Source organism: Felis catus, chromosome A1 (assembly GCF_018350175.1).
Source record: "Felis catus isolate Fca126 chromosome A1, F.catus_Fca126_mat1.0, whole genome shotgun sequence".
Taxonomy (NCBI): domain Eukaryota; kingdom Metazoa; phylum Chordata; class Mammalia; order Carnivora; family Felidae; genus Felis; species Felis catus.
The window spans coordinates 134784263-134928441 of record NC_058368.1 but is presented as its reverse complement, the minus strand read 5'-3'; the positions used below and the strand labels follow the sequence as shown (position 1 = coordinate 134928441).

Sequence of the window (144179 nt, the reverse complement as noted above, 5' to 3'; positions counted from 1 at the left end):
TCAGAGCACTCACTTGTTATTCCCATCAGAGCAACGGTGAGTCCTGACTCCATTACCAACCGTTGAAGCCTCATTCTTCTGGCCCTGTTTGTGGTCTACCCGTGCACAGGGGCAATTCCCAAAGGTGGGAGGGGGAAATCCATTTGATTTGAAGGAGTTAAGTCTTTCCTGTGAGTCTTCATTCTTCTCAGCAGACAAAGTAATTGGGGAGACTAAAAGTTTTAGCTGTCTCTGTCTCTATGTGCGTATACATGGGTGTTCATGAGCATGTGTACAAGTGCATCAGCTGACCATAAACCAATCTTGTTTTCATAATTGTCTCCTTCTATATGACCATGATATAGAACACACCATGAGGGTCAACTTATGTGAGGATTATGAACAAAGTCACTTTTCTAAAGGCAGGCTGTTATCAGTGACTGTCAACTTGGGCTCATTTACTACTAGATCTGTGGGTTTGGCCCTCGCTTCTTGGCTTGTCATATCTGAGTTCTTACAATTCTTCATGACCTCACCTTGGTGGGACAATATCCAGTGGTTGGTGTTTTGGTTTGATTTTAGTAGGTTCTAATTTAATGGCAATATTTCAGGTGTCAATGGCAGTCAAATAATGGCCAAACTCTAGACTGCTTTAACCCCAGGAAGGACCCAGTGGGCCAAGAAGAACCTTGTTCTCTGGTACCTTCCTTGGTTTTGGTCTGCTTCCCAATCACAGGAATCATAGCATCTGCCCTCCTTGTCCAGCATGTGGTCCCTTTCATCTCCCAAGGGCAGCCTGGGAGGTTTCCACCAATCTGCCCTGGTCCTGAGGGTCCAGTCATATCAAGACCCCTCTATTCTATGCACTTTCTGGATGGAAGCCAGTAAAAGCCCAGGCCATAATGTGGTAGTTACCCATAACTACTGAGATGAACTGAATGGCTAAAAACCACACAAATTGATTATCTGTGTTATAGTTTTGGAGATTAGATGTTCCACAGAGGTCTCACTGGACTAAAATCAATGTTGGGAAGAGTAACCTGCCTTCTGGAGGTGCTGGAGAAGAATCTGTCTCCTTGCTTTTTCAAGCTTCTAGAGGTTACCCACATTCTTTGTGTGATGCATGGTCCCTGTCCATCTTCAAAGAGAAGCAGGTCTTCTCACACTGCCATCTCTCTGGTTCTCTCTCTTTGGCCTCCCTTTTCCACTTACAAGGCCTCCTGTGATTGCGCTGGGCCCAGCTGCACAGTCCAGGAGAATCTCCTCATCTCAAAGTCAGATGATCAGCAAACACAGTTCCATCTGCAACCTTCATTCCTCTTCGCCACACAACCAACATAGTCACAGTTCCTGGGGATTAGGTTGTGGACAACTTTGGGGGCTATTATTCTGCCTAGCAAACACTTGTTTTTTTTTTTCCCACAAGGTAGAGGATGCACAGGACCGTTGCCAAAAGCAGGCCTGATCAGGTACAGCCTCGCCCACTGAACCGCCTCTTCCTGTCCACTGGTAAGTGTTTGCGAGCAGCCTCCCTTGGCAGCTTTCCCCAGCATGCGGTCTGAATCTACTATCAGGAATCCCAACACCGTTTCCCTTTCAGCTGACACAAGCTCTGTGTCCTCAGTCGTTACCCTGTGACTAGTTCACTAAACTCCACCTTGGATGGAAATTTTACTTTGGAGAAACGTGACTGAAGCTAAGCTTTCTAATGGCTTGGATCTGCTCCGGGCAGAGTGTCAACACTTGACCTTGGCCTGGGTCTGCTGGATCTCTGAAAACGTCCATGTTGAGCTTCCTCCACCAGCCCCTGGGATGGCATGTGGCCCAGGTCTAGCACTGGGAGTATGTCATGCTCTGGCCACAGTCCTGGGTCAAGCCAGGCATGGTAGGAATGGTGAGAGTCATCAAACATTCTAAATTCTCCCTCATATTCCCAGTTACCATGTGGTTAGGCAGGGCCATGAGGGTAGTTTTAACCAAAAAGGAGAGGAAGTGTTATTGGTCACTTCTAGGCTGAAGCAGCAAAACACTTATGCCTAATTCTCTAGTTTTCTCTTTCCTCTGCTGCAGCAGTGAAGGAAATGTTAAGTTCCAGATGGTGCAGCTGCAAAATGGGGGAATGTCCAACATTCTGGGTACCTGAGGATCAATGACACACATTGGACATGAGCAGGAACTTGGGTGTTGAGTCTCAAATTTGAGATCAACCGTTACCACAGCAAAACCAGCCTATGCTGCTGGCTAACATACCAGCCCAGTAAGAGTACTCCCTGAGACTTCCCAGAGCTCTCAGAAAAGGCTCCACATCTCTCTTTCTCCGGCACTGTAAGCACATTTTGAGACATCTTCAGCCTGGAACTTCCAACAGCCATCTTGTCATCGTGAAGTGAGAGTTTATCTGAAAAGAAAGCCACTCAGGAGCGAGAGATGAAGAAAAAGAATCTTGTCGACTTTGTTTGAATTCTTGGATACATTCGGGCACAAAGTCTACCTGACCCTTTGAATCTCTCCACAATGTGAGAGAGACATTTCCATTTTTGCTTAAACTAATCTGAACTGTGTTTCTGCCCTTTGCAGTGGCAAGAATGCTCCCAATCCCTCTCATCTGATGGACTCATGTGGCAACATAGAATTATCCTTGCCACAGAAAGCCAGACCCCTGAATATCAGAGTGGGTCCCTCAACACAATTTGCTGCCACTAGAGACTATAATTCTGTATTCTATATGCATGTCCCCCATTGAAGTATAATTACATCCCTCTTTCCCATTTCCAGAGAAGGAAGGGTGTGTGACCGTTAGGAGCAGGGAGACAACATAATCATCCAATCACTAAAGGGAAGAATTCACAGTGATCAAAAATAAAACAAAGGGAAAGTGAATTATTGATGATTTCAACTTATGAAACCAATGGAAAGAAAATGGTGCTGCCCTTTTTTTTTTTTTTTTTTTTTTTTTTTTTTTACTATCAAACTCTCTCTAGGCATTGATTTGCCTTCACATGTTTCCTGATAATTTGGGCCTTTGGGAAAGTGACTGGAGGTTTTGAGGTTTTCCCCAGTAGAAATGATGAATGTGCACAGACCCACCCACAGTCTCTCTTTTGTTCCCTGTACCAGCCAGGAAGGAGGCATGTGGGAGGCGACAGCTTGAAATGAGGTTACACTCTGTGGCCATGGGATCGAACCAAGCTATCAGGTCCCCTGAAGGGTCAAACCAACAGAACTGACCTCTGCTCCACACTTTAACCACCAGTGCCAAATCCTGACCAGCTGCCTAGGCTGGGCTGGACCACACTTTGATGTGACCTGAGCTGACCCTGGATCCACACAATCCAAACACATGATTCCTCAGAAAGCATCCTGAATTGACCAAATGAAACCTTCTAGCTTAGAAATGGCCAGGGGCCTGGAGGCAGCAGAGTCAGAATTACTTCAACCCTGACCACAGCTGTGAGTCAGTGGATGAAACTGAGTCTTCACCAAGTGTCCTTCTGGGACTAAACTTGGGAATTCAGCAAAATCTATAGGAAGGATAGCACTTTATTGAGAGCAGAAGGTCAGTTTCAAGTTTTCAAAAAACCCCACTGCTACCTGATAGCTTTCACTTAGCAAGGGAACATAGTATGCACATTCCTATGTACACATGTGTATTACTGACCTACAGATTATCACTAGAAGATTGGAAAACTTGTTTTCTTAGTCATGATGGCCTCTGATGGAGAGTCTTCAAGCAGTTTTCCCCACAGCTGACTAAAGCCAGAATACATTAACACATATTTCAAAAGGATCTATTTGTCCATTGGAACTATTACTATCTTGGGGTCATCTCTAAATAGTATCTGACTTGGGTGAACAGAAGTTGGATGCTATTGACAATATTTCATTGAATTATCACTTCTCTTTACTTCTTGATAATTGTGTTAACATATTTGTTTGTTGCCAAAGTGTGGACTTTGACTTAGAGAATTTAGCATTTCATATGCAAAGGGATTATCTAGCCTACATGCTCAGATGTTCTCCACGACATTTCCTACTAACATCCCCCCCTTCACCCTGGGATGTTTCTAGAAACAATCTGTAGTACATATTGCTGGAGCCCTATCATGTCACCCTGGCCCACCTGTGAATTCAACCCTAGCCCAGACACCAGACTCACTTTGAGCTGATGTTGTCTCACCTCTACTGGGTGCCCCACATGTTTCCACTTCCGTTCATGACCTCTTAGGCCGCTTACTGTGCTAGCACAGCCAAGAAGTAGAGTGGCACTAAAGCTTTGGGGGTAACCTTCAGTCAAGGGGGGGGGGAGGGGCGGTGGGGGGGAGGGGCGGTGGGCTCTGGGTCATGGTTGCTGCCTGCCCTTCTTCAGGTGGATGATTCTGGGAGGCTTGCCACACGATTATCAGAGGTCTCTGGATAATGCTCTCTTACATTGGCTCCCCTGCCTTTCCTACCTCACTCCTCCAAGCCCTTCTCTCTTTTCCGTTACCTGGGATCTTCTCCCCAAGAAATGGCTTGCATTCAAGCCCTTGTGTCAGGCTCTAATGATGAGGGAAAACAAACTAAATTGTAGTCTATTCCATTGTGATGGGTAAGAATACGGGCTTTGGAAATATACTGCCTGACACCAACTATGTGACCCTGGACTAGTCTGTTGACCTCTATGCCTTAGTGTATCTGTAAAATGGGGACAATAATATTACCTGTATCCTACAATGATTTTGAGAATTAAATATTTTAAAAGCACTTACAAGAGTGTCCAGCTCATCCTAAGTGCTGTCTAAGCTTTGTTTCTATGTGTAGGTTTGTGTACACGTGAATATCAGTCATTGTTTAAGGACCTTCCCCTAGTCTGATGTGGAATCTGTCATCCTATAAATTTTATCCTTCAGACAAAAATGGCCAAGAGCTTCAGGTCACAGCAGCTCAGTTGGTTAGCAATGAGGGGAATGGGGAAGTGAGTTAAGTTTACGGGGGATTCCTAGATCACTTGTAAGTCATTTTTCCGGGACTGGCTTTGTCCCAGGCTCCCAGGGAACTAAAAAGAAAAAATCCTACAGTGATGAGACAACCAGATTATTTTAATAAGTATAAATGAATGGCAGTTAGCAGTTACAAAACTACTAATGAAAATGCTATTTAATGCAATAATTTTCAATGATTTTAATTTCTTTTTAAAAAATTTTTAACGTTTATTTATTTTTGAGAGACAGAGAGATCACATGAGCAGGGGAGGGGCAGAGAGAGAAGGAGGCACAGAATCCCAAGCAGGCTCCAGGCTCTGAGCCGTCAGCCCAGAGCCTGATGCAGGGCTCGAACTCATGAGCCGTGATATCATGACCTGAACCGAAGTCGGACACTTAACCATCTGAGGCACTCAAGTGTCCCACTGACTTCTTTTCTTTCTAAAAAAAAAAAAAATTTTTTTTTCAACGTTTATTTATTTTTGGGACAGAGAGAGACAGAGCATGAACGGGGGAGGGGCAGAGAGAGAGGGAGACACAGAATCGGAAACAGGCTCCAGGCTCTGAGCCATCAGCCCAGAGCCTGACGAGGGGCTCGAACTCACGGACCGCGAGATCGTGACCTGGCTGAAGTCGGACGCTTAACCGACTGCGCCACCCAGGCGCCCCTGACTTCTTTTCTTTCTAAAAGCAGGGTCACAAATATCAGAATACAATATCTGGCCGTGTGACAATCTGAGTTTATTATTGCAAATGTTCTTCTACCAAAAACACCTGCCTCCCTTTGATACAGAGCCTAACACTATGTGGAGATTTAATGTGCAAGTATAGAAAGAACATTTCAAGGAAGTGATAAAAATCAGAGATTGAGAGACGATAATGGGGATTTGCTGGGGTCACCAATTGGCAGACTGTGTGTGACAAGGAACACAGGGAAAAAGACTAATTGTAATAGCGGGCTCCTACTAGCCCTCTCCTCTTGCACTCCTTTGCAAACATATCCACTCAGTTTCTAAAGCGTTTTTACTCCAACTATGGGCATAGACCGGCAGCATCAATTACATGCATCCAGAGAGCTTCTCCCCTTTGGAGTGGAAATATCACAAAGATACTGTTGTTAATCAGAATACTTTTAGAATTTCATTAAAACCCAAAGCACATTCTTTTGACTATCATCACAGAAGGGAAGTCCTTATCTTTTGGGGAAAGGCTTACTTCTGTAGGTAACCAAAGATCATCATGAGTCAAGTGTTGCAAGAAAAGAAATGATCAGCTGAGTAAGAACATTTTTGGTCAAACAATGACTAAAATTGATTTCCTGATGTGGCTCTAGAGCAAAGTGACCATCCATCCGAGTTGCCCAAGACTGGGTTTTTGCTGGTCATCCCAACTAAATTATTAATAGTACCCACTGTCACTCTCAAGGTGCCCCAGAGTGTGTGATGAATTATGATATCCTGTCCTGAAAGCAATTCCAAGCAATAAGTCACAAATGTGTAAGCAGTGTCAAGATTTCAGGACCGAGAGCCCAACTTCCTAATATGACTTTTTAAAAAAATTTTTTTTTCAACATTTATTTATTTTTGGGACAGAGAGAGACAGAGCATGAACGGGCGAGGGGCAGAGAGAGAGGGAGGCACAGAATCTGAAACAGGCTCCAGGCTCTGAGCCATCAGCCCAGAGCCTGACGTGGGGCTCGAACTCACGGACCGCGAGATCGTGACCTGGCTGAAGTCGGACGCTTAACCGACTGCGCCACCCAGGCGCCCCCCTAATATGACTTTTAAAAAAAAAATTTAGAGTTAGACAGCAAATGGGGAGAGGGGCAGGGGCAGAGGGAGAGAGAATCTTAAACAGGATCCATGCTCAGTACGGAGGCCAATGTGGGACTCGATCCCACAACCCTCGGATCATGACCCGAGCTGAAATCAAGAGTTGGTTGCTCAACAAACTGAGCCACCAGGTGCCCCCTAATATCACTACCTTCGAGAACACATTGATAGAAATGTACAAATTCTGATGCCTTTGCTTTGAAAACAAACACAGAAACAAATAAATCACCCCGTACATTTTTCTTGGCTTTTTTGGCAAAAAACGTGAGCATGCAAATAGCAGGCAAATAGAGCTGACGTGCGACAGTGATTGGCAGCAAGCCTCCCTCCTCCCCCCTCACGTGCCATCAAGATGAGCTTGCACGACTTTTCCTCCTGCAGATTGTCCTTGATATTATTTACTGGAAGTAGAATTTCTCTCAGTAATAGCATTAAGAGAAAACGAAAGGGCTCACGTAGCGTAATGTCCTGGGTCCTGCAGTCCCACAGGAATGGCCTTGAAGGCATGAGTTTCTTTTCGGAGCCAGGATAAAACCAGGAGTGTGCTGATCCGTAACACTGTAATGCAGAAAGTGTGAGAGCCGTCGCTCTAGTGCGGGGGGCTTATTCCCATGCATCGCCAACAACTTAATTCCATACCCGCTCTCTCTTCCTTCCATTTGGGGGAGGGATACACTGGCATCCCTGGCATCCCTTCATAACTATGACCTTACTCATTACCGTAATACACTTTCCCGTAAGCTGGAGAGGGCAAAAAATAACGCGTGGAGACTTGTGATTATTGCTGTAACATCATAAAATTCCGTTAGAACCATGAAGACATAATACTGACACTTCAGACTATTTTGGGCTAAGGAATGTAAATAGACAATGTTTCAAATAGAAACATCCCCAACCTTCTGATATCAAAAATAACAACTTTGCAACAGGCTATCTATCTACGGGTTCTGGCAACGAAGAATTTCAGGGTGGAATCACAAACCATAGTGATGAAATGCAAGAATCAAAATAACACCATTTCATCTATTTTGGGAACACTTTTCTCCCAAGGAGGTCAACATCATCAAGATGTTTGATCGTTTTCCCAAGCCGGCTTTCTTTCGGAAGGTGGTGTAGGCGGGACTGGGTCAGAGGAGGGGTGGGAAAATCAACAATTAATTGATGAGCAAATATTTATTGAGTGACTGTTGTGTGCAGAGCACGGCACAGTGGTTAAGCACATAGGCATTACATCTGCCCCCACAACTTACCAACCTCCAGGGACCTGCCTTAGCTCTGTCTATCCCCACTCTCCAACCTAATGGGGGGCTAACGACAGGACCTGCCTCACTAGTGTCTTGTGAAAGTTAACAATTTTAGGCATTTTTAAATTGTAATTAGTCATTTATAAAGTAAGGGGCACAGAGCAAGCACTCAAACGTTATGTTTAGGGGCAATAAAACATCCGTAGGTAAAAAATACAAGGGCCAAACAAGGCAGCAATGCGATGGTAATTAACTACAGCCAATCAAGAGAGGGCAGATGTCCGTGTGTTCGGGTGCACGGATTCCTCGGGGAGGAAGTGGGGTTTTCCATAGCCCTGATGTTCTTTAGGAGAGGAGGTCGGTCATAGGGAGCACCACGTGCAGCATGGAGCAGGTGAGAAGGAGATGCGATCAACAGGGCATTCTGGCTGGAGTAGAGGGTTCATGCAGGAGACATGAGAGGAAAAGTGGTAGATGTGGTTTGGGGGTAGTTTGGGAGACTCTTGGATTTGAGCCCCAAAGGCTTTTCGGACAAGCTCTTGCTTGTGCAACTGATGCGCAGTTGCTTGGCACAACTGATGCCATTGGAAACATCATCAGGTGGGGCTGGCTTGCCGGCCGGGATGAAAGACAACCTATAGGATGCAGTACAGCGGGTCACATGAGAGGGCCTGGCATGGGGGAAGGCGGCCAACAGTATCAGTCTCCTGCGCATTCGGCCAGAGGCAGAGGCTTCTGCCTAACTGGAGCTAAACCGACCCCAGGGTTCTCGTGGTGCTCGGGGCAGGCCGCAGGTCACGCAGGTCAGCCTAGGTTGCTAGAAAGAGTGACTGGTGCTTGTACTTTCTTTTTGGTCTTGGACAAGAATATCCTCGGAGTAACAGTTCTCTTTCATCACACAACAATGTCGGGTAACATTCAGAAGAAACACAAAATGATTTCTCTAAGAACCCTAAGGATCTCACAACCAGGGTAGGGAAGGGGAGAGGACGTGTGTGGGGAGAGGCATTTGTTCAGAAGAAGGCCAGACACATGGCTTCTGTGTGTTCCAGAATCGAGTCAGTAATGTGAGTAGAGTGTGCTCCTGAAGGGCAGAGGGGATTTCTTCAGCCACAGTGGTTATAGAAGGCTGATTTGATGGTTTATTTTATTATAAATCAAGATAGTTCTCATTTTCGAGAGGAAAAGACAATCTTATATTTGGTTAAAGTGGAGAGCAAATTAGGGAAATAAAGTAAAATTCAACAGTATCGCTTATCTCTTTGCTCTTATGAAGCATTCCATCTGGCTCCTAGACTTGAATGAGAAAAAAAGAGATTTAATAGTAATAGCTAACATTTATTGAATGGCTACTTGGTTCCGGGTGCTATGTGATGCCATTTACGTATCAGCTCATTTAATCCTCACAAACTTTACTAAATAGGTCCCCATTTTTTTTTTAAGATTTTATTTTATTTTTTAAATGTTTTTATTTATTTTTTTTAGAAAGAGAGAGAGAGACAGAGCAAGTGGGAGAGGGGCAGAGAGTGAGAGGGAGACACAGAATCCGCAGCAGGCTCCAGGCTCTGAGCCGTCAGCACAGAGCCCCACGCGGGGCTCGAACTCACAAGCCGTGAGATCATGACCTGAGCTGAAGTCGGACGCTCAACCGACTGAGCCACCCAGGCGCCGTAAGATTTTATTTTTTAAGTAATCTCTACACCCAGGGAGGGGCTCGAACTCACAACCCAGAGCTCGAGAGTCGCATGTTCCACCGACTGAGCCAGCCAGGCACCCCACGTATGCTTTTATTATATGCCTTTTTCAAATGGGGAAAGGGCTGCGTGGACAGAGTCTACTTTGTTCTCCAGAAGATTTGCTTCACTGTCACATGACCCCCATGATTAGACTCTGACCTGTCCTGTCCTTTGTTTCAGCCACCGTTTCCACCGCTTTTATGAGACTAATAATGTTATGTTTGGGAAGCTTCAACTGTGGGGACCCTTAAGCTCTAGCTGAGGCAGATTTGTGGATTCCCTCTCAGTGTTGTCACCCCATAACTGTCGTGGATCCAGGTGTGTTGTTTGGGCACTTGTAACGGTCTCTGCTGCCAGCGCCACCCTGCGGCGCTCCCAGGCCTGGTCACCTGTATGCTGCCAGAGACCCCCGCGTGCAGGTCAAGAAGCCAAGGGGTGGAAGTCGCTGAGGTCTGCGTGGGTCCTGTGCTTCTTCAGCTCTTGTGATCATTGTTGAAAATGTCGGCAGCGCGTCATATTTCAGTCACTTCCCGTTCTTCCACTTATTGGCTGTGTGATCTGGGCAAGGTATTCAACTAACCATCACTTTCCCTACCTTTCACATGAGGATGAAAATGGTACGTCCCTCGTAGCGTTGTGTGGTTAAGTACGTAACCGTAAAGCCCTTAGAATAATGCTTGGCACGTAGCAAGTGCTCAGTCGGTGTTTGTTGATTACTACTTCCCGAGCTTCCTCAGTGTTTGTGGGGGATACTGGGTGGGTTCAGGCACTAGAATCAATTCATGACTTAGGAACTGTAGATAATTATATGCAAGAACAAGTTGTCGCGTGGTGACAGAGCAAGACTGCCAGGTAACTATTTTACGAGTAAAGTACCTTGGGCTGCAACTTAAGTTTCTTTATCAATCAGGAAGGAGAACAAAAGCGAGGACAGACAGCACTGTAAGGAGAGCCTGGTACCTCTGATTTGCGTGTGATGAAGGTTGTCATAGTGCTGATCAGAGTGAAGTCTCTTGCCTGGGTACTTCTAAAAAGGTCAACTCTTGGATCCTGCTGATTCAGAAGCCCTGGGAGTTTCTTTCTTCTCTGCGTCTCTCTCTTTATGCCTCTGTCTGTCTGTCTATATCTTTCTCTCTCTTTTAAACAAGTACCCTGGCTGATTGTTAGGCGCTTGAAAGTTTGGTCGTCATTCGTCCAAGGACTAAGAAATGGCATCTCACCAGGTTCAAAGCAGTCATGCAGCTGGGCAAAAGCAGGCCTGAGCCTTGAAGTTTGACAAAACGATCCCAATTCCTGGGCCTTCAGGACATCAATTGACCAGAAAGATAATAACAAACTGGCCCTGTGGGACATTTATTGAGTAAAGAGCATTGATCATCTTATGATCCCACCTTGCCTGATACCAGCTCTGTAGGACACCCAATGATCAAGGGACGTGGGGCTTAACAATAGCTGAGTAACAATGGCTTAATCTCCTCTCAAAACTCATCCCGTTAACAACAAGAATTACAGGCAACAGCAACACTGTCACCCACATTACTAGAGCCCAAATAAAACCCTGAGACGTGAGATACGGGGACAAAAAGAAGATGGAAACTTGGTAAATGACTTAGTAAAACAGTATAGGGTCGAAACTAAAGGTCTACAGAGGAAGAACTAAATCAAGTCAATTCACCTCTAGGACTCTGGAAAGCCATCAAAATTGGAGATACCAGGTATTATAAAAAACGGGAAAAGATTGGGTGGGAAAGGCTGAAAAAAGATGTGGGGGCTAATAACAAAATATTAGCAGAACAAACCTGTTTTTAAATAGATACATTAACCAGGAAGCTTCTCTCTCTCTCTCTCTCTCTCTCTCTCTCTCTCTCTCCCTCTCTCTCTCTCACACACACACACACACACGCGCACGCATACACACACGTACACACATAGTTCCTTTTTCTCGCCCTTTCGGCTCACAGGAACCACAAGCCATGTGGCCTCCTTTTTGGGATCCCCTGGATTCCAAATAACTACCCTACCCACTTTTCCTGGAAACTGTTAGAGGATGTACTGACCAAAAGAGGGTATAAACTAAGACGGAGGAAGACAGGCTTTTAGGAAACAGGAGATCCACACAGGAAGGAGACGAAGGGAATCCCCTGGATGATAGCATGGGGAAGTCCCTGCACAACAGCTGTACAACAAGAACAGAGAACAGCCAGCCCAAAGCGGAGCAGGAGAACAGAGGACTCTGGAAGGAATGTCTCCAGGGAGGGGTATTGAAACTTATAGTTATCTGAGGGGTTTGGGGATATGAGAAATGGTATTGAAAGCCATGGTGCACAGCTACAGAGACACATGGAAAGATTTTGCCATTGATTAAAAAAAAAAAACTAAGCAAATAAAAAATTAGGTAATAATTAACTTCAGGAAACACAAAAAGTTATACAGTCTAGGGAATGTAAATAGTGTACATTATTTGGCTTAGAAGTGAATAGTCATCAAAAAATGAAAACACTGAGTATGAATTTAATCAAAAATTATGATTATAATTATATTGAAAGAATATGAAGAGTGAAAATGCTCATTGTGAGAATTACGTAGATTTTCCAAAATTAAAAACCAAGAGATAGAATTATATGAATATCATTTAGAACTATAGTAGTCAATATCCAAAGACACACCCTCAGAGAGTTAAAAGTAGATGCTTGTGAGGAGTAGGACAATGAGGAGAAAGAGAGTGTGAGAGGGAGAGAGAGTTAGGAATCTGCTACTTTTTTTTTTCCAAGACTCTGAACTCTAAACTTTTATTATAAACTTTCTTGAAGCAGAATACCGTAATATTAAATGTACTAATGCCAGAGAAAAACTGTTGAAGTTCAAATTCTAATGCCACTGCTACGTAGCATGGTGACCTTGAGAAAGTTACTTATGATCTGTGTGCCTCCGTTTTCACATCAGTACAATGGGACTGACACGACGCAGGGGGGGTTGAGAATTAAGTAAGATAATGCTTGTAAAGTACCTAGTACAATTCTGGCATTCAACAACACACCCTGTCCATTATCATTTCACTCTTTAAGTGACATTCATGTCTTACTTTGATAAGAAAAAAAAATTTTTTTTACAAGCAGATAAGACACACAGAGATTCTTGACAAGGGAGTTTGGGAAAGTCTTTCTAGCCACCCCGACACTTCACCCCTACTGCATCCTGATTCACCATGCCAAAAAAGGAGACTCCGTGGGTTGTGCTTCCTGTGAGCCGACAGGGAAAAAGGAACTCCATGTTTGTGCACGTGCGTGCGTTTGTGGGTGAGAAAAAATGAAGCTTCCTGGTTAATGTGCCTGCTTCAAATCAGGTTTGTTTCACTAACGTGTTGTCATTAGCTTTCCTCTCCTAAGTCTTCACATGTGTAGAAACATGCCCCCTCCTAGAGAGTAGGAAGGAGAACAGTCTGGCAACTCCCGATGAATTCGCTCAGGCCCCGGCGTAGTCCTGCCGTTCGCCTGTGGTGGGCATGTGCAATTCACAGGCCTGGGACAGTGGGGTTTCGTGTGGTGCTGTCTCTCCACTGGTCTAGCTGGGGAAAATGACAAGTGAAGATTGGAGATAGGCCGAGCTCGGGGTTGTTTTCCTGACCGCTGCTAAATCAAAACAGCTAATTGGTACCTTTTGCAGCTCACTCTAGGTGCAATTGGCTGAAAATCAACCATAATAGCTGATACAGCTGGAACTTCATTTTGTTTCTCCTGGAGAGGTCTGTCTGCAGGGCTCTTATTAGGAGCAAATAGCGTCTGCTGACTCACTTCTGCTCTGAAGTTTTTCAGGCCCGCACCCCCCACCCCCTTAAGGCTGTCCTCCTGGGGACCCATCACACTGCAGGTGTCTGGAGAACAGCTTCTCTTACTCACTATGCCCTGCAAAGAGGTTCGTTGATGTCCATGAAATGCCACCCTTTCACAAAACTCTTGTCAGCCCTGACCACTGGAACGGAGATAACTTCTCACTTCTTCCTGCCCAGGCTTGGAACTGTAGGCCCTCCTCCCTCCCCACCCCCAGCTCCTCAGCCTGGCTCCTCACCTTTCCTGCACTTATCCTTGATTTAAATGGGCCCATTCTTTTTTATCTCTTCAGCATTTCATGTTTAGGTTTAATATGTCCTAGCTTGGCCATGTCTTAGATTGTGAATGCCCAAGGGTCAAGGACTTGAATCTCTGCAATTCCCTCCTTTGGGCAGTTGACACGGCAGGAAGGTGCTTCTGTAGCTGCTTTGGTAAACGGGGAGAAGTGGAAACCTTTGAAGCTCAAAGAGTGTTTAGAAGAGTAAGAGAAAGTACCTGACTTTTGGGTAAGAGAACACGAAGACCGAGGTCAGGGACCAAGTGGCATTGTGCATTTGGGCTCTTTGCAGTGCCTCCATGCATGTTGAGAAATTCTCGTCAAATAAGGCATCAGGCCGGAGCTGCTGAACCCCTTGGGGAGACAGGTCAGGCTTGGCTACTTGCCGGCCTTCAGCAAGTCCCTCGTGTCTCTGTCCTTAGGTATCCTTCCAAAAACGTTCCAAGCCCAATGGCCAGCTGTAGAGGGTGAGATCAGCTTGAGGAGTGCTTCTGAGGGCCCCTGAGCACGGAGGGTTTAAACCTCAGCAGTGTCATGATTTGGCAAGTAGGAGAGAGAGGGGAAAGAAGTGGAGATTAACTCAAAGGTCGATAGAAGTGGGGTTGCATTTGTGGCTTCAGCCAGGGAAGCTGGGACACCAAGCCAGAGGAAGGCTGGAGGGGGCATGGGAAGTGAGGACTCCTCCTTTCTGCCATAGAAATCCAGAGCAGAAGTTCCTGATGCGCCATCATATGTCCAGACGAGCAGTAGACACTCCCTTATAGCTCATCAACTGGAGGGGCACAAGGAGCAGCCTTCTGATCCCTGCTGTCTTCGTCTTTCCATAGCTTCTGTAACAAATGACAATAAAGGTAGTTATCTCACAGTTCCGGGGGTCAGATCACAAACAGCTCTACCGTCAAGGGAGAGCTGCCTTCAGGAAAACCTGGTGGAGAACCCATTCCCTTGCCTTTTCCTGTAAAGCCATCCTGCCTCTTTGGCTTGGGACCCCGCCTGCCCATTTCTCTGACCTCTGCTTTGTCCTATCTTCTCGTTGACTGTGGTTCTTCTGACTCCCTCCCTCGTATGAGGACCCTTGTGACCACATTGCGCCTCTCCCCCAAGTCATTCATGCTAACCTTCCTATCTCAGGAGCCTTAATTTAATCACACCTGGGAAGTCCCTTTTACCAAGGAAGGTAAGTATATTCAGAGGTCCTGGATGATGGAGTAGAAATCTCTATTATGTCACCACACTCCCCAGGGAAGCTCATTCCCTTCGTTAACTATTTTTTTTTTACAGTGGTGAAACCATGACCCTCTACCAATATAAAACAGACATGTCATAGATGTTATTTAACTCACTAATTAATTAAGGAGCTGGTCACATGACACAACTGTTGCAAAGATTAATTAAAAACCCATACAATAGGGACTCCTGAGTGGCTCACTTGGTTAAGCATCTGATGCTTGATTTCAGCTCAGGTCATGATCTCATGGTTCGTGAGGTCAAGACCCACACTGGGCTCTGTGCTGACAGTGCAGAGCCTGCTTGGGATTCTCTCTCTTCCTCTCTCTCTTAGTCCCTCCCCTGCTCTCTCTCTCTTTTTCTCAAAATAAATAAATAAACTTAAAAAAACCCACAGAATATACATAGGCCCTCAGGAATCCTGAAATGAATTTAATCAATTGATATAAAATTGTCAATATAGAACAATAATTGAGTACATCTCCTCATAATCTGCCTGTACATTCTTTCTACGAAGAAAGTGGTTTGTATCACTATTTGTATTCTACAATTGACAAGAGTTGTGGTTTCGTTGAAAGGCAGAGATAACCCAGTGTACTATCCCAGATATCAATCACCTTTTTTTGCCCATTTCCATCTTTCCCACTGTTTCCTGACGCCTCCTACAACTGAAAAATTCCCTGTAATCCTCAAAGAAACATGGGGCAACCCCAGATAAGACTTGAAACACCCATGGTGTGGCATCAGCACCTCCCTCCTCCCAGCTGCATAGAACTTCTACTGTCTTCCCACCCTTCTGAAATGCCTCGGTTCTCCCCACCCTTGTGTCACTAAGCCACCTCATGGATAGGCATTTACAATGGCCCAGTACACTCTTGAGCGAATGTAAAACAAACAGGACTTCAAGTATTGTAAATCGAATGCAATAAAGTTGAAAGTGTAGGCAACAGGTTTCACCCTAGTCAGAACTACCTAGAAGATTTTTTTTTTTCTGAGTGCAGTGCTGGGATGCAACCTTAAACCTACTGAATCAGCATTTCTGTGGGTGGGCTTGAGCCCTGATAGTCTATAAATCTCCCTGGATGATTTTCCTGTGAATTCTTATGCGAATCACTGATGTGGAGCTCTGCTAGTTAAAGTGCTGTCCAGACGCCAGGGCATAAGGAGCTAGAAGTTCATTAGATGTCTCGGGCCTCACCTAGACTTTCTGAATCAAACCCTACAGATTAACACACTGTTAGGTATTTTGTACTAGGTTAAAGTTCCAAGAACACTGGTGTTGACCAATGGTTCTCAAACTTTAGCCAAGCATGAGAATCACCCAGATGGCTTATTATAACATTGATTGCTGGGTCCCATCCCCAGAATTTCCAATTTGGTAAGTCTCAGTGGGGTCCACAAATGTGACTTTCTTACAAGTTCCTGGGGAAACACATTTCGAGAACCACTTATATAGAGCACGAGAAAGTTCTGAGGAGGCATTGCTTCTTCCAGGCAAACCACACCATGTTCTTGGCTTATCTATTCTGTTGAGCTAGTTGGTTCTCCGAGCAAATAGATGAATTCACATACCCCAAACTCTTCAGGGTGACCCTAGAAATTGTTGCAAAGCCAGGCAGGGAGATGGTCCTAAGAGCAGGAATGTACATAATGAGTCTTGGGCAGAATTTACTCACCTTCCCCTCTAAAGTCCTTCGATGTCCGTCATTCTTTAGGTTTTCTGGGAAGTAGAAAGCCAGTGTCTTCTTTCCCCTCAGGCTAGAGTGTAGGAATGACTCCACTTACTTTGCAGTTACCTTAGCATTTTAAAAACATTTCTTCGTTCCTTCCTTCCTTCTTTCCTTTCTTCCTTTCCTCCCTTCCTTCCTTCCTTCCTTCCTTCCGTCCGTCCTTCCTTCCTCCTTCCCCCCTCTCTTCCCTCTGCTCCACTTCTCTCTTTTTCCTCTCTTTTACTTTTTTGCCCACCAGAGAGTCCTAGTTACATCAGAATGGCTTGCAATTAACTGCCATCTTGTCCTGTGGCAATCTCTTTTAAAATTTTCCTGATCCAAACCTCTTCTCTGGGATAACAGCAGCCATAAGTCTCATTTTATAGATGTGGCGTCTACAGCTAAGTTACCTGCCCAAAGTTACTTAGCAAGTTGGTGCTAAGGCCTGGTCACTACCCACAAACGCCCCTAAGGGCTTTTCAACAAATAAGCCATCCATTCAGGCTCGCTTGCTCCGGCTGTCCTCCTGGGAGAAAATGTCACTGAGGTAAGTGGAGGAGCCTGGAGTGTAGCTTGCAGAAGTGGGCAAGGAGGAATGGGATTCTGCATGCCTCCAGGCCGGAGCCCACGGCTGCCCCTGGCGTCTGTCTAGCAGCCCCCAGGGAAGCGGAATGTTAAGGCTGAGAGAGAGTGAGTGGGGAACGCCAACGATACGAGGGCCTGTTGGTGGGTCCCAGCCCAGTGACTGCTTTCCAGAGAGCCTGGTAATAGGTGGGTAGCCCAAGGATTTCACTGCCATCAGTCGTGCATGTTTCCTTTATCCCTTCCTTCTTCCTCACAGGGCTTACCTAAGGCCACCTTCTCAGCGTGGCTAGGAGGATAAAGGCTTTCTTCCAGCTGCCCCGGAGAGTTAAAATGTAAACGTGTCGGCCTGGTTCTCCGTTTCTTTTCCCCCTCTCGTTCATTTGGTCTGCTTGCCTTCTCCCCCCTGCTGGCTGCTTCCTCGGATCCTCCCCTTACAGAGGCCTCTCTCTTCCCCTTGGCCTGATCTAGCCCTCTTGTAATATTGTGTTGGCTCGAACAACTTTTGATAAATGTTCTGAATAATGGCTCTTTGTATGACTCTTCCTCCTTGGTACATCTTCACTACTCCACAGAGATGTCTTCTCCGTGTGATTGTTTCTTATCGATGCCACAGTCCCTGGCCACTCTCTGCATGCCAGGCACTGAGCTAAGTTTGTTTGTTTGTTTTGTTTTTTTAAATTTTTTAAAAAATTTTTTACCTTTATTTATTTATTTTTGAGAGACAGAGAGAGACAGAGCACAAGCGGGGGAGGGGCAGAGAGAGGAGACACAGAATCCCAAGCAGGCTCCAGGCTCTGAGCTGTCAGTACAGAGCCCGACACAGGGCTCGAACTCACAAACCGCCAGATCATGACCTGAACCGAAATCCGACGCTCAACTGACTGAGCCACCCAGCCACCCCCGTTGGTTTTGTTTTTTAAATTTTGTTAATATCTATTTATTTTCGAAGGAGAGAGAGAGAGAGAGCATGAGCGAGGAGGGGCAGAGAGAGAAGACACAGAATCCAAAGCAGGTTCCAGGCTCCAAGCTGTTAGCACAGAGCCCAGTGTGAGGCTCGAACCCACAAGCTGTGAGAGCATGACCCAAGCCGAAGTCACATACTCAACCAACTGAGCCACTCAAGTGCCCCACTGAGCTGTTTTTTACATAGTTTTGTTTGTTTGTTTCCATTTAATTCTCCTAACACTGCATGAAACAGGTATTATTATTGAACCCATTTCACAGATGAAGAAGAAATCAGAGGGGTCACAGAGAGTTTAAGTGACAGTTTTTTAGTAAATGTGTTATGTTCCAGAATGTTATAGCAGATTCCCATTGAGGAGGTCCTAAGGGTAGGTTACTCCCAAACTTTCATGTGGTCAGTCCCCATACTGTGAGCCTCAGGTAGAGGGATGACAGAAAAGGAGCTATTCTGAGTTATCTGTCGGCAAGGTGAGTAGGTTATAGGGAAGGCCATACCATGTGTGGGGAACAAGCACAAGACACAGTGCCACAGGCCTCTCGTCAACCCCAGATGTGTCTTGTTTAGTAAAATGCAATGGTTGAGGTATATTACTTCCAAGAATGTGTCCAACTATGAAAGCCTATAAATATACAAAAGCTTTAGAAAAGTAGAAGTCCCGTTTGATCTTAGCTGCTCCCCTTTTGTGTTTGTAAACAGGGAGTCCAGCCTTCCTGTGGACTAGTAGAGCAGTGAGGCGTATGACCTTGAGTGACGCAGAGGGTGTGGCTGATCATTCTCTGCCATGAGGGGAGTATCCAATGGCAGAAAGGAAAATTTAGCTGAAATGGTTTGCTAACACTCTACTCAACTAAATTCCTGTTTTATAGTCCTGCAGACAGGGATGCTTAAAGCTCTTACCTCTACGTGCCTTCTCTCTTTGCTATGGTCCAAACTGGGAAAACATGTTTCACATCCAAAGCCTTGAGAGCTGCCCTCTAATCAGGGATTTGCAAAGTGTGAGCCCGATCCTGTGGCCAAGTGCCATTTCCTATCTCCTGGAAACTGGGTTCTTCTGGAAATGGAGGTAGCATTGGAAAGAAGCTATGATGGGGAGAATGTGGAAAAAAGAAATCATAGAAAGCATGGGGCCTTCTTCTCTACCCAAAGCTTGGCTCCAAATAGCTGGGAAGCTCTTGAACCGGGTGAGAATGGCATATTCTAATGGGAACTGTGAGCTAAGAGGAAGCAACCTGAGTCATCATCTTTCCGTCTGACTTCAAAACCTTCTTTGGAGAGAGACAAAGATGTCCAGAGGAAGGCTGAGGCTAAAGAAGGAAAAGGAAAAGAAATTTAATTTGGAGATAGCATGTACATTTCCATCACCTAGCTCAGGTAGCATGGCTCCTGTGCTCAGGATGCCCAGGGCAATAGGTGGATTATCTGTGATCCCAGTGAGAGGCTAGAGATCTAAGCTGGTGTCAGCTTGAACCCTACTCAGTCTAGTAGTTACGCCAATGATCCATTACTCAGAGGCAAGGAATGAAATGAAAGCTCTGTTGCTACTTTCCTTACACCCCACTGGTTTAACAGAGGGCCATGGTAGAAAATATCCCAAACTAGAAGTCAGATGACCAGGGTCCTTGGCCAGGCACTATCATGCATTAGCAATGTGATCCTGGCCGTCCTGCCTCATCTCTCTGAGCCTGTGCACGCTCGTTTGTGAAGTGTAGATTGTTGTGCCCATTCTTCCTACCTCATATCAGTTGGTTATGAGGTTGAACTTGAAAGGCTGAATATTAAACACTGAGAGAATGAGTATGGTAGTGTCTTAGGATTAGTGGCTTCCAAAAAACAATAAACGTTTATTGTAGTAAGTCAGAAATTTGGGGGAAGTTAAGCTGAGTGGCTCAGGTTTGAGAATTCTCAGGAATTTGCAGTCAATATAGCTTCCAGGGCTGTGTCATCTGAGGTTTGACTAGGGCTTGAGGATTTGGTTCTCAGACAGTGTCCTCACATGGCTGGCAAGTTGATGCTGGCTTTTTTTTTTTTTTTTTTTTTTTTTGAAAGGAGGCCTTAGTTCTTCACCATATGGACCTCTCAGGGCTACTTGAATGTTCTCATGACATCCAGCATGTTTCCCCCAGTGCAGACTTCCCCTGGTTACATGGGTCAGCCAGATTCAGTGTGGAAGGGACTACCTAGGACCATAAATACCAGGGGTCAAGAATCCCTGGAACCATCATGGAGGCCATTCCGTAAGCTGGCTACTGCCATTGTCATCAGCTTTATCACTGAGAATATTGCTGTAAGGTGGAACTTTTCCAGCTTACGTGTTGACTTTGGCTAAAATTCAGGCTTTCTTTCAGCACAGCATTTCTTTCTGTTCACTGAACTTATGACTCCAAAATGTATTTTTTATTTATTTATTTTTCAAAATGTATTTTTTAAAGGCCATTTCGAGAGCAGGGGCAAGTAGGGAGGCAATGCAAATGATGGGAAAGAAAAGGCAAGGAAGTATCATGGATACTTAAAAAGAGCAATGACTAAGGATTGGGTAAAGGGGCTCAGAAATGTTTCAGGAATGCTAAGTCAATATTGTCTTTGTGAGCCTTCACTGTGCCTACCCTTGAGACAAAGCAGTAACAGAACCAACCTTAACCAATAGTTTCAAATTTCCACCCCAGCAAACCTGTGATTAGTTCTGCCAACAAAAGGCAAATGCAGGCTTGACTTCCTGTGGTGTGTCCAGCGCAGGCTCCGTAAGCGGTCAGCCATCATGGAAATGGTTGGCAAAAGTGGCCAAATCAGAAAAGAAAGTGTTAGGTTCAGCGACCTCCCTTCTGCTCTGAGAATTGCATGGTTTTTTTTCACAATAGTGAAATACAGTCAAATCTTGACGGGGGCGCCTGGGTGGCTCAGTCAGTTAAGCATTTGACTGCGGCTCAGGTCATGATTTCACAGCTTGTGAGTTCGAGCCCCACGTCGGGCTCTGTGCTGACAGCTCGGAGCCTGGAGCCCGCTTCGGATTCTGTGTCTCCCTCTTTCTCTCTGTCCCTCCCCTGCTCACACTCTGTCTCTCTCTCTCTCTCTCTCTCAAAAAATAAGCATTAAAAAAAAATTTTTTTTTAAATCTTGATGGGATTTCTCAAAGGTTTCCTTTCACTTTTTGTCTCAATCAAAATTAAAAAAAATAAAATGTCAAAAAAGAATACTCCTTATATGTATAGGTATTTTTTTTAAACTTAATAAGTGAATTTCACAGGTATTTATATAATACCACTAATGTGCCCGAGGCCTTTGTGAGAGTGGGGAGGGGGCACAGTGAAGAGAGAATTAAAAACACTGCCTTCAGGAAATGTATGGTGTGTGTGGGAATGACAGAGGATTAAACGAAAAGAGCTGAAAGGGACTATGAAGCCACAGGGGCAAACACCATTGACTGGCTGACCCAGGAGTCAGTCTAGTACCTTCTCCTTGCCCACCTTCCACTGTAGATTAAGAAGTGAGGTACTCTCTTTCCTGGCCTCACTGGAAGCTGGGAATGTCCACATAACCCAGTCTTGGCCAAGGAGATATAAAGTCTGCTGAAGGCATTTGGGAAAGTTTCCTCTCCCTTTATAAAAGGGACCCAGTGTAAGAAGAGGGCTCATTCCTTCCTCTCCTTCCTGCCTTGAATGTGAATCTAATGGCTAATATGGAGGAGTTATCTTGTGACCACGAAGCATCAAAGGTGAGGCCAAAAAAACTATATGTAAAGCATGAAAGGAACCTCAGTCATGGATGGCATTGTTGTATCACCAAACTGACCCCAACTGCCTGCCTCCAGATTTCTAGTAATATTTATTTCATCATTTTTTTAACATTTATTCATTTTTGAGAAAGAGAAAGAGAGGGTTAGTGGGAGAGGGGCAGAGACAGGAGGAGACACAGAATCTGAAGCAAGCTCCAGGCTCTGAGCAGTCTGCCCACAGCCCAAGACGAGGCTCGAATTCATGGACTATGAGATTATGACCAGAGCTGAAGTTGGACGCCCAACCAACTGAGCCACCCAGGCGCCCCTCTGATAATATTTACTGAAGCCACTTTTTAGGTGGCTTTTCTCATATTTGAAAATTATTCCTGACTGAAATGGAAGATAGAACTTAAGGCCAAATGAGAGTGTTAGAAAGTAAATGTAATGAAAAATCAGTGAGAAGGAGTGGAGAGTAAAGGGAGGGCTGGTTAGAGGAATCAGGGTCCATGGGGAGCACTTGGATAGGTGGAAATGTAGCCCAGGGATGAAGAATGGCATTCTAGAATGGATGCACCGAAATCTGTTTACTGTTGTCACCAAATCTGTATCTTTGGAGACGAGGTTGTTGTGAGTCCCTGTTCCCTAAGATGTGACACACGGCTAAAGACATTTCATATAATTGAAGATAATACAGGCTTCTCGTGTCTGAACACAGGCTCTGGCATGAGGTAGACATGGTTTTGGGTCCCAGCTGTATCACAAACTGGCTGCATGAGTTTTTAATATTCTATACAGCCTTGTTAAAGCTTCAGCTTCCTCATCTGTAAACTCTAGGCAAAAAAAATTAAGTAAGGTAACACAAATATGGCACATAGAGCTTAGTACAAAGCAGTCAAGACAATGAGTGGCAGTTATTATCATTACTGTGACCAGATATTATATTGTCCTTCTTTATATGCCATCATAGGGATGCTTTCTTTTTTTTTCAATATATGAAGTTTATTGTCAAATTGGTTTCCATACAATACCCAGTGCTCATCCCAAAAGGTGCCCTCCTCGATACCCATCACCTCCCCTCCCCTCCCTCCCACCCCCCCATCAACCCTCAGTTTGTTCTCAGTTTTTAAGAGTCTCTTATGCTTTGGCTCTCTTCCACTCTAACCTCTTTTTTTTTTCCTTCCCCTCCCCCATGGGTTTCTGTTAAGTTTCTCAGGATCCACATAAGAGTGAAACCATATGGTATCTGTCTTTCTCTGTATGGCTTATTTCACTTAGCATGACAGTCTCCAGTTCCATCCATGTTGCTATAAAGGGCCATATTTCATTCTTTCTCATTGGCACGTAGTACTCCATTGTGTATATAAACCACAATTTTTTTATCCATTCATCAGTTGATGGACATTTAGGCTCTTTCCATCATTTGGCTATTGTTGAGAGTGCTGCTATAAACATTGGGATACAAGTGCCCCTATGCATCAGTCCTCCTGTATCCCTTGGGCAAATTCCTAGCAGTGCTATTGCTGGGTCATAGGGTAGGTCTATTTTTAATTTTCTGAGGAACCTCCACACTGTTTTCCAGAGCGGCTGCACCAATTTGCATTCCCACCAACAGTGCAAGAGGGTTCCCGTTTCTCCACATCCTCTCCAGTATCTGTAGTCTCCTGATTTGTTCATTTTGGCCACTCTGACTGGTGTGAGGTGATATCTGAGTGTGGTTTTGATTTGTATTTCCCTGATGAGAAGCGACGTTGAGCATCTTTTCATGTGCCTGTTGGCCATCCGGATGTCTTCTTTAGAGAAGTGTCTGTTCATGTTTTCTGCCCATTTCTTCACTGGATTATTTGTTTTTCGGGTGTGGAGTTTGGTGAGCTCTTTATAGATTTTGGATACTAGCCCTTTGTCCGATATGTCATTTGCAAATATCTTTTCCCATTCTGTTGGTTGCCTTTTAGTTTTGTTGGTTGTTTCCTTTGCTGTGCAGAAGCTTTTTATCCTCATAAGGTCCAAGTTGTTCATTTTTGCTTTTAATTCCCTTGCCTTTGGGGATGTGTCAAGTAAGAAATTGCTACGGCTGAGGTCAGAGAGGTCTTTTCCTGCTTTCTCCTCTAGGGTTTTGATGCTTTCCCGTCTCACATTCAGGTCCTTTATCCATTTTGAGTTTGTTTTTGTGAATAGTGTGAGAAAGTGGTCTAGTTTCAATCTTCTGCATGTTGCTGTCCAGTTCTCCCAGCACCATTTGTTAAAGAGACTGTCTTTTTTCCATTGGATGTTCTTTCCTGCTTTGTCAAAGATTAGTTGGCCAAACATTTGTGGGTCTAGTTCTGGGGGTTCTACTCTATTCCACTGGTCTATGTGTCTGTTTTTGTGCCAATACCATGCTGTCTTGATGATTACAGCTTTGTAGTAGAGGCTAAAGTCTGGGATTGTGATGCCTCCTGCTTTGGTCTTCTTCTTCAAAATTACTTTGACTATTTGGGACCTTTTGTGGTTATAGGGATGCTTTCTTAACCCTCTGGAACCTGAATGTTCCATCTATCAAATAAGAATGTCATCTCTCACCCTTTCAAAGTAACACCAGCATTCTTCCCAGAGCTAGAACAAATAATCCTAAAATTTGTATGGAACCAGAAAAGACCCCAAACAGCCAAAGCAATCTTGAAAAAGAAAACCAAAGCAGGAGGCATCATAATCCTGGACTTCAAGCTATACTACAAAGCTGTAATCATCAAGACAGTATGGTACTGGCATAAGAACAGACACTCAGATCAATGGAACAGAATAGAGAACCCAGAAATGGACCCACAAATGTATGGCCAACTAATCTTTGACAAAGCAGGAAAGACTATCCAATGCAATAAAGACAGTCTCTTCAGCAAGTGGTGCTGGGAAAACTGGAGAGCGACATGCAGAAGAATGAACACAAAAATAAACTCAAAGTGGATGAAAGACCTCAATGTAAGACAGGAAGCCATCAAAATCCTCGAGGAGAAAGCAAGCGAAAACCTCTTTGATCTTGCCCGCAGCAATTTCTTACTCAACATGTTTCCGGAGGCAAGGGAAACAAAAGCAAAAATGAACTACTGGGACCTCATCAAAATAAAAAGTTTCTGCACAGCAAAGGAAACAATCAGCAAAACTAAAAGGCAACTGACAGAATGGGAGAAGATATTTGCAAATGACATATCAGATAAGGGTTAGTATCCAAAATCTTATCAAAGATAAATCAAAGATTTATCAAAGATAAGAACTTATCAAACTTAACACCCAAAAAACAAACCATCCAGTGAAGAAATGGGCAAAAGACATGAATAGACACTTCTCCAAAGAAGGCATCCAGATGGCCAACCAACACATGAAAAAGTGTTCAACATCACTCATCATCAGGGAAATACAAATCAAAACCACAATGAGATACCACCTTACATCTGTCAGAATGGTTAACATTAACAACTCAGGCCACAACAAATGTTGGCGAGGATGTGAAGAGAGAGGATCTCTTTTGCATTGTTGGTGGGAATGCAAGCTGGTGCAGCCACTCTGGAAAACAGTATGGAGGTTTCTCAAAAAACTAAAAATAGAACTACCCTACGACCCAGCAATTGCACTACTAGGCATTTATCCAAGGGATACAGGTGTGCTGTTTTGAAGGGACACATGCACCCCCATGTTTATAGCAGCACTATCAACAATAGCCAAAGTATGGAAAGAGCCCAAATGTCCATTGATGGATGAATGGATAAAGAAGATGTGGTATATATATGCAATGGAGTATTACTCAGCAATCAAAAAGAATGAAATCTTGCTATTTGCAACCATGTAGATGGAACTGGAGGTTATTATGCTAAGTGAAATCAGAGAAAGACAAAAGTCATATGACTTCACTCATATGAGGACTTTAAGAGACAAAACAGATGAACATAAGGGAAGGGAAACAAAAATAATATAAAAACAGGGAGGGGGACTAAACAAAAGAGACTCATAAATATGGAGAACAAACTGAGGGTTGCTGGAGGGGTTGTGGGAGGGGGGATGGACTAAATGGGTAAGGGGTATTAAGGAATCTACTCCTGAAATCATTGCTTCACTATATACTAACTAATTTGGATGTATATTTTACAAAATAAAAAAATAAAGTTAAATTTAAAAAAAAGGAAGTCATCTCTCAAAGGTGCATTAAATATTCATGAAGGTCCTTGTGAAATTGTGTGAAGCAATTTTGCCTATATATAACACGAAATTTTATTTTATTTTATTTTATTTAGTCCTTTACATACACTTTTGAGCTAAAAATCACTATGTGATTTTTTTTTCTCCAGCAGAGGATATAAGAATTAGACAAGGAGACAAAGATCAAGTCTTTAAACAATGACCTTTACATTCAGTGAATGTTTCAGGGTTGCTATAGTCCAAAGTAAACTGTCTTAGATATTAACAGTTTCTAAAGGAGTTTGGACCTCAAGGCATGCTCTGGAAAATTCTGGGTCATGAAGTTGTCTCTTTTAGTTAGACTTTCTTGTATTGTATCCGGTGTTCACTGTTAACAAAAGATGAAGGATATATGGGGAGATTGAGAGTAGGAAAAAGATGCCAAGTCAAGAAGAAACCTGGAAGCTGCCATCTGAATGTGCTTTTGAATTCTTGAAAACTCTCCAAGGGTTTCCAGATGATGGTTACTCAGGTAAGTGATTGAACTCTCTGAGCATTAACATGAACAAACACATACATTTTCTCACCTCCACGCATTTCTTCCTGCTTCAAACTGGGTGCCTTTCAAAATTTTCCCCTCCTTTATCCATGGTATTTCTTAAAAGCCTGTATGACACCCCCAATCAAAATGTACTACTTTTGTTCTCCCTTAGATACTTGCTTTTCACATTTCAAAATCCCACAGGTATTCCATGCTCCCTGAAGGAAAATAAATAGATTAAAGAAGACAAGAGATAAAACACCAAAGGCAGTATCCCTCAAAGAATTGATAAATTCGGCTTCATTAAAATAAAAAACTTCTGCTCTGCAGAAGACATTATCAAGAAAATACAAAGGGAAGCCACAGACTGGGAGAAAATATTTGCAGAAGACATGTTTGATAAAGGATTATTATCTGAAATATACAAAGAACCCTTAAAACTCACCAATAAGAAAGCAACCCAACTAAGAATGAAGCCAAAAACCTTACAGACGTCTCACCAGAGGAGATATACAGATGGCAAGTGAGCATGTGAAAAGATGTCCCACGTCATATGTCATCTGGAAAATGCAAATGAAGGCAACAATGAGATGCCACTACATATCTGGTAGAAAGGCTCTTTCCGACTGCCAGCGGTTATGCTGGAGCTGACTCAAAACTCAACTTGTATTTTCACTTATTTCGCAAGCTGGTTGTTCTACACGGCTGTTATTAAAAATTGAAGGATACAAACTTAAAATCAGATAAATTATATCTTGGGTAACAATTAAATCATATAAACTTATAACCAAATAAATATCCAACACTCATCACTTCCCCAATGTTTTACTATATGTTATTGTACGTAACCTTGAGGGCATTTTTCACGTGGAGTATCCGTATGGTGACAATGCTCTGTATTAGTGTGCTGCTTTGTGTATCTTCCCTATTCCACATTCAGTGACATTTGGGAGAGCTGATGGTTGAATATTTTCCATCATATCCTGCTGACCTACCCTTCTAGCCTCAGTTTCTCTGAACTGGGGAGGTTGTGGAATTCTGTTGAGGTTCGATAGCCACTTCATTCCCTGAGACACCTTTCCTTCTAAGGCCTTTAATCATAGGCTGGTCAGAACCTCTTTCTACCCTATCGTGTCCTCAAAAATTTTTACCGAAATTCTTCAAAAGTTCTATGTATTGATGAAGGCTCTCTCCCCAAACCCCGCCCCCCACCACCTCTCCAAGGAAAAGACCAGAATACTTGGACTTCCAAAGATTCAGGGGTGGGGTGTTATTGAGCTAAAATGTATCATTGGCATCTATCTTTGAGAGATGAAGTAAAAAAAAAAAAATAAAGGTGACGTTAAAGATGAACTGAAACTAGAAAATCCCATAGGAGAATGATGAACAGAAAGTAGCTGCCTGTGGAGGCGGGCTCCAAACCAGACCAAGCTGACGACTAGATAAGAGGAGGCAGTGTCTGGTTCCCCATAGCTTTGAGACCTGCCTCCGCCACAGATGTCACAAGGACCTCTTGAAAAGTTGCATTAACTTTCATTTTGCACTAACGTTTATTCCCCATGTGCCAAAAGTAATGTTAATTGGCAAAAGAGATTTACCACTGAGATTCTGGCCTGGAACAGTCTAGGGAATGAGCTGTGGTCTGCAATTTTGTTGGCCTTTCCTCTTGAAGAGCTTTGCAGATCAGCTCTTTCAGGCATGTTAAAGTGAGTGCTGCCCAAGGGTGCTAGGAAATGGACAGGTACCATGAACAGGGTTTTAGAGCCAAGCCAGAGGACCTCCTTTCTAGATGAGCACCAGGCTTCTGCCACAGTTTGAATAAGAAAGCACTGTATGGAATAGTTCTCAGACGTTTTTAAATCAAGAACATTGTGTAAGAGCTACTGTGGTTTTTACAAAGGTCCCGTAGGCAGATTCCTCTCAAGTATTATCTGGACAAGGCAGATGCTTAACTCACAATGAACTACAAGTTCCTCTTATTGGAGCATTAAGTCTATGAAACCATAGCGTGGTTCTTTTTTTGCTTGGCTGATAGGAAGCTCTGTTTTCCTTTAATTATTGGAACTTTCCTTAGACATGATTTGTTTTCATTCTTAATAACTTCTCCCTTCTCCTCCTCCTTCACTACTTGTCTTGTGTCTATTTTATGTTGGCCTTTTTTTTTTATCTTGTCATACTTGTTATATGTTAAATGTTATAGAATATTTTTAAAGGATAATTACATAATAGAACGGCCAATGGATCAGTGAAGTTAGTGTGTTGGATTATGAGTAATCCAATGTGGGTACCTAAGATCTAATGAAAGTAAAACAATAAAATATTTTTTGGAAGTCATTAACGTTGTAAATAAATACTTTAGAAGCTAAGTAAACTCATTTTCAATGGTCTACCGTATGTCCAGCCCAATGCTAAGAATGATAGTAAATTGTAAGTTGTAGATACAGTTTACTGAGAATCTAATTTTATTGGATGGGGAAGTCTTACCAACAATTATAATTATTAGCTTCCATTATTAGATGCCAGCCATGTTCCAGGTGCATTCTAGACATTATCTTATTTACTCTACACCCTCGAGATTCTATTTCAGTAGGTCAGTTTTCCTATTAAATTGCTACCTACAGGCGGAACTGAGAGTTTCTAATCCAGAATAAAAGGAAAAGGTGTAACTGCATGCACTTCACGTCCGACGCCAGGCAGAAGCCAGTGAGGCCGTGACATATGCCCATGAATGGAGGACAGCAGCCTGTCTGGAGAGAGGAAAGTATGAGGTCAGCTGATGGAACCACAGATGGGGACATTCAATTCTGGAGGAGAACTGGGAACGAAGATAATGCCTGTGACAGCACTTAAGGAAAAAGCAAAACCACTTCACCTTAAAAGTGATTGTACTAAGAGGCACTGTGGCCTTGCCACAAAAATAGTAGCTCTCCTGAAGGCTGGAGAGGAGTGTTAAGGGCTGAAAACCCTAGCCCCCATTGTGATATTTGGAGATGTGTTGCAGACTGAGTCTCGAGTTCTCTCCTGTCCAGCAAGAGAGCGGACACAGAATTGAATAGGGGAGTGCGGTAGGGTCCCCACCCTAAGGAGAGGGGAAAAAAACCCCAAACCCTCAAGGCAACCTGGCTATATGCGTAGGTGACAGCATCCCTCACAACCTTGTAACATGAGACCACTTCATCAGACTGCATGTTTGTGTGTTACCATATAGGGGAGACAAAGAAATAGAAAATGTATAAAAAAAACCCATGCCACATGGCCTTCAGGGCTCACTTCTTTGGGTACAAACCCAGCTGAGCCGAGCTGGCAGGAATAAAGTTGCTTCCTGGAAAGAAAAGCCTCGGTGTCACGACTCTCTGTGTAAGAATCCTGCTACAAGAGAGCCTAATGTCCAGGAGGAGACAAGAGCCCCAAACCGGGCTTTCATCTCCATATTTATTGAGCTCACAAGATGTTACCCACATGGTGAACTTGAGGAAAACAAGATCTTACACACGTGAACGTGGAGAAAAACAATCAGACAGTAATCATTAACTTGTGTGTGTAAGAAGCAAAGGGTGGGGGTGGGGGGGGTTGGAGTTTGTGATCAAGGTAGATTGGCGCCAGGTGGAGGGTAATTTCCTGCAGGTGATGTAACAAGTTACTCCTCATCCCATTATAGTATCTCACTCGCTAACCTCAGGCGCTTTCGCCCCATGGTGGCGGCTTTCTGCCCCAAGCTTTTTTCTAACCCGTTTATGTAAGTATAAGGAATTCTTGAACCTATGTCCCCACAGAGATGGACTTTTGGGAGGTAATTAGGGTCAGAAGAAGTAGGGAGATACTCAGGTAGGTGTCCTTTATGTAGAGAGACACCTCAGCTTTTGCTCCCTATACCCACGCACACACGCACGCACACACGCATGCGTGCAGGTGCCACAGAGGGCGTTAGAGCATGTAACAGACAGAGGCTGCCTGCAAGCCAGGAGAGGAGGCTTCGTCGGAAGCCTACCTTGCCAGCCTCTTGATCTTGGATTTCCCAGACTCTGCAATGGTAAGAAATACATTTTTATTCTCTTATTTATAAGCTACCCCAGTTATGGTGTTTTGTGATGACAGCCAGAATGAAGACAGGGAGTTTTTCTAAACTAGGTAAGGTTTCAGGTATCTCCTTTCTGAACCTTTGCCCAACTCCTCTCTCTGGCCTCCTGTAACTTACTGTTCATTCCTCTCCACTACATTTCTTACCACGATGATAGAGTGTGCTTTCACTAGCAGCAGACTGAGATCTTTGATGGCAGCCACCTGTCTTCTTGGTCATTGGGCTTCCAGAAAGCCCAGTGTCCTGAATAAAATAGGCACTCAATAAAGTTTGTCAAATAAATCAGGAAGCCCTCGTTAGAGCTCTCATCCTCGGCAGTGCAGGGAAACAGATCATCACCATGCCAGCAAAACCTATTTAAAGCCCTAAACCACGTGTTACTGGGCCTCTCATAAGATGACAGAAAATCAGAAGTAAAGTGACCAACACATTTTCTCCAGTGTGATGAAGTTATCTATACTTTTTGGTCTGGAAAGGCTTGGACTATAAATCACTGAAACCTGAAATAAACTCGTAAATAAATTGATTCCAGTAGGTTAGTCATAGAACGTATGGTATATTTTCCAGTCAAAACCATAATTCTCGTGAGCAGTCTTGGTGATGAATGGAGCTGTCCTGTAACTTTGCTCTTAAGGTGATGACGGTTGGTAGTTGGAGGTTGATTGTCCTGTTCTCGTATTATAGGCCAGACCTCTACATGTGTCAAGCTAGGTGTAGCTTTAGAATTTTTTTATTTAACAACAAGCTAAGTCTGAGGTCATGCTTCGGACAGTTGTGATTGAGTGCTACACAAAGCAGAGAGAATTTCTAAATTTCCTTCTGGAGAGCAAATGCACGTAAGCATGTTGGTGATTACTTATTTATCCCCCTTCCCTGCAAAGCCTTAGTAGTTTTCTGGGGAGCTGATTTATGACAGCAGTTTCAAGCTGGAGAGAACAAAGTTCTCTTGTTCTTCTATCTGAAGTTTAGATGGTTATCAATTGTATCTATTTACACGTAAAAGAACACACCAGGATTCTTTTACTGTTTTAGTTTTATTGAGATATAATTGACACATGGCACTGTATAAATTTAAGGTCTACAGCATGTTTTGACTTACATATATTATGAAACAATTGCCACAGTCAATTTAGTTAACATGCATCATCTGATAAAAATACAAGAAAGGGGCGTCTGGGTGGCTCCGTCCTTTGAGCGTCTGACTCCTGATTTCAGCCCAGGTCATGATCCCAGGGTGGTGGGTTGGGGCCTTGCTTGAGGCTCCCCACTGAGCATGGAGCCTGGGTAGGTTTCTCTCCCACTTCCCCTTCCTCTCCCCCTCCCCCGTGCTCTCTCTCAAATATATTATATATAGATAATATATTTTTCCTTGTGATTTAATCTTAGGATTTGTTCTTAGGATTTATTCTTCTAACAACTTTGAAATATACCATACCTTTTATTCTTCTAACAACTTTGAAATATACCATACCTTGTTAACTCCAGCCATCACATTGTACATTACATCCCTAGTACTTGTTTATTTTATAACTGAAAGTTTGAAACTTTTGACTACCTCATCCAGTCATCCCCCACCCCTTCTCTAATAACCTTTCAACAAGTGTGAGGTGATTTTGTGGTTTTGATTTGTATTTCCCTAATGACTAGAAATGTTGAACATCTTTTCATGTACCTATTGGCCATTCATAGATCTCATTTTGGAAAAAATGTCTATTAGGTCTTTTGTACATTTTCAGTTAGATTAATGTTGTTTTGCTATTGAGTTGTGTGTTTTTTTTATATATATATTTGGATACTAACTGCTTATCAGGTATATAGTTTATAAATCTTATTTCCCATTTCATACTCTATTTTTTCTTTTGTTGACTTTCTTTTGGTCTGCAGAAGCTTTTTAGTTTGATATAGTCCCCTTGTTTACCTTTGGTTTTGTTGCTTATGCTTCAGGGGTCATATCCAAAAACCATTGCCAAGACCATGTCTTGGAGCTTTTTTCCTGTTTTCTTCTCGGTTTCTGATGGTTTTCAGTCTTAAAATTTAAATATTGAATCCATTTTGAGTTAATTTTTGAGTGATGTAAGATAGGGGTCTGGTTTCATTCTTTTACGCGTGAATATCGAATTTTCCCACCACCATTTATTGAAGATACTGTCTCTTCTCCATTGAGAGTCCTTGGCTCCCTTAGGGTTCTTTGTGGGCTTTCATCTGTTCTATTGATCTATTTGCCTTTGTGCCAATACCATCATATTTTGATTACTGTATCTTTATAGCATAACTTGAAAGAGGAAGTGTAACATCTCCCGCTTTGTTCTTTTTCAGGAGTACTTTGGCTATTCAGGGTCTTTTGTGGTTCCATATAAATTTTAGGATTGTTTTTTTCCATTCCTATAAAAATACCTTTGGAATGTTGATAGGAATTGCACTGAATCTATACATAGCTTTTGATAGTATTAATTCTTTCAATCCATGAACACTGATACCTTTGCGTTTATTTTTATCTTCTTTGCTTTCTTTCATCAATGACTTGTAGTTTTCAGACAGAGTTCATTCACCTCCTTGGTTAAGTTTATTCCTAAGTATTTTATTGTTTTTGGTACTTTTGTAAATAGAATTGGTTTCCTTATTTCTTGTAAGGACAATCTGTTGTTAGTATATAGAAAAGCTGCTGAATTGTGTATGTTAATTTTATATCCTGCAATTTTACTGAAATCATTGAGGAGATAGAGCAATTTTTTGGTGGAGTCTTTAGGATTTTCTTCATGTAAAATCAAGTCATCTGCAAATGTAGGCAATCTGACTTCTTTTCCAATTCTGATGCTTTTTATTTCTTGCCTAAGTTCTCTGGCAAGGACTTCCAGTATTATGTTGAATGAAAGTGGTGAGACTGGGCATCCTTGTTTTGTTCTTGATCTTAGAGGAAGAACTTTGTACATTTCATCATTGAGTATGATGCTAGCTGTGGGTTTATCATTTATGACCTTTATTTATGTTGAGAGATACTTTGTTAAGAGTTGCTGATCGTGAATGGATGTTGAATTTGGTCGAATGCTTTTTCTGTGTCTGTTGAGATGATAAGTTTTTTTGTTCTATTAATGTGTATTTCACATCGATTGATACATATGTTGAACATTCCTTGCATCCTAGGTATAAATCCCACATTATCATGGTGAATGATCCTTTGAATTACTGCTGAATTTGGTATACTAGTATTATATTGAGAATTTTTGTGTCTGTATTCATCTGAAATGTTGATTTGTAGTTGTCTTTCTTGGTAGTGGGCTTTCTAGCTTTGGTAGAAGGCTAATGCTAGCTTTATTTTTTTTTTAATTTTTTTAATGTTTATTTTTGAGAGGGAAAGAGAGAGAGAGACAGAGTGTGAGTGGGGGAGGGGCAGAGAGAGAGGGAGACACAGAATCTGAAGCAGGCTCCAGGCTCTGAGGTGACAGCACAGAGCCCTACATGGGGCTCAAACTGATGAACCATGAAATCATGACTTGAGCCAAAGTCAGGTGCTTAAGCAACCAACTGAGCCACCCAGGTGCCCTGGCTCTTGCTGGCTTTATAAAATGAGTTTGGGAGTGTTCCTTCCTCTTCATTTTTTTGGGAGAGTTGGAGGATTAATGTTAATTCTTTAAATATTTGTAATATTCACTAGGGAATTTATCTGGACCTGGGCTTTTCTATATTGGGAGATACTGATTCAGTCTCTTTACCAGTAATTTTGTTTTTTCTTTTTTTGTTTGTTTGTTTATTTTTGAGAGAGAAAGAGCATGCGTACACACAGGGGAGGGGCAGAGAGAGAGGGAATCCGAACAAGGCTGCAAGCTCTGAGCTGTCCTCACAGAGCCGACATGGGTGGAGCTTGAACTCACCAACCGCAAGATCATAACCTGAGCCAAAGTCGACACTTACCTGACTGAACCAACCAGGCACCCCTATTAATAATTTGGTTTATTCAAACATTGTATTTTTTCCTGATTCAGTCTAGGTAGTTTGTATGTTTCTAAGAAATTTGACCTTTCTTTTTCTTCTAAGTTGTCAGTGTCTGCACAGAAGGTGCCCTGGATGCAAGCTGGGGGATGCTAGGGCTCCCACTGCAGAGGGTGCCCTGGCAGGTGAAGCTTACAGGGGCATAGATAGGGCATTCTGAGGCACTCTACTTGGAGGCAGCCTGGCAGAGGAGCTGTAGCCAAAGCAGGCACAGGCCAGAGGTTTCTAGGTGCTTCATGAGGGGGTTGCCCTAGTGGGGCAAGCAGGCATGGGCTGTGGGGTCCTTGGGTGCTGTGTACTGGGAGTGCCCTGGCACATTGTCTGGAGTTAAAGTTGTAGAGGTCTAGAGTGTTCGAGTATGCCTTGAGTCTGTGTCTTTGGCAAGATGGCTGGAGCTGTGGTGAGCACTGACCGTGGGTGTCCTGATGTACACCACCCTGGGGCCACTTTGGTGGAACAGCTGGGTCTGGTGAGCGCTAGGAGCTGGGGGCTCCTTGAGACAGTAGGCTGGGTAGGGCTCCTGAACCCTCCCCCTGTCTGTGATATTAAAGTGGAAGGGGAGTGTAAACTGTGGCATTTCCCAGTTCCACTGACCCAAAGAGAGTTTCAGCAGCTCCTCCACCGTTTGGCAGGGTTTTAGGGCTGGATCTTTTATATTCTCCTTCTTTTAAACCACGGCTTTTGGAGGAGATGAGTTCAGGATCTTCCTACCTTACCATCTTGGACTGGAATTCTCCCTTTACCATTTCTTGTAAGGCTCTTTCAGGGTGATGAACTCCTTTAACTTTTGTGTGTCCAGAAATCTCTATCTCCCCTTCAATTTTGTATGATGTTCATGGTTGCAGTTTTTTTCCTTTTAGCACTTTGAAAATATTATGACACTCCCTCTGAGTTGCAAAGTTTCTGCTGAAAAATCAGCTAATAGCTTTATATGAATTTGCTTGTATGTAACTAATTGGTTTTCTCTTACTGCTTTTAAGATTGTTTAATTTTTGACTTGGTTTCATTTTGTTTGGTGCTCTCTGTGGTTCCTCAGTCTAGTTGTCTATTTCCTTCCCAACATTGGGGATGTTTTCAGCTATTTCTTCAAATAAGAACATAAACTGAGAGGAGAGTGAAGGGATGGATATGTATGTATGTATATATATATATTTATATATATATAAATATATATATGTTTATATTTATATATATATAAATATATATGTATATATATATAAATATATATATATTTATATATATATAAATATATATATATTCCAAGCTTTTTGTTGGTTAGCATTTGCTTGAAATATATATTTTTGTCTCTTCACTCACAGTTTATGTTAAAATTAAAGGTTATGTTAAAGTTAAAATGTGTGTCTTGTAGGCAACATCTTATTGGATCTATTTTTTAAAAATTGATTCACCTGTTTCATGTCTTTTTATTGGCAAATTTAATCCTTTTATGTTTAAAGTAATTATTGATAAGTAAGGACTTACTACTGGGGTTTTTGTTATAGTGATTGAATATTTCTATACAGTGCTTATCATGATGTGTGTACTCTTCATCCCCTTTATTATATCACCCCTCCCCCCAACCTACCTCCCCTTTGGTAAACATCAGTTTCATCTCTATAGTTAAGAGTCTGTTTTTGGTTCGTCTCTTTTTTCTTCATTTGTTTTGTTTCTTAAATTCCACAGATGAGTGAAACCATACAGTTTTTATCTTGCTCAGACTCATTTCACTTAGCTTTCTACTATCTAGATCTCTCCATGTTGTTGCAAATGGCAAGATTTCTTTCTTTTTTATGATTAATGTTTCACTGTATATCTGTGTGTGTGTGTGTGTGTGTGTGTGTGTGTGTGTGTGCATCTATCTGTGGGCACTTGGGCTACTTGCATAATTTGGCTATTGTGAATAATACTGTAATGAACAGGGGTGCATATATGGTTTTGAATTAGTGTTTTTGTATTCTTTGGGTACATATCAATTAGTGGAATTGTTGAATCATGTGGTAATTTTATTTTTAATTTTTTTGAGGAACCTCCAGACCATATTCCACAGTGGCTGCACCAGTTTGCATTCCCATGAAAGTGTAAGAGGTTCCTTTTTCTCCACATCCTCACCGATACTTGTTGTTTTTTTGTTTTTAGTTCAGTCATTCTGACATGTGTGAGCTGATAGCTTATTGTGGTTTTGATTTGCATTTCCCTGTTGATTAGTGATATTGAACATCTTTTCATGCATCTGTTGGCCATCTGTATGTCTTCTTTGGAGGCATGGTCTTCTGTTCATTTTTAATTGGATTATTTGGTTTATTGGTGTTGAGTTGTACCAGTTCTTAAATATTTTGGATGCTAATGCTTGGATGTGTCATTTGCAAATAGCTTTTCCCAGTCAGCAAGTTGTCTTTGAGTTTTGTTGATTGTTTCCTTTGCAGGGGGTTTTATTTTATTTTTTTATTTAAAAAAAATTTATTTTACCATTTATTTATTTTTGAGACAGAGAGAGACAGAGCATGATCGGGGGAGGGTCAGAGAGAGGGAGACACAGAATCTGAGACAGGCTCCAGGCTCTGAGCCGTCAGCACAGAGCCCGATGCGGGGCTCGAACTCACGGACCGCGAGATCATGACCTGAGCCACCCAGGTGCCCCTGCAGGGGGTTTTAATTTGATGTGGTCCCAATAGTTTATTTTCACTTTTGTTTCCTTTGCCTCAGGAGACATACCTAGATAAACGTTGCTGTGGCTGTGTCAGAGAAATTACTGCCTGTGCTCTCTTAGAGAATTTTTATGATTTCAGGTCTCAATTTGAGGTCCCTAATTCATTTTGAGTTTATATTTTTGTGTGGTATAAGAAAGTGGTCCAATTTCATTCTTTTGCATATAGCTGTCCAGTTTTCCCAACCCCACTGTTGAAGAGACTGCCTTGTTCTTGCTCCCATTGTATATTCTTGTCTCCTTTGTCAAAGATTAATTGATCTTATAATTTTGGGTTTATTTCTGTGCCTCTATTCTGTTCCATTGATCACTGTGTCTACTTTTGTGCCAGTACCATACTGTTTGTATTATTATATCTTTGTAGTACCTCTAGAAATCTGAGATTGTGATACCTCCTGTTTTGTTCTTTTTCAAGATTGTTTTGGTTATTTGGGGTATTTTATGGTTCTAGACGAATTTTAGGTTTGTTTGTTCTAGTTCTGTGAAAAATGTTGTTGGTGTTTTGATAGGGTTTGCATTCAATCTATAGATTGCTTTGGGTTGTTTGGACATTTTAACAATATTTTTTCTTCCAGTTTGCGAGCATGTAACATCTTTCTATTTGTGGCATCTTCAGTTCTTTTTATCAGTGTTTTTCAGTTTTCATAGTATATGTCTTTTACCTCCTTGGTTAAGTTTCTGTATGAGTGTTGTTTCTTGTCCAATTGTATATGGGATTGTTTTCTTAATTTATTTTTCTGCTACTTTATTATTAGTGTATAGAAAGTTAATGGATTTCTGTTACTGATTTTCTATCCTGCAATCTTACTGAGTTTATCACTTCTAATAGTTTTTGTTGAAGTCTTTAGAGTTTTCTATATACAGTAGCATGTTATCTGCAAAGAGTGAACGTTTTATTTCTTCCTTAACAATTTGGAAGCCTTTTATTTCTTGTCAGCTTGCTGTGGGTAGGATTTTCAACACTATATTGAATACGAGTAGTGAGAGTGGACATCCTTGTCTTCTTCCTGACCTTAAGGGAAAAGCTTTCAGTTTTTCACCATTGAGGATAATGATGGCTGTGAGTTTTTCATAGATGGCCTTTATTATATTGAGGTATGTAACCTCTAAACCTGTTTCGTTGAGGGTTTGTATCATGAGTGAATGTGGCACTTTGTCAAATGCTTTTTCTGCGTCTATTGAAACAATCATAGGGTTTTTGTTTTTTCCTTATTGATGTGATTTGTCACATTGATTGATTTGAGCATATTTAGCCTCCCTTGCATTCTGGGAATGAATCCTACTTGATCGTGGTGAATAGTTTCTTTAATGTATTGTTGGATTTGGTTTGCTAATATTTTATTGAAGATTTTTGCGTCTATGTTCATGAGAATTATTGGCTTCTAGTTCTCTCTTTTTTTGTGGTGTCTTTATCTCATTTTGGCTTCAATGAAATAGTGGTCTCATAGAATGAATTCGGAAGCTCTCCTTCCACTTCAATTTTTAGAATAGCTCGAGAAGAATAGGTATTTACCTGTCTTCATTTATTATTACTAACTTTTTTAGAAGGGTGAGGGGACTGAGGGAGAGGAAGAGGATCCCAATTAGATTTCACACTCAGTGCAGAGCCTGATGTGGGCTTGATCCCACAACCCTGGGCTCATGACCTGAGCCGACATCAAGAGTTGGACACTCAAAACTGACTGAGCCACCCAGGTGCCCCAATACTTAATCGTCTTTAGATATTTGGTAGAATACACCTGTGAAGACTTCTGGTCCTGGACTTTGTGTGTTGGGAGTTTTTTTGATTATTGATCCAATTTTATTGCTGGTAATCATTCTGTTCAAATTTTCTCTTTACTCCTGCTTCAGTTTTGGTAGGTTGCATGTTTCTAGGAATTTATCCATTTCTTCTAGGTTGTCAGTTGGCCTATAATTTTTCATAATATTTTCTTATAACCTTTACATTTCTGTGGTGTCGGTTGTTCTCTTCTTTGATTTCTGATTTTGAATACTCTTTATTTTTTTAATGACAATGGGTAAAGATTTATCAATTTTGTTGATCTTTTCAGAGAACCTACTATTTACCATTTCTATTTTTTTTTAGTTCCTGTTTTTTTTTTTTTTTTTCTGCTCTAATTTTATTTCCTTTCTTCTGGTGTTGGATTTTGTTTTGTTTTTCTTTTCTAGATCCTCTAGGTATAAGGATAAGTTGTTTGAGATTATTCTTCTTGAGTAGGCCTGTATTTCTTCTCTAAACTGTTCTCTTAGACCAGCTTTTTCACTGCATCCCAGAAATAGTGGACCATTGGGTTTGCAGTTTCGTTTGTCTCCATGTGTTTTTTGATGTCTTCCATGATTTTGTGATTGACCCATTTATGGTTTGGTAGCATGTTACTTAACATCTACATATTGGTGTTCTTTCCAGGTTTTTTTCTTGTGGTTGATTTCTAGCTTCATAGCATTGTGGTCAGAAAAGATGCATGGTCTGACTTCATTCTTTTTTGCTTTTGTCGAGACTTGTCTTGTGGCCTAATTTGTAATCTCTTCTGGGGAATGTTCCTTGTGTACTTGAAAAGAATATGCATTGTACCATTTCAGGATGGAATGTTCTGAATATCGGTTAGATCCATCTGGTCATTCAAAGGCACTGTTTCCTTGTTAATTTCCTGTTTAGATGATCTAAATGGATTTACTGTTTGATGGATGTAGACTGTTAACATTTCCTACTATTACTGTATCACTATCAATTACTTTCTTTATGTTTATTATTAGCTGCTTTATGTATTTGGGTACTTCCATGTTGGGTGGATAAATGTTTACAATTGTTATATCTTCTTGTTGGATTGTTCCCTTTATGATTATATAGTGTCCTTCTTTGTCTCTTGTTACAGTCTATTTTAAACCAGTTGTGTTTGTTATAAGTACTGTTACTTTTTTTTCTCTTCCATTTGCATGATAAATGCTTTTCCATCCCTTTACTTTCAATCTGTACGCGTTTTTAGGTCTGAAATGAATCTCTTGAAAGGAGCGTATAGATGAGTCATCTTTTTTTTTTTTTTTTTTAATCCATCCTGTTACTCCATGTCTTTTGGAGCATTTAATCCATTTATATTCAAATTAATTATTTATAAGTATGTAATTACTGGTTTTTTGTTTCTAGTATTGTTATTTTTGTAGTTCTTCTCTGTTCCTTTCTCATGTTTTGCTCTCTTTCTTTAGTGATATAGTTGGATTCGTTTCTGTTTTTGCATATCACTCTTTTTGATTGGTGACAGTTAGATTTATGTATAACATCTGCTTAAAGCAGTCTATATTAAATTGATGGTTGCTTAAGCTTAAACCCATTCTAAAACCACCAAATTTTTACTCCTCTGTCTGCTCCATATATTAAGTATATGGTGTCATAGTTTATATGTTTTTATTTTGTGAAACCCTTGATCTTGTTTTTGTAGATACAGGTAATTTTACTGTTTTTGTGCTTCCTACTTGTCTTAATCCTACTAATGATCTTTTCTTTCCACTCAAAACTTCCCCAGTAACATTTCTTGTTGGGCTTGTTTAGGGGTCATGAATTCCTTTAACTTTTGTTTGTCTGGGAAACTTTTTCTTTCCTTCTATTCTTAATGATAGCCTTGCTGTAAAGTGTATTCATGGTTGCAGGGTTTTGTTTGTTTTTTTTGTTTGTTTCATCAGTTTGAATATATTATGTCACTTCCTTCTGGCTTACAAAGTTTCTGCTAAAAAATCAGCTTACCACCTTCTGGGGTTTCCCTTCTATGTAACTATTTTCTTTTCCCTTATTGCTTTAAAAATTCTCTTTATCACTACTTTTTGCCATTTTAATTACTGTGTGTTTTGGTGTAGACCTCCCTGGGTTGATTTTATTAGGGGCTCTCTGTGCATCCTCAATCCATATTTCTGCTTCCTTCTCCAAATTTGGGAAGTTTTTAGCTATTATTTCTTCAAATAAATTAAAAAAATTTTTTTTTTACATTTATTTTTGAGAGACAGAATGAGACAGAGCGCAAGCAGGGTAGGTTAGAGAGAGAGGGAGACGTAGAATCTAAGCAAGCTCCAGGCTCTGAACTGTCAGCACAGAGCCCGATGCGAGGCTTGAACCCACAAACCATGAGATCATGACCTGAGCCGAAGCCAGATGCTTAAGTGACTGAGCCACCCACGTGCCCCATCTTCAGATAAATTTTCTGCTCCTCTTTCTTTCCTCCTCCTGGGATACCTATAATAAGAATGTTATTATGCTTGGTGGTATCACTGAGTTCCTCTAGTCTATTTTCATTTTTCACTATTTTTTTCTCTATCCTGTGGAAGTTGATTGCCTTCCATTACTGTGTCCTCCTAGTCACTGATCCATTCTTTGGCTTTCTCTAGTTTACTCTATATTTCATCTAGTGTATTTTTAATTTCAGTTATTGCATTTTTCATCTCTTACTGGTTCTTTGTGTTTTCTATCTCTTTGCTGAGGATCTCACTGAGGTCCTCCACTCTGTTCTTAGGTCCAGTGAATATCTTTATGACAATCAGTATAAATTGTCTATCAGGCATATTACTAATCTCTGTCTCATTTAGCTCTCTTGCTGTGATTTTTTTCCTATTTCATTTGGGGCATATTCCTCTGTCTCCTCATTTTGTCTAACTCTCTTTATCTGTTTCTATGTGTTAGAAAAGTCAGCTACATCTCCTACTTTTGAAAGTAGTGGCCTTATAAAGAAGAGTTTCTGTAAAGCCCTGAAATGCAATGTCCCTAATCGCCAGAATCTGGTGCTTTAGGGGTGTCTCCTGTTTGTGTTGCATGCACTCTAATGTGGCTGAGCCGCTTTTTCCTTTATTCCAGTCATTTGCAACAGCCCACTTTGTTATGGGCAGGGTTTGTTTCCTTTGTTGTTGGTGGGCTAGTCTGGGGCTATGTTGGCCTTGAGTTGTGTCAAATCGGCCATTTGCCAGAGATGGAGTAGCACGTTTTCTCTTGAGATGTTTTTTTTGGTAGGCAGGCCCTGCAGTCACATCAGATGCATGCCACCATTCCACTGCTGGGGCTGCATTTGGACTGGTGTGTGTGGTTTTATTCCCTTCTCCCCAGAGTAGGAGTCACTTTGTCACTACAAAGTAGGAGTCACTTTGTCACGGGTTTTGACCCGTGTTGGGGCTGTTTGCACCGCCAGGCTTGTGACACTGCTTTGGATGGGCTCCAGCCACGGGTGCACTGGAAGGGGGAAGGTTTGCAGGAGAACTTGGGAGCACGGTGGCAGTGTTAGCAAGGTTTGCCCAGGTCTGCTATGGGAGGGGACCTGGACCAAAACCCTGGCTGCAGGGGTCATGGCTGCAGGAGAATGGCAGTGCAGGGCACTGTTAACAAGCTAGGTTGAGAGTGTTGATGTTGCACTGGTTCCTGTAGATGTCCATGTATCTAGGCTGGGAGGTGGGGTAGAAGAAGCTCTTTTGTTTTTGGAGAAGGCTCCCAACGATCCCTGCCCCCTCCAGCACACGTTCTCAGATTAGTTAACACACCTTCCTTTCCTACATCCCAGTTGTCAAACTATTGTTTCTATGTTGTACTTCATCAAGACTGTTGTGCTATGTCTTGAAGGGCAGGGACTCCGTTTCCTCTCACCCCTCAGCTGTCCTAGAGCCGAGACTGCAGAATTTTAAAGTTCCTTGTGTTAAGTCTGCGGATGGTAAGAAATCCCGCATGTTGGCCCCTCTAGTTTTCAAAGCCAAATGTTACAGGGATTTGTTTTCCCTGTGCAGGCTCCTCGTGCCTAGGCCCCCTGGTGCAAGTGTTTTTTTTTGTTTCTCTTCCCTGCATCCACAATGCCCTTTCCTTCTGTGGACAGTCTCATGGCTCTTTTTAGCTCCCGATGGTGTCTCTGCCCTTCCTACCCACTTCAATTTGGCCTCATCTCTACATGGGAGCTGTGGAGAGTCTGTTCTGCCAGTGTCCACTTTTTTTTTCTAGGTTATTTACACTGATGTGGGCATTATGTATTTGTATCCATCGGATGATATGAGCATAGGATCTTCCTACTCTGCCATCTTCCCAGGGAGTTTCTTGTGAAATTACTACAGGTTTTTCCCAAGTTACCTTGAGGTTTACATAAAATATCTTAAAATTAACACTGCTTTATTTTAAACTAATAACAACTTCAATAGAATTCCTAAGCTTTATACTGTTAGTTCTTCTTCCCCTCACATTTTAAGTTATTGATGTTACAGTTTACATATTTTTTTTAATTTTGTGCAATAACAGACTTTTGTACTTAGGGTTACTTTTTTGTATTTGTTTTTTAACTTTTAAATTAGAATTATAAGTGAATTACACACAACCATTACCATATTATGGAATCTAACTTTAACTATGTTTTTACCATTACCAGTAGGTTTTACACTGCTTTCTTAGATTTTTATGTGTTAAATAACATCCCTTTATTTCCACTCAAAAAACTCCATTAGCATTTTTTTAATGTTTATTATTTTTTTAATGTTTATTTTTGAGAGAGAGAGAGAGAGAGAGAGAGAGCACGCGCGCCCAGCAGGGGTAGAGAGAGAGAGGGAGACCCAGAATCTGTAGTAGGCTCTGAATTTGTGCTTATAGCTCAGAGCCTGATGCAGGGCTTGAACTCACAAACTGCAAGATCATGACCTGAACCAAACTTGGATGCTTAACTGATTTAGCCCCCCGGTGCCCCTAGCATTTCTTGTAAGGCAAGTCTATTGGTGTTGAATTCCTTCAGCTTTTGTTTAGGAAAGTCTTTATCCCTCCTCCATTTCTAAGGGACAGCTTTGTTAGGTACAGTCTTCTTGGTTGGCAGGTTTTTCCTTTCAATAGTTTGAATATGTCATCACATTATCTCCTGTCTAGAAAAATTTCTGTTTAGAGAACTGCTGATAGACTTAATGGGGGCTCCCTTGTCATTCTTTTCCTGCTCTTAAAATTCTTTGTCTTTGACTTTTGACAATCTAATTATAATGTATCTTAATGTAACCCTATTTGGCTTCAAACTTTTTGTGGTATTTTTGCCTCTTGGATCTGAATGTTTATTTCTCTCCTTATTTTGGGAGATTTTTCAGCCATTATTCCTTTAAATATCCCTTTTGTCATTTGCCTTGTCCCTCTGGAATTCCCATGAGAGTAATGTTTCTTTGTTTTTAAAGGTTCTGTAGGCTTTCTTCACTCTTCTTGGTTCCTTTTTCTCTTGGTTCCTCTGACCGGTTAATTTCAAATGTCTTACATTTCAGATTGCTGACTATTTCTTCATAGTTGGGTCTGCTTTTGAAGCTCTTTGTTGAATTCTTCAGTTGAGTAATTATATTTTTCCACTGTAGGATTTCTGTTGGATTTTTTTTTGATGGTTTCTATTTATTTGTTGAACTTCTCACTTTGTTCATGCATTATTTTCCTAATTTCATTTAGTAGTCTACGCGTTCTTGTAATTCATTAAATTTCTTTAAGAGGATTATTGTGAATTCTTTGACAGTTCGTACATCTCCAATTCTTTAGGGTGAGTTATTTGAGTTTTATTAGTCTTCTTTGGTGGGGTCATATTTACCTAACTTTTGATGATCTTTGATTTCTTACATTTGTATCTGCACATTTGAGTGAGTGTTTTCCTCTTCCGGACTTTGCGGTTCCCTTTGGCAAAGACAGATTTTGACAAGCCAGTTGAGTTTGGGTTCTGGGACATGGCTGCCAGTAACGTTCTTGGGCAGATGGGGTCTGGTATTAGGGTCTATTTTGGGGTGAGGCAACTGTTCAAGCTCTGAGGTCATCAGGAGGAGTGGGAGGGATGGTATGACACTGAGAACAGTTGTACAGGACTGCTGTTTTGGTTCCGTGCCCAAGTTAGGCTACAGGATGGGCCCCAGAGTTGCCTGGATTTTTTGGTCAGGCTTATTCTACAGTTGGATTGGGTACTCTACTCAGAAGTTGGTGGGGCTGTGAATTGGTTTCCCTGGCCTGGCAGAGCAATAGGATCGGTCCCAGGGTCTGTTTGGCTCATTGTTTGGGGATCCAAATTAGGCAAGCATGCACACTGAATATCCTGGTCAGGCAGGGCCCTGGTGTTGTTCTATAGACATAGAAAGCCATGAGTTACGCTCTCTGTGCAAGTCCAACTGTAAGCAAGGCTCTTGGATGGGTTATGCAGCCCCTGATGTGTTTTGGTAAGGTTCTCTGGTCAGGCAGGCTGAAGACTGTATACACCAGAAAGACGGTATATGAATTAGTTTTTCTTCCTAGTGCAGTGGGAGGAGGAAGTCCAAGGCCACTAAAACTCTTTGTGTCTTGATTTAAGTTGACCTATGCCCCTCGATCCCAATCACAACCCTGACTTTGCTCTGAGGGTGATCAGCTTAATTTGCCTATCTCCTGGCTTGAATGATGCTGGATTATACAGCCTCCAGGTGTTCTCATCAGCTCTTCCTTTCAGATGGGGCTGAGGGCCATGCTCTGCAGTGGATGGGGCTATGACTTAGCCTTTCTGCCTCGGCATAGGCAGACCAGACTTCAGAGCTGGTGAGACCTCTTGTTTGAGAACTCTAATCAGGCAGACTTGCACCCTGTCAAGTACCTTGGTCAGACTACACTCCCGGCTTGGTTTTGCAGATGAGCAAAACTGCTGGTTGGGAATGACTACTTGAGCTCTACTGGTAGGAATCTGGTCTGCCAACATCCAAGTGCTGGTTGATGGAATCCCGTCCCCTTTTCTCTGTTATGATTAGATTCCCAGTGTTTACATCCTGTAGAATCCCCTGTGATCCCTATGGGACAGAACCAGAATAGCGGCTCTCAAGAACTGCCCCCAGTGCTGCAGGGCTGGATGTCACCCCTGGGCTCTCTTTTTCCACTGGAAGACCTGTAGGCTCAGGGGAGATCTCTTGACATGCTGTGGCACTGGCCTAGGGGAAGGGCACTGTGGTCAGAAGGTAGCTGTTCCTCTTACCCTGGTAATGCAGTCTATCTTGTTCTCTGTGGTACTTGGGGTGCTTTAGCATTCTAGGATTCTTTCAGTGCTGTTTTGTTCATGAATAGTTGTTAGTTGTGACGGGGAGCAAAATCAGGAATGACCTATGTCCTGATCTTGGTTATGTCACTTGCTGATAATAGCATTTCACACCTGTTAGAATAGTAATCTCATTGTGATTTTGACTTACTTCCCTAATGATTGGTGATATTGACCACCTTTTCATGTGCCTTCAGTCATTCATTTGTCTTCTTAGGAAAAATTTCTATTCAGGTCCTCTGCCTATCTTTAAATTGGATTATTTGGGTTCTTTTTGCTATTATGTTTTATGAGTTCTTTACATATTTTGGACATTAATCCATTCCTTCTCATATACATAGATTGAAAACATTTTCTCCTATTCTGGAAATTGTCTTTTCACTTGGTTGATAGTTTCCTTTGCTATGAAGAAGCTTTTTAGTTTGACGTAGTCCCATGTTTATTTTTTACTTCGTTGCTTGCGCTTTAGATGTCCTATCCAAAAATGTATTGCCAAGACCCATGTCAGGCAGCTTTTTCCTGTTTTCTTCTAGATGTTTCATGGCCTCCAGTCTTATATGTAAGTCTTTAGAAAATTCTTATTTTTAGGCAGACTTTAAGGGAGAAGTTCAGAAGAAAAGTTTTTAATGTGTTGAGACGGTGTCAGTTACAACATGACTATAGTCTTGGCATGTCCTAGAGGATTTGGTAGGCCACGTTCTCTGACTCAGTGCTTCATGCTTTGGAGAGTCGGTGTCATTTCCCAGTATGCTCACCTTCACATTATTGAGAACTTAACTTCCTACTTGGAGTCACCTGAAGTGTAACCTTAAGACTTCAGGTAAATGGACCCAAATTTTGCTAATGCATTCTTGGCCATGGTCACTGGCAACACAAGGGGCCAGTTCTCAATAAACTTCAGTGATCTGCAGTCACCATTTATGTTGTGGGTTAACGGAAAACCAGGGGATTGAATAGTCTCAGTCTACTAAATCACACCACAGTCTCTGGGACTCCTTCTAGAGCATATTTAGACTCACAACTTTATTTTACAGATAAGGAGTTAGAGGCCTACACAGGTGAACTGAGTTGACCAAGTTCCCACAGCTAATTAAAGACCGAAGACAAGACTAGATCTCCTAAACTGAAAATCAGTCTATTTTCTGTATAGACCCTATGCTATGAATGTAAACAATATCATAAAGTAAAAATATGTTTCTGTCACTCAATAATAGTAGTGGCTTCTAATGAAAATACTGGTAGTACTATTTCAACAATCAGGTGATGTTAACTAGTGATTCTCACACTTGAGTTTGCATTAAAGTCAGAGAACTGGGGCACCTGGGTGGCTCTATCGGTTAAGCACCCGCCTTTGGCTCAGGTCATCATCTCATGGTTTCTGAGTTCAAGCTGTATGTTGGGCCCAGTGCTGACAGCTCAAAGCCTGGAGCCTGCTTAGGATTCTGTGTCTCCTTCGCTCTCTGCCCCTCCCCCACGCGCACTCTTTCTCTGTTTCTCAAAAATAAACATTGAAAAAAACCTTTTTTAAATTGGAGAACTTGTGGAAAAAGGTTGCTGGGCCTACTCTCCGTTAGTAGTTTGAGGGTGAGAACCTCGAATTTGCACTTGGGACAGGTTTCCAAGTAGTGCTGATGATAATGCTGTTGGTCAGGAACCTCTGGTCGAAAGCAAACCTTTGCCATTTCCTGCCATTCGTTACTGGTCCCTTGTGCACTGTCCACCAGTGGAAACCACATCGTCAGCGCCTCATCAGGAAGAGTGACCCGTAAACTTTTCTTTGAACTTCCTAGCATTTCCCATTGGAAGGCTGTGACAGCGTGAAGAGCTTTGGCTTGAGTCACACGGCTTAGTGTTCCACTCTGCTCTAATTGTTACATGATTGGAGTAAATCATGTAACATGTCTCCTTCAGTTTCTGATTGTAGAATGGAAAGCTTGTCTTCAAACTCACAATTGTGGAAGGATTATATGAGATGATGCATATACAGTATTGAATGGAACTTACATGGTTTATCAATCAAAGGTCAGCCAGGAAAAAAAAAATTAGAGCTGTGATAGGAAGAATTGAATGACGAGAATAGGTTACTCACATGGTGGAAGGTCTCAGAAACCAGACAGGTGGGGGTGAGAGAATCCTGAGGACTAGCAGTAGCCGATAGCTGCCACCACCCCTGGGGCCAGACTAAAAATGGCAGAAGGCACTGAGGCTCTATGTAACTCAGAAGCCAGAGGCTTCTTCTGAGAGGCAGAGCATCCTGGGGCCCCTCTAAACCTTAGTCGGGAGGGTTGATCTGGCAAGAGTTAGTGCCGCGGGAGGACTCAGGACCTAGAAGCCAGATGGCAAAAGACCCTGGGAATGTAGTTCTCTGGGATACGGAACCGAGCAGGGGAAAAGCAGGAAGGGAATCAGAGTTCCTGCCATACTCTGTTAGTCATTGTTGCCATGACTGTATTTACGTGCCCTTCTCATTTCCATTACTAGACCACGCCTCCATGTCCAGGACCCTTGCTGTGCCTACATGGTGAATGAGTGCCATATACATGCAAAGTAGCATCGCTGTAAATTCACTCAGCAATAAAAACAAATAGGAAAGGTATTGCAGATTAAGAATGGTCTGTATGTATTAACTAGATGCTACAATGAGAAACCTCACTCTGGAGTGTAGCTTTGCTCCCTAAGCCTCACGCCACATCCCGTGTCACACTTAGGCATGTTGAACAGTGCCTCAGGCTGTCCTTGTCCTGTGGGTGTTCAATATGTGCAGACTGCAGAATAGAGACAAAACCAGCAGGCGTAACAAAGTGGGATGGATGGATGGGGAAAGAATTGAGGGACAGTGGCCATTATAGCAAGAACATGCTTTGCAATGATATCACATCACCTAGAGGTATCTTCTTTTCATCATTGAGAATATGGTGAAACTACGCCAGTAACACTAACCTATCATTCCTGTCAAGTGGTGTCTTGCGATAATGTGGTAATAGGATGAAAACGGAGGTGGGAAGCCCTGGGAACAGCAGTGACGCTTGTTAACCAGAAGAGCAAGAGAGCAATTTTAGAAACGCTTCTTAGGTGATCACTGAAACTTCAAACCATAACTTCAGTTTCAAAACAACCTTTATTCTGTTTGAAGACCTAATACAATGCATCAAAGCAACTTAAAACAACAAGACATAGCTCCATTGAATCTATAGCTTGAACAAAATGTCAAGGAGGCACACTCCCCCCACCCCCCCCAACCCCCGTTGCCTTGTAAAGGCAAAATTACAACTGACCATGACATCCTCCCTCTCGTCAAAAGACCAACTTTATTTTAACAATGTCATATAAACAGATTTGTAAAAACATTGAACAGATCGTAGCTTTAAAAAATACACACATATAAATGAGTTTTTTTTGTTTTGCTTTTTTTTTTTTTTAAATTTTTTTTCTTTTTTTTTTTTTTTTTTCTTTTTTTTTAATAGCAGCATCCCGGGCAGCTAATGCTATCTCATGGTGACAAGTTTAACCTTAAGTTGAATAGTGTTTCCAATGAACCCAATTCTGTTCCCTTGCTACTCATAATACTAATATTTTATACAACTAGATTTTTAAAAAGTGGGAATTTGGTATTTTCAAACTTTGTCCCATGTGAGGCATTGTGCTTTAAACTGCCCCTTTCTTAAAAGGCCCTGAACTCAGATTTCAGGGTCTGTTCTCCAACTACTTGGATACCATGCATAGCAAAAGCACAGGTGTTAAAACCAGCAGAGTTTTTCTCCCATTAAGGAACATCAGTAGGACTCCCAAACACGTCACTAGTTCATAACCAGCTATATGACAAAGCAATTGATTCCCCACAGTGACAGCTCACATAAACACATTGTGACTCGACACACCGAAAATGAGGATTTCCAAGTTAAGTGAGTCATCCAGACCAGCTCCCCCAAAGGAGTAACTTTTAAAAGCAGAAAAAAAGCCAAAGAATTATGAACTTCTCACTTCACTTGCAAAGTTTTCACCTTTTTAAGACAAAGCAACTTCAAAGGAAAAAAAAACAACAAACCACCCATACACATACACAAGAATTGTACTAGACATTTGCTTGTTATGTACTTGAACTCGACGACTGTGGATCTGTTGTGGCTGAAAGGTGTACTGGAAACAGTCCATGCACATATACATATATACATATATCAAGGGCCGTGAACTTGTCAGATGTTGCAAACACATGCTTTTTGCCTTTTCACACGGCTCTGATTTTTCTTCCGTGTGTACGATCAGGTCCCGGTGCTCCCACTTGTACAGCCCTATCCCAGCCTCTCTGCAGCTAGCTTAGCGTCTGGCTTTTATCTTTAGGATGCTACACTGGGTGGGGAGAATCAATGCATGCATAAAAGCATGTTATCAGGAATGCCTCTGCTGTATCCATTTATACTCACGAGCCACTCAGTGTTATTAGGAGAAGCCTGTCTGTACGCAAAGAGCCCTTCTGGTCAAACATCTATAAGGACGAATGTGGTGGGTATGCCACACGCAATTAAAAAGGCGTTTGGCAGAGATGTAACATCACAGATCTAGTGAGTTACGACATAACAGGGAATGATGAATCCTGCCTCTGCTGTTCAAAGAGAAACTTTCCTCTTGCATTTATGTTTGCGAAATGCAAAAATAAGGCAGGTGCCTGAATACCATGCCACCTCACCAGAGTGTTGAACCAGAAACATTAACAAAACTTGGCATGAAACATTCCATCTTCAATCTTGTATTTCAGATAGTAAATGAAAATTCTACCTAACAGCATACGTGGATGTGCTATCAAAAAAACCCCACCAAAATGCTAGTTGATAAACCACTCTTAATTAGTCGTCAGACTTGTGTGTGAAGGGGAAGGGTGTTTTTAAAGTTGACACTTACAGACCACACCCAGGGGGATCCTCAGTTGTGTGATGAGAGGGAGGCGGTCAGATCAGTACAGTCAAGTGTGAAGGCTGACAGTCTGGCCGTAAGACTGACTATTGCTCTTGGTATGGATAGCATCATAGCATCATGTAAAGAAGAAAAAAAATACATTCTATAGTTGATGAAGTCAGCGGCTAGACTGATTATTTTCAGAATTTTTAAAAGGAACAACACTGAAAACCAAAACAAAAACCCCTCCCCAGTGTCAGAAAGCAAGCCGTGGCTGAACCACTCCTGGGAAAGGAAAACTGTGATTTTTTTAAGATCCTGTTTGACCCTACCCGGAAAGGGACCGTCACACTGATCCTGTGCTGCTCCCCCCCACAAATGGACCGTTTCCGTGGAACAGAATGGACTTTGCATATGTCAGTCAGGGAGAGAGACCTCTCCCTCTTGCCCAGAATTGGAAAGAACACTCTAAAACCTCTTCCTTTCCCCACAGTGACGTGTAACACACACAGTGACTCTGATGAATGAGAAGCACTGTCAGGATTCCTGAAGCGGCCAGGACCTTAACGAGCTCGACACAGCCCAACGCGGTAACGGTGAGGATCCTGTTTATTTGCTTTATGATCTCAATTGAATGGAAAGCTAGGAAAATAACACATGGGCGGATTGAAAATAGTTTTTCAGATCATGCTTCTTCCAAAATGAAGGTTTATGGTTGCAATGGGTAGTCTAACGTTGGAGAGACACATGGTCTAAATGCAGCGATGATACCTTGAAAACAGTGGTCCAGACAAAGGCGGACACTGCCCCAGGAGGCTCCCTTTCTTCCTAAGAACTAGATGCTCTGACCTGCTCCATGGCGTTAGCGTTCCAGTAGGTCTTGTACTTGTAATTAATGTGTAATAACTCGCAGATCCAAGTGGGAAAAGAGTGACGTAGTTACTCATTTCTCTGTAATCAGGAGAAAGTGCAAACCATCCTAGCCCTCCCTCCCCCCACCTGTACATCCCCTTTGCTACCTCTCCCCCCCACCCCCCACCCCAGATTCAAGAAGTTCACAATTCTTAATGAAGCACACATTACCTGGTACCGTATTTTAAGAGTTTTGAAACAACATTGTTGAACTCAGCAATACTTTGTCATATTCATATATCTTTCTCTTTTTTTTATTGAATAAAGCAGCTTTGAAGCTTATCAGGCACTGCCCAACAAAACATTTAGTCCACAAAAATCTGTTATGAACTTTTTAACCTTGGGCTAACAGCCAAGTACTCTGTACAAGAAAAAGTGTAAAATAATTCATAGTTTTAATTCTGAAGCCATTTTTGTTTTTTTTGTTTTTTTTTTGTTTTTTGTTTTTACTGGCATCCTGTACACATTTCTTCTTTAAAAAAAAAAAAATCACAAAATGAATATTAACAAAAAAAAATTAGGGACAATAATATTTTCAGGCAACAAAAATTGGGATGGGGTAAGCTTATTCTGAAGGTACATTTAAAACTGAGAACAATGAAAATTAAGAATTGCATAGCACTGTGAATTTAGTCTTCAGGAAAACAAAACAGAAGCTATTTGGTATTGATACAAATCCATCTATTTGATAGTTAGTCATCCATTGTTATGTACATATTTTATATAATGAATGTCCTTTAAAGTCCGGTTTTCCAAGCTCCATTTTTCTGTTGGCGTGGTGGTTTTTAAAGTTTAAAGGAAACACTTTCTGGCATTCAGCTGCACCAGAATTTCCTCTGAACGTAGGTGAGCGGACGTTCTCCCAAAACGTCTCTGGTGAGCCGAAGTGCCTTTCTGCTACATACCGTTCATTTGTTAGAAAATGAAATAATCCACAGTGCGATGTGTCTGGGTCCACCGTGCACAGCCCATACCCAGGCTGAAGCAGCCCGCCTCGAGCGTCCCCAGGCCAGGGCTCTTGAGCCCGTCCACCCTCTGGTCTACAAGGTCCCAACTTTGAGCTGGTAAAGCTTCAAAAAGCATTAACAAGCACCATGGTTAAAGGCCTCTTTGTCCCTGCACGCAGAGATTTTTGCATTTCTTTTTCTCTTTGTGTCGTGTGTCCTTGTGGCTTTAAATTAAACCAAAAAATAAAAAATAAAAAAAAAAAAAATTTAAAAAAAAGGACAAGGACTCCAGAAACGTGTGGTCCTGGCACAGTGCTAGGCTGCGTATCTTCCCCTCTACTTTTTTGTCGAAAGCTCGAGTCCCATCTGAAGTCAGACGGCTGCGTTTCCTCAGCTCAATTACAGGTCAGGCTGGAGAGGAGCCCTGTGCTTTCCAGAGGCCTCGGGGTGGTTGAGCTCCAGGAGAAGGATCAGAGGACAAGTGCTTCATCGCCTCTGCTGTGCATATACCGGGTAGGCTAGTGTGACGTTGAGGGAGTCGTTGTGCTGCACGAGGGAGGTGTGTTGGTAATGTAGCACCAGCTCTTTCAGGGAGCTGTACAGGTTATAGGGCTCGGCAAAGCCGTAGCCAGTTGCCGTTTTGTTGATGACACAGTGCTTCACTTCGCCATCCACCCTGCAGAGGACAGAGAGAGAGAACAGGGTTTTCAGAAAAGGGTCCTCGTGAAAAAGTACCTTCTGCGGGCCTTGCTCCAGGAAGGGAACACTCCCGGGGGAGCTACGGGCTTGGGCTGCTACCTCAGCTTCCCTGAGCCACTGTATTCTCATCTTGAAGGTGGCAGACGTGTCACAGGGTGACTTTGAGAAACGAGATCGGGTAGAGGACTTGCGCACTACCATCACCGACGGCCCTGCCACGCGAGCAGGGCTCTACAGTTAGCACAGGCGTGAGCTGCATTCTTGCAGACCAGCCTCTCACGTTGCATTTATCCTCAACTCTCTCCCTCCTGTTCAGTAGGAATATTTCTCCGGTTAAATGGAGGGAGATGGCTGGGTGCAATTTTCAGAACCTTTCCTTCCCAGAGGACACTCGCTTTTCTTAACTCATAGTGATCCGAAACTTAGTGTTCATAGTATTCCCCAAACACATGGGACATAAAAGGAAAACGCGCCACATGCCAGAAAGGTCTTCTCTTGGGTACACTGATCTCAAGGCCAATGACCTCTCTCTCTAGCTGTTGGGCCCTGTTCCTGGTGCAGACTTGACCTGCGGGTGGAGCTCTCTTGTGAATTCCCTCATATTCTAATGCTATTAACCTAGGGAAGTAAAACAAAAAAACCCCCGTGTTGCTACTTCCATTTTAAAGATGAGAAGATCGAGACTGCTCATGATGAGATGAAGTAGTTGGTGAACTGAGACCCAAACCCCAGTCTTTGAACTCAACAGCAGGTTTCTATGCTTCTGCCTAGACCTGAAAAACATTGTATCTTTTTTACTTCCTACTCTAGGTTATGGCACTGTGAGGTTCTTCCAAGCTTGGTTGGCTGAATGAATGAAACACGTCTGCAGCTGTCTGACAGGAGAGAAAGATACGTACACTACCGAGCAGGCATAGCAGCCCTGTTTACTGCTTTCCCGGACCAGGAAGGTGCCATCTCGCTTCCCCCGGAGCAGGTTTTCAGCCTTGTTTCTGTTGCTGCTGCCGACATTCCATGTCTTCTCGTCGTGGTGCGGCAAATCCTCATCATCCTCCACCAGCGAGTATTGGCTAAGGAGGCAGGAGACAAAGGTTGGACATGAAGCCCTGGGAGAGGTCACCTCTCCCACCGAGCCTGTCAGGCCAGCCACTGCGGCTCCGACTCAGGCGGCACTTGGCTGTGGAGCTCAGCCTTCCATGTGACCTCCCTGGACAAAGAGCCCCAGTAGTAAGAGTCTTCCTCTTTGTAAGTCAGGAGCTGCATGTAGGCAGCTGGGCAGAGGGGAAGGTATCAAACGATCCTGTTTGTCCAGTTCAGATCAGGAAACCGACGGACTAGGAGGACTGCCAGTTTCTCATGTAATTCAAACAAAACCCAGCCTTAAGCTTTAGAGGTACACTGAACAGAATTGTGTCCTTTTTTTCCTCCCGACTGTTCCAGAAACCCACTGGGGATTTTTACAGGTTTGGGGCCTTCCTTCTAGACAGAGTCACTCAATTGCACTGTGGGTAAAAACTAACTCTGCATCCTTCACTAAACTTTCCTTTTTTGTAACATTCTGGATAATGCGATGTGGTTTACAGAAGATGTTCCAAACTCCGTGAAATTCCTCCCTTGGTCTGCAAACAAAGTCACGAGTTCTCTTACCATGAAGACCCCCCCGCCCCCGCCAGCCCCCGGGCAGCCTCCCACCTACGGTGAGCACTCACTCTTCAGTGTTCTCATTGCCCAGCCACTCGTTCAGCTTCTTCTGCCGAACACCTTTCTGAGTCAACCACCTGGAAGACAGTTAGAAAAGGAAAATGCATTAATCATGGATCCTTGGTTTTGGCAACGGCCGGTCATTTGCTCCCAGGGTTCTGCCTCGAGGACTTACATCAAGTATTGGTCTCTTGTCTTTCTCAGCTGAATGAGGTCTGGTTTAATGCTGTTCATGCGCTTGTCAATCTCCCGATACTCAGCTGCCTGTTTCTTCAAGTCCTCCTCCAGTCGTCTTCTACTGTCCACAATTTCGCTGATGCGAGACTTCAACTTTTCATAATTATGCATAATCCTATAGGCAAGAGTAAGGCATCGGTCATGACCTGCTTCACCACAATGGTTTCCCACAGCTTATACAAAGTCAGAAAGAATGCTTTCTCGTGCTGCCATTTTTAAAAATTATTCAAAGGGCAGAAAGCAAGATCATCTTTCAACAGTTCTGGAGGATTTGCATTATTATCTTGAGCACAGGGACGACCCTCATGGTTCACCAACCTTTGTATTTCTTTCTCATTGCCTTCCCGTTTAAATTTTTCTATGTATTCTTTGCTGTACCGTTCTTGGCTTTGGCACTGCTCTTCAAATATTTTTATGGTTTCATTAAATGCTTCAATAGCTGTTCTTTTCATCTGGATTTCCTACAACACAATGTTTAATAAGACAATGTCATACCTTTCACAGAACGGATAATTTGTTACTGTGAGACACTGCCGGGACATTTGATGGTATTCCTGTCTAGCATGGAAGGGACTGTGTTAGCAAGGAAGGCCTCTAATTCACAAAACCCATTAAAATAGTATCACAGAAGCACACATTTCCTTTGGGAATTTTCCCAGTCTATGAAAGCAGACTGCCTAACAATTTCCTATAGTTTTCATTTTAAAAGCCATTCCCCTTTATCAGCAATTTAAGGAATCCATGTTGCCTTCTACTCCCTCTGGTGGTTCTAGATACATCATAGCCTAGAGAAGATTACCTCTCCAGGAAAACATTGTCATAAATGGAGCTTCTATACTTTTTTTATTTTTTTTTTTTATTACAGGGCATCAAAAAGTTAAATCTTCATTTTGGAGGTCAGACAAGTTTGTGGAACTTTTTGAGTTGTTACGTCGAATCCACTTGAAACTCCCAGCGACCTCTGCAATTATCATCACGAGAACTCATTCTGACACTTACGAGCTTCATTTAAAAGGTTTATTAGAGATGCTATGAATATTAAACAATGATCTGCAAATACATGATCTTTCTCCCCACTTGATGAGCAAAACCTCAACTTTACTTTCTTTTTCCTAAACCGAACTGACACATGTTCGATCCTAGTAACTAAGAGTTCTGAGATTTTAATTTGATTTTAGCAAAAAACTCACCTGGGAAGTACGGGTATAATCTTCATATAACCTATCATATTCCCGACTTTTTTCTTGAAATTGAGTGTTATATTCATGTAATTTTTTCCCTACAGCTTCAATATTATCTTCTTTGACAACTTGATCCTGGAAGAATGAGAGATGGGAAGAAGACTTCAGTTCATTGGCTATGCAGTCCAGTAACTGGCCACTCTCAAACTGTAATTTTGTGACCACAGGTATAAAGTTTTTGAAATTTTATTACATGCAATTCACCTGCTTCACAATGTTTTCTAAGGATTTGAAAGTGTCTTGTCTAAACATTGTAACGTGAGCATTTCAGTTTTGAATACCTGTTGGTATTTGGATACTGGATAAAGTAATTTCACGTCCAGTTTGGGATTATACTGAGCTAGGGACTCATTCCGGTAGTGGTTTATTAGTTCAACCACAGAGTTGAAGGTTAGTGGGTCAGAGAAGCCATATTTCCCATCTCGGTGAAATATTTTGATTAACTTGTTATTTCCTCCTTTCCTGTAAACACAATAAAATAAAGGGCATTATTACAATCTTCTTTAGAAATGTGTTCCAGTGTCTACTTACACACCTCAAGCGTTGCTATGTTCCCGGACTCACCTTAGTGTAAGAGTATAATCACCGTGCATTTTAGTAGATGCGTCTCGTACCAAAAAGGTCCCATCAGCTGTATCTCGAAGTTTTTCATTCACTTCTTCCCTGAAACGAAAAGGACACAGGACAAAGCTCACCTTGAGGATTTTAAAACAGGCTTCATTTTTAGAGTTTTAGCTTCACAGCAAAATGAAGCACCAACTATGTAGAGAGCCTCTATCTCCCCACCCCTTTGTTAATTGCATTTTCTGATTATATGTATTGTTTATATAGAAATGTAATAAATTTCATCTCATTACAAACTGGGAGCTGAAAGAAAAAACAAAAAAAACAAAAAAACAAAAAAACCTTTCATTACTGGTCTATCAGTGGTCCAAACACACTAATCACTCTGGCCAATGAGCTCACAAAGTCATGATCCTGAAAAGGACTCCTTCCTCCCCTTCAGGAAAAAAAAAAAAAAAACAAACTACGAATAAATAGGCCTTTTTCATATGTACAAGATACTAACATTAATTCTTACACTTCTGCCTAACAGAAAGCGACCCTGGACCCTCCCTTAAGGCGGTGGGCCACCTCACCCTGGTGCTTTCCTGACCTCTCTGTCAATAATGAAACTTCTCGAGTATTTAATTTCCTGTGGCATCCAGCACCCAACAGTTCCCCAGTGCTCAGGGACTTCTCTGGTCTTCTTTGGAAGACACCCAACTATGCTTCATGCTTATGTTGGAGGATATCCTAAAAATGGAACTCAGCAAGCTGGTGTGTTTCTTTCTCTAAAACCAGAGCTCTGTCTCTAGCGAAAACTCCAGAGTTTGTGGAGCCTTACCTTGAGATATCTCCCCAGTACCATTCAGCATCTTGTAAGGACATATTGTTATTCATACCGTTGTTGGCTACAGTAGTGGGTTTGGGTGGTTTAGGAGGCAATGCTGTAGATTAAAGAGAAACAAAAAGTTGTTTGCGATCCCAACTACGGTGGAAGGTTGTAATGAGAACTAAGTTTCTTTACGATACTGTGAAATACAGCAGTAATTCACAACTCCATGAAACATGATCGTTTGCTTTAAAAAAAAAAAAAAAGGCATCTCTCAGAGCATGGATCAAAAAGAAAAGGAAGTGAAAAAGAGAGAACGGCTTAGAGATGAACAAATAAACCCGGCTGGCCATGTGAGTGTATTTCAGAGTAAATCCTGAGTCCCGGCATTCTGCTTCTAGGCTCTAGTTATATTAAAGTTTCAGGCCTGATCAAATCCATCTAAAATAGGAAACCATGAACATATGAGCAGGAGGAATCACATGGGTTGGCTTTAATTTCCTCCTCTTATTTAATTATAAAAGACAAATTTGGTTTCTGTCCTCCACAAATGCTGTTGCTGTAAGAAAAAAGCTCATCTACAGCAATATGTTTTAAGAGGAGGAATTGGGTTTCTCTAATCTTAGTATTTCAGGCCCTCTTTTGCCAAAAGCCACTTTAAGAAACTCATCTGTGACCTAAATCTCTTTAGCATTCATGTTAATATTCTAGTGGATAGATTGTGCTGTATATGCCAAGACTGATTAAAAACCATATCCCTCTTCCTCAATGTCAAGTGTTTCTGAATTTCTTAATTGGGAGCAGGGCTAATACGGGAAGAAAATTTGGGAAGCAAAATAAGGCTAGGATTTGTAAGTGAATTCTAAGTCGTTAAGTTTTAAAGGACAGTATTTCATGCAAAAATTATTTCAGGAGTCTATCAAGAACATTGTATGAGGACTAGGATGAAATAAGGGCAAGCCAACTCCTTTTCTCAATATAGTGTCTCAATATAAGAGTAGGCAAAGTCTCAGCGTCTGATTTAGAATAGTTTCAGGTCACCTACAACTGAGTTGTAATCACTGCTACATTCTACACGCCTTCTAAAGTACCAAGTGTTATCACTGCAAAGTACCACTGTTCCCATCCACTGTCAAAAGAGAAAAGCACCACAAAGGACGCATCATTTTAATTAAAGGCACAGTATGAAAGATACACAACAATACAACACAAATACCAAAGGACCTCGACTAACAAAAGACACCAGTGAAAAACTGGAATTCAATTCATATCTATTCAAGTAAGAAAAAAAACCATTTACCAACAGACAGCCTGATCTGCTTGCTTCCACAGGCAAACGATTTAATGTCCAAGCTATGATCAAACTAATTTTTATTAAGTTACAACAAATTAGTAAAAAATAGAAAACTTAAGAGGATCGGTTTACAGTAGTTGTCAATCTCCCCCCTCCCCAAAAATCCGCAAAATTAACTAGCTTTCTAAAAGAATACTGCAGTGTTACCTGGTGGATCCATTTCTATATAAAACATCAAGTCTGTGCCACAATTTATATCTGTCTTAGCATATTCTAAATCCAGGTCTTCCATATTCCAAACAGTGTTGTACATTTGTGCGAGAGTTTCCTTGGCTGAGCTCAGTTATAAGAAAAGAGTCCGGCTTTCTTTGTAATGGTGTCTTGGAATTCATTTTAAAACCTATAAGGGGCTGCACTGTAACCTATTACATCACACACCCCAGCCAATCAAGTCAGAAAAATGTCACCAGACCACTCCTGCTCCATCATTTCTCTTCTAGATCCAGTCTTAACACAATCCCAGCCTCAGGAAGAACCCACATTTCATAGAACTGCAATGTATACATGCTCATCGTTTCAAAAAGGTGTTTAATTTGACTCTTCTCCTCCAGCACTGAGTTCTCTAATTCCTTTTTTATTACTCCTTGCAGCATGGTACGCTCCGCTGTTGGCAGGTTGACAAAAGCTGATATGCTGCAGCCCGGAGCTTTTTTTTTTTTTTTTTTTTTTTTTTTTCCCCTAGTGCATCTGGGTTTATGGAGAGCCTGGTCATGCCTTGGTTTAAAAATCTTACAAATGCATCAGAATGGTATATTTAAGGTATATTTTACAGTCCTTAAATGCCTCCTGTATATATTAAAAGCAGAAGGGATCAAGAACTCAGGATGTTTAATTTCATTCCTGCATAACTCACTGACAACTCAGAACTTAAACACTGTTACAAACGTACCACATTAGAAAGCACAATTTAAAGAAAAATCTCCTTCTACCAAACATACTAAAGTTAACACTAGCCACTAGGGAATAATAATGCAACATCTCAACAGGAATGAAGATCTGCCTATTACCAGCACACATTTAATGTTACTGTCTAACAAGACTAGTCCAGGTGAGTTACGCCTTCCAAAAAGAAAGGGGCCATATATATCAAGAATGCAGAGCAGAAGTAGGGTTATGTTTGCAAACTATCTGTCACTGATAAACCCATCCTCCGACTTCTTGTGCTAATACTGCTTGAGGGGAGAGTGATGTAATCACTTTTGGTTGTTCGCCCCCCCCCCCCCCCCATCTCAAATGCCTTACCCTGGGGACTATTATTCCTGGGTAGCAATATTTAATGTAAAGAAATCAATTCCTCTATAAATCTATTAATTTCAGTTCTCTACAGCCATTCTGCATATAGTCTTCCCATCCTCACTAGAGCTTAATGTACATTTCCATTATAAACCACCTCTTTACATTATTATGAAGAGGTGAGGAGGAAAAGCCCCATCCCCAGTTAGTAGCTGATTGAAAAAAACTATAGTGGGCTTGTGATCAATGCACTTATGTATGTCACATATTTGTGTGACCATTTAAAGAATACAGAACCCCTTAAAATTTATTGTTAGACCCTCTATCAAATTTAGAATCATATAAAATAGTAGAGCAAAGGCATGTCATTTCACCGAGCACTCTGCTTGAATCCTGTCTAGGTGGATTTATTGTCCCATTGATGAGGAAGGCAGTCTCAACCTATACCCTCCCGCGGACGGCCCGGGCCACTTTTCTATTCCTAAATTCAAAATCACACGCACAAAAATGGTCCAAGTGGTTGGGATATGTCCTCGACTGAGGGTCAGAAAAAATTTTTGACTTTAATAAAAACGTGTTTTCTCTCCCCCAGGAGGAGTCCCGCCAGCAGCTGTGGACAGGCTAACAGCCCAGAGGGCTACCCCATGTCTTTGGGAGCACTTGGTGCAAACCAGTCCTGCTGCTGGATCCCATGTGGCAAACCGACCAGGGGAGGAGGGGAGGGAGACAGGTGATTTTCCACGTCTCTCCAAAGCCTGGCCGGGCACCAACTTCCAGCCAAGCACTTTGTAATTACCTCCTTCCCCGTTTCCAGCCTAAAGCCCATCTTTTCCGCACACTGTGCCCCTCCAGGAAAGGGGGGAGTGTCTCCGCTAATCTCTTATCTGCCCTCCCCAGACAGCACTTCGTCTCACTGACACACCCGCAAAGACAAACTACAGAGGGGAACCTGGCACACAAGCACAAAAGCAGGGCAGCGGCGAGGGGGGTACAAGTTAAAGGCAACTTACTTTGCAGGTTATGCATGTCTGCAGTTTCCCGCGACCAGGCCGGTCTCCGACAACGCGAACGCCGCCCCCGGCTCTCCCCGCCGCCCCCACGGTGGCGCCCACTCCGCGGCAGCGCTCCCGCCCGCCGAGCGCAGGGGCGGCGGCGGCGGCGGCGGCGGCGGCGCGGGACCCTCGGGCTCGCGCGGCGCGACACGGACGTCGGGACGGGACCGCCGCAGCAGCGCCGCTCACCGCCCGCTCCCCATGGACACAGCCACTGGCTGCCGGTGGTGCCGTATGCGGGAGGGAGAAAGCCCCGGCGCTCGCACGTCTCGCAGATAAAGATCACGGCTTCATGATTAACTTGGGCAGGTTCAAATATTTGCTGAGCTAGGGATTTCGGGTGGGGGAGGGGAGCCCAAGTCAAAGTCAAAGTTGTCATCGGCTAACAAGTGGCCACTGCCAGCCCAACTCGCTCATTTTCGCCAAGGAAATGAGAAGGCCATTGTGAGGGGACCTAAAATAGTCTCTCTAACTGGCTGCGGCAGCGCGCGGGGCTCAAGTGGCCACAGTGAAGCGAGGCACTATGCACGGCCAAACACAGGAAGTGGCTGAGCTAGTTCAGCAAAAATAGAATCAAAGCCTTGCTTGTAAAGGCCTGAACCTCTCCGAACAGCCCAGAACACCGTGCCTTGCTCGTGTCCACCTCCTCCCACACACCAGCACAGACAGCCCCGCAGGTGTAGGAGGAAAGCCCTACGGAGGAACTGAGCAGGGGTACAGGGTTGGAAAAAACGTTTGATCCTGGGAGGAGAGTTTGGTGGGGAAGACGTAGATCCCATTCGCTCCACGACCTCGTGAAGAGGAGCAGAAAAACCCCACTCTGCGAGCTACTTTTATGAAGCCAATTTCCACTCACGTTTAACTGGCCCTAGAAGTGTCTGGTAGTTAAAAGTTGTGTCTGACTGCTAAATGGAGCAAAGGAGAGGGTGAGGAGCCCATGAGCCTTTCCAGAGGATCTGTGTCCTTTGAGAAAGTGCTAATGGACCACACTAAAATTTGACCTAAGAAAATTTTCGCTCTGCATCAGCATAGATGGATGGCTTTACTAATATCCCAAGAACCTTAACAATGGAAAATCACAGAATCACTAACTTTAAAACCAGAAAGTAATCCAAAGACCACTTCGAGCAAATACCTCACTGCTACACACACACACACACACACACACACACACACACACACACACACAAGATCCTGATCCAGGGGGATCGAAGGGGTTTGCACAAGATCAAAGCTCCGGGGCCACAACCTAGCCTTCTGACATTCAGTCCTAAACTCCTTTTTCTCCACCCACTGGCCCTGTATTTACTTCCCTCTGCCAGATAAAGTTAAAATTAACAAGTGAAACTTAAGTTAATGTCTTAAAGGCCACATGTGAAAAAATTCACACCTATAACAAAACTGACTTTTTCTGTTCTCTATTTTTAGCTTATTTAAAGGTTTAAAAAAAAACAACACCTTCTAGTTCTCTTCGAGGCAACAAGGATCTGTCTGTAAGACCCTCAGACTCTGTACAGGAAGGGGACCCCAGGGTCATATGCAGAGAGTGCTAAAGGAAGATCTAGGTGGGGACCATAAAGTCCACGTAGGCAAGGGGTCTTTACAAACTTGCCTTTGGTGTGACTGATAAAGCATGAAAAACCTACTTGCCAGTGGGAAGAAAGGAGTCTATAAGTGAATCTTGCAGCTCCCGCCTGCTGATCACAGGGACGTAAGGCGAGTTCAGAGAAAACCTTTGCATCCTGAGCTGCAGAATCTTGTCCTACTTTTAAAAATAGTCTCTCTAAAGCCAGAAACCTTGGAAACACCGGTCTCTTTAGCATCTGTCTAAATTTACATGATGTTCCGTGTCAAAACTTCCCCAAGATTAAAATATTGACTACTCCAACAGTATTCTGTCACAGAACACTGGCCACTGGAAAGCCTAACAGCTTCGACTTGGAGAGATTTGAAAACTCTGCTTCTAATGTCTCACGATATGTCCAATCCTCTACCACAGAGGTTCTATTACATTACTGAAAGTGTGAGCTGAGTTTTTTCCCCCGTTCAATTTCAGTCTTTGAAAAGTCATGGGCAAGACACATACTGCTTCTTTATTAGCTTAAAAAGGGAGCCCTCTGCTGGTAGAACAGAATCAGTAACTTCTCCTTGGGAGAACATGATCAACTTTCTGTGTACTGTATTTCATTCATCTCCCACTACGTCCAAAGTATCACACAAACATAGGATTCACTTACAAATAACTAATAAATGGAACACACAGATGTTATAACAGCTTAGGAAATGTTTTTCACTTTCTTTAAGCCCTTTTTAAATTTTTTTCAATGTTTATTTTTTAGAGAGAGAGAGAGAGAGAGAGAGAGAGGGAGGGAGAGGAAGGGAGGGGCAGAGAAAGAGGGAGACACAGATTCCAAAGCAGGCTCCAGGCTCTGACTTGTCACCACAAAGCCCGACGTGGGGCTGGAACCCACAAACTGTGAGATCATGACCTGAGCCGAAGTCGGACGCTCAACTGACTGAGCCACCAAGGTGCCCCTTCTTTAAGCCCTTTTTAAAAAAAAACTTGTATTTTAATGGCAACATTTATTGGAGACCCAAAGACTCAGCCACACTGGAAAACTTACACATGTAACTGAAAACTAACTTTACTTGTGGAGTCTTCAAAACACTATGTCTTACTACTTTTCCTTTCCTCAAAGTTTTGTAAAACTCATTTCAGAGGCAAAAAGAGGCCACATTTCATTTCTCAGCAGGTGTGATCTTGTCAGGAAAAATATCCTTAATCATTAAAATACGTTTGAAAGAATACACTGAACACTATCTCCCATGTGCACATCGCCATCAGACAGTGACTATCCCACAACCAGCTTGCACCCTGCACAACTTCTTTAAAAAAAAAATGCAGTGAGAAGGAAAAAATAAACGAACCCAAATCTTCGTTTAAGGGTTAAATGAATACCTCCCTTCATAATTTTAACTTAACACGAATTAGGACAGAAGAGCCTTTCAGTATGATGCAAATTCTTCACTCCATATCCAGTGCTCTTAATGACCCTGCACTAAGGAAAACGTCCATTTGAACTTCTAAATAAATCCAGATTTACATAGGCTACATTCTACGAAATGTATAAAAGGTGGGACCGTTGCTCAGCAGAATAAAGCACTCCTTCCCTCTCAGATGCTGTCCTTGGAGAGAAAGAGAAGACAGCACTGTGAAAACAAAAGTTGACCTTTACCCCACCAATATATACACCCTGACATGGGTTTCTTTTTCAGAGCACAAACAAAACTTCCTATTTCATGATAAAACCTAGTATGGCTTGCCTCTCTGTTTATTCCAACCCATCTAAATATATGAAGTTTTTTCAAGGTTTCATTTCTCACCTTTGAAACAACCCTCTAATGTCAGACCACATTTTAAACCCAATAAAAAATAAATCAGAGAAAAGTAAAACTCTTTGAAAGTCATTTCCCTCTACCTTAGTGCTTGCTTTAGTCTTGGTTGAAAACCAAGCCCAGTGCATTTAAAACAAGATTTATGAATCAGGCTCTTCAGGATGAATGTTTTGCAATGCGCCAGTGGTTAAACATTAACTCTGACAGGTGTAGAAGGGGCAGGAGGGAAAAAGAGTCATTTATTTTCCACTCTGGGCTTGAGGGTGCAATATTAGACTTCAATTATGCTGCATTAATATTTCTGAATATACCCATGAAATCTGAAATATGTAAATACACTTATAATGGGTTTCATTCAAAGGCACCCTGTGTGAAATGGTCCCAATTTTACCCTAGCTGCCCTATAGAAAGCTGCTTTAGCTACCTAAATATTAGTAGGGTAAACATAGCACGTAATGATTCAAGAAAACCTGCTGTTCAGCTTCAGGTATTTGTAAGACTTTTAGTAACAAAGGGAACAGCAGACTATCAAAGTTGTGAGAACTTACTCTCTGTTCCACCTTTCAAACCTTAGTTTCCCTCCAAACATAGGGAAGATCCTTGCTTCAGTTTTGCTGGATGCATTCAATGAGTGGGTGTGCCAAAGCGTGTTGAAAGTTGGTTAGTTTATCAAAACGTTTTTACAAACTTTATTATGCTGTGCTTCATTCTGTGCTAGGAGGAGCTCAACAGGAGAAGCAGCCTTTGCCCTTGAGGAATGTAGCTGAGCAGATGAAAAGAACAGGAAGCACCACAGAAAAGTGAAGTTTAAGAAGACAAGGGGTTAAGGGCATAGACCTATTTGAATGGGTTTACACTGCACACCCAGCAGGGAGAGACCTACTTGTGAAATGAAGTGGATGGGACTGCTGGGGGCGGGGCGGGGGGGAGGGGCGCTGTGTTCAGTTGTGCGTTCTGTGCACTGCATAAGGGCATGTGGCAGGGGCAGCTGGTACTGCAATCCAGGCCCCTCTACTCACCAAGCCGCACACAGTGGAAAGGGCATCATACTAAATAAGGTACCTTCCTCCCGCCAAGCAGTGCAGCCATGGAGCAGCAAATGCCAAGGGAGAGGGTGTCTTTTGCAGATTAGCAGTGAAGCCCAGGCAGGTACCTGGTGGCCTGGCTCTGCTGGCTGGGAATGGGGGCTCAGTGGACAGAAGGGTATGACAGGACTCGGGAGCTGGGGCTGCAGAATGGGGGTGGGGGGGAGGTGCTCTGAGAGGTCCTTAAAAACCAGAGCTGGGCCACAGGAGAGATAGGCTATAGGGTGGTGAGCAGCAGTACGTATCACCTCATTTACATCTCACAACCACCCCAAGAGAGAGGCATTATTCCCATTTCACAGACTAAAAAACAGTTTGGAATGGCTAACTTACTTGATAGGAACTTGGCAAATGAGTAGCAAGAGCTGAGTCAAAGCAGATCTATTTGACTCACTGTTCTTACCAGTGCAAGGCGGACGGAGCGATTCTGAGTTTTAGCCCCGAAAGCTGTAACAACCGCCGTGGGGCTCCCCACTATATGGGGACCCATAGAAGCCAGTATCATCTATCTTTAGTTTCTTTCTTACTGGAAACCTCAGAGGACTTGGGACTAGACACTAAAAGCGGTCCCATTGCTCATGAAGCTTCCCAAAACCCAGGAAGCAGGTGCAGCACCAAGCAGCAGGCTGGGGTCCAGGACTAGGTCCCCCCTGCAGACCTAGCTTGGGCACACGCTGCTTGGGTAGCACCAGGGAGAGCTCTCAACCTCTGGGGGCGCTTCACTTTCCTACTGAGCAAATGAAGCGTTGGACTATGCCTTTGACTCTAAAATGATGCTTTCCACGACACTGTCATTGAAAACATTTACTACCTCGGGGCGCCTGGGTGGCTCGGTCGGTTAAGCGGCCGACTTCTGCTCGAGTCATGATCTCGCGGTCCGTGAGTTCAAGCCCCGCGTCGGGCTCTGTGCTGACAGCTCAGAGCCTGGAGCCTGTTTCCGATTCTGTGTCTCCCTCTCTCTGCCCCTCCCCCGTTCATGCTCTGTCTCTCTCTGTCTCAAAAAAATAAATAAACGTTAAAAAAAAATTTAAAAAAACCCAAACATTTACTACCTCTTCAAATCTGGTGTATCCAGCCATTATTTTTGTACTTTGCAACTTATTTTGATTAAACCTCTGAACCTCGTCGAATTGGAATACTATTTCCTCTTCCCCTTTTCAAACTCTAGCAATTCTTCCAAGCCCATTTCAAGTCCTATTTTTTTCTACAAGCCTTTTCAGTCTACTCAGTTACCCTACCAAGTACCCATCACATTTCTAACATTCTTTTTATATTCAGAGTAAGCACCCTAGAGCCTAGCACTTAGATACTGTGTGCTAATGGTCTTACAGGAATTGACACATTGCCTCAGTCATCATCAGTTTTGCCTATCACCTCAAGTTTTACCAGGTGAAAACTACAAAAGATGCCTATCTATTACATGATAGCCTTGCTTCCCTGTCTCCCCCCCTAAAATCATTCAAGTACTTCGTTCTTTTTTTTTTTTTTTTTATGATTATTTTTATTTTTGAGAGAGAGAGTGCGAGCAAGGGAGGGCAGAGAGAGGGAGACACAGAATCCGAAGCAGGCTCCAGACTCTGAGTTGTCAGCAAAGAATCTGACGCGGGGCTCAAACTCATGAACCTTGAGATCATGACCCAAGCTGATGTTGGATGCTTAATCAACTGAGCCACCCAGGCTCCCCTCCAAGCACTTATTTCTATTCACAACAATAAAGGCAGTTCAAATGAATGATTTAAGACTGTTCAATGGAGATGCACTGGTGTTGCGTTTCCAGACCCCTCTGGTAATAGCACATGCTGGGGCAATGATGAAGGACTCGAGGAAAATGTCGGATTCCCACCAGGCCTGAGAAATCATTTCTCTAACCAAGAGTGCCCTGCCAATCATTTGCAGCAAAGCCACCCCCGAATACAAAGGTGTTTCAGGACGACGTTCTTCCTGAAGTAGGTGGTGTGTTTCCACAAGTGAGGGACAGTGAAGCCTCTATTTCATTCCAAAGGGCCTACACATTCCTTCCAATAGCTGAGAGATACCACACAGAGGGAAAAATAGCTCAAACTAGGGTTTAGAGATTACTTGGGTTCAATTTTCTTTAAGAGGCTGCATGAATCTTGGGATGGTCTCGGAAACATTCAGTGCAGTGTTCACCATTCAACAGCGCTGATAGAACGAACCCGCCTGGGAAACTGGCACACCACTTTCTTGAAAGAATGTACCAGGGTCTATGACACAGCAGGCGGTCCGAAGCGCGCATAACGAAAATGGATGAACGTGAATGCTTTCTTCGGTGGAATCGCGCTGAAACGGATAAGGACGTTTAACCAGCTTACACCAGACTAATTAAACTCCACCCGTGACTCTCCCAGGTATGTAGGAGATACTCTTAAGATACTCCGGTTAAATTCACTGGTGGGTATCTATCAAACCTTGTCTCGCTGTTAGCTCTCCTACCTCCCTGTGTCCAGAGGGGCGGGCACTGAGAAGAGGGGCACCACCTCTGGCCCTTTCTACAAGCGGGACTCAGCTGTCCCTCCTCTGAGACAAACCTCCACATGTACACCATGGGCCAGGAGGGAGTGGGAGAGCACAGCCCCGCCCGTTGGCCCAGGGTCCTGTTTTGTTGTTACTAGTCTTCTCCATTCCCCGCCCATGTGTTTAGTCTGGGGTGGGGACTAGTCAATAAAGGACTCAAGTGCCACGTTTCACACCTGCCCCCTGTCCCCGCATCACAGGGTACCTTTAACAACCGACCACGGACTCTTTCATACTGAGCCAAAAGGCAGCCTCTGAACACCAACAAAGAGTTCCCAAATCCATTAACAAGTGCCCCAAGTAGTTACATGAGATGAACCTTCTGGCCACCCTCTGGGCTAAAGTCCTTGGCTATTGTTGACACACTGCTCTGATGCCATTCACCTACAATTCAGAGTATCCCCACTGAACATCCTGCTTGTTGTGATCTGGAACATTTGGAACATACCACACTTGCCCTATATACTATTTCCGCTGCCTCTCTTACCTTTGGATACCATATTTTGAGCCTGCCCACAGCAGCCCTTCCAAATACTTGCCTCGTGAGTGGTTACCTATGCCATCCTTCAATCCTCACATCCTTCAATCCTTCAAGCCTAAGCCCTGCCTCTCGCAATCTGCACCATCCCACTGCGAACAACCAAGCCTGGCTATTTAACACCTATAAAAGCACAACTTAATTTCCCCTTGCTTAATTAACACTGATCAGTGGGTCCCTATGCCTGTTTATCCAGAGACAAATTTGGTAGTTTGTATGAGTTACCTATAACGAAGAGTAAATACATGGTGTTTTATTTTAACTCTGGGCATAAATTAAGATGCAAGCCACATTTTGACTGGTCCTGAAACTTCACTTACTGGACCCGAATCGTTATGCTAAATGACCAGCTTCTGTTGGCTAACTTCTAATCAGTATATGGCAAAGGAAGGTTGTTTAGACTTTCCACAGAAGAAAAATACATCAGTTTAAATTAAATCCACTGCTAACATGGTCTACATTTCCTGCTTTGTTAAATGGCTAATTGAACGCCAGCCTGCTTTCAAAGAAGTGTCTGGCTTGCTCAAACTTGCTGCAGTGAACACCCTGGTTTCATACTGCTTGCATTATTGAAAATGTTTATTTTGACAGACATTGCTCAGCATACCTGCTTCCAAAACACACATTCCAAAATACTTGAAATTATATAGTAATTATAAATCCCCTACTTTAGAAGTATTAGAAAGAAAAACAAGAATGTCAACAACTAAAACGAGCCCCGTAATTTATGCAACAACGGGAGGCATCAAAGCTGACGGGAAGGGGGAGCACTCCCAACAACCCTCGTCTAAGACGGAGGTCATCTAAAATCCACAGACACTGAAATCCAGATAACATTTACCATATAGGATACCACTCAGCCATTGTGTCTCTAAATCCCAAGGCAAAACGTTATGGATCTCGTTCTATAAGAAACTTCTGTTACTCCACAGGGGTTCTAAAGCCACCATTTTTCAGGCTCTAAAAAACGAACCACGAGAAAACTTGAGAAACCCAAAAGGCATTACCTGGTGCAGGCTGTCGTTCATTCCACTCGGTCGAGATTAAAATTTCTATAACTTTTATGAGGTGTTCAGTATTCTCAGAGCTACAAAAACAGAGAGCTTGATTAGAAACCTTTTTTTCTCAACAACGAACTCATCTTCATTCCTACACATTCAAGTCAACGTGTCTGGTGTAAACGTGCCCATGAATCTGTGAGCGAGTATCTTCAGAATAAGGTCAATGATCAATCGATCCCCTTAGGACTGTCCCCATCACCCCAAAATACATGCTTCTCTCCTTTCGCCTTACCTGGCTGCTGGGAATCTGAAAAGCAGAGGGCTGAAAAGTTCAGAGAGTACTCGTGCATTCAGAAGATTCTTGCTGGAGATTTGAGAGAGCTTGAAGAAATGTTTTAGCAAATACTGAAGCGTAAGCCAATACTGATGAGGTATGTTAGGTGCCCTAATGAGCTTCTTCAACAGCTGGATATATTCTTCAGGGCTTTGTACTTCTACAGAGTTTAAAAAGAAAAAAAAAAAAAAGAAAGAAAGAAGCGAAAAAGAGTAAGAGACTCTAGATCTCAGTAGCTCAACACCTAGAACGTTCTTCTGCTCTAGCTACAGAAGAACAAGTCCTTTAAAACAAAGTCATCAGGAGCAGCAGACAGCACGTTTGTTCTCATCACAAAAGGCTTTGTGAGAAAGGAGAAATCTCAAGTCAAATGGAAATGCAAGAAACTTTTGGTGTAAAAAACCACAAGAGGATGAGGCTGTGCTGGCAGAGATCTGCCCTCTATTGAGCAGCTCTCAGTGTGATTGGCTAATTCAGAGGAGCATCAGATAAGTATCACACAGTTTAACTTTGAAGGTTCCGAACCACAATTTCCTGTCCCCAGAGCACTTGAACTGAGCATTAGGCTCCTAAGCCTGAGAGCCCTCCTCTCTCAACACATTTTGTAATGGCCCCTCGAGGAAAGAACATCGCTAGTCAACGGTCCTAGTCCCTGGTTCCCTGAATCCCAAGATGGCACTTGGAACACTGTGGCCTTCAGTGACGTAGTGAACTTTGTTAGTACTGATAAAAGGTTAACAATTAGCCATTTCAACATGTGGACAGCCTTCCTAAGCAAACGAGGGTCTGGGTCTTCCATTGGACGCCCGGGGAAGGGAGGGAATTTGTGCCAAAGGAGAGGGTGTCAGGGAAGCGGCAGATTCCTACTAATATTTTCCAAAACAGCTCTCTTTACAGGCAGCGTTTCATAGAGTTTACACGCGCATCCACATCTCACTGTATATTCAATGAGGTTTTCAGAAGAGAAAACAAACCTTGGGCTAAATAAAGCATCTCATTGTAAACGGCTACTGGAATGACAGGATTCGGTAAGTCCATAAGATAGCGTTTGAAAGCGTCTCCTAAAACTTGCACATCGATCATTTCCAAGTCCACGGAGGCGGCATCTAGGACAGAAACATTTTAAAACGCATTTCAAACACTGTATGCATCGGCAGGGCCAATTTTCTGTATGTGTGACTAAACTGTGACACATGAAACGTAAGCAGTATGAGGACAGATGTAAAAGACTTCAGTGGTTATCAGCAGGGTTTCTCACAGGGGTTGCTCCTGGCATTTCAAACAGAACAATTTTTCTTTGTGGAAGTCCACCCCTTAAGTTATAAGCATTTAGCATGATGGCCTCTCCCCAGGATGCCAGGGGCACAGGCCCAGACTCTGGGTTGACAACAACAGAAAAACAATGTTCCCATTATGAGCTGAATTCATATGCTGAAGCCCTAACTCCCACTATCTCAGAAGGTGTATTTCAAGATAGGGCCTTTATTTATTTATTTATTTATTTATTTATTTATTTATTTTTAAGTTTATTTTTATCTGTTTTGACAGAGAGCAAGCGGGGGAGGGGCAGCGAGGGGGGAGAGAGAGAATCCCAAGCAGGCTCCACAATGTCAGTGCAGAGCCCGATGCGGGGCTTGAACTCACAAACCCTGCGATCATGACCTGAGCTGAAGTTGGAAACTTAGCCGACTGAGCCACCCATGTGCCTTCAGATGGGCCTTTAAAGAGGTGGTTTTGTTAAAATGAAGCCATTAGGGATGAGCCCGGGAGGGGCGGAGAGAGAGAGAGAGAGAGAAAGAATCCCAAACAGGCTCCACACTGTCAGTACAGAGCCTGACGCGGGGCTTGAACTTTCAAACTGCGAGATCATGTCCTGAGCTGGAGTCGGACGCTTAACTGACTGAGCCACCCAGGTGCCCCTGGTATCCTTGTAAGAAGAGCAAATTTGGACACACAGAGATGCCAGGAGTACATGCACGGAGGGAATGCGGTGTGAGGACACAGTGAGAAGGTGGCCATCTGTACACCAGGGAGAGAGGCCTCAGAGGAAACCAAACCGGCCTTGATCTGGGACTTCTAGTCTCAAGAACAGTGAGAAGACAGGTTTGTGTCTGAAGCCACCCAGTCTGTGGAAGGTTGTCATGGAAGCCCTGGCAAACTAAAGTAGCCCCGCAAATATTTCCAAATACCTTCTGGAGGGTGCTTCTGCTCTGAGAAGAGTTCTGTCTAGGGATGGCTAATCAGAGTAAATGCTTCCTAAAACCTCCACAGGAAAGCATAAAATGCACATCCATTAAGTTTCCTAAATTTTGAGTCGCTAAATACTGCATCTCACAATTAATATATATTTAGCTCAAGAGAGTGTCTGAACAAACAGTAAGATATACAGAATTTTAACAGTCAATCTCAAGAATAGTCACAAAAATATTTATAACATTTTTAGAACGCTCCCCCCAATTCTGACAGAGTATTCTGATTAGGATATGACTCATCTAACCTGTGGGCACTGAACTAGCTCAGAACAAAGAGAAGACAAGCACATCTGTCCAGTAAATTCCTCAGCTGGAAAAGAGGTCAGGCAATTCAATAATGGGGTGATACTAACCCAAACCACTCTGAGTACTCAGGGTAGAAAAAGGTACCATGTCCAGCAGAAAGAGGGGATGCTGGGGCAGGATGGACCACAGGCATCTAGATCTGAGGAGAACCATCTAGCTGCTGCTGAAGGACTGCACACCCAGTGATGTGACGGCTACCTTGAGGAAGAGTGTCTGGAGATGTGTGTACTCAATGGGCAAAAGGTAAGCTGATGAGCAAAATGCTACATTTTTCAACAGCTTTATTAATTGTGGTGTTAAAAAGAAGTTGGAAAAGGGCGCTTCTGGAAGTGAAAATAACACTTCTGGCAATTCCAATTTTAACGGTTAGAAATGTGTGAGACATGATCAAGAACTAACATAACCTGGTGATTGACTGGATTAGGTTGTGGCCTCGGAGAGAATGAGAAGGAATCCATTCAGTCCAAGGTGTTCGAGCTGGAGGAGAAGGTGGTGTCCTGGAGAGCCATGAAGGGAGTGTGATACTATCAATCACTCCGGGTTGAAACTGAAGTTACCTAAAGTCTTTAGACACATCGTTATCATAGACCCAACGCGCCCCACTATGTAGGCAGAATTGACAAAAGAATCACGCAACACCAATGAAGCTAAGAAAATTCCATCTGGTAGAAAATGTGGTAGGGGAAATGGAGGAAAAGAATTATTAATCTCAGGAAGTGGAGAGGTAAAGGCTTATGTCATTTAAGTGTCCAACAGAGAACCACCTGCGGACTTACCGCATCTCTAACAAGGGTGGCAGAGACAATATTACGTCTTTGCATAAAGGATCCACATTAGAAGGAACGCAACTACTAGAAATTGTGTGCGCATCACTCGAGGAACATTCCACAGCCTCTGTCCAATTCACAAGCTGCTGGACCCCATACCCTTCGCACCCTGTACACTCCATTTACTAGGTCTCTTTGCCCAGAAAATGAAAATTACTTCATTTGCTCATCATAAAGAATGCAATACCATTTGGCGATGTGCTATTAGATAGTAAGATGTTCAGGATTCTGCAGGGCCCTCCCTCAAGGGAGGGCCACGTCTCTTCCATGACACTTCCCAGATGGTACGGTAATTAAATGTCTCCCTGCTAGACTGAGAGCACCTCAAAGTCATGGGCTGCGGCTCTTTCCTGCTCTTCCTGCTCCCCTCAGGGCCCAGCACATAGGACGTGCTTGCTCAATGTTTGTGGACTGAGCTATAAAAAACCTTAGAGTAATGTTAATTCTCCTAAGACCTTCCTGAACACATGAGATGTATTCCAAAGAGCATTTTATAGCCTTTGAACAAAATCATCTTATTTCAAGTCTTGGGAATAGTCATTGGATAAGCTCACCTTATGTCAAATCCACTAGAGTTGCTGACATAGATTTTATTTTCTGTTACTGTAGCTTCTAAGGCTCCTTGGAGCTTCTATGATTCTGCAAATCCCCTTTTCTGCATTATAACCATCCTAACAAGCTCTTCTAAGAGCCACAGGCATCGGTCACGTGATGACTTTTGTGGTGAGCTAGGCGAGAACTACACCATCTTTGGGTTTGGGATGGGAGAGTTGACATCCCTCTGCAACCTCCCTTTTCACTGAGTCTGCTCAGGACAGGTAACTAGTAAGCTCTCTAGCGTTTCAGCCTTCCTCCCAATGGAATGGAGTCCCCTTCCCAGCTCATCTCTCCCTTAACTTAGTAGTTCTCAGTTGGGGTTTTGAATTGTTGCCCCACCTGAATTCCCAAGAGATATCTGGCCATATCTGGAGACATTTTTGATTGTTACAACTTGGGGACAACGCTACTGGCATCTAGTGAGTAGTGGACAGGTGCGCTGGGGCTAAAAAAGCCTGATTTTTTTTTTTTTAAATGCGGTATAATTAACATATAACCTTATATATGTTGTTATTAACAACAACATAATGATTTGATATTTGTTTATGTTACAAAATGATCATTCACAGGAAGTCTAATTAACATCCATCACCATAGTTACAGGGTTTTTCATGAGAATTTTTATTATTTAAAAGAATTTTTTTTAGTGTTTATTTTTGAGGAAGAGAGAGAGAAAGAGTGTGAGCAGGGGAGGGGCAGAGAGAGAGGGAGACACAAACTCCGAAGCAGGCTCCAGGCTCTGAGTTGGCAGCACAGAGCCCGATGTGGGGCTTGAACCCACGAGCCAAAATCGGATGCTTAACGGAATGAGCCACCCAGGCGTCCCTGTTAGGAGAAGTTTTAAAGAAAAGGTGTGCTTCAGGATGAGGCACCTGCCGAGGTGGTTCAGTCAGTTCAGCATCTGACTTTTAGCTCAGGTCATGATCTTCTAGTTCCTGAGTTCCAGCCCCACATCAGGCATTCTGCTATCAGCACAGAGCCTGCTTTAGATCCTGTGTCTCCCTCTCTCGCCTCTCCCCCATCCCCAGCTTGAAGGCACGCTCTCTCTCTCAAAAACAAATAAAAACATTTAAAAAAAGAAAAGAAAAGAGGGGCGCCTGGGTGGCACAGTCAGTTGAGCATCCGACTTCAGCTCAGGTCATGATCTCATGGTCCATGAGTTCGGGCCCCACATCGGGCTCTGTGGTGACACCTCAGAGCCTGGAGCCTGCTTCGGATTCTGTGTCTCCCTCTCTCTCTCTGCCCCTCCTCCACTCGCGCTGTCTCTCTCTCTGCCTCTCAAAAATAAAGAAAACTAATAAAAAAATTTTTTAAAAAGAAAAGACCTGCTTCAGGTTAAGAGAAACCAAAACAATCAGGAGAAAATTCAAATGAGAACAACAAAGAAACAATTCACTGTGGGTCAATACAGTGAGAAAAAAAAAGAGTAGAGATCTTTGAGTTGGAACAATTTGGGTGTAAGTCAGAGTTCTGCCATCAGCAATAACTAATATCACCAGGGTAATACGTAGATGAAATAAAATAACTTGGTAAGTACTAATAAAAGTGGGATGTTGTCCTTCACATCTATCCTTTTCAGACACTGGTAATTCACAAGTTTGGTTAAAAGCCATGAATTCCAGGGGCGCCTGGCTGGCTCAGTCGGTGGAGCGTCCGACTTTGGCTCAGGTCATGATCTTACAGTTCATGAGTTCAAGCCCCGCGTCCGGCTCTGTGCTGACAGCTCGGAGCCTGGAGCCTGTTTTGGATTCTGGGTCTCCCTCTCTCTCTGGCCCTCCCCCACTCATGCTCTGTCTCTCTCTCTCTGTCAAAAATAAAATAAACATTAAAAAAAAAAAAAAGCCATGAATTCTTTTCTCTCTCTCTCTTACTGTAAGTGATTACCCTGAGCTTCCTCCAAGGTATTACAATATTTTTATGGACTGAAAAATCCTCAAGCTATAAAAAGTCCGAGGATCTACTCCTAAATTTAGGTAATGTTTACGCTTTCTGTTCTCACAAAATTCACTTTTATCACACAGAATCCAAAGGAAACCAGTTTTCTACCTGTGTGATTTGCTCTCAAGTGGGGCAGAAGAGCTGCCTGTCAAAACATACTGTTGACGTAATTTTGGTTAGGTATTCCATCTCAGAGGTGAGGTGAAGGTTTTTTTCTTAGCCTAGCCTGCATCATCTGTATTCAGTCACATTGAAAAGCTTAACCACTATTTCTCAAATAACTCTCATTTCATCGGTCTCTGATGTCTAAACATTTCCTGTGACTGTTGTTCAGTTTGACCAATTTTCTGACCAAAACATGTATCTCAACTCCAACCGGCTAAGGACAAAATTCACTGTTTCTTTCCCACTCTGGTCAGGCTGTAAGAAATAAAGGTACGTCTTTCACCTACAGCCTTCTGCCAGTCAGCTCGTACTGACCCAGTCTGGGGGTGAGGCAGGATTTGCAGCTGTCAGGGGACATGCCCTGCATGTGCGTGACTCTGGTCGCCATGCACAAAATAAAAATGAAAGTTTGAAAAAATTATTTTCAAACTTCAAACATCTGGGTGGTGCATTTCAAATGAAACTATTTACTGACAGAGATAGAATCTTCATTTTTCCCAGAAACATCTTTTCTAGAAACTTTCACGAGCTGCCTCATTTGAAAGCTGCTCAACTTCAGAGTTTTTCATTTACTACATGCTCTGCACAAGTGTATGTCTCAAAGACCTTCCTCCCCAACAGGGTTTCATTCTTCCGGGTCCCTAAATCCAAATTCGGTGAAATGATGTGAGGCAGAAAATTATTTTTCTAAAAAAAAATTCTGAGAGGGAATGAAGGATCGGAGGGATTCTACAGGTTGATACAGAAGATGATTTGCCAGAATGAGGGCCAGTGAATTTATTCACATTTATAGTTTTATTCGGTTTGGCAAAGGAGAGAGGGAACAAAGGGTAACGCCACCACTGGTTGAATTAATTGATGTCCTTTAACCAGTGGTGTGCAGGCGCTGGCCTGCTCATCGCCAACTACGCTCGATTCTTTCCAAGTTGGAGTTTAGTGATAACATGTTGGCAGCCTGAAACCGACCGCGGCGGGCATATTGACACCATGGAAGTGGGCAACTAGTACAAACCAGGGTTCCCCCACCTCCCTGAGAGGGGTTTACCAGCACACCATTGAATGTAACAGTATCGTGATGTTACTTAATATAAACATGGTATGAAAAAGCAAATAAGCATTTGGAAGGAAGGAAGGAAGGCCAAAAAGAAAAAAAAGGGGGGGGGGTGGAGAGGAAAATGGAAAAGGTCAGAAGAGACATTTGTTAAATGACACAGGCTTATAAATATTTTTTAAGTTGATCCAGATGAATCAGATGTAGCCAAATGCATGGTCAGAGAAAAAATGGTGGATACGCAGAGCCAGAGAAATCCCAAGAGGGTGTTTCTCTCCTCTGCAATTCCTGCAGGGCCCAGAGGCTCTTAGCTGTGATGACAGCCAATATGCCTGCAGGCAGGCACACACACCCCAACTCAGGAGACAAACATCAAAGGTCAGCGCTGGTTTGGGCTGTTACCATAATAGGGCAGAGGGAAGCGTGTGTGATTTCTGAGCTTCCTTCAAACTCAGAACGCTGCATGATCGAGTTCAAGTGTTTTTGTGTGCTTTACCTGAAACAGAGAGGTAAGAACCGTGTCTCCCATTTGTCTTTCTAGCTCCATGACACTCACCACAATCAAGAAGCTGTCGTAATTCTGCTGGGTTGCTGGAGCTCTGTGTTCTGTATAAAGTTGAACATTCCAGACCTAAGACACAAAACAGACTGAGCATGCAAAACACAGCTCTCTGGAGAACCTGTGGGCCCGCTGCCAGAACGACATTCCAGTTTCCAGCTCCTATCTATTCTAGATGCATGCACCAAATATTCTTGGAAGTTAACTCCTGCTATTAATCGTAGCTGGCATGTCAATACTTTTGGTGAAGTCGTCTGGCCACGAAGGAGCAAGTTAATTATATTTATTAAATTGTGGAGAATTTAATAGTTTCCATACAGTAACTACATGTTAATATGGAGTCAGGAATCAGACCAAGGCTGTTTCCCCAGGACAGAGCAACAAAGAGCTTATGTGTCTAGCTCAAGTTGGCGAGAAGCTTATTTAACGAATGCCCAACGGACAAGTATAAATTGTAATACCCATGAAATAAGGACATAACAAATTAACTGATTCCCTCTATCAGCCGATTACCTTTCTTTTCAATGGCTTCCACTAGCTTCACGAGAAGAGGCGGAGCGATGTCAGGAGGGGCAAACTGCTCAGCAAGATCTGGCAGAGCCAAAGCTGCGAATGAACAGAATCCTACAATTAGATTGTGTTTAGGTGGGGGCAAGCAAATGCATCAGACAACGAAGAAAACCGAAATGCAGAACAGGTTAGTTCTACCTGACACCAGCAAACTCAGGCCCGAGCAAGACAGCGCCCTGTGCTGGGCCCTGCACTTCAGAGGGCTCCTCTCTGGGCCTCTTCCAGCCGTGCCTCTTCTTGCAATTTAAGGAGTTTTGGGGGCCCAAGGGTAAGGCCTACTTCTCTCCTGGGACACACTCAGAATACTTAGCTAGAATCAGGGAATTCCCTGCCCAATTAGCTTCTCAAGGCCTCTTCCCCAGGTCCATCCTCCCTGGGGCAGACCTCCCTGCTGGCGTGTGCCCCTGGGCCTGAGGCAGTTGGGTTGGGGGCTGGGGGCTGGGTGGGCAGGACTCAGGGTAGGATGGAATGTGGATGTGCCAGAGCCCCCGCAGTGCAGGGTAAGACTAGGTTGGGTGAGTGGTCAGCTCTCCCCAGATCACCACACTCCGTGGCAGAACTGAAACCCGAGAACTGGCCGTCTGGCCATTATGAAGCAACAACTTCATAATGTCCAGGTAGGAGGATGGACCAGCTTTTACTCAACTGTTCATTAACATGACTTAGAACTTTAAAATATTCAGACACAGGGCATTTGCAAATGATCACTGGCCACATGACATTAATTCCAAATTAAGCCCCTGTGCACTTGCTACCGAAGCCTTGGTTTGCTCACATATATTTTGGTCGGTTAGTATCTTCAGAAATGGGATGTTTTCACAAACTGTTTTTCCATGCTTTATTTATGTATTTTACCATTCCTGGAGATTCAAGAAGAAACTAACTGGATAACACACCAATAATGGCCTTGAACATTACATTAATAACTGTATTCTCACTCCAAAAATACACGAAACCATTTTAAGTAAAAATATTCATCTCATAATATACCAGAAGAGGGAGCTAAATATATTCACCTTATTTTTTTCAAACTGCAAAATACACGTAAATGACAGTCTATATAAAAATACCTACAGGTGCAACCTTTTTATTAGCCTCCAACATGTAACTTTTTAGACACTTAAGGTTCATCACTGCACCCTCTTTTCTAGGAATAAATCGTTTATATAACTTAAGAAAGATTAAATATTTATAATTTTGTTTCAGGGAGATTTTAGTGGCATGATTATTATACGGTGTTTATTATGCTAAGCAAATTTCTAATGAAGCCCATCTTTCTAATACCAAGAATCATCACAGAATAAGAAACTCACAACACATAAATCAAGTAAAATTATTTTCGATGCTGCCCTCAGAGGGGGACGTATGATTTATGTCGTCTTACAAACCCTAAACCCTGCAGTGTAAGAGCCTGTTAGACTCCACTATGCCCTGGGTCAGACACATGTGGTCTTGCCACTAACCTCTACTGGCCATTTAAGTACTTGGGATAAAAGGATAAGAGCTAAATTATGTTAGAAAATCCCACAGCAGCCCTGTCCAGTCAAACTTTCTGGGAATGATGGAAATGTTCTATTAGCTGTGCTATCCGAAAAAGCAGAGACCAGCCAACTAGCCACATGTGGCTAGTGAGCACTTGAGATGTAGCCACTGCAGCTGAATAAATGAATTTTTTAAAATTGATTTAAATATGGCTAGCGGCCACCATATTAGAGAGCAGGGTCCTGTATGTCCTGAGCACGGACATATTTGTCAAGAGCAAATGAAAGATTCCTGAGTTGGCTTTGTGCAACTAAGACCCTACCATAAAGCCATGCCTGGGGACAGGACATCTGGGCATAGGGCTAAGCGACATCTGTACTCAGAGCACGAAAAGTCTGTCACAGCTTCCCAGGTGACTCCGTCCTACTGCAACATCACTTAAACATGTTATGGACTTCATAAAGGCAGGACAGACAGGCCACTGACCTTCTAGACCGTTACTAGGCACAGGGCTGAGTGGGAACTTCATCTCTCCTGTGTTCCCTGTACCTACCGGAGCCTATACATCACGTGGAGAACCTGCTAAGAAGAAAGATTCCCAGGTACGACCATAAATCCCCAGAATCAGAAAATCCAGGAATGGAGCTACTAATCTAGTTTGGAGTAATGCTCAGTTTTAGGACATGCTATTATGATAAGCAAATTCATGTGGGTAACCCCCTGAAAAAAACCCATCAGTGACATCCCCCAAATCTCTAAATGTTAAAATGTCAGTATATTTGAGAAGCACCGAGAATACAAATGTCTTGCAAGTTTCATGTGGTCTTTCTCATCAAAAGTATTGTAAAACAAAAAACGATACACTATCAAATAAAAGAGCATACCATTTCATTCTCTCTGATGAACTATAAACTACTTCCTTTTGCCTCAGAAAATTATCAACTCACAAAAATGTCCTCCCCCATAAATGCCTTCTATGCTGAACCAAGTGATATGTATCATCCCAACAGCACATGTAACAGAGGCAAACCTAAAGGTAGAAATGGTGTAGAGAAATATCAGTAAGAATTCACTGTAGTGTTTCTCCTTGGCCTTCTCAAACTTCTAGTTCTCACTTATTAGCACACGCCAAGATGTAAGAAGCTAAAGATTAACTAGTAAATACACAATCCCACATAGCCATGCAACACTCCCTGGCTCTGTCCCCGCCCTCTTAAGTTACTTAGGCCCTTTTTTTTTTTTTTTAATTAAAAAAAAATCTTTAAAGTTGGCACCTGAAAATGGAATTACTTAATAAAGGTTTATCTCCTTCCAGAATCTTATCAACACAATCATTTCTGCAGGCAAATTTGAAAGTTAAATTAACTGATAATTAAAGATTTCACCTAATTGCGATTCAAATATGCACCCGGCAGTTGTTAGATTCCTGGGTTGGCAAATACGACATATAAAAGGGTTTCCATCTATTTGTTCACTTTGGCTTGAAGAAGAAAAAAGGAAAAAAAGGAAAAACCTTCTTTCTTTAGTCCTTTCAAGGTTTCTTTGGCAAAAAAAAAAAAAAAAGTGGTAGTTTGCCATCAGTATCCCGAGCTACAAAATATCATGTGTTTCCCTCATAAACTGTTACTTCAAGGTTTTGAAAAGCACGGTGATAGCCATTGGGTACCTATAACAATTCTGGAACTTTTCTCAAGGAGCACACCCCAATATGAAGAACAAAACTAGATGCGTATATAAGGAGTATGGGCAGTCTTCTTATAATAGAGCTAGTGAATTTCCCACTGGGTTTTTAATATTGCTAAAAGCTGTATTACTCAAATGTCTGAATCACTGATCCATTGCTGATTAAGCCTTTGCAATGGGAGTTTTAAAAGATAAATTTTATATGGAGAGACCCTATTTTTTAAATAACAATTCAAGGATTTCCTATTCTCTAGTACAATATCTGTGATTCAATCCGTTTCCCCTTAAAAATATTTAAACATAGGGGATGTGAAGTCCTACCCAAGAAGCTTTTCAAGTTCACATTTTCTCCTACGGGTAAGAGGATCAATCAACATCAAAAATCTAAAAAAGTATTCTAAAGCAAACTATTAATTATTTCAACAATCCTAAAATCAATGATTCCTCTAATTTTATTAAGTACACAAGGTCGGTATTTCCTTTTCCATTACATTCCATTTTAAGAAATTCTAACAGGAAACTATAATTGCGAGGCATTGCCAAATTTGGCAAGTTGTTTTCTGAAAGGTGCATGATAAAGCACCACGTTATATACAACAACAGACTAAAACATAGTGGGACTAAAAAAGAAAAAAAAAACCGAATATACAGATCATCTACAAAACACAAAATCACACAGCATGATCCTCATGAAGGTGATATATACATTTTTATTAGGTTTTATCATTCAGACAAATTTTTTTTTAACTGAATTAGGAATGCTTTTTGGCTCTGAAGCCTGCTGTAGCCAGTGTGTTAAGTCTGAGCCAAGCCCACTCTTAAGAATCTGGGTGAATTCACAGATTCCCTTGCGATAGTCCAACACCAGTTTTTGACTGAGTGGAATCATTTTCCATCAAAAGAAATCAGTATTACTCAAGGAGAAAGGAGACAAGAAAGAACAGTAGAAGGGTCCAGAAGTGGTGAAGCAAGACATATATTGTTTCAGAAGAGGAATCAACTCTTCAACACCGATACAAATACCAATGAATTAGGTGTCCCCGGTTGTAGAAAGAATTTTCTGATGACACCTCAGATGCTGCATTTTCCATTAGTTCTATTTTTCTACCTTAACCCTGGTGACAGCCAATCACATGGAACAGAAGGGAGCCTTCTTTCCAAACTCAGACCCTTCCCAAACCACTAACCCGGACAGGCCCGAACAGTCCTTGGGCACCAGTGGTGTGTGGGAGACAGTGGCATTCCTCACATTAAATGGTGCCAACACAGCTACAAAGTGCAAGATGAAACCAGCACACAGCTGCACCTTTTGGAGGCGGTCTCCATAAAAAAAGATATTTCAGAGTCAGTGCCTGGCAGGGACGAATGGAAAGTTTAAGCTGAAATTCTGGGACTCCAGAGACCGCCCAAGCCAAGTATTTCATTACTTGATGGAAGTAGCTTGGAAGTACATGAAAAACTGCCACTTACCTTTTAAAATGTCATACAAATACACAGAAAAGAAAGTATATGTGCCAGGCGTGGATCAATATTAAATCAAGATGTGTGCCGATTAACTGTTGTTGAGTCAAAACTTTATTTCTGTCTGAAGGAACTTCTCTTATTCTTTCAAACGAAAAATGTACATTCTGGTGGGCAAAATCTGAAACTTTATAAAAACTAAAAGCAAAAAACCAACATGGGTTCCTCAACTTTGGAACGCACCTGTTGAATCAGAAGTAATACAATTAAGAAAAGCACACGTTTAAAGCCAAAGAGACTTGGGGTTTAATCGCGGGTATGCCACTTACTTACTGAATGTATTCTTGGGCATGTTAATTAACTTGAACCTCAGTTTTTTCATGTGTAAAATGGGCATAATTAAGAAGGTAATAAGGATTAAATGAATAATATAAATAAACATGGTAGGCACAGTGCCTAGTATGTAGAAAACACAAACTAATGGTTAGGTGTTATTAATTTAGAATTCTTTATGTAATCTTTTTCACTACTAATAGATTTTCTATTGTAATGGCAAATTTTAAGACCAGACGCTATTATAACGGAGACAGAATTTTCAATACTTTTTTTAAGGTGGCAAACTAGAAACATTTTGACAGAGTAGATATTTGCATTTTGCCTTTCTTTCACTGTAGCATATGAACAGTATCTTTTCAGGAGTCGGATCTAAAATACCACATTATTTTCAATATGTTGCACTTTCTCCCCTATTTGAGTTATACTTCAGTTTTCTGAACATAAATGAAAAATGAAGTTGGAATGGTACTGAACTTGGGGGAAATAGGGACTTTTTTTTGAGGACGGAGGAAAAAAAAGGATGGACAAAGAAAAAAGGAAGAGCAAGTCGATGCAGAAATAAATCTCCAGCCATAGCTACATTATTTTCAGAGATAACTAGTCAGGGGGAATTAAAAGACTTGTCAACACATTTAAACAGTAACTTTGCAAATCTTTTCAGATACTCTAAACTAATTAGTCTTTAATATCTTTATCTTTTCCCACTTATCCCTTCTGCTCCACAGCTTAAAAACAAAGGAAAGGGATTGGAGTTCTCTGCCCATTTAGTTTTATTTCTAGACCACAGCCTCATATAGGAAACAAACAGCACTCAAAGATCTTATTAAACCTAAGAAGACATTACAGTTTTGCTTTGGATGGCCTTAGCTAAAAATTCAGAGGTAAGAGATCACTGAAATGCAAGATTATACTTAATCTTTGACAGGCTAGCCTAATTAATTGTGATTGTTATCCCCTAGAGTCTGATTTAAAGATTACAATTTATAGTGTATAGAAAAAATTAAAATACTGGTCAGGAGGTAAATGAGGAAGAAAGGAACTCCTGTTTTTGTACCCCTGAAAATAATTTATAGGTGAGTCCCTGGGAGTTCCGGGACTAATGACTTATAAAAGAAGTTGGTCTTTTGGTCTGTTGGCTTAGAAAGATTTCACGTGAAGTGTGACTGAAAAGCCCCAAAAGGGAAGGAGAGAAAACAAAACCACATAACACACCACAAGGGGTACTGACCATTCGCTGAATACTAGGGAACATCAATTAGGAGCCATATTCCCACCAAGACATGGCATTCATTTTTTTATTCATAGCCATCCAAAGACGCAATGGTCCTTATTATCCCCACTCAAAAGACAAGGAACTTGAGCCTTAAAGAAATTGAGTCATTTGGTCAAGGTCGCCAAGCTCCTTAAACAGTGTCTTGAAGTTCAGTTTGTACCTGTTTTTCTCCCCTCAGAGCCTACAAGTCCTAGTGGAGGACAGAACCCTGTGAGAAGTTTCCCAGAATTTCCAGCAAGTCTCCTGAATTTAAAAGGAGACTGCGATCGTGAATGGTGTTGCATAACGCACAGATATGTAATGTTCGATCCTGCAGGCGAGGAGCCCCAATACTTGCTGGTGCGTTCAAGTAAACTTATCCTAGCAACACCAGTTTCGGCACCTCCCCCAAATAACCTAGGGGGCACCTTCTCCCTCACTAGATAATATTTTGAAATGCAGGTAATTAACACCAGAAAGAGAAAGCAAAGAGAGTCCCTTTAGTGAGGAGAGAGGCAGGGGCTCCAGGGAACCTGCAGTGGCACTCACTTCTCTCTCATTTGTGTCTGGTAATAGATTTCACAGTCAAACATATAAAAATACCATGTTAAAAAAGCAGGGTCTTCCAATGTAGTCCGAGAAGCCCCCATCTCTCCAGAATTAAAGATCCTCTGATCAGGAGAGCACAGAAGTGAAAGAGAAACTGTAAAGATTTACTTTCCTGGGGAAAGGAGAGAGCTGAAAGAAGCTTCTTGATCCAGGCTGGCCCCTCACTAACTGCGCAGAAGCAGGCTGCTGGAGGTTCGAGGCGTAAGTGCCAAAGGAGGGAGGAGCTGCCACAGAGGCAAAGTCGTCCAGCCGGGTGGCACCAGCTTCCTCACAAAGCCTGGATGGAAACCAGAGGAAAGAACCACCAGACTCCATTCTAATGACGACAGAAAGAGCTGGGCTTTTTCTCTGACATTTGAAAACATACCAAAAAGTTGAAAGAATTGTACGGTGAGTGCCCACGTAGCCTCCTCCTAGATTCTCCAAGCAACATTTAACTAATCTGTCGTATTACCTATTGATTCATCAATCCACCTTTCTTTCTGGGAAGCATTTCAAAGTAGGTGGCAGAAATCAGTTGCTGTGGACTGAACTGCATGGGGCACCCTCTCCCCTCATCTGTGTGATAAAGCCTTAACTACCATCAAGACAGTATTTGAAGATGGGATTTTTGAGAATTAAGTTTAGATGAGGTCATGAGGGTGGGGCCATCATGATGGGATTAGTGTCCTTCTAAGACTCCAAAAAGCTTCCTCTTTCTCTCCCGGCCCTAGGAGAGAGTAGGAAGAGAGGCCAACTGCCTACAAGTCAGGAAACAGCCCTCACTAGAACCCAACCATGGTGGCCCCCGGAACTCAGACTTTCAGCCACCTGGACTGAGATGAACAAATAAAGGCCTCTTGTTCAAGCCATTCAGTCTATGGTATTTTGTCATAGCGGCCCAAGCTGACCAAAACATCAATACACTACACCCAAAGGAAGCACGGAAACCTTAGGTCTAGGGAAAAAAAAAAAAAAATCAGTGGCAAAGGCTAATTCCAGAGAGTTAGTAAATATCTTCTGAGTGTCAGAATATTCACAAGGGCACATGCTTCCTAAATTTTACTGAGCATACTAAAAGCCCAATTCAGATAGATCTGCGTGGGCTTCAGGATTCTGCATATCCGACAAGCTCCCAGGTAAGGCCCATGCTGCTGGCCCTCGGAACACACTTTGAGCAGCAAGGATGAGCCCACCAGTCCCAGAGAGAAAATCCAGATCACGGTGGGAGAGCGAATCCCAACAGCTAACGTTCCATACTTGATACTTATTACCAACACGCCCTGGGCTTCAAGGGCTGGTTTTATACCAGATCCCAGGAGCCCAGCATCTAAACATGTGTCGGACAGATGACAGGACTAACTCAGAGCTTCTAGCTGTCAAATCTAATTAGAGCTGATATCATACCTAATTACACATCCAAAGAGAGATTAGCAGTAGAGGCTCTGCTGCTCTGTGCGCCTGGGCACTGCTTCGTGTGGGGAGAGGGGTCACGTGGGTCACGACTCGACAAAGTCCCGCAGTAAATTCAGGCCAAGAACTAAGAAGTACCCACCTCCCCTGACGTCCCCAAGAAAGCTTTTCCTAACTGGTCACGTTCAAGAGGACTCAGGTGTTCAGATTGTGGTTGGAGGAGAGGAATAGGAAGTATTCCTACAACCACTACTATAAGCCCCACTACTGCTACTACTTCTACTACTGATAGTACTTGTGTACTTAACACTTAGTTTTGGAAATTGTGCTCAGGGCTTTGTGGGGTTTATCTCATTTAATCTGCACAACCTTGTAAAAGATTATAACCGTCCCCATTTTACAGAGGAGGAAAGTGAGGCTAAGAAAAATTAAGCACTTTTTTTGTGCCAGTAGTAAGTGGTAAAGGAATGATTTTATACAACAAATCGACTTCAAAGCCAACAGTAACCACTCCAGGCATCTCAGGTGCCTCCTCAGGCAGACACACTGCAGGACTCCATCCTGGGGGTTACAAAGCCCTGAGCAGAGAACAAAGATGGAAAAGCACTCGTCAAGGGAAGACACGCACAGTGACAACCCCTGGTGACAAGAGGTGGCATGGGTTCAACTTGAGCTTGGGCTGGCAGGCCAGCATCTCGCCATCACCTCTGCTCTATCAGGATTGAACCCTTGCCAGTTCACTCAGCCAGGCTAAATATTTTGAGGACAGCATTTATTAAATATTTTCTCATAAGGCTAAACTAAGCACATTCTTCCCCAAGGATGTAATGGGTTTTATTGAGCTAAATATAGTTGGCTAACATATCACTTTCGGCAAGGTACAGATGGACCATAAAGAGCCCAGCAAATAATTTACAAATACACATACATTGTCTCAGGGGGATGCAAAAAGAAACGGATGAGCCGTCCATGGGATTGCGAAGAAAAAGAAAATAAAGCAAAAAAGAAAAGGGGCCTAAAAGTACTGGACGGAAAATTCCTTATCAGCTACTGCAGAAAAATTACATAAGAACATGTCCATTTGGACAGACTAGTTCAATTAAACATATTTTTAAAAATCACTGATACATAAAACTAAGTTATCCATTTATAATAAGGCAACTGGTAACAAATTTTAACAGTAAACACAACCCTTAATAATCATGAGCAACTGGAATTAAAAAAATAAAATAAAGCAATATCCTTTCACTACCTCAAATGTGATTAATTCTGGGGGGCTAATACGTTCCCCTATCTCACAATATACTATGATCACTGGTAAAATGATTATTCACCTCTCAACTACAGAAATTCATGGACTTACGTTGGCTGTGACTTTCCTTTTAAGGGTAACAATTTTAGATGGGTCCATTTGGGCAGCAGTTGGACCATACCATTACGTTCTCAAAAAAGCCAGGACAATACATAGTCCTATATGCTACAGAGCCTTATTTTTGCCAGACCCATCTACCTTGTTTTAAAGACTGTGATATACAGGAGACCCTACAGACAGAAGCAAAATATAAAATGCGTTATCAATTACAGAAAGAAATCGGACCATGTTCCTATAAAGATTCTCAGAAACTAAACAAAACATATAGATGGGTAATATATGAGGAGTGGGCCTATTTTATAATTGCTTAAAACAGGGGGATTAAGGGGGCCACGTCAAATACACGAAGAGCAAAACAGTCAAACAAAAGAAGCGACATCAAAAATTAGGCTGGCCCCAGATACGAAACTATTCCATCAGTAATTCTAATGAACCCCTGAGGTTCTTGATAGAAAATACACTGTAACAGTCTGTAGATTTCACACTGCTGAAACTTCTCGGGCACAGTCCGCATGGTAAAGAAAATGTGGGCTGCCTATACAGGAAGTCACTGTGATGTTAATGAAAAAGTACCCCTGGAAGATGGACGCCCCAGAGGGACTAGCAATCCCTGACCACAAAGGGGTGTTCCTTTCTGCATTCTGATCTCAGAGCCACCTCTGTCCTAACTACCGTGACGACCTGTGCTCTGTTTCTCTGGGAAGCCACTTGTATCTTCCGTTGGAAGGGAAGTGATAGGGCCTGAACCATGGGACGAAGTTTTGTACATTTTGTTCTATCAGATCAGGCCTCACTAACTTTATGAATTATGAGCTGTCAACTTTTTTTCATCTGCTATAGAATATGCTTCTTAGAAATCGGTGCTATAAATAACACAACAGATGTTTTTTGCTGGCTTCAACAGGAGCTTGGGTAATTTTTTTAAAAGGGGCTAGAAGTTAAGCGAATTAAGCCAAAAGGATGTACTAGGTTTCCCCCTGTTGGTCACTCTTTGCATTATCCTTTTGAAGTCCCAGATTCATTGTAGCCCATAAAATAGTTTTTGGGGCCATTTCATGTAACCTATTGAAGAAATCAGAAAGGGTTTGATAACATACTGCGTCCTTTCTGTGGCTTCTTCTGTCTCAAAAAATACTATTAGGTCCTATGCTGGATTGTTACTCGATGACATCAAAACAATTGAAAAGCTACTGTGCAGCAGCAGACAGTGGGTGCAGACATGAGTTCTAGATGGCTCTATCAATAATAGGTTGGGAACTCGGAGGAAAACATTTAATAGCTCTGGGCCTTCAACTGCATATCAGTGAAGTGATAAGGTTTAGCTAAAGAATTCTAAAACAACTTTTGGTTCTTAAATTCTGTAGTTGGAAGACAAAAGTTGAGGTAATCATTGGGCCAACATAAAATCACTGAATTACATTTCAACATGAATTGCTTTAACAATAATTCTATTCTTGGGGCATCTGGGTGGCTCGGTCAGTTAAGCGTCCAAGGTCAGCTCAGGTCACATGATCTCACAGTTTGTGAGTTCAAGCCCCACACTGGGCTCCTTACTGCAGCTTGTCAGAGCAGAGCCGTCTTTGGATCCTCTGTCCCCCTCTCTCTGCCCATCCTCCACTTGTGCTCTCTCAAAAAATAAATAAATATCAAAACAATAATAATAGCTCTATTCTCTTCAGCCGTTACGTTATTGCATGGCTGGCAGAACTTCCAGAGGAAGGCTGGACTTCATGCAAAAAGTTACTTCAAGTGAGGGGAGGGAGGGGGAAATAAATTAAATGAGTTAAAAGAATGGAAAAATGTCAAAACTGAATTAGATTTCATTCGGCTACCTTAACCTGTAATTTCTGACACACGATGGGGGAAATTTTTTTGAAGCAGTCTTTTCGAATGAGATACAACCTTTCACTTGGTCATTTCTCCCATTTCTTTGCATGTGGATCTAACAGAAGGACAACGGACCACACGCTCTTAAATGCATCCCAAAGTCCAGACCCGCTACAAATCCGAGCATGCAGTTTCACCTAGGTGTCTATGTAGCTCGATTGGGAGGGACGGGGGTAGAGACTCAGAAATTCAGAGCGACATAAAAGTCAGGCCAAGAGAAGGAAGGAGGGAGAGCGGAGGGTGAACAGTCACTGGCCTAGATACGGCTCTAGTCACTTAGCTTATTTCCATCAGTCACGCTAACAACCTTGTGAAGGACATCAGTCTTGTTTCACATGTGGCAAAGACTGAGAGGTTAGGCGACTGCAACAAAATCACTTGGTCAGGGTTTGGCAGATCAGATACCAACAACCCACGTCTGTCTGCACCTAAGGGCAGTGCTCTTTCCACTTCAACCTTTGTTCTACAGGGAGGTATTTCTCCTGTGTTCCTTCTCCTGAGTTTCTGAATTAAGTTGCTTGTAAATGCAGCCCCTTTTAACATTTTGGCATTTCTGACCAACGCGTGCTGGGCTCTAAGAGACAGCAGGGAGGGTCCATGCAAAAGTGGCTCATGATCTACACAGTCAGTGAGTACCAATATCCATGATAAAACACATAAAGGGGTTAATCATAAATAATGATACTCATGGGAAAGTGCTCCATTTCCTAAAACCTAGATCTCTGTAAGTTTATCCATTTCCTTCTGAGGGGATTTGGCATTCAGTCACTTGGAAAATGACATGCTCTCGAAAATGCAGCAGTAAGAAATAATCTCAAATCAAACAAGACCGGAAATAATACACCAAGGCCTGCCTTTCACATCTGAGGCTCTCATTACCAACATGCTAATAATAATGGCTAACACTTACGATGCACTTAACATGTGCCAGGTCCTGTGCTAAATTGCTTTAATGAAATTATCGCATTTGGGGGCAGGCTGTCTCATCACTTCCACTTTGCAGATGTGAACTGAGGCTCAGAGACGGTAAGTGATTTGTCCAGGCTCACATGGCTATACCAGTCAGAGCCAGGACTTAACTGACAGGGGTTATCTAGTTTAGACATAAAGGTTGCTCCCTTCCAAGGGATCTTTATTTAGTAGTGGAGTGTCCTCTCACCGAGTTCCTTCAGGGCATATAGTTTCCTTAAAGACTACATCTTTTTTTGGTCCAGCCCAGTGCACTACCCTGGCAACTGGGACTGCTAAGAGCCAGACAACAAAGTTAGAAAAAGAAGACTTCTCTAGGTAAAGAACACAGGTGGAAAGCAGAGAGCTCAAGAAGGGCCACTCAGGCTCCTTGACTGACCCATTTCTGTATTTACTATATTCTTCCAATTCTAGAACATTCTACAAGATGTTGAGCATATCTGATCTACACCTACTAAATGAGGGCAGAACTTGCCAGGCAGAGGGACAACCGACCTTCTCAAACCCGTGAAAACCACAGAGTGGTACCAACCATTTCCATGGTCCTGTGTTCTATCAGACGATCGTTCATTTTGAAAGAAAAGGCAAAAATACACATGAAAGGAAATCCAACGAAATTTATGGGAACAGTCACCAAGTACAATTTACCCCAGAAATGCAGAGAAAGAATGATTTTTAGGACGCTGTAATGATGGGGTCCAAATATAAGCCATATATGTAATTCAAAATCTTCTAGGGGCCACATTACCGGTAAAAATAAACGAGAGAAAATGTAATCTTTTATTTAACTCTGTTTATCCAAACTATTATCATTTCAACATACAATCAATATAAAGGTTATTAACGAGGTATTTTACATTCTTTACCTCTTCTTTTACACTCCTCTCACATCTCGATTCACACTGGTCACATTTCAATGGCTCAGTGTGACTGTGGCATGTGACTAGTCAATGTCTCCTGGACAGCACTGCCCTAGAAGACACAGCCTTTCGTTTTCCCTCAGCGTGCGGCCGTCTGCTGACCACAGCCGACAAAAGGTTCCATTATCAAGGAAAGGCTGCCAGAGTCCAGCTATTAAGTGAGACAATCTAAGGTCTGCTTAGGTTCACATCTTGACAGTATGATCCTCAATCATTTCATTTATAAGATTAGTGATCATTAACATGTCCAATATTAGCTACCAGACAAATGAACATGAAAGGGGTGGAAGGGCAGCCATGTCTACTGAGGATTGGAGGCAGAGGCAGAAGGAGGTGCCTGAGGGTGCCCTGCCTATTTTTAAAGCGCAGCATCTTCTAATTCAAGGCCTTGAATACAGCCATCTTTCCGAAACACACAATTTTACCAATCTGTTCTTACAAAAACTTGGAAACTAACGCTCGACTGTGTTAACCATACAAAGCGCGTTCCGGGCTTCAAACTCTTGCTACAAAGGCAGCATGGCATGGGGCTGTGGACAAGGTTGGAGCAGCTTAAGTGACATCCCGTTCTGTCAAATACCGTCTCTCCCGCGACAGGTGCTTGTGCTGTTTGCTCCCAGTCTTAAAACTTGACTCTTTCCAAGTAATGGAATGTGAAGCTTAAACCCAGCTAATAACTGACACTTCTATGGGGGGCGGGGAGGAAGGAGTTTCACAGCTCACATATCTGCTTCCCTTTTGGAGAGAAAACTCGTTCCTTTAAAAAGTCAAAGCTGCTATTGTTCTCCCCAAATGTAAAATGTTTTAGAAGTGGCAGAAGCTGGAAGTGGGAAGCGGTTCCCAGCTCAGATTAGATGATAACATTATAAAAAGTATAAAGGCACTGAATCAAATATCATTATTCAGGAAAGGCAACAAGAATGGAGATTGACACTGTGCTCCTCAGACCTCGGGGCTTCTTCCAGGAGGAGGCCTCAGTCTGAAGGCAGTGGGGGTCACCACGCCTGAATTTCAAAGGCGATGTTTACAAGAGTCTGCCCTTATCAGACACTTGACATTTTGACAGAGTTTATCAAGTGAAAATGGCTCTTGAGGTGTCAATTTTAATGGTTTTAGCACTTGACTATGCAGGTCAAACCTTGGTATAATGTGCTACTTGATGATGATACCCAGGAAATTGGGTCTCGGGAGGAAGTATGCGGTCTGTAACAGTGTGTCCACGCTGCCTGCATTGAACAGCTAAAAAAAGATTAATTTTAGATGCAAACCAATGTTTGAAGAAGGGGGCTCAAGATCGCCATGAGAATGTAAACTCTGGAAACTCACTCATGGAATTCATCGCATACCCACTGCACCAGCACGCAGAGGATGTGATCGGTGAATACAGGTTGTCTGAATGCATGGATAAAGGAGTCCATTACTCCCAAAATGTTCAAGAATTCTTGGTCTAAGAGAACAATTTGAAGATGAAACTTACGACAGACTATGACCCATGTGAGATTCTTAATTAAGAGAGCTTACTGAGTTTAGTTAATATACATGAAAGCACAGGGTCACCTGGGTGGCTCAGTCGGTTAAGCGTCTGACTTTGGCTCAGGTCATGATCTCATGGTTTGTGGGTTCGAGCCCTCCATGGGGCTCCATCCCTCCATGGGGCTCCATCCTGGCAGCGCAGAGCTTGCCTGGGGATTCTCTCTCTCTTTCTCTCTCAAAATAAATAAATAAATGTAAAAAAAAAAAAGTTTAATGAAAGAACAATCACTTTGGAAGTAGTGATGCTACATTCAGATGCTGTTTCTTTGCCCCTCAGTGGTTCAGTGTCTCCAGAGCACACATGTAGGGCAGGGATGTTCATTACTGCACCCTGTGCTTGGTGGCGTGCCTGACACAGGGAAGTTTTTTCATGAATGTTGGTTGGGACTCCTCTAAGTGGAATCTTTCTGGACCTTAGTTTTCTTGGATATAAGCTATATGGACTGAGTTATCATTTCTAAGATCCTTTCCAGTACTCTATGAATACTGTGAATGGAACTTGCTGTCTGAAAATAATTGAGCATCCGAGTTATATATTTCTGCCAGCAATACTGAATATAAGCCCTGACAAAATGTATCATCGAGATTTTAACACCCAGAAGTGGCAGCCCTTTCCTTACCCAGTACTTGAATGTGGTAGATGAATAATTCAGGGATTACTGACGAACAAAAAAGTATCAGGGGGTTGGAAAAATCAAAAACCAAAACGAAAACCCCAAATAACAGATACACTGAATGTCTGAACATGTTAATTAATCTGTTCCACAGGAATTGTTTAACATGGTAAAAAGAACACCGTTTTATAGCACAGATGAAAAATTATTAGCAGAACAGAATAATTTCAAGTGTAGTACGTACCTTTTCCCCATTCTCGTGACTGTATTACTCCTTGTGGAGACTTTCCAACAGATAGTAAGCCAAAGGCATAAAGGGACCACTGGAGAATCACTAAAGGTTAGCCCCATGTTAATAAGGGTCAGTCCTTCATGGTTATATCTGCCTTTCAGCAGGCTCTTTGGTAGACTGGACAAAGTGGGGTGAAATTTGTGGGAAGAGGCAGCTTCTTTCATCCGGCTGCCATATTTCATTGAGTTATGAACTCCTTTATACTTGTTCCTATTATTCAAAATGCTGAAGTGGGAAAACAACCCGAAGTAAAGGTAAGTGACTGGGCAATGGAGCTCTCACTTCTGGTTCTCCCACCTCAGACTGTGGCCCGAGCAGCATCCTACGTCCCTTATGGAACACCTCACAGCAGTGGGCAAAGAGGCCCCCATAAAGCACACTGTCGCTCCCTCTTGTGACCACGCCCTGAAGAGGAGGCCCTCTACCACAGACCCGCACAGGGGGTACCCTGACCCTGGCTTGGTGGGTCACCACACTACAACTGGCCGCGTGAATGCACGGACCTCCTTCAAGAGAGCCAGACCTAGGATCAAGTGAAGAACAGGAGACTTCTCTTGAGCATCTCCATTTTCCTTTCCCAAACCTTTTTCCCAATGGGGCAATATTCTTTCTCTATCATCTCACACCCTTACTAATCCTCCTCCCCGATCCATGAGATTGCTCAGCGCCTCATGGCCTCTCTGGTTTCCCCCAGGCTCAAAAACCAGCCTCTTACAGAAGGCTGATCACGGTGAAATGGGAATAACCAGCAACATTTCATGTGTTACCATTCCAGAGGTATATGGTTGATTTTAATAGGGTCTCTAGCCACATTCTTCTAATCGTAGAATTCCAGGCGTAATCTTCTCTGAAGACATACACCCACATATATGGTTCCTTAGTATTGTGCTGTAAATGAGTCGTTAGAATAGGTCTAAGTTCATTAAAATGCTCTGCTCAGTGGTAGATTTTGCAAACCTGAGACCAGATGATCATTTAGGACACCAACCGTGCTCACTGTCTGTGCTTCAACAACAATCAACTTCATACTGCCACGATAAAATTAAGAAATATTACAATAATACCTTAAATGTCTGTAGCACTTAAAAGATTACAAAATGCTTTCATACCTTTTTTTTTTTCTGACCCTCAAAACAGAGGGGGAAAAAAAACCAAACAAACACACACAAAAAACAACAACTAGTCAAAGAGAAAAGCAGAGGTGGTGACCAAGGTAGAAAAAGACACAGGTTAACAAATAAGTTCAGGCTGTTTTCATTAAAGAACAGGAAAACATCCAGTTGGGGTCATCAAAGTTGCTTTGAACCATGTCTTATTTTGAATAAACAGATACTTGATTTTAAAGATTTCTGTGAATACGCCCTTATGAATTCTGGGTCCGCCCCCCTATTCCCCACTTGCAACCAGGTGCTTCAGAAAAAAAAAAGAATAAAAACCACACCAGAAAAGGCACTCGGTTACCACGCCTGCAAAGCCCATGTCTTTGTGGTTTTTAAAGATGTTATCAGCATTTTATGTGAAATGCCTTGCAGAATGAAGTCCCAAGCAATCACCGCTTCTCAGGAATTGTGCGAAGCGTAAATAATATTCCAAATGACATAACAACACTTATGCATGTGCATATTACAATCTCTCTGTTACAAGCTTTAATGGGAAGAGACACCAGTTCCAGAGACGAATTGTTTCACTGTTTCACACTGACAGCCAGTGGGTTTCACTTCTGCCCTCTGATCCCCTCCCAAGAAGATCAGTCAACTAGGATCTTAAAAAGAATACTACAAAAGCAGTGAAGCCACCAATCAAAATAAAGGTAAGGTTCACTGTTTTTCCCAACACCACTGTCTTCATAAAATTACTAGCCCATTTTCCCTAAGGACCATTTTACAGAGCATGGCTTCCAGTCAACGCTTGGTCCCTAAGGCAGGCCCATGAAGAAGTAGCTAACAAGTGACATTTGGTTACCAGCCCCTTGCTGAAATAGATGGTGTGTGGCTGAATGAGAGGCTGACCGAGATAAAGATGCTATTCACGTACAGCTTGGTCAAGAACGAATCCTGCCAAAGACCCCAGAGAAGCCCTGAATTCACCATTTGTTCCCGTACAATACTAACTTCCCTTTATCAGCACGAGAGGGTTATTTCTTCCACATGTGTGGCATGGAAAAATCCTTACCTGACAAAAATTTCCAAGGACCAAAAAGTGAGTACTTTGCAAATTAGGGGATGAAACAATTCTCCTTAAGTAACTTTAGAAAAGTAGATGCTGTTAAATTTTATCACTCATTTAAAAATCTCAGAAGTTAAGCTCTGTGAAGCTTCTGGAGCAACCCAGTGACTAATGCTGCAGGCCAATCCAGAGTTACATCCCCTGAAAGATTTCTCTCCCCAGCAATTACAGCTTCAGAGCAGCATCAAGTCCATTCATGGTACAAATCGTGGCCTGATCCATGTCAACTGGGGACAAAGGCAAGATAAGGATTTCAAGGCTACTCAGTGGAAAATTTAGGAATAAGATTCCAGAACCTCAGAAAACCTTGATTTAACTTACAATACTACTTAATTTGCCTCAATGGGGGGGGGGGGGGGGGAGACTGTGCTCAGGCAATCAACTTCCCTGTATTCTATAAAGTTTTAAGACCTAAAAAGAAACAAGATTATGGGTACAAACAATAGCTAAGCACTTCCAAGGAGGGAAGTGCTCTTCAACCACATTGAAATTGTCAAAAGTAAGTTGCCAATGGTGACTAAGGAAAACTCATTAGTCCATTCAGGCCAGCTCCAAGAGAAGGGACTTGACTGTACAAAACGAATAAACATCTACACAGTTCACATTTAGATTTGGGATGCAGGATCATTCTTTAGTCCCCAACAAATTTCTCCTGGTCTAACTTTCCATTTGCTAACAGTGCCAGAAGAATAGAGTTCACAGAGCTACCAGCTGACGTTTGCTCAAACATGGACTGTGCAACTGATCTGTAGAATATTCAAGCGTGCAGGCTCACATTATGACCAAATGGCAAACATTTAAAAATGACTCAAGACTCTGGAAAGGTTATAAAAATACCAAAAAAAAAAAAAAAAAAAAAAAAAAAAAAGAAGAAGAAAGAAAGAAAGAAAGAAAAAAATAAAGGGATTCATGGGAAGATAAAATGTAGATATTTAATAGCTCCTGGAATGGATATAGATGGGTTTATAGTTCATTGTTTTCAGTAATTCCTCGGACTAAATAAACTTTCCACCTGCTTAGTCAAGTGCTGAGAGAATAGGACTACAGTGATGTATGTAAGAAGCATGCATTTCATTGACCATAAACGACTCTAATAAGGCAAATGTGTGCAGCTGGAATTAACCTGTATCACATTTCACCAATCTCCCATCTCCCTGTAGATATTTGCAAACACCTCTCTAAGTCCCAGCTGCTTTTAGTTAATAGCTGATGTGGAGAGCATCTTGCCGAACTTTCCAGACCATCGTTTCATGAAAAAGGAGGATTCTGAACCTTTTTTAAAGTAAGGATCACATCAATTTATTTTCAAGTCAAACGTATGACCCAAAGATAAATTTAAGTTTAGCTCTTTTAAAAAAAGAGTAATACTTCACATTGAATGTGCTCCTGAGGCCAGAGGAAATGTTCTTTCCTTTCCTAAAATTTCTAGCCAAGTTCTAACAAACCCAGTTTCTTCCCAAGAATATTTGTTTTCTACTTCTCCGAGTCTAGTGTAAAAGGGCTGGAACCTTTCACAAGACAGAATCATTCCATTTGCTAGCTGGCTCTTTCTCCGAGTCCAGCTCCAATCCTATGGGACACGTAAATCCTCAACTGAAATGTAGGGTAAGTGTCAAGAAACATACTTGGAAACTGGGAAACCATCGTTCAAAGCACAAACACAAAGACAGCAGTGAAGACCCACTTTAAATTAAAACTCTAGCAAGCAGAAATACCACTAATCGTTAATTCTTTAGCCAAAAAATAAAACACATTCAAGGAAAAAGTATGCAAATTATTACTAATGGGGGAACAGTAATGCAGATTAATCATTAGTATTGCTTGGAAGGAGGGGCAAGGTAAATAAATTTACATTTACGCTGACTTACCTAAGCCGGACATATGCTCATTTCTCTCATTAAATACTGTGTCAGGCAGTATCTGGGGTAAAACACAAAACTGGGAGCAACAAAAAGGAAGAGAAGGCAGGAGGAGGCAGCTTTCACAGCTACTGTGCTGTGCAGGCAGCTGCCACTGGATGGCAGTGGGGTGTCACACAGGTAGGTTGCTAAGTGCTGGAATGGGTCACTCAACACTCCAGGTTCTGCGCCCGTAACTCAAAGCCTCGGGAAATAAAAAGAAGCTCCTCTCCACAAACAAGGTTGGGGACTTCTGGCTTCAGGGTCTGCAAACCCTCATTCTGATCATCACCAAGTGCCTTGAAAAACACCAATTTACTGTCAGAGTATGGCAGGGAGGACTGAAATAAATTAAATTCTAATTCTAAATTAACAACTAGGATTCTGAAATTCAGAGAACACACACTCCACACATACACTCCCTCCGGTTTACTATTGAAACATCATCATCCCAAGCCCAGGACAGCAAATTGAAACCACATTTTATTCTACTTTTTCTTGTTAGCTTGATGGCTTCACCACACTTTTAAATGCTACACACTCTCCTCCCTCTCCCTTGGCATTTGATCCTTTTTTTTTTTTTTTTTTTTTTTTTTTTTTGGTGAAATCAGTAATCTCACCAGTGACAAGCTTTGCTTTCACTAAGTACATCTGCCAACTTAAACAGCATCTCCTACGGCAACGGGATAATGAAAGACACATGTAGGTACTTGCCCATCATTAGACACCAACTCCTCAAGTCGGCCTGAAATTGGGCCTGTAATTCTGTTGATCGTTGGGCTCAGGACAGCTGTAAAGAGTGGTCTAAGATAGTCTGGATCTGAGTCTCAGCCGCGAGTGAAAGATGCAAGCAGCCGACCTTTCTCATCTGTGCGGGACTCACCGTGAGGCAAGTCCCAGCTCTTGGGTTCAATGGGGGAGATGTGAAGGATTGCTCAACACTTGGCAAATGGTGAGGTCTCAAGACATTAAATCGTGAATTCTGCCTCATTCCTGCTAGTTGAACTGGAGGCAGTGTTTTCAAGCCCAAACTTATGATCCAACCAGAACATCTCCAAGGTCGGCCATTCCTTCCGCACACAGCCAAGGCTCCACCAGCTCCCAACCAGGGCGGGGCCTGCAGATCTAATCTGAGTGCTTCCACGGAGGACATGCAGTTCACTCCTTTCTCCCTCTCTCTCCACAGTGTCCACTGGGCACTTTCCTCTATGGATACTGACAGATTCTATTATAAAACCTACAAAGTCTGAAGAATGGACTAACAAAAAGGCTGGAAGATTTCAAAGGAAGGACCTGTAGTTCTAGTTCACAAGAAAACCTTCCTATTTTCTGCAGCTGGGTCCCCCATCAGGAATCAGTGGCTGATTAATCCAGGCCTACAGGCACCCACTCCCCCTCCTGCCTTTCTGCATCCCCCAACCCCAACCTGGAGACTGACTTAAGCCCCTTTTTATGCACTTCCTTTGGGAGTCCATCAATGGCTCACAAATGTCAGGCCCCCTTACTTCTACTCAACAAGTAAAAACCTAGAGGGCCATTGGGCCTCATAAAGACATGCTCCTTATTCAAATTATTACTTTTTTTTTTTAACATAACAGTACATTGAAAAACTGACTCAGGAACCGTTGACATCTTTCATCTTCTAAACCAAGAATCTCTGAGTCATCTTATGCACAGCACGGCAATGAGAGATGTGTTGCAAAGGTTCTATGAAGAATACATTTCCCCTCTACATTAAATAGCTATTTTAAAATCAAATCTAGAATGCAGGAATTTTAACTTCCATAAGGACAAAGGCAACGTTAGACAACAGGACCGCTGTATTACCTACTTAAAAGAAGCTCTTTGGCAAAAAATAGATAAAATAAAAAGTAAATCCAATGGTAGTTTAAATGGAATCCTTATCTGAAAGCAATAGTGGTAACCCATGGCACGTGACTAGGTTCTGAAGATAAATCTTTAATAGCTAAGAGTTGATTATTGTGTCAGGAAATTAATCATTTCCCTCACTTCCCTCCTCCCTTGGGGAGTCCCAAGGCAACAAGCTGTTGGAGCACCAGGCTAATTTTAGTAATATGCATATAAGGTAATCACATATACACTTTTGATTTAAAAGGGCCTTTTAGGATATGAATTAGGTTTCCTTTAGCTCAGTGGCTCTGGTAAGCACATTTTGAAAATGAGTGACTAACTTCCAAAACTCCAAGAGAGTCAATTCAAACTCCCAGAGCAGCACAGAAGTCTGGGGATACGGAAGATCTAACAAAACTTTCCTAACATGGCTAAATATCAACACAGGAAGTCTCCAACTTATATAGGGATTAGGTTTCCAAAGCTCATTTCTGAGTTGATTGTGCAAAACTCAGAACGCAGGAATATCATAAAGGGTGGTCAGGTCCCCAGATCAGACCGCCCAAGTCTGTTTCACAGAAGTTATTCTGAATAACTACACTGGTGATGACTACAAATGGGCTTATTTCAGTGACATTATGGGCAATAAAAATTTTAGTATGTAAATATGGAAACCTAAGGCACTTAAGATAATTTCTGTATCTAAGTATGTCAAGACCCATGGGAGTAACCCAATCCACCTCCCTTTGCAAATGATGTCAGAGCCAAGGGGGCAGGCAGAGCAGTGGGAAATACAAGGGCTAGGAGGAAGGGAACACAGGAGGTATGGCAATGCAAGGAGAGCAACAAGGGGTGGGGGTGGGGGGTTCCCCTCGCCTTCCTATCCTCTGCTGGGGTCTGTCACTGAGACCCCTGACCCTGTGGGAGGTACCCACTTCCCTCCTCCTGCTCCAGACAATCTGAGGAGGGGGCAACACAGCCCCAGCAACCTGAGAAAGGGCAGTGATGCAAAAGGAGGAGGGCGCGGTAACGGTGAAGGAAGGTGCCTTGTCCTGTTTCCAAGGTACACTGTTGCTCACCCGGCTGCAGCCGGAGCTCAGCTCACACACTCTGCTCCCCTCCACCAGGGTTTGAGCTTCAGAGATAACAGTGAAGATACCCTATTCACTATGTTGACCCCCACATCCAGCCCAGTTAAGTGGCATACAGTAAGAATGTAACAAATGACTGTGAGTAGGGGTGCCCAAGGAACTGCTTCCAAATCTCCAGGGCAACAACGTCAGGACACTGGCCTATTCACCCATGTATTGACTCACAAGTACTCTATCGACTGCCTTCCATGTGGAATGTTCAAATAATGGCCCAACTGAGGAAGGATCTGTGTTAACTTTTCTTCCTAGGAATTCCCATTCAGAGTACTTGAAATGCTTGGTAAGTGACACCTATAAACACCTATTAAAACGTAGCTTTATGGGAGGTTAAATCATTCTTGTGCTAGCCCAGCAACGAGCTACACAGGGCAGCAGTATTCCCAGAATGGTCTGTTGAACTAACCAATGTCATTTGGGGGGGCGGGGGGGAACAAAACGGTTTAGTTATGAAATCCAGCTGCCCAGTACAATATTCTGAAGTGAGAGGGTACATAATCTGTCTGGGCAGCATTTAAAAGGCCCAATGTGTCTGCTTTTATGGAAACACACTACAAAAAGACCAAGGAGAGATACCACAATACACAGTTGATGGATGAGAGTAGAATTTAAAAGGGGAGAAGAGCTGGGTAGTTGAAAAAAGCAGAAATTGAAGAGAGAGCCAAGTTTCACATGCACCTAATTCTACTCTTCTTTAATGTTATGAATAAAACCAACCAGAACAGGAAAATGACTCTGAATTTTAAATAGTGAGTAAGCATATATTCCTTTTCCTAAGGAAGGGACAAAAATAGAAGAGAAAGAAGGTATCATTACTGGTAAATGGGCAGGTCTTTGCAGAAGGAAATGACACAGACTGATTATAACAATGCACTTCAACTTTCCTACATAAAATGCTCATGATTTAAAACTTCTGACAACGTTCACAAAGCTACCTTTCCTCCTCTATCTCAACTCTTCAAATTACACCGCGGGCACCAGGTACGAGCCTCCTGCAGACAGCCACAGAAATCTGCTGGAAAATATAAATATATTTTACTTACCTCAGAAAGCATTTCTTGATTTATTATGGACTCAGTCCGACCACTCTTGTGTTTGGTTTTTGCTTTTATCGTGCCTACTCATTTAAATTCACCAATATGTTGCTTTATAACAGTTTATATATTTTCTTTTCACACATATATAGGTGTACTATATAAAAATTAAAGCAAATAACATATGGTTCTCCCCATTTTCCTTATATTACCTCTTCCTTTAGCTGATAGAGTACTAAGTTCCCAGGGCAAAATCGGGGGACGGTTGCCGAAACAATTAATTTGGGGAATATGTAATGCCACCAAAGGGTATTAAATAATTATTTGGGAAGTAGCTAACATCAAAAGGCTTAAAATTCCAAATATGAGTAGACATGTGAGCAAAAAATAAGGACACAATACAGGGAGACCGGTGGCTTTATTCCTAAGTTTGGTAGGATATATACCAACACATACATACACACACACAGTCACAAATAAAACACTAATTTATGTAGGTGTTAATTTTCTCAAGATTTGAATGAAGCATGTTTAGGTATTTGGGATAGGGAGGAAAGGTGGATTTAAGATGATACAGCATTAACAATAAAAAAAACTCTACTGCGCTACCGTTTTATATTTGTATCCAAGTATTCTTAATAACTGAATTTATGTATCAATCTTAATAGTGGGGAATGATTTATTAAAAACATTTTCCAGAGATGCCTGGGCAGCTCAACGGGTTAAGCGTCCAACTTCGGCTCAGGTCATGATCCCACGGTTTGTGAGTTTGAGCCCCACGTTGGGCTCTTTGCTGATAGCTCAGAGTTTGGAGCCTGCTTCAAGTTCTGTGCCTCCCTCTCTCTCTGCCCCTCCCCTGCTCATGGTCTGTCTATTTCTCTCTCTTTCTCTCTCAAAAATGAATAAACATGAAAAAAAAAATGTTCCAAGTTTGTAGACATTTGAGACTTTTCAAAAAAAAATCACCTTTTATTATTTTATTATTATTATTATTATTATTATTATTATTATTATTATGACTATTATTATTATTACCAATGCACCTTTAAGATGTTCAAAGACTATGGGGAGATGGCATCACTCAGGGCAGTGCTCTCTGTCTAGTGTTCATGATCTAGAAAAGCAGATCCTGGCACCAAGACACAGAAGGCCAATGTCTCCAAGCCCATCCCATTTTGGTTGGACAGGAAATGATGGATTTCAAAGGCTGGAGTGAAGCAAAGACCAAATTAACAGTAAAGTTAGAAAAATGTTTTCAAAATCAAACCTCCAAATTTGTCTAATTAAACATGCATGTATCCATTAATAGTCCATTAAAGTGGAATTCTGACCATCTCTAAACTATGCTTTTAAGAAAGGGATCATGAGAGCAGCACACCTCCTCTCCATCAATATCTACTATGATTTAATGAGACAGGGTATGAAAAAAAGAAAGCACAGAGTAAGAATTCCTCATCAAATCACACGCTTTCAAATATCTCAGCTAAAAGCACCATCAAAGTAATTCCGTTCTGATCACACCCACTATCTGTTAGATGGGCAAACATCTTTTAGTTTTACTTCTTTTTTTAACCAATAGGTGGCAATCTTTATTGCCAAGACTATTTAAGCAAAACCTTCAGTGTAGAAAGATTTTTTTTCCTCCCTCCTGTCAAGACTCGGAACGTCATTTACCAATGAGCTATCTAATAAATGATTATTAATCATAAAGGCGAAATAGTTGTGATTTATTACATTACTGTAATTTTGGCTTGGTAAGAAAAAAAAAAAAAAGATGACGACCTGACGATTTTTTCAGTTAAGAAACATACCGAACAGAGGGAGCAAAATGACACTTTTTTCCTGGGTATGGTTTTGACAGCGTTATTACACCAAAGGAAGGCAGATAATAAGTACAGAATACACCCAAATGGTATATAGGTCATGAAGATGCATAATGTAAAAAGAATACAGGAGTTGACCAGAGTACATCTTCTAGGGGACCAGACTTGGTAAGCACACAGGAAGACACTGTTGTAAGGAAGAGAGCACTATGCCAGCACACAGGTGTTTGGCGAAAGCACTGCCCCTTTCCTTGGAAGCAAAGACAAGGTTCAAGAATGAGTCTCAGAAAACTGGTCAGTGCCACAGCCAGGGCTGTGTAGCTTCTGTCATTTCTGCTGTCATTTAACCTCATTTCTTCTTGGGATAGCCACAAAGAAGATACAAAAGAATTGTTTCATAAATTTCCAGATGTTTAAATCGGCTCGAGGTCCTTATTTCCTGTGGCTAAACAATTCCAATTCTTCTCATTCCCTTCAGATCTAAACACATCACTTAATTTTAAGAACTTCTTTTGTGTGCGTGCCAAACGCGTTTTTAAAATTTTTGAATGGTATCAACGAGTTGCTGATTTTTGCCAAATACTAGGTTTTTAATACTCTAATTTTTTAGGGGCTTGGTTGGGACCACGATGCCTCACCAAAATCCTCTGGTTGGCGGAGCGTCATTAAATTCTATTTTACAGATGAGAAAACCAAAGTGAAGTATGTTACCATCCTTACGACACATGGCAAATTAGTCTCAGTAATTAGGACTAACGGTTGGCCAAGGGCATTGTTCAAAGCCCAGCCTGTTCATAAGTGTTCTAACATAAGCAAGAACAATGAAAAATGACGTTGAACAAAAAAGTGCAATGGTTGCTTCGGTGAGCCTACAACATTAGTAACAAACTCCTCCTCCTATACATCTTCCAAATGCCCACAAACACCCAAACTTACAGGACATTCCAAACTCAACCAGCTTGAAATCAATGAAGAAAGAAAGCATATTTATCAGAAGTCCTAAACTTTCCCACAGGTGCAACCACTGTTAAACAGATCCACTTACAGTACAATAATTATGAAATAGGAATTTGCTCATGTACAAAAGTAGTTCACAATCTTCCTCAAAACAGGAGGCAGCCTCTTTGGAATAGGACACAAAGAGAGTTAGAAAGACCCATCGCGTATTGTGTGCTAGGTTCTTTTAGGATGCTGAAATGTATTTCTTTCTTTTGAAGACAGCAGCTGAGACTCAGAGAACCAACCCGAAGTGAGTGATTTGGATGCCTGATTTAATCCGGCAATTAACTGTGAGTCACTTCACCCCTGGTTTGTCCCTTCAATAACAAAAATAATTCCTCATGCCAAACGGATGCAGGGAAGTTGATTAAACTATACACTGCTTTGGGTTTCTTTAGAAATTGTCTATAAAACCCATGGGGTGTGCTAGTCAACAAAACGTTACACAACTGGAAATGAGGTTCAGTTAAAGCTGTTATTTCTTACCTCTAGTCCCACTGACTGCCACATGAGATCTGAGTTCAAAGAGGTACGTTTTTCTAATGCCTAGGCTGTCTTACGACTAGTATTAGAAAACAAAGGGAGAAAACTTGGAATTAAGATGGATCTGACCAGTCAACTATTCGGTGAACGGCGGCATTAATACATTCTGCCTGACCTACAATTATGGTTACAGCAAATACTCTTCACCCCACCGCAGAAATTTAACTTGGTGCTCGATATGAAATATGCAGTCAAAAGACAAGTTTTCACAAGGGCCACTGAGTGAGCTTAATAATCCAATTAAAAGAAATACATCCTCAAGTCTTTAATTAAGACCCATTTAGGTAAGAAACTTTCAACGCGTGCTTTCGGCTAAGTTCCACTGAATGAAAGAACAGAATTTCCTCCTCCCCTGAGTCCTGCATCCAATGCAAATGCACTCCTTGCGACTGTGTTTCAGGCTCAAATTCTTGTTTTTCTTGTACCTAACTAGAAGAAAAAAATCAAGTCAAATTCTTTCAATTTTAAAAGGTTTCTATGTATAAATAAAAGATCACCAAGGATCAGTGATTAACAGAATTTCGGTTTGCTCCTGATAAAGCTTTGGTTTGCATATACGCATCTGTCAAATCCGCAGGAATGTCATCTTAGTAAAGATATAATTAATGCAGCCACACAACACTCCAAATTAATGCTTTAATTTAAACTACAGCTGTTTAATCTTCTCATTGGAAGAGACCAGAATAACTAATGCTCGATTCTAGAGGAGCAGGAAGTAAACAAGAGTACAAGGAAACTGAAGTTACTCAATTGTCCATGAAGCTTAAGGAACCATTTTATGCAGTTTCAATTAAATAGTCCCTTGTCACTCTGGTCCACGTGACTGGGGAATGGCAGATGTCTCGGGATCTGAATCCCAAAGCTAACTTGTCTCTGCCCCTGAGCCACCGAAGTTAACTAAGCACTTGCTTTATGTTTACAGTCCTGGGCCGGGACCCAGTCCCCAGGTAGCTTCTTTTTGTTTAGCCAACTACACTGCCTCTAAAGACAAAGAAAGGCTGTGACTGGACACCTCTGTCTTCCACAGCTGTTCACCCATATTCTCTTCAGTGAACATTTTGAGGAGGAAAGAAAGGTAGGACCATTGGTACAAATTCCCAGTGGGGCCCCCAGGCTACCTCTCTCCTCCACTGTGAAGGGACATCAGTGACGTGTGTAGACAAGTTTGCAACAAACTAGGGGACCTCCGGAATCCAGGCTGAAATGGTTTATTCAGCTACAGCTGTGAGAGAACAGAACTTGGAGCTTCCTAACTCCGCCCTCTTTCAATTCACTGAAACTTCCTTTGAAAAATGTTCTAGGTTATGACCTCCACATAGATGATTCTTCCCAGAGATGAATTTTCTCTGAGGGAAATGCTCTCAGCTAGTCAGAGACTGTAAGAGAGGACACGTTTTTTAAAACAGGAAACACAACATCAAAACCTTTCTAAGTTTTATGTGTCTAATCATAGCAGCAAACAAATCTTTTCTTCACCAAAATTTAACCGAGAGCCCAGGTTTTACATGCCTATGAAAGGTTCAAAAATAACAATTCTTCTGATACCCAGGACAGAAACACAAGTGTGTTTCAAATAACACAGAGGCAAAGGCCTCAAAATGGGCCTTCCTCTTTCATCGTGGCCTTTTGTAAAAATTGCGACAGTGCACCAGTGGGAATCTGGCAGGAAAAAAGTCCCATCAGAGACTGGCTTTTTGTTTTAAGAAAAAAAAAAAAAACAAAAAAAAAAACATGCTTATGCTGAAAATTCTTGCTTTTTCCATTATGTGGTGTCTGGGGGAGGGTGGGAAGAGGAAGGCTTCTTCCTATATCTGTAGAGCACTGTAATTTAAAATGAGTCATGTGAAACATAAATGAAAATGTTAACCTCTCAGACGGGGGTCAGCAAATTATATTCCTGCTCAGATCCATTTTTTCTCTGGCTAGCTTGACTAATCCCAAGCCAGGGGCTTTCCCTATAGACATACTCCAACGTACCTAGAAAACTGAGGGTTAAGTCTGAAAAATGGCAGGCTTGAGGAGGCGGCCTCAAGGCCTTAAGGATTGAGAAATCCTTGGCCACAGCTCAGCCTTGGGCTATCCCTACACTACCCCTCAGCCCCAGATCCCTCCCATTTCACAGCAGTGAATTTTCCCAAACAGGTATAGACAGGAGACCCTGACTCCTATGAGGGGTGGAATTATTTGTCTTTGTGTCACCTCCCGCTTAACCTCTCTCTCCTGGACAGGTCCTGGGAAAGCATCTGTGTGTCTATCTACCCACAGAAGACTTCTCTTTCTGGGCATGCCCCTGCCTCAAATTCATCTTGACGGTTTAACGGGATCACCCAGCATCGAAAACTTTTCTTCTGCCTTCATACATCACGAGTGGGACAGGAACCCAAATGTGACTGCTGTGCTCTCTGAGCAAGACTCAACATGGGGTCATGTGGAGAAGTGCGGACGCCTGATCCCCTGTCCAGCCTCATCTGCTCTTAGTCAGCGCTGCTCTCTTCTTGAAGATTAAACTTTTACTAAGTCAAGCAATTAAAGCACCAACATTCTTCTAGATTGTAATTGCTATAAACGAGTCCAGGTCTAGGTTCAAACACTGATAATGTTCTAATAGCACAATACTTTCACCTGGATGGAATGAGGTCATTGCTTTAACTTGCAGTATTTCAGAGTCTTCCCTCTTTATTGTAAGAAAACTTCTAAAGAAATTGATGATTTTGTACGAAGAGTCTCAACTAAGTCTCCGGTTTGATATATGGTTCACGTACATGATCTTGATGGAAACAAGATACTGGCTAATCAAGCATTTTTTTAAAAGACTTTTTTTTAACATTTATTTTTGAGAGAGAGACAGACACAGCGTGAATGGGGGAGGGGCAAAGAGAGAGGGAGACACAGCATCCGAAGCAGGCTCCAGGCTCCGAGCTGTCAGCACAGAGCCTGACGCGGGGCTCGAACTCACGAACAGCGGGACCATGACCTGAGCCGAAGCTGGACACCCAACGGACTGAGCCACCCAGGCGCCACTAATCAAGCATTTTTAATACCTATATCTTGAAGATTTTTAAATTAGTTCGAGGGTAACTGAAAATGACCAAGGATTATAGAGTTGCGAGACCCTATCTAAAGAGTCCAACACATAGGCCACTTCTTCCTAATATTCACTTAATATTCGCTTCCAGAATCAGTGATAGGTTTGATATGACATAGCCTCTGGGTAAGTTAATGCTGCTGGAGGTTCCTTTCTTTATCCGTTCCACTTTGAGGGTGGGAAACAGTGTGATGTCAGAAAGCACATGGAAATCAGAGTCGGCATGCAAATCCCAGCTCTCTACTATTTACTAGTGTTTGCTTCTGGGCATGATTCTTTCTCTTAGCCTCAACCTGAAAAGTGGAATAAGTGAGATAATGTGGGCAGTGCACACAGCATGGGTGCCTGGCTCAAAGCAAGGGCTCAACGCATGCCAGCAAACTTTAAGAATCATGGTGAAGAAATTTCAAACTTTTCATCCCAGGGGTAAAACATTTCATCTTACACGTGTTTAAGAAAAAGGCAGAAACCAGATGCAACAAACTAAAAAGGGTAATATGAAAAAATTGCAAAGGCAACCTTTTTAGCAAATCAAAAATTCATGTCATCATTTAGTGACATGCCGGTAAATGAAAGGTCCTGAATAAGGCAACAAAATTAATCAGAGCCTACAATGCGTATGCCTAAAACATTAAATATCAACTCAGTGAGATAGATTTCTGGGAAAAGGCTACACCAATCAGTAATGATCTCTTCAACTTCTATAAGCAAAGGATTTTTGCCTTCATTTTAAGAAGCTTTGGTTGCTATAACTATTAACTCCCAGCCTTCTTCATTTCCTTCTCTTAGCAAATTATACATTAAATGTGAGACAACATAATTTGGAGATTACAAACTACATTTGCTGGGATATAAAATTTGAAACGTTTCAAAATGTGAACTAAACGTAACATCTGAGGCTGGCTAAAGATGGTCCCCTAGAGATTATTGAATCAAGAGATTGTTAAGCAAAAGCTTCAGTTATATTTCAAACGTGTTCTAGAAAATGGATTGCATGGGGGATACCTGCGAGGTGGGAGGGACAGTGTTCTGTATTTTGGGACAAAAAGATGATTGTAAAGCTGTCCCCACCTTTCTTTTTCAGAGTATATGAAAGGCAACTAGTCCTATAGCCAGACCGTAACTAACACTACCCCCACACCCCCAAAATGTTTTTTCACCCTTAGACCTAAAAATACTCAAAATACTAACTAAAGGATGGAACAGCGAAGTTGGAATTCGCCAAAAAGCAGCTAAGGGGATAAAATAGTTATGTGATTAGACAAATTCCCTTATTCGACCACGCTGCCATTGGATAGGCAGAGGTCTTGGGGTCTGCTACACAGGCTCCGGAAGCCAACACGAGTAAACATTCAGTGCATCTTATGAAACTTGTCCTGAATGCGGGCCACAGTTAGACGATTCCATTCGCAGAAGAGTTGGATCGATGTGGTCTGACAGGAAACGGAGTTTCAACCTAAACAACCATGAATTTTATGCTCCAATGTTTAAACTTCCTCTCAATGTTAAAGCTGACCGGGTTTCTCAAGTTTCCCTTCTGGGGAAGATTAGACCACAAATGACAGTTACAATATAACCGTACATGTAACTACAAGCATCCGATGGCTAGGGGAGTAGCAGGCTACAACTAACTTTCAATCCTTTCAAGCCGATTTTAATGAAATTAGCAAACTCAATCACAAAGGAATATTTGCATGATTGAATCAACAGCGCCTTGTCTGTTTTGCCTTATACACTGTGCCATCAGACATGTTCACATATAGCATTATATACACTGTTTGATATATGTTGCCCCATTTTATAAATATATAATGTCATATATATGTAAAAAACATTTTGAGAGGCGCTAGTCAAGTGAGTGCGAACTTAAAAGTTAATATTTTAACCATTTACATCCCACAGATTCCAACACGACTTTAATGGCCTCCTCCCAGCCTCCTGTTCTGGTGAGGTTCTTCTGCCCAAAGGGAGAGTAACTCACACAACTGCTTCATTGTCTTTAGTTTTTCTTGGGTCTGTTTCCTGCAAGTGGAAAAACCTGGTTGTTCAACTCATCGCCTGATACCAGGTCACGTCATCATGTCACAGGTCCCTGGCAAGCCAGGGGATCATCTTTGGCTCAGGGGTGCCCTCCTGGCCGATGGGCTGTGTCCAGGAATGTAGCCTCGTCACAGAGCACAGACATCCCGCCCGAGGGGCCTTCGGCGGTATGGTAGAGCTGCTTAAGCACAGTGGGGCACCAGGCGGACGGTCTGGGGTCAAATCCCAACTCCTCCACTAGCTGTGTGAGCTTGGGCTATCATTTAATTCAACTTTAATTTCTTTTCCTTTACAACAGGTATAATAATAAGGCCAATGTCCCAGAATTCCTATGAAAAGTAACAATTTAACGTAGTAAAATGTTATTAGCACAGCACCTGAAGCAGAACTAGCATTTGCTGAACACACAATATAGGTACGTATAAATCCACACTTCCAGATTTGTGTGTGTATACACAGGTACCTATGTATGCTTATACATGTATTTCCTTAAATTTTTCACACAAGGTAAGTATCTTCCCCACGGCAATAATATTTTCACACTGTCTCTGTAGTCTGCGTTTGGGAACATGCACTTTAATTTCTAGGTATTTGGGAAATACACCCCTGACAGTTTTATCCTTTGGGTAACTGTTCTTCCAGGTAATCAACCTCTGCCTTTCTCATTACAAAGTTTAAATGAAGAGCAATGTTTAGGTCCTCCCATGTGAGACGAGAAGTTTCGTGTATGTGTCTGAGCTCTTGCTGACAGGATAAAGAGTGTCTGTCAATTGCCTTTCCATGTGAAATACAAGGAAGCAACACCCTAAATTCTCAAGCTGCCATCTTTGTCCTCAAAACTCTACTGACAGCAAACTACAATCTTTTGGCACGGACAGCTACAAAGGAGAAGGAAGCCTGGTACTTAACTAGATATTGTGACTAGAGGCTTTAATATTTTTACATGTAAAACTTTTTTTTTTTTTTTTGGCCAAAATGTATCCAGAAGAGGCCTTCCACTGATTTCATACCAACAATGTGGAGAACACTTTCAAATGTGCACACATGCATGCAAGGTTATTTTTATTATGTTGCTCTTTTTCGCTTGATAGGATTTCCTGTTTATCAGCACCTGCAATTCTCATGTTATATCTCCTTTCTATGCATCCATCATCTTTCTCCCTCATTTTTCTTTTTCTTTGGATGCCAGAAGAGCTGTATCTGCATTTCTTCTTTACGACACTAAATTTCTTTTCAACTGCGTTAATTCTACTCCTAATGGTCTCCCATATGGATTTTAATGTACTATCACGTTTTTAATTTCTTTACGATCACTTTTTATGGTTTCACTTCCATTTCATCCATCCCCTCGTTTTTTGTTATTTTTTTTAACTCATGAACATCTAACTGCTTTCTGCCCCTCTTTCATCAGGGCCGTGTCATTCTGAAGCAATAAATCATTGCTGGAGGTCTGTTCTTTCTTCCAGTCTTCTATTTGATCTCCCCTTTCCTTTATGGAGCAACCCTGTTGATCAGGCTAAGCTATGTTTCTCCTGTTTCGTGATCACGAAGCAAGGAGAAATCTACCCAGGCCTGGTGTTTACTCTGAGCTACTCCTGATCCACTGGGCGCTGGCTTCAGAACTGGAGTCGCCTGTCCGGTTGAGATGAACAGTTCCCAGGCCAATTCCCAGTGTGGTTTTCGTTCCAATGTCATTTCCCTGGCCTGAAAGAAAACCTTCTTCTGCCTTCACTGCCTGGCTTCCTGAGATGCTCAACGATGGAGAACTTGATCAGAGTGCTCAAACCCTCAGTCAACGCAGGTCTTTCTAACTCTTTCCCACCTTGGACACTTTACTTTTGTGGAGGGACAATGGCAGGATGTAACAGTAATACCCCTGTCCCAAGATCCCAGCTTCGCCCCATTCTTTGCGGAGCTAGGACCTCTCCCACTACATAAGAAAGCACCTTCGGGTGACATGAGAAAGAAGACGGGAAGGGCACTCTAGGGACAGATGCCTGAGCTCCTTGTGAATTACAGGTGGGGGGAGGGGGGAGCACATGGCCCCACCCAGCTATTTACAGGGGGCCAGGACTTACTCTCTGCTTTGAAACCCACTTCTGTTTAGTTTACAGTAGCCATTTCTCATTTTTATAAAACTCCAAGTGATTTTCTTAGGAACTCTAGTGAGAAGTCTCAAGAGGCTGTGTCCGGACCACCCGGCAGACACCTTTGTAAATCAGGAAACTTGCACATGTTTTCAAGTATAAAGACATGAGTCCAAATAAAAGCATCCAAGAAGTTTTGCTGGCACTCATTGCCTCGGAGAGACTATCTCTATGCAAGATCACATGGTCCTTTTAAACACCCAGAAATAGTGGCGCCTGGGTGGCTCGGTCAGTTAAGCGTCCGACTTCGGCTCAGGTCACGATCTCGCGGTCCGTGAGTTCGAGCCCCGCATCGGGCTCTGTGCTGACCGCTCGGAGCCTGTTTCAGATTCTGTGTCTCCCTCTCTCTGACCCTCCCCTGTTCATGCTCTGTCTCTCTCTGTCTCAAAAATAAATAAACCTTAAAAAATAAAAATAAAAATAAAATAAACACCCAGAAATAAAATTCACCTGTGCCTTTCACGTGCTCTCACCTACCCTCCTGTCCTTGGGATTCTGGAAACAGAAACACAATGTTTATGTAAGAAACTTGGCGAGGACTGACTGACTTTCCTGAGAAATAAAGCTTGACATTCAAAGGAATTCAGTCATTAGCCAGACTTTAAAGTGGCGTTTACTGCTAACTGTGACACAACTTAGGTTTAAGACTTCAGATTCATTTGAGTCCACTTGGAATTTCCCGTACTTCTGGATTTCAAGCAGCCAGCGTCCATATGCCAAAATACCTAATTCTTATGCTGGACACACTCAGCTTTTTGGCTTTTAAACAGGTAATAACCAGCCTGTGCTCCATTTCAATCAAAATGATATAACTGTAAGTGAGAAAGAAGAAAATTTCAAATTCAGGTAAACACCTGAAACAGACATAAACTTCTTCCAAAATAACAGATATGGAAGTGAAACCGTTTAACCATGGCACGTAACTTTGGAGTATCTGATCAAGGTTTATTTCTTCCCCCATGAAAACTGCATATACACACATAGACCCAAAACTTTGTCTTGGTTTCCTGGCCTCATCAGTCTCCTTGTGATGCAACCCTTGAATGTATTTAAGAGACATAAGAAAATGCTGTGAGTTGTATGTAAAACAAAGGTAATTTGTTGTGTGGCTGTATGAATGTAACAGCCAGTGAAACTTAACTGATAAAACAAACATAATTGAAGACCACCCAAAAAGCTCCAACTATCTGGTTTCTTCAGTTACTGATAACTTCACAAAGGACTGCTTACCCAGAACCACACAAGGGCTTGCTGGAGTGTTTCTGAACCCTCTGAATGCTCCTTCTACGGAGCCCCCTCCTTTCTAAATATTTGCAGTCCCCTGAGCTTTACCTTCTTAATCGGGAAAATAATGGTCAGAATGCAATCTGTGCAGGGCGGATACAAGAATCAAATGAAAAATATCTCTGACATGTCTAGCAAAACGCCTGGCAAACAGTAAGTCTGCAAACTTTTCAGGTACTTTTTTTTTATAACAAAGTCTTGATGATATTTGTTAATTTAAGGCACATTTTGAAAAAGGCATTTTCCACATTTAAATACAACCATGGGGAAAGTGTGGTACAATGACAATAATATATACTTTTGATATGTCCTAACCAAATGCACTAAATCTCACTCCTTGGTACTCAGTAGATACTCAGTATTATTTAGCAATAAAGTCTTTTTGCTCTAACCTTTCTGAATCTTTCTCCTTCAAAAAATAGGAAATTTATTTTTTGGCTACCTGAAAAAGCAAGTCAGCAACGTTGTGAAATACTTTCAAATTATAAAGTAACGATACAAATATTCAACTATGTTTCTACCATTAGGACACAGGGATGGAAAGATCTATTTCAAATGAACTGTTCACTGATAAAGACGCAACATTCTTAAACATTAAAAATTATTTTAAAAAATAGGATAAAAATAAACCCGGGGTGTTGAATGCGGATTCACAATAGATGATCTTACTCACAACTTTAAGTAATTTTGAAAAACGAATTTTCCAAGAACCAAGAGCAAGTGGGAACCAGTGCGAGGGCTCCTTGCTTTGGCAATGGTACCGTGTGCCGAGTCTGAGTTGTGGCGCCATATGGCAGCTTCCTTCCTCAGGATAAAGCTTGTAGGATGAGGACGACCCCAACAATCTGGCTGACTTTACAATGCAGCCTTGCCCAACGCCTGTGCTCATGTGTTGCCTCTTGGGCACATATTCTAATACTTCCATCACATAAATTTGAAGAGCTCTGAAGAAACAAATCTTTCTAATTGGAATAGACAAATGTTAACACCATCACCCTCTCTACCTGCCTTGGAAAACTTAACCAAAAACCCACTAGACAAATACTTAAGAACTCTGAGCGCCTATCATGTCAACACATTGAACTACACCACACAGACACAGCGCAAGGGAGGCATTCCATGAGTGTCTCTTAATTCACTCATGAACTACAATATGTCACAATGGGAGTCACAAACTAATTTAGATGTCAGCCATTCCTCAGTGACCACCAACAGAGGGAGAGCGTAAGTTCTCACACTGGTGAAATATATCTTAAGATCATACGGTGCACAGTTTTGCAAAAAAAAAAAAAAAAAAAAAGCCCTTGGTATCAATATGGCACTTTCATTAGCAATAATCCCATCCGATTTCCTGGCCCAACCTCCATATCAGATCTTGCAGGGAGGTCACGCGAGCGCACATGTGCCCAATCATCCCAGCTTGGGTTTCCATCCAAGTCCCTTCGCCATTTACCCTTCTTCTGGATTCTGGGCTGAAGTACTAATGAACGACTACTAATGACAACTTAAGTTTTCTGGGTTTTGTTTCTCCAGCAATTCTTATGAGTAGGAATGGAGAAAGTTTTACTGACCAAGTGTCAGTATGAGGTTAAAGCAAAAATACAGCCAAAACTCAGAAGAGACAGTATCTACTTTTTTTAACATTTATTTGTTTTTGAGAGAGAGGGAGAGAGAGAGAGAGAGAGAGAGAGAGAGAGAGAGAGAGAGAGAGAGTTTGAGTGAGGGAGGAGCAGAGAGAGAGAGATGGACACCGAATCTGAAGCAGGGTCCAGGTTCTGAGCTGTCAGCACAGAGCCCAACGGGAGGCTCAGACTCACAGATCGGGAGATCATGACTTGAGCCAAGTTGGAAGCTCAACTGACTGAGCCACCCAGGTACCCAGAGACAGTATCTACTTCTTATTTTTACAACTAGACAACACTAGGATGGGGAGGGGCTCAGGAGGAGGAGGAGGAGGAGGAGGAGGAGGAAGGAGGAGGAGGAGGAGGAGGAAGAAGAAGAAGAAGAAGAAGAAGAAGAAAGTGAGGGAGGGAGAGGAGGGAGGAGGAGGAGGTGGAGGACGGAGAGGGAGGGAGGAGGAAAAAGAAGGAGGGAGGGAGGGAGGGAGGGAAAGAGAGAGGGAGGGAGAGAGAGAGGGAGGGAGGGGGAGGAGCAGGAGGGGGAGGGGAGGGAGGAGGAGGGAGGAGGAGGAGGAAGAAAAAGAAGGGAGGGAGGGAGGGAGGGAGAGAGAGGGAGGGGGAGGAGGAGGAGGGATGAGGAGGAGGGGGAGGAGGGGGGAGGAGGAGGAGGGAGGATGAGAAGGAGGAAGAAGAAGAAGAAGGGAGGGAGGGAGAGAGAGGAAGGGGGAGGAGGAGGAGGGAGAGGAGGAGGAGGAGGAGGAGGAGGAGGAAGGGGAGGAGGAGGAGAAGGGCAGGAAGAGGAAGAAGGATTAAGGAATTTAGAGGAAGCAAAGTAGAGTGGAATTTCTGACTCTAATAATGTATCATAGAGATTTATATTTCACTTATACCAACATCTTTACTATCTTGGATATCACATTTGATCATCAAATTACCAACAGTCTCCTACAATGCAGTGTAATAAATTCACAGTCAGAACTTCAGTATGCCTCAAACTGTGACGGGATAGATGAATCCATAGGCACCGCATAATACAAGCTATCAACTGAAAATAGATGAACAGATGAATGCAAATACCTCCAAGCAAGAAGTATCCAGAAAAGGTATTCCTGAAAGTGACAGCCATGCTTTCGATGGCAGAAAGCCACTGGGACAAAGTTGTGCATACATAATTAAACAGGAAGATCTGCTGCTTGTTTTTGTTTTCAAGTGCAAAGTTCTATTTTATCAGAACATTTTAACAATGTAGAGTGCATGGAATTATCATAGTAAAAACAAAATACGGTGGCCGTTTATAGAAATTAGTAAGTAAGAATAACACATTTATAAAGTATTCTGACAGCTATCTTGTTAAACTTGACATTTTAGGGATTATACCCAAGAAATGAAAATAAAGCCAACTTCTAGTGCACCTTGACCTTCTCTATTTAGATTAGTTTCAATGAAAGCCTAAGAACTGTTTTGGTACTCAATGCTATAAAACTGACCAAGACCTCAAAACATTAGATATAATCCATCATGCAATTATGCTTCTCGTTTCCAGCCATCACACCAAGTTATTTTTCCCCCTACCTCAGCCTTCAAACCAATTTTGTGTCATTCCTCATGGAAATGTGTTTGCAACGAAGATACACATACAAACAACAGTCAGCTGTACTGCTAACATCTGTTTTACAAAGAAAAACATGGATATGTGTATGGCATCACATATTTGCTATTCTTTCTTGCCAGAGATACAAAATTCTCCCCTTTCTGGATGCTACTTAGCAGATGCAAGGCACCATTTGTTGTTAAACTTAGTAATTTCGATTATTTTCTCAAACCCTGACTTTGGGAAGAAGTACTTATTAATCAGCATTTCTCCTGTCTTTGACAAAGATGCGTTCACCTAGAAACCAGAAAGACTGACCTCAAAGTTATCAAAGAATCTACTGACGACTAAATGCAAAAGGAAACATTTTCGCAAGACAGAGTTCTATTTTTATGATAAAGAAAATTTCATTAGAGCATCACCATTAGCTGGGTGGCTAGGACACAGAAGAGGCTCACTCCACTTGACAAAGATCCTGTTTGAGGCAGAGGTGTGGAGGCTTTGTTTAGGTTGTACAGATAGGGACACTGGACGTTTTACCCATGTTGGAAAAAAGAGCACATAATGAAATGTCGATAGCCAGAACCCTTGAGGAAATCATCTGAACATATATCTCACCTAAGAAAGTATCACTTCCGTACCAAAGCTCTGTGATTCTACGTGACACAGGTCATGGTAACACGGCAGAAATCTTTTCCTCAAATAATGTCTTATCTGTAACCTTGAACTTAACTGTCCTGGAAAAGAGAAAACAGAGCCCTTCTGGTCAAATAAGAGACTGGAAGAAGGAGGGAGGAATGTCTTCCTCTCTGTGTGAGGGTACCAAGGGATGCTCCCTACTCATCTGCCATCAGGGTTTGCCTAGAGTTCCGAACGAACATGGCCAGCCAGCTCCCAGCAGAACTTTTCTGGTAAAAAGCAGCCAAGGTGAGAAGCTTTTCTCTGTCAATTTTCTTCTCAAGGATATGGAAATTGTTCATTGGGATTACTCTCCTTTCTCTTCACATTTCTGGGGAGACAAATAACTAAATTTCAAATTCGCAGGAAAAATGTCTTAAAAGTCAAGAATCTAGCAAAAAAGAACAGCAGTGCTGACACTCAAGAGGGGAGAACTATAATATGTAACTTAACACAGGAGTAATATATTCTGGGATTGTAAGAGAAGTGGTCAGGCACATCTGATCTTATCACAAATAATTAGCACATTTGTCTCCTCCGGACCTAGTCTCCAATCAATTCTATTGATGATATCCTTTGGAAATGTATTTAATTTCATACTAAAACACAGAGGTCAAACACTTACATTTTTACACCTGGCTAAAAATCTCTAGCATGCTGACTAAACTTGCCAGTTGGTCAGAAGTCAGAGGCAGAGCTCTACAGCCTTCACCTTCAAATACCCTCTAACCGGCCTTGCTTTCTCACACAAGCAGCATGGACAAAGCCGAGTGGGCAGTGAGCACCAAAAGTCGGATGTCTTACCCCACCATTCAGGGGACATCAGCAGGACGATGCTCTGACCTCACAGCCAAGTCTCACTTAAGTAGGCAAACAGGTGCAGAAAGTTACGACAAGGTCTAATCGCAACTGAAACAGAATTCATAAAGGCAGGGCTTTGTGAAGCAAAGCCGATTGCTTTCACGGGTACTATCTGGGGGAGTAACAGCAGTAAGTTATGACCACGAGTCTCAGCAAAGGTGTGCAACTTGGGATCAGGTCGCTATCTTCTGTGACCTCCATACAGTATAGTCAATTTATGTGATTTATTACAGCCTTGCCTTCTAGACGGGGAATGACAACCACGGAGGGGCACTCAGATGCTGAGTGTGATAAATGTAAAAATAACATGGCTGGGGGAACATTGAAAGCAAAGACAAGTTAGAAGCTTTTTGCCTTTTCTGTTTAGAACGAGTTTTGATCAAAATTTAAAATCGGTCCTACCAAATGTATGCTTCATGTTTTATATGTGGAACCAGCTGGCCCCTGGGACTCACGGTCAGGGTCTGCAATGGGGGTGGTAAGGGGTGTGTAGATGGGGGATAGAGGTGGGTACAAACTCGGACCCCTAAGTGACCTCGAAAGTGAGCAGATTCCAATGTTTGTTCTATTCAAACTAACACGATCACTAGTTTGTAGAGTAGACTAGATTCTAGTTTGTCCCTAGGATCTCACTAGTCTAAATATTCTACGTGACCGTGACTTTATAATTAAAGAATCGCAAAATGCAGTTTCAAGAAATGACCCCGTGGCACGGTTTACTTACGTATTTTCATTCCTCTATCCCTACATCTCCACCTCCACCATTTCTTGGTGTACAAAGAAGTGGGGACCATGGCTGGATGGGGCTGTGTGTTCAGGGATGGAAAGCCAGTGTCTGAAGAGACTAACGCAGAAGGAGCCAGTGTAGTCTTTCAACAGCATGGTGCCCCCAAGGACCACGTGACACCCATTTTGCACACCCTTCACCTGTTCGCAAGGGAGCTGTCTCTGAAGGTCAAACAGGGCTTGACTGCGTTGTGGCCAAGTGTAATGGGACACTCTCGTTGGCAATTTTAGCCCCCACGCAAAGGGAAGCAGGTGAAAGCAGGGGAGAGGGAATAAAATCTGTGCCTGAAGACACTTGCTGCTTTTGACACACGTTCTCATCACTTTGCTTAAGTGGCTGACAGTACCCACTATCAGCTTAACACACTTCCCACTAGCAGAACTACCTATCCCAAGCCCTGGAGTATTAAATAACAGCTTTGGAGACACGGCATGCAACGGTCATGGCCAAGGCTGCAAGGTTCCTCAGATGTGAATGGTGTGAAAGCACAAAGAAACTGTGATTTCTAAAAACAGGATGGGCTGTCACCGCCTTGTGTACCTGTGTAGAACATACAAAGCACATGGCTCCTTTCAAGTCACCTGGGATGTGAGACAGCTAGATGATGAACCTCGGAAGCAAGCCTTTATCCACTTACTGAGAACCTACTGCACTGTTCCAGATGCTTGGGATAATGGAGGGACAACCAAGACCCTCGCCCTCATGGAGCCTACAGTCTACCAGAGGGAACAGATGATAAAATATCAACATGGTAAGTAAATGCTTTGTGAAAGCAGAGGGGCATGTCGCCATGTGAAGTAAGGAGAGCAGAGCCAGCCTCCGTGAGATTTGAGCCAAGAGCTGACAGTAGGTCGCCCAAGAGCTGCCCAAGCGGAGGGAAGGAAGCAGAGTCCTGAGGTAGGAGGAGGAAGGCCAGGGTATCAGAAGGCATGCTATCCCTCTCAAATCTAGATGCCGATTTTCATCACTACTTTCTGGCACAAAACAGGGATGCAATTCATGGTGAATGAATGACTCGAAGGCCAATCAACACAACAATGTGCAATTCACACATTTAATTCAATCCACGGGTTGGGCTTCCTCAGACACTGTACGCAAAATGTACTGGTGGAAGGTTTATCAGATTTTCAAAGGAATTTCAAAAGCTAACCTTCACACCTTTATTTCCAGGAACATTCACGGAAAGTGGAAAAGTGGGTTCTATTATGTAAGAAGGAATCCCTCACACAAAGTCTACTTTTGGCCGAAGCTCAATGACAACTTTCTTTTAAGAAGAGACAGGGCACCTGGGTGGCTCAGTCAGTTAGGCATCCGACTCTTGATCTTGACTCAGGTCATGGGATCGAGCTCTGACTGGACAGCACAGACGTCTCTTGGGATTCTCTCTCTCTCTGTCCCTTCTTCACTTGCATGCACAAGCTTGCTCACACTCTCCCTCTCAAAATAAATAAATTAAAAAAAAAAAAAATTTAAAGGGTGCCAGGGTGGCTCAGTCAGTAAGCATCCAACTTCAGCTAAGGTCATCATCTCAGGGTTTGTGGGCTCGAGCCCCACATTGGGTTCTATGCTGACAGCTCAGAGCCTGAAGTCTGCTGCAGGTTCTGTGACTCCCTCTCTCTCTGCTCCTCCCCTGCTTGCACTCTCTCTCTCTCTCACCCCCAAAAAAGGAAAAGAAAAAGAAAAAGAAATAAAAATAAAAATAAACATTAAAAAAATAAAAAGAGAGTACGTTGCAAGAGCAGGAGACAAGAACCACACAATTAGTAGGCAGGCAGGCGTGAGCACCTTCTATCTATCCCATTCCCATTACGGGGTGTGCCAACTCCCCATGGCACACTATCTCAACAGGAGGACTGCATTTGATCCTTAGACCTCAGGGGTAACCTTCAAAATAAAATAAAGACAGTCAAACACGAAAAACAGGTTAAATCAAGTTAGGAGAGGGGAATAAAAGGGAAAAAGGGCTAAAGAATTCAATGACAGCAAGAAAAGAACTATCCTCTCTGTCTGTCCCACAATCTGTCACTGCAGAGCCTTCCAAGTAAACATACACGTGGGCAAAAAGAAAGTGAATCCCATAGTTGTCCTTACAACTACTTTCCTTGTCAATGTGACATGCAACTACTAGGAGCTACTGAATTCTCACTTCATAGCAGTCGTATGTAAATGAGACTAGAAGGTTACATTTCTGGAAAATCTACAGTTTAGTACCAAAGCCCCCTCACAATCTCCCATTTCAACTGCCTATTCAATCTTTCAGTTACTCCTAATGACTCATTTATATTTAGGCCAGCTCTTTCTAATATCTGAATGCACAATGTCATGGTTTCTTTCTTAAATTCTGCTAAAAATTTCATTTAGTCCACTTTCCATGTAGTAAAAAGAAAAAAGGAAAAGCTGTTAAAAATCTCTATTGTCACCGCATCAGATGAGAAAGCAAGCATTATAAAATAGATTCGGGCTTAAAAAGAGAAAATCACTTTGCTTATAATGAAAAGTTATACCTAATGGCAGTTTTCAAATGCAATTTTGCTTAGAAATTATTTTTACAGAATCTTGTGTCACTAATCTCAACACGGTATCCCTTTTTCCACCTTTTACATTATCTTCTCTGGTAATCCAACACAGATACTTGTAGGATTCTGTAATCTTTTGTATTCTGGGACAAATTAAGTAATTTTTCCTTTTGAATTTTTTTTAACTCAAAAAACAAACAAATTAAAAATATGTAGTTTGGTGGGGGGGGGGGACCCAATTGCATGTATACTTTCTATCTGCTAAATGAAACACAATGGTTGACAAAACCATATATACATATGCAGAGTCAATGTTTTATGTTTTTGTTGCACAAAAAATTAACTTTTGCTTTGGAACTGTATAGTAGACGACATTATCTGGACATGATTTATAAAGTACGGTATAATGTTCATCAAACAAGTATCCCTGTTGGGTCGGGCAGGGGAGGAAAGAGCACATCCCTTCAGGTATCTCTAGGCAGTTACCCTTGACTTTTAAAAATATTCCCTATCCTATTGCTACCCAATGCTAAAAAGCAGCTATTTATCCTTGCATTCTGCTCCTTTATTCATGTTACCTCATTCATATGTGCTAGAATAAGCCAACGTTCAAGAAGGCATGATTGTATCAGAATCCCTTCCAGAAAGACACTGTAATGCCACAGGCAGTTTTACTCAACATGCAACCACGGCAAATGGGCCCACCTGTTTTTTTTTTTAATTTTTTTTTTCAACGTTTTTTATTTATTTTTGGGACAGAGAGAGACAGAGCATGAACGGGGGAGTGGCAGAGAGAGAGGGAGACACAGAATCGGAAACAGGCTCCAGGCTCCGAGCCATCAGCCCAGAGCCCGACGCGGGGCTCGAACTCCCGGACCGTGAGATCGTGACCTGGCTGAAGTTGGACGCTTAACCGACTGCGCCACCCAGGCGCCCCAGGGCCCACCTGTTTTAAACATACCTTGCCAAACCTTTCTCAGTCTGAGGAAAAAAAAAAAAAAAAAAAAAAATTATGTAGGGGGGAAAAAAAAAAGAACAAAAAGCTTGAAATTTACCGATGAAGAAATGAGTATTTAACAAAGGTGATAACAGCAAAACGGAGCAAAGGGCTGGTCCCTGTGTGAAAACGAACAGAAGAAAAATCTTAAACGACCAGCTGTGCACAAAGCTAGAATGTGGACCATCTCCAGTATCAAGGAGTGGTTTTTGAATCAAGGTGGTTTCCATTTAAGAAAAGTATTCAGTAAGTTTTTTCTTCTCATGAGGGCTAAGCACCGTAGAGGCATTCATGCTACAAATGACATTGCCGATGAAGGAAGGGAACTCCCTCTACATCTAGACTGAGTACAGGATTAGGTTTCAGCTGCAGCCACAGTGTTTCTGGAGAGGAAACCCAGAGGTAGATACCAGGTTATAAAAACAATGGTTTCTTCTCTGCTGAGTTCTGGGGTCACTTTATTACTTTCTACATTTCTCCACACAAATCAAATTAACGTTACATCTACTGACGTTAGTTAGACTTACCCTCTTCTTTCCTTAAAGGATTATTTATATGTATTACGAGCAATTACAGAATAAGGATGCAAGAGATGTTTAATTCAATGGCAACTATAAAAGCAGGGTTTCAAGGCACTGACCAAGTTCTCATACACCGTCTACGTCTTTTGACAACTCCCTACCCCACAAACACAAATTTCCAGTCTTGTAATGGTTGACCCAGTTTTTATGTACCATATATAAATTGAGGTAAGGCTGTCAAAGTAAGTTTCTGCTCAGAGCACACTACGGTCCGACGCAAATCGTAGGCTTTTCCTTAAAAAAAAAAAAGGGAGGGGGAGCGGGGGTGCACCACGAAGCAATCGCTCATTAACACTGACCTTGTTGTTGCTCACTGTCTGCTTCAGCTTTTGAAGAACCTGGTGCAACAGGAAGGGGTCGAGGTGGTCGGGGCTTTGGTGTGGGAGGCGAGATTTTTTTCCTTCCAATATATTCAACGTAAGTTCCTGGAAAGTCCCCTCTTTCCCCCGTGGTTTCATTATAACCATTTAACCAGCCAATTTCTTCAGGCCTGGCTTCCTGTCCGTCACTGAATCCAAGAGCTACTAAAGACCCTTTATTCACAGTCAATACATCGCCCAAGTGCAAGTCAATATCTTCTTCTCGTTCCTTTTTGTAATCATACAGCGCCCGGTACTGGTAGCCCTCGGCACTCATGGTTGCAAACCTGTCACCATGCAACAGACGTCTCGTTACACACCGCAGTCTGATTTTACGTTTCTATGGAAAGCGAATTCAGAGAGTATGTTAAGATTCCTAATATGTGTCCAGCAGAGGACAAAGGACAACTCTCCAAAGGTTTAAGAGGAGAGGTGACTGGATGTCCGGCTGTCCATCTGTCCTCCATCAATGGTGTGACTGAAGACAGAGTGCCACTTCCTCTGCGGCCCGCAGTCCTCCCACTGGCTTCCTTTTCAGCAACTCATCAACACTTGGCCTCCAGGCTGACTCTCACAGCGAGGCCCAATCCTTTCTGACACTCTTGTCACACTGTCCATCTGGCGTCTGATTTTACTGTTGCACTCCACACGCGAGCTTCACCTAGCAAAGGAAAAACAAGGCTTATGAATGAACATCACACTTTGCCATCTGTGTGAATTTGAATTTCTACTTCCATTCAACAAGTATTTAATCAATTTGGCATACATACACAGGCCGTTGTGCTATTGCTCAACATGATACATACAACAAAGATTAGTAAGAACACCAGGCAGGGGTGGGAGGTGTGCTGGCATGTGGCAGCGTCTCAGAGATAAGAAGGGTAAACAAGGAACCATAACACTAGGTCAGTACCCTAAGACAGGCAGAGACTAAGTGCTATTGGGTTCGATGAGGGAGGGACCACATCTAACTGCAGGGATCTGAAGACAGAATGGAATGTGTAGCATGATCTTAGGTACAGATGTGACTAAGCAAATATCATATTCTGGGAAGAGCTAGAACAGGCAGTCCAATCCATCTGAAGCCAAAGAGGGAACACTGGATCTGGATTAGGAAGATAGGTAGGGGTTATATGACATGATGCATGCCTGCACTGAGTTTGTGAGTCATGTGGTCCAATTTAGGACGCCACTGAAAATGCGTGGAGAGAGGGGAGCAGCAAGGTCAGAGATGCACTTAAAGAATCTCAATCTAGTAACAGCGACTAGGACAGATTGGCATAGGGATAGAAGAGGTGAGGAAAGGTGTCAACCGTGTTCTGCAGTGGTCTGGGCAAAAGGGTCCTGAGGGCATGAACCAAGGTGGCAGCAGAAGGTATGGAAAGGAGAAGAATGAAATAACAGACGCTGCCGAAGAAGCCTGAGTGGATGCGGCGATGCTCAAATGTGGGTCAGGACAGCAGCAAAAGGCCTGAACCTGAGTTCGTTAAAAGAATTTAGCCACGGGTATCAGGCAAAGGGAAGCCAAGAGGACTGACAGGCTTACAGATGCAAGGACGGTGGGAGGCAGGGGAAAACCTGGTCTGGGACTCTAAGATAGGGAACATGCTACAGATCTGGTGATCAGCTGCAAATAAGGCAAGCCTGAACTCAGTGGAATGGAGGAACTCACAAGGAAAAATATTAAATGTTAAAAAATGATGCAAGGATCAAACACTGGGGTTCGCTGAACACACCTGAAAAAGCAAAGTCAAGCTTTGGACACAAACCCTATGTGCGGGAAATAATAAATTAGAGGGTTTTGGTGGGAAAAGCGAATCCCTGAGACCAAATCCCACAGGGGCCTCCAGCAGGGAGGAAAGTGAGGCAAGGCCAGGTAACCTGGGCTCTGCCCATCACCGCATCATCACTGGCTTTTGAGAAAGCAGACCCCAGTCTAGAGGTATTGAGGATACTAACTAGAATTTGAGGAGTTAAGGAACTGAAGAGAAAGCAGAGATGGTTGTGGGAGATCACCCTGGAAAGACAGCCCCAGTGTCGGGGAAAACAAGCAGTTGCAAGCTTTTCTCTTTTTTTTAACATAGTGGAGGCAGAGGGATTCCAGACTCTCGAGAGGGAAAGTCAGCAAGGGGCCTGCCTGCCAATAGAACAGGGTGTCCATGTACACGCTTTGCACCCTAGTTGTTTCTCAATGCTATCTTTATTACAAAGAGTAAAAGCAACCTAAAGGTTTCAGTTAAGCTGGCCAAGTCACAAAGCCATCCGCGACAGCCACAGAATATCAGTGTTCTATATCAAAGACAGCTTGATACGTTTTAACGAGTGGGGCCACTTCAGATGTTTAGTATTAAAGGAACTCATCGGCGTATGCATCTTAATTTAAGTAAGATCTAATCGCAGACAGTAATGTTGGCATTCAGAAGCATAAAGCATTCAACTTTACACGGTTATAGAGCCTCTTAGCCATAGTACAATAACATTCTTAGGAGAGTTAAAATTAAAAGAACCAAAAAACAAACACTGGAAACATTTGCAGAGTAAGAATATTAATTTGAGATAGATATTCTACTTTGTGTTTCAGTCATCTGATTAAAAAAAAATTAAAGCAACCAGCAGGGTGTAGGAGAAAAATAAACTATATTATGTTTGAAGACAACCTCTCCTTTTGATAGATCCAGGATCAAATTAAATATTCACTGCGGAAATTCACACAAGAATGTAGAACTAGCAAATTTCGTTTTTAGTACTAATGTACTCTGTACAAATGAGACACAGAACTCTAAAGAACATGAAAATTTACATATCCCTAAATGCCTGGAAACCAGGCAACATGCCTAAGAATAATTTAATTCCTCCAAATCTGCCTTGAAATTTTTGTTAGCTTTTCCTGGCAATGTAGGTCTTTATGGAAAGAAAAAAAAAAAAAAAAACATCTTCAACTAGTAGGTTGGAGAGATCTTCCCACCAGCTGCTGCCTATGGCTTCCTCTATTTCAACAACCCAGTGGGCCAGTTTGGTGAGATTCTTCACAGAATGGCGAGTATTTTATGCTCCCTCTCTTCCTCCCTTTCTCTCTCCCTCCTGCCCTGTCTCTCTTAATCACTCTCTCCCCCACACAGCCCTCAGCAGCCACCAGGCCCCCCATCACAGCACACCTCTGTAGATATGCAGGTTCCTCAACTGCGGAGGCCACACTAAAAGGCTCCACGTGTGGTCAAGGTTTTGCAAACCTGAAAATTATACTTATGTTGGCCTGAGGCTAAATCTGTGCAAAGAGGAAAAAAACCCTGAGGAACTTGATGACCTCAAGAAGGCCAGACCTGAGAGTTAGCAATTCCCACCCAGGTGCCAGAGACCCATATATCTCTACAAATTCCCGTCCCTCGATGTTTGTAAGGAGAACGTGACTTTCCCTGTTAGAAGAATCCTGCGCAGAATTCTGGGCTCTCATTGGATTTAAAAAAAAACAAAACAAAAAACAAAAACAACAAAAAGCCACATCTTCTATGACGCTAAGATTATAAGAACACACCATTCCTGTCTTCTGGGACTCAACAATGCCAAGGCCACGAAGATCAATCAAAACAATTCAAGGTTGGCCAAGATTCAGTGCCAACAAAGTGGTTGGAGAGCAACCTTGTAAGAGAAGAGGGAGAGCTGACTAGTCATGTGGGTGGGGACTGGATAGTGTCCTGTCCCTATCCTGTCGTGGCCAGGGAGAAGAGGCAGGCTCTTCTCCCTGCTGCACAATACACAATTTCTCCCGATGGCCATCCCATTTCAATGACGGTCACTGTCATATTGGTCATCATGGGCATCATCTAACACTACTGGAAGCTGTATGTATGCTAATCTATCCAATCTTTTTCCTCTTCCTCCTTATCTAATACTTACTGGGAGCTCTGTGTGTATTAACTCATTCAATCAGAATCATCTAACGCTTAATGGGATCTATACGCGCCCCAGCATGTTGGGTCAATACTCAGCATAACCCTGAGGCAGCACTATCAATATTCTCATTTTGCAGAGGAGGAAACTGAGATAACAAAGAATTTAGTACCTTGGCCATGGTAACACTGATCAACTGATGGGAGGAATCACAAGTCACCTTCAAGTACTTTAGCTCCAGGTCTACCACTTTTAACACCACGAAAACCTACTGCCCAAATTCAACTTGCTTTGATGACAAAAGACAGCCCTGGTGGGTCCATGGGGTCAATGATGCAGATTCCTTGCCTGCATACTCTGGCCCCCCAGATTAACCTTGAATGTCTGCTCTCTATTTACTCTCTGTGACAGTGGCCCTACTGATAGTGTCTGTGGCTCTTTCACAAACACACCTGCCAAAAAAAGCCACTACAACCTGGCAGCAGTCCCATCAAGTTCAGGACCCAGTATCTTAGACAATGCAAATTTTCTTCCAAAGAGACTTCAGTAAAATGCATCCTTGCCAAAGAAGTCTATAAACTATGAATAAAAGAATACTGGGCACATCACTTCTGGAAGGCTGCCCGCTTCTGGAATCCTGCCCACTTCTGCTCTAAGAGCTTCAACTACTGCCACCTGTACCCCTCTTGGCATCTATGTCCCCTACCGCTGTCCCAGGCCCCTGACTACACAATTTCTAACAACTCAGCTCCTCCTGAGGGGGGATATGGGAAACATTAAACCATAGTCACAAGAGCTATCATATCTTGACAACTGGCAAGTTTTTTGTTTTTCGTTTTTCCCTTACATTCAAATTCTCCCCAGGACTGCAGAAAACTCAGCAGCCTGAGGCACCGGCATTGCCTGTGTAACATAACCCTCCTAAGATCAATATGGAGCCCAAACTACCCAGATTGACCGGATACATGTTGCCAAGATTCACAAGATTATGGCTCTAATCTCCTTGGCTATGTTCACCTGTCCAATGAACTATTTCCACCTAGCTCCAACATAATTGTTAACATAGTAAAGGTTTTATATGTGAAAAATATCTACCATCCATAAATTAATGTTTTCAAATAAGTAATGCAGTTTTCTAATCTGGGCTCTAAGCTACTGCACATGTAAATTACTGTAAAAGGTATAAAGAAATCCCATCAACAAATAACAAGCTTACTCATAAAACATCACATGTAATAGTTCAAAATTTCTTTAACAGTAATTATTGTGCTCCAGTCTTTCGATCTTTTCAAAGATTGCCTGTCACACCATTTATCAGAAGTGTATTTTCTCTCTTTGCTAAGATACTGATCTATTCTTACTCTGTGCCTCAAAATAAAGTTGTGTCTGATGTCTGACAATCAGCAATCCATGACTTCTTAATGTTCAAATGCCTCAATGTAAATTTTCAATTTAACACTCTAACCTGCAGGCACTCTGGCAGAGAACCAAACAAAATTCTTTGCAAAGTGCTCTTTGTGTTGACTTACTCCCCTTTTACAAAGGACAAGGATTTAGCAAACTTAATGGGAGGAAGGAATATAAGATATTTTAAAATCACTTCAAATAAATCAAGAATATACTCTAATCATACAATTCTATCCTGTGGTTAAATTAGCAGTTTGGCACTGGGTCCCGCACACATTGGATGTTCGACTCAGATGCAAAGGCCATGGAGCGTTCATGGACCCCGACCCCCACTTCCCTACATTCCATTTCTCTGTCCTCCCGGTGCTAGGTCTGAGTCTAGGGCAAGCTCCCAACCTAAATTAAGAAATTATTTAAAAAGCTTTCCACCTTTCAAGTATAGTGTTCTGGAAATCATAAAAATCAAAGTCAGAGCAAAGTTAAATTGAACCTAAATCAATAGTCATCAAACAGCCCCATTCATTTTCAAACCAACCAGAACGTGCTGATGGTTGCAACCCTCAGGGCTGAGTCCCTATTGTGGGCAAGCAAGGTGATTAGATGAAGACTCCTGCCTGCAAGCCCGTTTGGCACCCAAGGAGCAGTGAGGCTAGGAGGGGTACAGGACAGCACAGGGGTACTAGGTGAAATAACCAGGAGGCAGGACTCTGCAGAAAACCAAGTGATGACACAGAGCCGGAGCACCTGAGGAGGGGCAGAGAACAGAGACCCAGGTCCAGCTGGAGTCATCACCAGGAGGCTGGCAGAAAGATGCCAATGCTCCTCCAGCAGCTTCTGAGGGGCCTCAGAAACATATGCCATCACCCGGGAAAGGCCAGGGGGGTGGCTATTCTGGCTCTCTGCCTCATCACGGTGAACAGGTACTGAGGAAAAGGCCATGGAACGAAGAGGACTAAGGAAGATGATCTGAACTGGCTCCTCTTGTGAAAATGCAGCGCTATTTTGCAAAAGTCTTAGCAAGAAGATTAGTATAAGCACTGAGCTTCAGACGCGGGCAGCTGTCCCCATCACTGTCTGGATTTTTAACCTTGGGCAAGTTACTCAGATCTCTCCGTGGCACAATTTTATCATCTATGAGGCAGATACAATAAGCAAACCTGCACCTTACAGGGTTACTAGGATGATTAAATGAAATTACATCTATAAAGTGCTAAGCTCTGTGCTGGATAATTAGAGCTTAATACAATTAACACCAACGTAGTGTTTACTATGGATCAGGCACAGCTCTTAAGAGTTTCGTATATACCAACTCATTTAACCCTTACAACTTCCTAGATACAATTTGTATCCCCATTTTACTGATGAGAAAACAAGCACAGAAAACTTAGATAATCTGCCTGACGTTACATAGCTAGTACTGTGGCTATGTTATCACTGATATCATTATTATTATGGCTCCTAGTATTCAACATCCCTTACTTCCAATTATACACTTCCTACCTCAAACAGGAAAATTTGCTAGGAATTTGTGTGTGTGTGTGTGTGTGTGTGTGTGTGTGCGTGTGTGTTGCCTCTAAATGCTTGCAAACCCTTGTAAATGCATCCTGAAGTTAGCCAAAATAAAAGTCTGCTGTCTCCTTAACTTCTTTTCAGACAGACACATAAAGGCAGCAGGTGGACTTTGCCCACCTAGTTCCCTCCCTCCCCGCCTGAGGGAGAGGGTGGTTCTGGAGAGACCAGGGAGGGGCCAAGACTTCTCCAACAGGATATGGTGATCTAGCTGCCCTCAAAGAGAAAAGATGACAGGCACTAACACAGTCCTCCAGGGATCAAAGGGAGCTTCGTCCTTAGGTTGCAGCCCTCGCTCCTCCCAGGGTCTGGACCACCGGGGTCCAGCCAGGGAGGGGAGGGGCACGGCATGCCTGTCCAGGGGCCTCGCTTTATTAACTCACTCTGCACAGTGCTGGAGTCTTCTCACACTTTGCCCAAACTCCTGTGATTTCAGTACTTTCTGGGGTGATCCTTAACCTGAAAACTATTTTCACTACAGGTGCCTGTGGGTATGTATTTTATTTACTTTAAGGAGGACAATGCTGGGAAGATAAAATCTCCAAAGATGTTTTTATAGCAGGATTTTTTTCTTCACCAAAAGCTATGCTAAGCTCATTGTACCCTTTCAAAAAAAACAAAAAAACAAAAAAACAAAAAAAACCTAACATAAGCCAAACAGACAAGTTTATGAGTAATTATGTAGTCTATTTTTCAGCTCATTTGGCATAATGTACATGAAATGGCCTTTAATTGCCATTCTTTTAGGCAAGTAATTCCAATAAGAGCGTTGGCAGAAGCATAACAAGAAATCACATTAGGATATAGGTGGAAGAGACAGAGAAAAAAAGCAATAAATAATACCGGTATTTTAAAAATTACTTACAACCTAAGTCTTTTATTAATAGTTGTTACACAATTTATATTGTGCCTTCTAAGGCAAAAAGCTAAATTGATAAGCTACTCCCTCCACTGATAAGCAACTTCATTTTCTAACAGCTTTACTAAGAGGCTCCATTCTCTTGCCTTCTCTGGCAAATCCCTGTGTCCTCCAAAACAGGGAGATCTGTGGGGAGCCTATTTAAAATGTATAACGTACAGAAAAAAACACTTCTCATCTTCTTCTGCATGGTGTATGCCCCACAGGTGAGAGAATTAAAAGCAAAACTCTAAATGCAACCATTATCTCAGCTTTCTATGATCTAACCTAACCATTAAATCACTTTCTTTGAATCTGCTCCTTCACCACCGCTTTATGCAATAAAATGCATTTTGAAAATCACAAAATGCAAACACAATAAAAGGTGAACGGAAATTCTTCCTGTTTTAATGAGCATATGGACAATCTTTCAGAGTGGATGCCTTTTTAGAACCTGATCCCTGAACTATTTAAGAAAAAAAGGAGATTTTGACCAACACACTACTTTAAAAATCACACGGCATTCACAGAAGAATTTAATTAAAGGTATGGTCACACGTTTAACAACACAAGATTTGGGTAGGTAGGTGGTGTATCTTTGCATTGAAGATACAAAACCCTTCAGAAATCAGCTTAGATACAATTGGCATTTCCAGAAGATAAACGCATACTACCAGAATCACTACCAACAACCAAAATATGTGGTAACTGTAACTTATTGTACCACTTCATTCCTCCAAACCAACTTTATGCTGTGGGGATTTCCTGATCTTGATAAATTAAACAAAAAATAGCTAAGAAAAGACAAAATAATTAACCAATGGGAAGGGAAGTGCTTTTTCACACTATCGGCATCATACGTGAGAAAAGACACAGTGATAACATCATTTTACAAAAGCAGATAAAACAGCAGATAGCCAGTGTGCACCAGAGTTCTGTTATGCAACTGACAAGAACAGGTCCCAAAACAAGATGGAAGTTAGAACGCAAATGCACATAGCACTTTGAGAGCCAGTTTGAGATACACAGAACTTCCTTCCAATCATAAAAACCCGTACATTGTTATGGAAAAGTATGACTATCTACTACCTGCCTACAACTAGCATATAAAAGCTGAAGAGGCCAGCAGTGACATAACCCAACAATTCTGTAAGGCAGGTAGGTCTCCTCCACTGACCTTTCCAGTTTAAACCTTGATTCTGAACCAAACACACCTTCTAGAACTTTACAGGGACCCCCCCCCAAAAAAGAATTACTCTTAAGGTATTTTCTTTGTAACAACCAAAAAACACTTGCTTCCCAAAGTTTAAGCAACTTTTGTTTCTAAGAAGCTATCCTCTGAGTTTTAACTGTTAATTTCAAGAAAGGTGAACTGTATTAAGGAACTGTGAGGGGGGGGTGCTTTTATTTTTCTTTTTTAAGATTAATATTTGCGGCCTTCTGTGCAGAATTCCCCAAATCCCCAATTATTTGCACCATGAAGATCCTTTATTCTGAGAGCATACCTCAGAAATAAACATGTCTACTCCGATCTTTTCTAGCTTACCTACCCATTTTTAAAGTGGAAAACGCAACCCAAGCTAATGAAACATTAAAATGCAATTCCACATAAATGCCTAGGTCAATAAGCTTGCTGAAAGTCCCGCCTAACAACTAAAACTTGAACCTCCTTACGCTGAAATGACAATCTTAGGCTGCACTCAAAACCCGGAACTGTTTTATCCAGTCGTACTTCGCACTGAATGACAAAGAGAAAAAGAACAGAACAGGAAAAGAAAAAAAGAAAAAAACCAACCCCGTACCGCTTCCAAAGTCAACCCTCCCTCCCCCCCCCCCCCAAATAAAGAGTAAACTTATACTCAGATACCAACAGTGCTGCAGCTCCACCAGGGATTAACGGTGGAAGGGAGACCTTTTCCATGTTAACAGCACTCAGGGAAGCCTAACAATTTCCCCAAATCCAGTTCACACACATTCTGCATTCAACATGTAACAGCCATTCCACTCACACCCTTCTAGTTCATGCTCCAAATCAGGTTACCAAAGTATGTATCGGTACTGGAGTGCCTGGCCTGAGCTTTCCAGTTCTCTTTGTCTTGCGATCTGCGGGGCAGTTTCTGCTCTTGGGAAGTGAGTGTTAGAGCAGCGGTTGCCAGATAATTCCCCCACGATATTTTAGCTCGGGCTTGCCACACTCTCTTGCTCTCCCTAGCCGGCTCCATATTGCTGGGCAGGTCCCTCCACTCTCGCTCCGCGCTACAAAAAGCTGGATTTCCGGGCTATTGGAGGACCCGGTTAAATATGCCTCCAACAACCTGTCCAGGCCCGGCCGGCACTAAATGCCGTTAGGGCCCCAGCGACCAGCCGCCCCGAGGCGCACTTCCCCCACCCCGGAAGAGGAGGAAGACAAACTTCGGAGGGCGGGGGCTCGGGGCGAGCTCCGGGGACCACCGCCGCCCCACCCGCTCGGGGGAAGGGCCCGAGCAGCTACCCTGGCTGCAGCCGAAGGACGCGGGGGAAGGCTTCGTTCCTTCCCGCTAACTCAAAGGCAACGGTTTGGGCGCTCTGTGAAGGACCCCGGAAAACTGCAAGGCGACAGCAAGGACCCTCAGAAGTGTGCGGTAACGGAGGGGTGGAGACCAGCCCGAGATCGCCTGCAACTCGGGGGACGAATGCGCCCGGCGGCGTGCAGCTAGAGCCAGCTCGGAAGAGGACCGGGGAAACGGGAGCTCTGTGGCGGCCGGGAGCACGCAAAACGCTGGCCATGAGCCGGAGATGCCGGCGGCCAGCCCGCTCTCCCCCGGCTCTGCTCTGCAGGAGAAGCGACTGCTGGTGACAGGAAGAGAACGGCGGCAGCCGCGCGCGCACGCACTGCCTCCCCCTCCCGGGCACACACACCCGGACCCGCTGCCGCCGCCTACCTCCCCTGCCGGCCGGCTTCCTTCCTCTGCGGGGCCCAGGCTGCAGCGGCGGCCTCCGACGCGCCTCCGACCCGGCCTCGACCCGCCCGCCGTTCCCGATTCGAGCGCGGCGCCTCCAACCCGCTAGCCCGCAGCCCTCGTCGCGGACTCCGCTTCCTCCAACTCCGCTCCAGCTGCTCGCGACTCCTCTCCGTCAGCCAGCAGCTCCAGCGCCCGGCGCCGGCCCCGCCTCCGGCCCGGCCCAGCGCGCCCCGCCCCCGAGCCCGCGCCAACCAGCGCGCACGTCTCCGCCCCTCTCCGCTGGCGCCGCGCCCTCGGCCGCCGCCACTCACCGTGCCGGCCCTGGAGCTGGGCGGCCGGAGGGGCGGAGCTTCGGCTCTGCGGACCCTTCCTGCCGCCGGGCCGGCCTTCCGCCCCCGGCAGCGGGGATGCCCCGGGCGGCCGGGCCCCGCGCTAGGTCCGCGGCGGAGCTCTCTGGATCTGCGCCAGGCCGCGGCACAGCCAGCTGCCGGTGTCTCCGGGACCAGAGGCGGTGGGGCCGGGAGAGGTGGGGGATGATTTCAGACGTAACAGGCTGCGTCTCTAATCGGAGGGTCTGGAGCCGACCCCTATCCTCCGAGCCCCCAGCGCCCCAGCGGAGTGCCAAGGGCGGGGAGGATTCGGATTCCTGGGCTCGCCAAGGCGGGGAGGCCCTGCAATTCCCGGCCTCGCCAGCACAGCCTCGGGAGTGGGCGGAAAAACCACGCTATCCGCGTGGCGTCCCGGGGTGAAGGAAGGGTGAAGGGGTGAGCCGGAGAGGCTAGCGCCCGCAAGCTGCCACGAGCTCCAGCAGCCTGGCACCGCCGCCGCTGGGAGCCAGGCGGGCCCGCGACTGGGGAAGAGAGTTTTATGAAGAGGGCGCACGCTAACTGATCCCTTCCAGCCTTGACATGACGGAGCAAATGTAGGTCGCTCTGGCGGACCACGGCCCCTCGGGTAGGGAGTGGAGGCTCAGATGAAATTATACTGTCTCTTAAATGTTAGTTTTCAAATGCAGATTCTTCCACTAAGAATCATTACTTAGTTGCTGAAGAAAAATCTGATGTTGGTTCAGACCTTCCCAGGACGGGTGAGATGGAATGCCAGCAACTTGTGTTCTGCTCTTTACTATTAAACCGTGGAGGAGTCCGCTTTTTAAACATCTATTCGCAGATCCCTCTTTTCAGCAGTTTTGAGATCTGCACGCGCCCAGCCTGCTTGCCCTAAAGCCCTTTTACAGCTCTTTGCCAATTCCCTTGCAAGGATTTTCCTTTTTTTTCCTTTTCTTTCTTTTTTTCTTTTCTTTTTTACCATCACTTAAGACTTGTGTCAAACTTTGAATTTGGTGGTTTAGTCCTTGGGTGTTGGAAGTAGAGGACATCCTGAAATTGATTGAGTATCCTCAGAAAATAAAATCATTTTGAAAGGTGACTCACACTCTAATGGAAAGAGTTTCTTCTATTTTAGACTTCAGGTACTGACCTATTGTTCCAACATGTCTCTTAAAGTGGAGATAGAGAAGTAGAGAACTACCTACATGTTTAAGAATCCACTTTACTGAAACTTTACCAAGCGATATCCTTTCCACCTACTCTATGAAATGATGGGCTTCATCTATTGTTTGCCTGAGCTTGGTAAACGAAATGAGGTGTCTCAGCCTGGAGTAGAATTACCTTGACCCAGTCCAATAAACTGAGCTTTAAGTGCTGTGATATTTGCACTATTTCCTTTAGGCTTGGGTCTGAAGAAACCTTACCAGCTACCCTCTCCTTTTGTACACGATGAGTTCCTGGAAAGGGACTTACATACTGTTACGATGGGGTTCTATTCCCTCAAACCTAAAAAAGCATGAAATCCTTAAATTGAGCTTCCTCGTTTTTAGGTGGTCTTTAGCAATTTATGTTGTATATTCTTTCATTTTTTCCATCCTATGGAACACACAGCATTAAGTCCCATGGGAGGAAACTTATGCTTTTCTTCGATAAGCTGAACAATTTCAGTCTTTGTTTCCTCTGTATTGATACCTGCCCCCCATAGCACTAACATTAGTTTTTTTATTTTCATTTTCCATTGATGTCTATGAAATAACAAAAAGCAACAAAACAGTAGTAATCAAACTTAACCTTTTTCCTAAATAAAATCTTACCTGGACTCCAGAAATGTAACTGTTACAAGAAGCCTTGTGGTGAGGTCAAGGGAACCTCTAGGCCTTTGGACAAGGCAGGTTATTATCTCCTGGGGATGGGTTGGAAATGCAAATTCTCTGTCCTTACTGCATCACAAATGCTGGCGGGGGGGGGGGGGGGGGGTGGAGCCTACCAATCTGTTTAAATAAGCCTTCCAAGTCTTCTGTGCACACTAGGGGTTGAGAGCCTTTGCTCTAGGCCTAGGGCAGCTGGGAACACAAACGGAAAACCACTGCACTGAAATGCTCAAATGGGCACAGAAACACCACTGTTCAATCAGTAGCAGCCAAACTGTTGGCTGCCAGGTGGTGCCACTACTGAGGAGCTCAAAATGTCAGAAGATGTACAGTTTCCCAAAGGAAAATGGGTATGATGTGCACAACTGGTGATGGTCAAGGGGGTTTGGAAGTCAGACTAACAGAGACAAGGACCCGCAGCACCCTGAAAGCCTTTCAGTGGCCACAGCAAGCCACTTTGGGGAAGAAGTGTCCTCCCCAAAGAAGACTCGTCAGATATCCTCATTGGCCCCCATCACTCCAACTACTGCAGTGATGTGAATGCTAGAACACAATTCCTTTAGACTCAAAACCCAATGATGTGGTTTAGAGTTCAAACAACAACACAAGTACAAATGCCTTAGAGCCTTACTTCGCAAAGAGAGGTGCACAGACCAGCAGCATTGGCACCATCTAGGAGCTGGTTAGATATGCAGCGTCCCGGGCCCCATCCCAGGCCTCTTGAATCACACTCTGCGTTTTAACGAAATCCCCAGGTGACTGATGTGCAATTTAAAGTTTGCAATGTTCCGTCTTAGCAGGGGTCCTCAGTTTTGGCTATGGCACTTGTCATTGGCTGGGGAGCTTATAAAAATCCCAGTGCCTGGTCAGCAGCCCAGAGAGATTATATCAAAACTTCTGTAGGTAGAACAGAGGCATCCGTGGCCTCTATAGTTCCTCACGTGTCTCCACTGTGAAGCCAGGGTTAAGAACCACTGCTCTGGGGGATCCAGGTAGGAAAGGTCCATCAGGAAGGCCAGCTGGGAGAGACTGGAGCACAAATGGCTGGTCTTACAGGAAGCAGCTGGTAGTAGCATTTAGCTGATCGTCACCACATGGGAATGTGAGCCCAAATTTACCAAACCTTCCAATTTTCAGAGAGGAGCTGGAAACCCAGACTTTTATGGGCCATTTCTCAATGACTAAATGCTGGCAATTAATTCAACATTTTTTGAAACCTGGGTTAGGCCACATAAGTGTGATGACCACTGGTCGATGGTTTTATGATGCCTTACATCATAAAATTAAGTGGACCTCAACAACAACAAAAAGGACACCCAAGAGGACAACTAGCTTGTTGGAATCTCAAATTGCTGGTCTAAAGGCCTCTGTATTTCCAATCTTCTGTTCTCCATGGCACCAAACACTGCAGGCATTCAATAGGTGAGAGATGGTAACGGGTGAGAAATGAGCACGACCAAACACTAAGGAGTTTTGCCTAATAATTTTATTTTTCCTCTTTCCTGCCCTGATAATGGAAATTCGGGGGAGGGGGAGGGTGCGGCAATCAGTTCCTGTATTACTTAGCTTAAGATTTTTCACTTTTGTGAGTGACTAGGTTAAACACAGGTTAAGGGAAACAAGAAAAAAGTGGCTGGAATGCTTCCTAGCAGAGTGAAAATTCTTAAGGCCACCAATACTGTACTTCTCAGTCTGGTGTTTCTGAGCCTGAACAAGCTGTTAACCATGTTGAAGTCCTACAAAGAGTGACGACTTTCCGAGTGTACCCCAGAGAACGTGTCAGATCATAATCGCTCATACATACCCTGAGTTCTCTGCTCACAATCTATTCTCTGGACATCCCTGTCTAATCTTTTAGTGTCTGAATCCTCATCAACTGTTGAGGATAAGACTCGACAAATCTGGGGAGCCTGGGTGGCGCAGTCGGTTAAGCGTCCGACTTCAGCCAGGTCACGATCTCGCGGTCCGTGAGTTCGAGCCCCGCGTCAGGCTCTGGGCTGATAACTCAGAGCCTGGAGCCTGTTTCCGATTCTGTGTCCCCCTCTCTCTCTCTGCCCCTCCCCCGTTCATGCTCTGTCTCTCTCTGTCCCAAAAATAAATAAACGTTGAAAAAAAAATTATAAAAAAAAAGACTCGACAAATCAACCAGTATGAGATACAAGTGAATAAGCCACCTGTGCAGTAGTTTTCAGCCACATTCTACCCAATGGCTGCCCTCAAAGTCCCTTGAAATAAGAAGCTGTACTTCAAAAAGTTACAACACAGTAACCTCAGTTGAGGTGATAAAATGTGAAACATAGAAGCAAATGTTTGTGTAGCTATTTTCTTGAATGCAAGGGCCACGTTTTATTTTGGGGTAACTCCAGCAGCTCATGGACTTACTGGTACAGAGAGGGTACTCAGTAAGGGAGAAAAGCCTGGAAGTTGAAAGGAAACTCAATATAAATTCTTAGATTTGTGACCTTTAGAGCAATCGTGTGCAAGCACTCTCCAGAAAGAGCCTCTGAGAGTCGGAAGAAGTCAAGCCAGATTCGGGGACAGAGCGACAGGGCCACCAGGATGCCAGTCTACAACTGGTGCTAAAACACCAGCAGGCATGGGGCAACTGGAAAACCACGTCCACGGAAAAATGAACTTGGGTGCTGATATCCCACCATAAAAAAAATTGCCTGGAAATGAATCATAGACCTAAACATCTAAGAGCAGACACTACAAAACTCCTAAAAGAAAATATAGATTCTAAACCTTTTCTTCTAAAGAAAAGATTTCTTAAAAATTAGGACACAGCTACGAAAGAAAAAAAATCAAAATCAAACTGAACTTCATCAAAACTGCAAAGTTTTGCTCTTCAAATGACACTGTTGTGAAAATAAGAAGCCACATCTTGGGAAACACATTTGCTGTTAAACATATATCCAACAAAGGACTTGTATTAGAATACATTAGGAGGGGCGCCTCGGTGGCTCAGTTGGTTAAGCGTCCAACTCTTGATTTCAGCTCAGGTCATGATCTCACGGTTTGTGAGTTCAAGCCCCACGTTGGGCTCTGCACTGACAGCATGGAGCCTGCTTGGGATTCTCTGTCTCCCTCTCACTCTGCCCCTCCCCCACTCACAATCAATTTCTCTCTCTCTCTCTCAAAAGTAAAATAAATAAACATTTAAGGAATACGTTAGGAAATCTCACAACACAGTAACAAAAAAGCAAACAAACAACAGCTTTTAAAAATGAACAAAAGCAGGGTGCCTGGGTGGGTCAGTCAGTTAAGCATCCGACTCTTAGTTTCGGCTCAGGTCATGGTCTCAGGGTTCATGAGTTCATTCCCTGGAACAGGCTCTGTGCTGACAGTGCAGAGCCTGCTTGGGATCCTCCCTCCTTCTGTCTGCCCCTCCCCTGCTCATGCTCTCTTTCTCACTAAAAAATAAATAAAATAAAGATTTTTAAAAAATGGACAAAAGAGGGGCACCTGGGTGGCTCAGCTGGTTAAGCATCTGACTTCAGCTCAGGTCATGATCTCACAGTTCATGGGTTTGAGCCCCACAATGGGCTCTGTGCTGACAGCTCAGAGCCTGGAGCTGCTTCAGATTCTGTGTCTCCCTCTCTCACTGCCCCTCCCCCACTCAGCTCTGCCACTCTCAAAAATAAAGAAAAACATTAAAAAAAAATTTTTTTTAATGGACAAAAGATTTAAACACTTTACCAAAGAAGATATGTGCATGGCAAATAAACTCATGTATAGAAGCTAAACATCTTTAATTACTAGAGAAATACAAATTAAAACCACAGTGAGAAGGGACTCAAATAGAAACTTGCATGCCAATGTTCACAACAGCATTGTTCACAATAGCCAAAAGCTGGAAACAGCCAAGTGTTCAGCAATTAATGAATGGAGGTACAAAAAATGGTAAATCCAGGGGCACCTGGGTGGCTCAGTCATTTAAGCAACTGACTTTGGCTCAGGTCATGATCTCACGGTCTGTGGGTTCGAGCTCAGCATCAGACTCTGTACTGTCATAACAACTTGGAGCCTGGAACCTGCTTCAGATTCTGTGTCTCCCTCCCTCTCTGTCCCTCCCTGGCTCATGCTCTGTCTCTCTCTCTCTCAAAAAATAACATTAAAAAAAAAAATCTTTTACCAAGCTTACAGGACACTTAGCCTTCAGCTTTCTGAGCTAACATCACATTCCAGGTTTGCCTCTTAGAAACTAAAACTTAATCACCTTGTTTAGACTTGGGTGATACAAGATTTTCTGCATCACCATTTACAGACTCTCTCTCTCTCTCTCTCTCTCTCTCTCTCTCTCTCTCACACACACACACACACACACACACACACACACACACACACACACTGCTACATCATGTGTTAATTGTTAATTCTGATTTCTTTCTCAGAGGATCACCTTTTCCCAACCTTCTGGAGCCACCTTACTCCAATACAAGCAACCCACTTAGATCCATAAGCATGTGTCAGTTGAGCTAAGAAAACAATTCTGAAACATTCTACCATCGATTTTTTTATTTGAAAATGAGCTTGCATTTGAAAAGTGCCAAGTGTAAATACAATAAGAAGCAAGCAAATAAACTATATTTCTTGCTGATTGAAATAACTGGAAATTTAACCCATATTGATTATATTCCACACCCAAGTTTGGAGCCCTGGCACAAATTGTTAGGGTGCTGTTATAGCTGTCTGGGTAAAAGGATTTGCTTAAATATCTCATGTTGGCCCTGCCAGCATAAAAATTAAGGGCAAAGTCACACCGACAGATAATGAGCCCTTTATCAAGGAAACTGTGTTGGACAATCTCTCTGCTCAGAAAGAATTTTTCAAAAGAAACCCTAGCCTTTGTTCCCTCCACTGGAGGAGATCCAGAACTGTCAGAGCTTCTGACGGAACCTAGCCCGAGTATTCAGACAGCCTCGGAGAATAAAGGAAACACATTACCCTCAGCCTCCCCAATCTAGCTCCAATCACACAGCCTTTTCTCTGGGTCTTGCCAAGCTGTGTATGCAAAGGAAACACTTTAGATCAGGTAAGGCTGTCTTCTGACAGTACCCATTTTTCTAAAATTGGTTAGAGTCGTATTTTAACACTCAAAATCCTTGGTGGGTGGATGTATCATAATGCTAACAAGCACTTCCTTTCTCCAGTTATGAATAAAATGCATCCTGAAGGAACGACTACTCATAATTTAGGATGTTTTGCAGTGTATCGGTTTCTTTAAGCCCTCATGTCTTCTGTTTTCTGCTTTAAGGGAGCTGTGTTTACGATGGCTTTTGTATTGGATTTCAATGTTTCAAGAGGGCTTGCACCAAAAAAAAAAAAAAAAAAAAAAAAGAGGGCTTGCACATGAACTGTTCTGTGAAATGCACTGGCTCTGGGTTGTGGGTACAGCACGTGTCGTGACTGCCATCTTACAGATGGACAGACAGACTGAGAAAGGCTTTGTGATTTGATCCGGTCCCATCCATGATGAGCACCAGAACCAAATCTCCACTGGGGCCCTTTTGCCTCGAGGCAGCCCCTGCTGCCTCACTGTTCACTGATACCTTCCTGCTTTCCTGTCACGGTGCCCCTTACCCTGAATTTGTGATGTGCTACTTCAAGCCAACTTTCAGCCTAACCATTGTGATTATCAACTAATCTATTGGTGACCACCGATCACAGAGAAACTCTGATGATTTGGGCTCATCAATAGAGAATTTCAGACCTTTGGGACCTCCCTGGTCTCTCTCTTTGGGGAATCCTGAATTAGAAAGCTGCCTAGTGCCTTATGCCTCTAGCTTACCTCTCCCATTTTCAGATAAGGACACTGAGTCCTAGAGAGGTTAGATAACTGTCTCTGCGTTACCAATGTAGTTGATGCTCCAAGTCACCAGCTGCTGAGTGACAGACAGCATCACCACAAGTACCTAAGCCTCCCCCAGTCGGCCACACTGTTGTAGCTTGTGGTCTCACTGGCACCATCCTGGTTTAGCTGGGGCCTGGTAAATACTGGCCAAATGTAACAGGTACTGTGGAGTAACTAAAGAAAAGATTTACGACTTTTATGCATGCTTGTCGGTCTGTCAACAATGCCCTTGTAAAAGATTACTAAACT

The 144179-nt window shown here is 42.8% G+C and overlaps 1 protein-coding gene and 1 long non-coding RNA gene across 10 annotated transcripts; one reads left to right on the top strand and one right to left on the bottom strand.

Moving 5' to 3' along the window:
• Positions 1–49607: 49607 nt before the first annotated feature.
• PIK3R1 (phosphoinositide-3-kinase regulatory subunit 1) lies at positions 49608–135993 on the bottom strand. Of its 4 annotated transcripts, none has more exons than XM_023257120.2 (16): positions 135856–135993; positions 125113–125833; positions 79247–79339; positions 78731–78805; positions 72013–72144; positions 70997–71198; positions 70711–70790; positions 58523–58625; positions 57700–57798; positions 57417–57597; positions 57085–57210; positions 56213–56355; positions 55833–56009; positions 55666–55734; positions 54856–55026; positions 49608–53933 (listed from the first exon to the last, which is right to left on the bottom strand). In XM_023257120.2, the coding sequence occupies exons 2-16, from the start codon at positions 125447–125449 to the stop codon at positions 53744–53746; spliced, it is 2178 nt and encodes a 725-aa protein (XP_023112888.1). In that variant the 5' UTR covers positions 125450–125833; positions 135856–135993; the 3' UTR covers positions 49608–53743. The 4 variants fall into 4 exon arrangements, with proteins under 4 accessions (XP_023112888.1, XP_044917531.1, XP_011282271.2 ...); XM_045061596.1 differs by lacking the exon at positions 135856–135993 and adding an exon at positions 134976–135819; XM_011283969.4 differs by lacking the exons at positions 70711–70790; positions 70997–71198; positions 72013–72144; ... (2 more) ...; positions 125113–125833; positions 135856–135993 and adding an exon at positions 62108–63255.
• On the top strand, positions 51892–57641 carry LOC109501623. Of its 6 annotated transcripts, XR_006600626.1 has the most exons (5): positions 51892–51994; positions 54767–55183; positions 55540–55653; positions 56760–56909; positions 57180–57641. It is a non-coding gene; the product is annotated as an uncharacterized LOC109501623 (long non-coding RNA). The 6 variants fall into 6 exon arrangements; XR_006600619.1 differs by lacking the exon at positions 55540–55653; XR_006600620.1 differs by having other exon boundaries at positions 55540–56909.
• Positions 135994–144179: the final 8186 nt, after the last annotated feature.

What these genes read in the sequence shown, in the direction of transcription:
- PIK3R1 (XM_023257120.2), bottom strand. Translation starts at nt 125,449, where the DNA reads ATGAGTGCCGAGGGCTACCAGTACCGGGCGCTGTATGATTACAAAAAG. An exon ending in ACGACAGCTTCTTGATTGTG is followed by an intron (nt 72,145 to 78,730) that starts GTGAGTGTCATG and finishes TTTCTGTCCTAG; the next exon opens with ATGCCGCCTCCGTGGACTTG. An exon ending in GGCAATGAGAACACTGAAGA is followed by an intron (nt 55,027 to 55,665) that starts GTGAGTGCTCAC and finishes CTGCCTCCTTAG; the next exon opens with CCAATACTCGCTGGTGGAGG.